Below are 144,179 nucleotides of genomic sequence, written 5' to 3' on the forward strand. Positions count from 1 at the left end.
ATTAACATTTGAGCAGTAGTGTGTTCAAGTAGCTTAAAACTTCAGGAAGCAATATTGTTATTTAGTGTTCAATTATCTTGTATAATCTTGTGAGTAACACATATGATCTATATGGTTATGTTATTAGGACACTTTCCTTTTTTATAACAAAAACAATAACAAAAAATGCTCTGTTTCCATTCTTTGCTTTAGTTTCCCTATTTTGTATGTGGCAGTGCTCAGTTGTGGGCATGGACAGGATGGGTTGATAGTTCGACTTGGTGATCTCAGAGCCTTTTCCAACCTTAATGATTCTATAATTCTATAACTGAAAGAGGGAATATTTAGGTTGGATGTTAGTGGGAAGTTCTTTACTAGGAGAGTGGTGAGGTCCTGGAACAGGCTGCCCAGGGATGTTGTGGATGCCCCGTCTCTGGAGGTGTTCAAGGTCAGGTTGGATGAGGCCCTGGGCAACCTGATATCTAGTAAACGTGGAAGTCTGGTGACTCTGCCAGGCAGGTGGGTTGGAGCTTCATGATCCTTGAGGTCCCTTCCAACCTGGATCATTTTGTGATTCTGTGATTACTTTCATTGCTGCACTGTAAATGGTGAAGTGAGCACAGGGAAAAGAGATGGGAAGGGAATTCCACTGAGAGACAAGTGGGAGAATAGATTCAGCATATCCTCTTCCAAAGGACTATCTGAAATTTTCATACATACCATATACAATTATATAAGCTCAGTAAACAGAATGCTTGAAAGTAGAGTTTTACTGATTATAAGAATTAAAGTGTCAGCATTTATAATCATCCCAGTACTGTATATCGCATCACTTCTAGTAAAAATGGAAAGAAACTATGTTCTGTCATCTAATCCTGAGACAACAAACTACTTCAACTAAAAGTGAATACAAGTGATTATGTGATTTTTTTAGACATATAACCAAATGTTCCATCCTACTATAGCACTACATCATTGCTAAAACAAGGCACCGAGAGATTCCAGGTCACAACATGCTCATCTGCAAACACTTTTTCCCCATGCTCCTACTACTGCAGTTTTAGGGCATGGGACAATGCACCAGCTCCTCTCACAGTGGTTTACTAAATATCAGATTGGTTTAAATATTGGTTTTCTTGCTAGAAAAGAGAAGTTCAGAAATACAAAGATGCAGATGGGGATGTCAGACTATAGCTGCACTGTGGGATATGGGAACCCTGATGAATGATCTCAGCATCAGGTTACTGCATGGCACATCAGGGTCTCAGGCATGCAGTGTTTGCCCTAAAGGCTGAGTAGACTTTTTCCTCCAGTTTACCTTCTCCCTTCCAACAAGGATTTGAAGTAAATGAGAACATTCCACCCTATTTACAAAAACAAAGAAGCAACAAATAGCTGTGTGATGCTGAACAGATTTTCTGTACAAACGTCCTCCTCATCCCTTTGTCATTTAAGACAAGGTGGTATTCCCCTAAAGGAAAGGAAGATATGGTCCCACACATAGGAAAGGAACTGAGGAATATTATTTAATTTGTAGCAGAAAATTTATTACACAAAGTTGATAATTAAGTGCCTCAGATCTCTTCATTTTCTACATTTCAAACATGAGGACATTTTGCTTGTTTTTAGATGGAAAATAGATTTTAAATAATCATTTGTTTCAGTACACAAAACAAACAAATAAACAAAATGAAAGAGAACAAATCACATCAAGACTTCATTCACTAAGGGAGAGCTGAGAAAAAATCAAACATGACACTTCATAAAAATATAATATTTAATAATATTAATTTTCTTTAGAAAAAACATAGACTCAACAAAACCATTCACCTCTGCAGCTATGTAATCCTGGGTGAGAAGATGAAGTTCTGTTTTTCTAAGGATATTTATAATGATAATATTTGTACATGACTCATTTCATAAAAGTAAACACTGAAATCAATCATTAAATCTTGGTGTCTCTTGCTAAAACCCATGTCTAGAAAGGGATAATCTACTGCAGGATAATTATGCGGGAATGGTATATAATGTCAAGAATGTTATCCCTGTTATCATAGCTGTTTATAGAACTGTTTTAAAGATAGATACTTCTGACTGTAGTTACTCTGTTCCTCTCTGCTATCAGATTAAAAAAGTCAAGTTAAGAAATATATATATATGTGCCTGTTTTTTTAATCTTTGCAGTAATTTTATAAAATAAATTACTAGCTGGTATTTAAAAAGTTGCTTAAGGTTGAAGCAAATAAACAACTAAAAGCTAGATCAAAGAGAAAAAAAAATTGGAAGGTTTTGAACTGGGTCTTACAATACAGAACTGTTTTTATCACTCAGAATTATTTTTCTACCTATTTTTTTGGCCAGTATAATCTGGGTATTGAATTCTTCTCTGCTTCTGCTGCTTTCACAATTGTTTTCTTAATGCAAAGCCTATGAAGACACACACTTATCCTTCAGGGGATTAACAAAAATATAACAAAAGGCAAAAAGCAGTAATTTGTGTAGGCATTTCATTTTCTTCAACAGAACAAAATGGACTTACTGAAAAATCCTATATCATTTGTAGCTTGTATCGCAAGGCTTGTATGTGTCACCATAACTACAATTACTACACAGGTAATGTTGAGGTATTGTGATTCTGAAACTGTCAGCTTTACACAAAACGCTTTCTGTTCAGTATATTGCTCCAAGTCATCAATTATGGGTATCTAAAAATAAAAATAATTTAAAAAAGGTTTATTTATTAATTCATTAATTTATTTATTATATAAGCAAAGCAGAACACATTTAATTTCTTGTTTTCTTCTACAGAGGAAATGGTATTGCAAGAACCAATCTAATACTTATGCAGAGCAGCATCTAATTTTAGTAAAGCAGTTTTCACTAGATATAATTTGGGCAATCTGAATAGAATATGTGAACCATTTCAAATTTAACTCTTCTGGGGTAGGAAATAAAGTCAATGGTGTACGTGACTGAGGTGATTTTCTAACTTCAGAATACGATACTGGTTTTGATCTGTTATTGTAAAAGTCCCAAATTATAAAAGGCATAGGCAAAAGAGCATGATATTCATGTGTAGTTCCTATTACATCAAGAATATGCATAGATAAACGGTAACTCAAATTTATGCACTTTCTAACTGGAACTTCTTTTCTTTAAGATATTATTCCCAAATATCTGTGCATGGAGGGCACATCCCAGCAAAGCACATCTATTTTTATTTTTCATGGTGTAAGTATTCAAAAAATTCCACAAATATTTCCTCCATCCCCAAATGCATTATAGAAGAAGCAATACGTGTCAGTCCATTGTAGGTTCAGCCTATTAACTCTTATCTGTTTATTTGCCTACGTATGTAGATTTTTCACATGAAGCCTATGAAAGTAGTATCTAAGCAACAGCCTGAACATTTCAGCTTTGTCCTGAGGATTCCATTCAGAATTTCGACTGGAGCATAAATGCAGTAAGTTCTAACAGCTACTGGGATATTCACCACTTAGCTTACCTTGGCTTGTTTGAAGCAGCTGTAAGCAGTGTGACATTTGATGTTAGACTAGATGATCTTGTAGGGCCCTTCCAACCTGGTGATTCTATGATTCTATGATTTAAAAAAGTACTGTCTCCTACCTGAAACAGTGCTCTCTCTGTTTCTCATAATGACACTACATCAGAGGTACTAGCCCAGAGAAATATTAGGAGAAAGGCAATACAAAAAGCAATACAAAAGACAAAAAAATAATTAATTTTATACTCTTTTGTAGCCTCTGCGTCTGCTTGCAGGCATAGGTGGGATTTAGGGGGATTTACTTTTCAGATATTCAAAGCAGACTAATAAGGTATGTATGATGTTATTTGGATTTTATTTATATACATATTGCAAGGACCTGCCGTATTTCTTCACCCATAGCATGCCTCTTTAAGGCTGCTTGAAGAGCTCCTGTCGACTCATGACCCATCTCCAACAGTACTTGAGGCAGTGTGGACCCTCACTGCTGTGACAAATTTTTTTCTCTCAGATAGAGGACCTATGTATGAAACATAAGCTCTTTCAGCTGGCCCTTCACAGTGAAAAAGTTGTTTGACGGACTCGTCCTGAATTTTTACCAATTGTGATAAAATGTGCAGGGAAAATATTCTGAAAGATGGTATGAAAATTGCTACTAACCCTGATGTGTGAGACTGAGTTTTCCGCTGGCTGACTCAGTTGCCGCTGCTTTTGAAAACAATTGAAAATTATAGACTCAATCAGGCAAGCAGAAAAAAAAAAAGAAATCTCTATATGCAAATCTTTTCTGGAATAGAAAAATTGTACTGATTGCATTACAGCTTTGATTGTACTTCCGCAATTTTTGATGCAAAATGTGGGAATGTTAGATGTGGAATGTTTTCAGTTAAAAGAACTGGGATATCATGCAAAAGAATTGTACTTAGGCTAAAGCAAAGATGAAGCTTAACAATGTTAAACATGAGGGCATGAACTTAGGGACTTAGAGTAAGAATTTATTCTATGAGCAGTAGAATATTCTGTTGGAAATGACAAAGTAGCAGAAATTCTTGCTTTCCTATTAAATAACTTGCTGCATGTCACAAGAAATAGGTAAGATGTCACGTGATACTGTCATGAAAGAGAAGGGGAGATTGAGATTAATTCTTGTGGGAGGAAATATAAAAGACTTAGTTTAATGTGTTTGCCTGTAATTACTAGCAATGAGAAATGACAGCTTGGGAATTTTCACCTAAAAAACTCCCAGTCATTACCCACCTCTGGGACTCTGGTGATCTTTGGATTCTCCCTTTTAGCTCTTATGATAAAAATGTGTAGTTTCTACACATATTGAGAAGTATTTTGTAGTTCTGTTGTGATCACAGAATCACCAAGGTTGGAAAAGACCTAAAAGATCATCCAGTCCAACCATTCACCTATTACCAGTATCTGCCACTAAACCATGTCCCTCGACACAACATCCAGTTGTTCCTTGAACACCCCCAGGGTCGATGACTCCACCACCTCCCTGGGCAGTCCATTCCAGTGCCTTACCACCCTTTTTGAGAAGTAATATTTCCTAATGTCCAGCCTGAATCTTCCCAGCCACTGCTTGAAAGTGATATCGAGAAGTACAGATGTACTTTGAACAGGACAAAAATTTACTTAAAGGAGAAGTATTAAAACAGAATGTAATACTGAATAGTCAAAGACTGTGGCTATTGGGTTAATGAGTAAATCACTGCACTGGTACACAATAAAAGTTGATGCACCACAGCAATAGAGCAGCAGTGAGGGAATGCTCCAATAATCTAGTAAAATACTGTTTAAGCAACCTGACTAAAAGAGAGAAAAAAGAAATGAGTAAGGAAAAAAGTGTGGGGAACAAGGCAGGAAGATACTAAGGAGTGGGAAAATAATAAAAGAATATGAAGTTTTCCTTATCTTGTAGTTCTGACAATTGTGTGCCAACATATGAATATTTTAGAATTTTAAAAAATCTTTTTTTAACTAATAGTATTCTACATTTTCTTCTTTTAGATTTCTGCTATTTTCCCTGATAGTTTTGTTCATGTCTTAACATCTTAATGTCTCTCCTCTGTTACTAAAGTACTTTCTTTGCTACTTCATTATTTCCTCCCTTGTCTCTCCTCTGTCTCTTTTCTGTACTTCAATCTCTTTCTCTCTCTCTCTCTCTTTTTTTTTTTTTTTTTTAATCCTGGCTGGTCTCCATAGAAAATACTGCATTATATATATTTTTTTTCATACTGTTCTTGCCAATAGAACAGTATCCTTGACAAAGAGAAAAAAATAAGCTGCTGCTCTGGAGGTGGCTAGAAAACTGGCATAACACCAGTGAACATAATCCAAGCCTGGCACAGGACAGAAAAGGCAATCTAAAAACTTTTCCTTACATCTAACATGAAGCATTTTGTGGAAGCAGTAAGGGAAAGAAACAGATTATAAACCTCTAAAATCTGTCACGACTTTTTAATTTATCTGTGGAGGTCTTAAAGGGCTCCAGAGACTCTGTCCTTAAACAGATATTCCACTCTCAGTGTTAAATTTGCATTTAATCTTTTTTAAAATTAAATAGCAATAGGATACCTGCTTTAACTACTTCAGTTCAACTTTTTGCTTCTTTTAAGCAGATGATAAAACTGTGGCAAGAACAGAGGCAGTGATTCTTAGGTAAGTTTTCTGCTGGGAAAGAGCAAGGAAAGCCCTAGACCAGGACTACAGTGCATTGGATATGGGTTCCGGTGGTGCACAAAATGTGGAGGAATAACAAAATCAAAGATGAAGGCATATTCTAGAGAAGCTCTCACCTTGGAGACTGTGGCATGCCCAGATATCACATTTTTTTTCCCTCATTTGTCTTATCAAGCTCAATTGCCTGTACCAAGAACTGCTTTAAAGACTGTGTAGAGGGGTTTCCTCTTGCCTTATTTTTGCGGATCTGTAATGTACATAGCCTTCAAGGAAAAGTACTACTCTGTGTCTGGATGCACGCATTTAATAATTTCATTTTTTGTTCCCATTATTATGCACTTTGGAAAGACTGCAGACACAAGCCACATTCAATAGAAAGCAAAATACCCTCTCTCATCCAAGGCCATGCTGTGTCAATCCTTTGAGAGATGTCAGGCTCATTTATTAGTACAGGAGCCAGACAAATGCATGATAAAAGCCACGTTGGCACAATAAATACTGCTGTGAATGTTCAACAGACCTTCTGACATGGTAATTTGACATTTTATTTTTCTTCCTTGGTCAGCTATCCATATTTATGTAACTGAAGTACAAAACAACCATTTGATTAATACCTTATTAACAAAATTCAGGACTAGTAAATTTGCAAAAATAAAAGTAGAATCATTTAGAAATTGAAGGATTTATCCCAGATTTTGAGCTAGTTTGCATTACTGCTTCTAACACATAGGACTGAGCCTTTTATTTTCAAATCTTACTGTAAGCCTTTGCCAGCTTGCTTATATTCCCCAAATAGCTTCTGCTTCACTACATTTCCATCTGTACAGAAAGGGCATGGACATAAACACTGATAAACAGTGAATGAAATCTTCCCAACCTCCCAGCTGAAGGCAGGGTACTGGCAGGCCATATTTTTCTTTTCAGAAGGTATTATGTTAGGGATTGAGACTTTTATTGTGATTTAAGAGGGATTTTTATCAGGAAGCCAGCGGTACCAAGCATTTTGGCTAGATGTTGCACTGCTCTATGATATACAAGTGTGTGCCTTTTGGCTGCTGTAGCAATCTTTTTCAGAACTAACAAACAAAGTTCCATTAATTATATCTTCAGCATTTAATTTCTGTGGTAGATTCTAGTCCTTCCTTTTTTTTTTCTGAGTCTTCCTGTGCTTGTGAAGAAGATTGAAGGTTGTCATACAAGTCTGCATTGAAGAGGGAATGTAAGAACTGTACTCCCCTCTGTGGACTACTTGCTTCAGGAAATCATCTGGGCATTATGGCAAAGCAGATTTCATGGGGATGCTGTTTCCCGTGTTAAATAAACAATAAACACTTGGAAGTATTTTTCTTGCCTGTTCCTTTATCACATTAATAACTATTAACTATTGGTAGAAAGTTATCTGAGCTTGCTAAAAAATTAACACTGTTATCTTCATGTCTATAGTAGAAAAAAATAGCCCAGAAATCAGCAGAATTTTATGGCATCCCGGGTATCAGGTGTGGCTATGAAATTACAACTCCAGATAGTAACAATTTGATACAGAATTTAAAAAATCAATAGAAATAGACAAGTCGCTGAAAAAAAAAAAACAAAACCAACCAAATACCCAAAACAAATCATCATCAACAACAACAAAACCCACACAAACCCAAAGAGTAAAACTGTGAACTTTCAGTTTTGCTCCTCATGGGAGGAAATCTTTAAGACAAGATCTTGAAGGTCAGCATGATATGAGTTTGCTACACATCAAAGAAGCAATAGCTATGATAAGTTTATGAGGGTAGTACATACTGTATACTGAAAGAAATACTAAGTGCTAGTGCAGGCCAAAGGCATATCTCTTGCTGAAAACACATTTCTATGTACTAGAAAATTACAATTAGATTACTTAGTATAGAAAAAGGTTTTTCTATAACTAAACTAATATTCCCATAACTAAGCTCACATAATTCTCATTAATATCAATTGGAATCTGATGCCTAGAAAGAATAGAATGCTTATTTTCTTATGCATTTATATATTCTTATATTCTTATAAGAATATATAAATATATATATATATAAATATATATATTCTTATAAATTCTTATGCATTTAAGAGAAGCAAATTTGCAGCTGATTAATTAGTAAAAATGAGTAAACTTTCCTTTAGCTTCTGATCCAACATGTGAAAATGCATATATATGTTGTGCTCTGCATTCTCATAAATTCCTGAGTCCTGAGTCCTCTTGAAGCATAGAATAATGGCATAAAACTAAAAAGTGTAAATAATGTTCTCTTTAATTTAACTATTTTTTTTTTTTTAAATTTTCAACTTGTTTATCAGCATTTCTCTAGTCTGCGGCTGCTCCCTCACGTGTTTTTCACAGTCATGTTCTGAACAGATCTCAGTGATACCGCATATGAAGCCATGGGGACAGCTATGGGAATACACTCCAAAAGGTACTGAGGGAACCTGCTAGAATTTGAAGATCAGGCAGAACTGCAGTTAATACAGTGTTTGAGAAAATTATTGCCTTAATATCTATCGTGAAGGAAAACCTCCAGGGAGAAGACTACAAGAAAGAATTGTATTCTTTAATTATAGATACATGGATTTGAAAAATATCTAGAATTCTACTCTGATTTTGAATGAAAATAGAATTATTAAGTGATTGAAGAGAACAAGAGTGATATATATGGTGGAGGTTTAAAACTGTCAGTAAAGATAAATGCCTGAACTGTTGCTGCTGTTTGGCATGGTGTTATGATGGTGTATGAAGGAAAAGACCCTAAGCACTTTAGACATATTCCTTCAGCACTCCACATTTTTCAAAAACATAGCAATCATAAATTCACATACCAAAAATCGATGTGGACCAACCAATCCTTTGAATGTGATTTGCAGTTATCAAAAGTATCCAAATCTTATTTTATCAGAACTCAGGCATTATCCAATCTCCTTAGTTTATCCAAACATTATATTCCTCCTGTAACTGTACAGAATCATAGTGAACAAAAAGTACATTAGAACAACATGCAGTGGCTTGATGTGGAGGACTGCACTTCATGAAGTTCTACTCTGTCAGACAGTGGTGAGTCTTCAGATCATTGAAACTAACGAATTCAGGAATTATCAAAATGTTTCAAGGGATAAAGAAAGTAGAAATTTGCTACAGTTCCCCACTATCTTATTTTGCATGCCTCAGTGTCTGGTGAAATTCTAGAAAAGGTAACCTTAAAAAAAGCATTAAAATATTTCTGAGAAGGTTTTCAGCTTCTCACACTTCCTGTGCATATTTTCTGAAGTAGCAGTCTGTGTTAAGAAAAGAATTTCTGAATTTCTTCTTCTGGAATAATTGTTTCTCCCTTTTTGGTTCAATCTGCAATGAAACTTCCTCCCTCCCCTTCCTGCCTTCCCACCCTCCAAGAAAAAAGAAAAAAGAAAAAAAAAAAAAAAAAAAAAAAGAGGTGGAGAGACTGAGGAGAAGAATTTCCCACTGGCCACCTCCAGCTATTTCTGTTTTCCCCTCTACCAAGGACTGGGTGCACTCAGCCACGCAGCTCTGATTTGTTGTTTCTTTTTTCATACCACTCTGATATACTGCTACTAGAAACTGAATAACACACCATGGAGTAAAACTGTGAATCCAAGGAACCTATACACTGACTATATGTACAAGGAAATTGTCTCCTTATGTATTATAACTCATTGTCCAGTTTGTTGATATCTTCTGTTTGTCACTTGCTAATTGATTAATTACTTCACTGATTTCCTAGGTGTGCATTGGAGAGAACACATTTAATTTCTATTATTATCTATAAGTGACATTTTTGGACTTCTACTAGTTTGCCTATTCTTTTCTATGCAGTACAACATTTGTACAATAACTAAATGTTCTATTTTTAAGCCTTTGTCTCAAATTGTGTCCTACAATGTGAAAAATGAAAGAAAAAAAAGGAAAAATGAACTGAAAGAGGAAAGATAAAACCGAGTGATTTAATCAGCAAATCTTGAAAGCATATTCAGTCTATTACTTGGATTTAATTGCCAGATAGAAAGCCATGTGTCAAAATTCTATGATAAAATATACCTTATTGATATAATATTAATGATTTTGTGAAGGTAAAGGACTGGGAGATTAAGGCCATTTCTAGTAGATGAATAAAGAAATGTGGTTATTGATACACACTGAAAAGAGTAAACCAATTGCAAACTCCTAGAGTAGGGGTAGTGTTGGAACTACTGATCCATGCTTGTCAGCATCTCATTAGTCACTAATTACATTCAGTTTTATTTTTTATAAAATCTTTTTCCTGTACTATCTTAAAAACTCCCAATATGCAGGAAATTGCACTGCAATTACAAGAGTATCTAAATATAGTGAAGGCAGTTTTGCTTCCTGGTTTATCATAGCGTTTGTTCATATAACAAGAATAAGAAAGATAGATTTACATGTGGTACTTCTCCATCTGATTTTCTAGATCATCATTTAAAGACATCCGCTAAATAAGTTGGACCAGAAAGGGCTTTCTTTCTGTTTCAGTCTTAAACTTCCACTTATAAGAAGAGATTGAGGATTGACTGAGTGTCCTTTTATTTTTCCTTTTCCTGGTTATTTTATTTTTCAAAATAGCTTTGTAAAAGGAGATGAGGCAAACCGGGTCAATTAAGATTTTGAAGTTAAATACTCCTGGAAGCATATTACTTTTGTTTCATAAAATAGGTCTTTGGATTTATATTGCTGTATAAAATATCTCCACTGCTTAGTGACATGGTATTGTTTCAGATATCTTATTTCAATAGTATTCTGGACCATCACTAAGTTACCCCTGACCCTGCATTTGTAGTTTTGAGAGGTAGCCTAGGTGGTTTTGTAATTAGACCCTCCCAGGTAGTAGGAAGCTAGAGCTTTGGCTCCCTAGTTAGCAGCTGTGCTCCCAGCTGGGTGTGTTTATTGTAAATGAAAAAGACTCCTCAAATTTCCATTCTCAGCATGACCATGCTTGGCTTCAGTCTCCGTTTCTGGACGTCACTAAAGATAAACATTAAAGGCAGTCTGAATGCTGCCTCATAAAGATTTGGTTGACATAATGCACCATAATGATATATTTCTAATCAGGCTATTTAGTGCTATCAAAGGATCTTTTAAAAAATGAATCATGACTTGTCATTTGAATATAAATGTAACCTAACTCAGACAACTCTCTGTATAACAAGCCCATGCAGTATAGCAATTGAATATGAAACAAAATATTTGCCTAAAGTATGCAGGTGATAGCAAAACAATGGGACACTGTTGACCCATGGTGAGAACATTTCACTGCTCATGTGAAGAAAAAAATATAAATTGGATTTCTATCTCATTATAAAAACTTGAAAATGTGCTCTCTGGCATTATTCACAATAGCACGCGGCATTTTATTGTCTTGCTTACACACAATTTGGAAAGTTTAAGTGAGATTTAGGGCCATAGGCCCAGTGTTAGCCCTTAATAGAGGGAGGTTTCATCATTAATAGCCGTAGATCAGACATAAACTTCTATACAAGAGGACATGGAAAAACAGAATTTTAAATTAGTTTTCCCTGTAGTCTCTTGAGTACATTTTCATAGAGCTGGAGGTTTTTGTTTCAGGTGATACTTTTTATGTATTCAAAAAATTACTCCTTTCCACTCTCCCTTCTATTTAATCCCCTAACAGGCAATCTTTCCCTCTGTGCCTCCCAGCACTTTCTCTGCATTTTTGCATGATTCATTGAGCTTTTTGTCTCAGATATTTCATCCAAGTGTAACAAATCCCCTCAAGCCAGCATTTGTTGAAAAAAGGCCTAGGATAGGAAAGTGAGTTATTTCATATCAGGGTTAAAATCGTTAGATTACTGTTCTGTGTTTTAATAACTATGAATTTGTCTACTTGGAATTTTTAAAATCAGAGTTCCAGTTGAGTTTAAAGATAAATTCCAGATTTCTTAGTCTAAATCCCATTAAAGTATGAGTTTTGCAGGAGATTTCAGGGAGGCCAGGATTTCATTCAATTTCTTTACTAAGTCTCTAGGAGACAAACCTGTTCTGCCATCCTGTTCTGCCATTCTATTGTGCCCTATTCTCCTTTTCAGTCTCCATGTGGTTATTCATATAGATCAGTGGAACACAAAGGTGCCTTATTCCAAGGTGACTTCCATGCTATGGAAAGCAATCATTTTCTTCCCTGGAAATATGTCTCCCAATGACCAGGTTGTCTTAATCATTTATTTAAGAAGTATTATTACCTATCAGTAAGAAAATATATTTGACACATTGCTCTATTAGAAATACACTTGATCCACAACGTAATTTATTACCTTTTTTCAATTGTAGGCTCCTTTAACTAGCGTCTCTTCTAATCTATGTTCTTAGCCCATTATCATCACTGAATGAAGTAACTCTAAACATAACCATGAGGTAACTAAACTAGGAAGGTTTCAGAAGGACCAGATAAAGTGTTCTTCCTTTTTCCAAATAGAAGAATTTAAATGTATTGATCCTTTGGGCATGACAGCAAAAAAATGTAGTGTTATGTGTCCTAGGTCACTCTCAAACAGAGATATTCATGAATATGAAACTATGAAAAATTTTCTCTTTAACATAGTAAAAATGTGTGGATGGCAGCCAGCCACTGTATTTCATCTGAAACCAGCCTCTGTGATTAACTACCTAGTAGAAATCTAATTATATGTTACAGTATCATGCCTACAGGATGAATAAACTGGTTGAGACTGTATTCCTTTCACACATGCAAACTTTGGCAACTCTCATTCCTTGTTTAACATTACTGAAAAAAAACTGTGCTTTTTTCTCCTGGAGATATACATGATCCCATAGGCTGAATTCTACTGATTTATATGCAGTGCAGTCTCAATAGGTAAAATTATTAGAATATAGCATATTGTGCTTTAGCATAATTATCTTTTTCTATCATGAATCTTAGAAAAAAGATGTATTTCACTTTGGAAGAGTAAAGTTGCTTTTGTGTGTGCCAACCAAATCTATCATCAGCTTGGCAGATAAGCACTGAACTCAGAAAAAGCAGTGTAAGTGTTCTTGTAGGTCACATCCTGAAAAATTAATCCAACAAAATCATACTGAAGGGGTTTTTTTTGTTTTTTTTTTGTTTTTTTTCTTGCTTCCTTTTCCAACCCAGTTACAAAAGGATTTTGCAGTAATTTGTTGCATAGAAAAAAAAAAGTCAGTTTACGTAATTGCATATTTTGAAGCAGTCTCTGGTCCACTCTAAATGATGTGAGCCTTGAAGAACTGCATACTATATCCCTGAAAGTGTACAAAGGAGTAGTTAAGGTACATCCAGTAGATTTTCCTGTGTGGAATTACCACAATTACCTTTTAATTTCTCAAGTACTGCAAATATTTCACAGTAGAATCGAGGACAATACTTGACAAGTTTACATTATAAAAAGCTCTGAGATTACATTATGTAGGCCACTTGCACATGCTCTGAGAAAGACTTGATTTGTATTCGGCTAAGGTGATGGTTTCAATATTTTGTGATTAGCAGTCCCTGCAAGGAGGTATGACCTACTATGTAGTAAACTTCAACCTCATTGCATGAATTCTGCTTACCTAAGCTGTATTTCGGTGACCCTCTAAGAGCTGACAGAGCACAGGCTGACAGCCACAATTTAAGACAAGTGTGGAATTTACACAAAGAATAAATGAATGAAGTCCACCTCCAAAAGTCAGGTGGATGATTTGAATGTTTTGTTGTTTGAGGAATACGATCTTTCAGTTCCCAAATTCCAGAAGATAGAAAAATGGGCAACAGTCATAACATTTCAAGAGTTAATATAACCTTCATAAAACTGCAATCAATGTTAATTCAAGGTTTATTAGTCAAATCCATGATTATCTGACAATGTTCTTAATTCTATGCTAATAATTTTTGGTATTTTATGTAGTAGAATTTTTATTATATTCATTCCCAACTTTCAGCACCCAGTATCTTTAGTATGTTCAATAATTGTATTTAATTATCTTTTGAGTTCTCTAGTTCCTCAGTCCTTTGAATACTAATTATTAGTTTCTCTCTGTTTGATTTTTAGTAGAACACATCTCTGTTTCACCTCTATTTTTAGTTTTAATTTCAGGTTTAAGCTTGACATCTTCCATACTTACTTCTCCTTCACATCTGTACGTTTTGTGATTCTCAGCAGTATTTTTGCTCAAAGTATTTTGAAACTTATTATGTAGAAAACTACTTTTGTGTTTTATCTCACATATACACTACTAGCCTCATTTCTTCCAATTGATTCTCTCAAATCCATGACTAGGTTAAGAAAATCTTCCATTACTCCTATTGCTCTCTTGACCTTTCCATATAGCTTTTCATTTCTTCAGTCATTTCACACTCGAGCTGTTCTTTCTGTAAAGGCAGAATTTACAGTATTCCTATAACTCATTTATTCTCTGGGACATATTCAAATTCAACCCCTAATGATACTGCAGTCCCAGGAATTGTCAGGGGCCCAATGTTCTTCACTTGAAGACCAAGAAAACCAATGTTGATATGATGATCTATTATGGAAAAGAAGGAAAAAGAAACCGTTCTCTCCTGACATGGCTGTTCACATTGAATTCAATGGCTAATTTAAGCTGATAGAAAAACAGTTTACACTCTTTTTCAGGTCATCTGCCCTGAAGCCAAAGGACACCAAGTAGTTGAATTCTTAAAAGCAGTTACTTATAGGGAAGTTGCAGTCTTCCCATTTTGCAAACTTTCCATTTCACATTTTTGCTGGCTTTTTCTAATGTGTATTTTTCACCACTAATAGCCCAGTTAATGTGATCTTCAAGCCATATTTAAGTTATGCATGTACTATCCTACTTTTCTTCATATGACTAGCTCTCTCATTCTGCTACCCACAGTCAAACTTCTTTCCAGTTTTATATTGACATTTTAACAAGCTTTTAGTATTGAGCTTACAATACTGTAAATCAATGTCTATATGTTCCCCACTAATCTCTCATACACCCTATTTCCACTAAAATGGAATCATTTTTCTGTTATCATTTACTCTTTTTTTTTTTTTTTTTTGTCTGTTTGCATCATCTCTATGCACACATTTGCTAGACAGGCCACATTCAGGAAAGAACTGGATTTTCTTAAATACATTCAGTTGACTGTATGATACTACCTTATCAATCATAAGATACTCTTCTGACAGTACAATGCAAACAAACCCTTGAGTGCTGGCACATTCAGATAATTTCCAGAAGTCCTTCCTCTCCTCACTCAATGTATTAAACCAGTCAAGGACAGGAGGAATCAATATTACTGAAATTTCTTATTTTGATAATAAAGGCTTATAAAAGTGAAGTAGTTATTCAAAGTAATTAATGGCAGTTTACATAATACACTTTAATATAATAAATACATACATGTATGATCAATAAGAAGGCTTTTTCTTACAAAACAAGTCTGTCAATCACAACATGAAATAACCTAAAAAGATGACAGTAAAGAGAAAGTGATGGTACAGACTTTGAATTGAAATATGCCTTTCTTGGTGTTATTGCCCCATTATACTTGTGTTATTGTGGGGTTTGTTGTTTTTTTTTTTGTTGTTGTTGTTGTTTTGTGTCTGTTTTTTCTATTTTCCATTACACCTGTGAAAATACTGACTTCATTTTTTTACTGTCTTCACAAAAGTGGGAGGCAGACATGCCTAAATTCTATGGGGCAGTCTAGCACCAGTGACAACAGTTTTGTTGGCTGAAGAATCAAATGCACATTGCTATTCATAGTTAATACTTACTTTTGCATTCACATGTTAAATTTACTGTACTATTCACTGGAGCCGTGCCACTTTCATAATTTTTCTTTTACTTTAAACCTATCATTAATTTATCATTATAATCCATTCTGCAGCTTTCTTTTGTGAATGCAGCTCCCTGCATGAAAAAGAAAATCTATCTTTATACTCTGATTTTGTTCTTCAAAAGAACATTAGGAAGAAAGTATCGAGTACATAAAGAAGAAAGAAAAAATATACAGAAGTTATAAACAGAAATTCATATTTCACAATGCTATTCTGTCTCTTCCAGAACAAAATGTGTAGACAGTAAGCTCTAAAGCATTATGAATTATTACTTTATTCACTATATATTGTTTCATGCTAATGAAATATCAGTGTAACTAACACAGAAGCAAAGACTTAGTATAATCTCCAGTACTGCAGAACAAGTGAATACTTTTGCATTGATCAGTACTCTCGTCATGTACAATGGGGCTCTTTATAGATTGCAAAAGTTTTTATATGTGCAGACTGAAAATAGTACTAAAGCACTTACCTCCCATTTAGGCACTTTGCTCATACTAATTCCAGTGAATCATGATAAGGTCTTGCATATCCTGTTATAGATCTGGCCCGAAATGTTTTGCAGAATCAGAGCCATGCCCTGAAGTTCCTTTTACTTTTTCACTCATCCAACAGAAATGTTGATGTACAATATGACAAGTTGTGATATTACCAGAAATATTATGATTATTGAGTATAATATTAATAAGTATAATATAATATAATATAATAAGTATAATATTATGATATATTGAGTATAATTTTGTATTGTTCAAGTACTGTGTTTTATATTGTCTTTGATACTTTTTCCCTTAATGAAGGAGGAAAAGATCATTATGATCGTCCATTCCAATATTAGATAACCTACAGCAAACAGGAAAAATCTATACCAAGTTTAGTGAAGCTATAATTTGTACCACTGTAGGGAGCTCCTGAAATAAACACCACTGCATTAATTTCCGTGTGCTAGACTGTAGATATATACCCACTCAGATATTAAGTGCCTACTTATATGAACTCCTGAATACAAGCTGAAGCCAAAGGGAGCTATGATTACTTAGAATCTATCAAAAACAGAAAAATCAAAAATTTTATTGATAAAACAGTTACAGACTGTAGCTGTTCCAGAACAATTGCATATTGCTACATGCATGTGCTATTGTTATCTGGTGATTCTGGTTTTGCTTCAGCTTAGGTTCATAAAGAAGCAGCAGCTAGATTACGAGGTTGCTGGTAAGCAAAAAGCATAGCTGCATCAAAACTTGCTATATTAAGTGATCATATTATATGTTAAATATTCAGGAGCCAGGTGTTAATGAAGTAACCTGACATTACTATAAATGAAACACCGTGGTACAGATACAAGTGTGTTCTGTCAGGCTCTTGATGTTAGCAGGCTCCGGGAAACTACTGCTTGAGAATAAGAAAGAAATGAGCAGCTGAATGGAATGTCAGTATGCAGGATTCTTAAGAAGATTTCTTTGCACTGAGCAATATTTTAAAGAGGATTTTTTAAAAAGACTTGAATGAAGATGGAAAAATAATAGTGCATTCAAATGCTAAATATAGCCAACACAAAGAAAAGTGGGAAAAACATCACTGTAATACCCAGGTTACACTTGCATAACTGTTCAGGCTATTAGGCCTAATTAACGAGCTAACACATACTTGCTAAGGGGTGTTTATATGCAGAATATGCTAAATGTAGAACTTGCTACAGTGAAGTCAGAATTTAGTTAGACTTAGGTTAATGTAAATTCACAAAAGACACATTTCTGATCTGAAAAGGAACTAAATGCTTAAGTACTCCGGGAATGCTAATTCAGAATGCTATACTGCTTTAGTCTTAATGAAGGAAAAGAAACTGTGTATTCTTCATGTAACAAATCCAGTAGCACCATAAATTATTCTCATGTATATTTGGTTAAAAATAAGTGAAATATCATAGAGCAGATAGGCTGGTTTATAATTCCTGGGCTTATCCTTTTTTTGTGTGTGTGTATTCCTCTCTTTTGCACTCTGGCATAGTATAGGGAATGGTTTAAATGGATACAGTACAAAAGACCAAGCTCTTTCTAACTCCCACAGATGACTGGACTCTAAGAGCTCATCAGGTGAGGCTTGTCCAGTTGGTGCAGTGAATCATTCAAACAAATCACTTCAGCCACAGCATAGCGGAGCTCATTTAACACTGGTAACCTTTGTACAAGTAAATACTTTCAGAAAACATTAGCTGTCAGTAAATGAAACTTCCAGTCCTTGAGAAGCAAAACTTGCTAAATTCTTCTTGATTAACGTGACTGAAAAAGCTTCTCAGCAATTTTTTTCCCTGAGAATGCATAATCTTTGAAGCATTAATAACCACCAGCTACTTTTCAAAATCCAACTTACATTAGAACAATCAATTACTACAGCCTGTAAAGAAGAAAGTTCTCAGAAACAACTGTGTAGATTAGTTTTCCTTGATTTCAATCCCAGCAGTGCAAATAAATAATCTATAATACTAATTTAAATGTATGAAATGTTGTATACACTTGCAACGTTGTTTGGGTCCTGAAGGTACAAATTCCCACAGTACTAAATTTATATGTGTGCTTCCATTTAACTCTGAGAATTAATCACATAAATAAAATAATTTCTAAACTCTTGTAGTACAGGGTTCTAATCATTTTGGAAAAATGCAGTGTTATATAGAAATACCTTTTAGGTTTAAGAAGATGAATTTGGGTCTAGAAGAAAAATGTATTAAGAAGAGAAAAAGGCATTTCTTGGGAATGGTGCTTTGTTGCCAATAGGGAACAAGATCTAACAGAACAAGAAAGATCTACACATTCTGAATATGAAAATAATAAGAACTAAAAGGGAAAAATGGCAGAAATGACAACAAAAAGTGGAGAAAACCATGAAAGTGGACAAACCTTTCAGGGTTTACTGAGCAGGAGTAAAATACTGTTAGAAATATGATTCTGCTGGCAGTTTGTCACACTCTTGTCTACAATTTTAATGCCATTAAATGATGGCTGATGACTTTTTGAAAGACAACATAATCATCTTAAATGCTTATCAGATGATTTCTGTAATTATTACAGGCTCTTTCGTTATAATTATCTGGATATTTTTTTTTCCTGCATGAAAAACTACTCTTCCTGCCTGATCCTGCAATTCAGGACAGAGGAACAATTCCTTTTGACTGCACTGGAAATCTGCCAGAAGACTCATCTTGCTAAAAAATTGCCTAATTTATTCAGTTACTGGATTTACAGAGTTTTCATAATTCTCTCTCTAAGAACCTTCGATTAAGCATCTAATTTCATTGTTTATTCTTCTCCTCAACATTATTCTCTACTTTGTTGTTCATTTTCACTGGGGGAATATGATGTATTTTGCAATTTAATTTCAAAGAGATTATGAATCTTTCATTTGTTATTATTCAACTACATAAGACTGCAACAGCAGGAATAACCTTGGATAGTAACAGGTTCTTATTTTTGTTTTAAAATAAGATGAAATGTATCTCTAAAATATTTGTTCCAGTCTTAACTGTTGCTTGGGGACAAGTCACTCGAGAAGGAAGCTCAGGCCTTCACCTCTCTCTCAGAAACTTTAAATGTTTCAGTTAACAGTTTATAACCAAATACAATTTCACCATAGAGATTACAGGAACATTTTTTAAATGCAAGGTTACCTTTTCCATGTGTATCAGTTCAACACCTGGCTGGGCTGCAAGCCAAGTAAGTGGATTAACTCCTAATATCCTAATTTCCATTTCAGAACTGAGCAGCAGTAAATGCGTACTGGTATATATGAGTTTCTTACAAGGATAACCTAGCTAATTTGGACAATGTGAAGGGAGAAGGCAGCACCATGGACTGATTCATCCCGCCTTTAGGGAGGGATCCTAGGAAAGAGTAGTGAGGCACTGGAACAGGCTGCCCAAAGGGGAGTGGAATCACCGTCTATGGAGGTGTTCAAGAAATATGTAGACGTGGCACTAAGGGACATGATCAGTGGGGACAGTTTGTTGGTGGGACTAGATAAGCTCGGAGGTCTTTTCCAATCCCAGTGATACAGTGACAGGTGGGATGGAGTGCCATAGGGATATCTGTGCTAGCACATTAAAAATAAATAAATAAATAAAAAAGCCTGGACAAATGTTAGAGAACACAACCAAGATTCAGGTGGCTGGTGAGGAAACTTCCTCATCTTCAGCAGTACTTTCCAGTGAGGAGGTAACAGATGACAATGATCTACCTGAGAATTTACATCTTTCATACGTGGGCCTGATGTGCAGTCATTACTTAAATGATGAACAGACTGGGCTCTCACTTCTATATGGCACAATTAAGGCTCGAATCCTTAACTTTTAAGGAACTATAAACAACAAAATTGGAGGGCTGCCGTACACAAACTATCTAGCCAAGTGGAATCGCTCTTGGATCTTGCACTGGCACATCCCCTGTCAGTCTCAGGCCTCAACTCTTACTGGCAAAAGCAATCACATTTGCCTTCCAACACCCAGGCACTTTGGTGCATTCTATCAGCCCTGACTGAAAGCACATACATCAGGAACCTGGAAACAGGTGAGCTGTGGCTCCAGCTAGGAACAAATAAATAAAAATTATAAAAATATACTGTTTAAACAGAGCACAGATTTAGCTGTTACACAGCCAACAATCAGGCAGTGATGTGTTCCAAGTCAAAATCTGTGCTTGGCACCTGGATCCTAGCGGCAGATGACTTTCTTTTCTGCTCTGAATCACCCCAATGCCATTGTCAAGCCAGAGAGCTCACTGAGCTCCTGCCACACTGAACTGAGAACAAAGCTTGGTGCGTGCTGTGTACAGGGGAGCAGCAGGACAGCTAAGGTGGTGTTGCATCCTGGTGTGGTCTGTTAGACCTATGCTTTGGCACAACTGCTGTGACGCTCCCAGTTAAATTCTTCCCCTTTCCTCCCCATAAAGGTGTGTTGACACGCAGTGAAAAATGTTATGCATATACCCTGTGGGATGCTACTTCTGGATACATGTCCATCACTGTGGCGATAAAACTCCGCAAGCACCGACCAGAGCAGCAGAATAAGAGAGGCAGAGGGGGGAGGCTAGGAGGAATTTAAGTGGGGAAAAATAAATAAATAAATAACATCCAAAGCGAACCGAAAAAGCCACCAGCCGAGGCGAGGGGGAGGAGCCGGGGTAGGGGCTTGGCTCTCTCCTGGGCCGCGCCCGACAGCGCTCTGCCGAGTGGCAGCCGGCTCCGGCGGCCGCTCGGCGCTGAGCAGCGCGGTACTCAGTGGCCCCGTTACCATCGGGCGGAGCGCAGTGCAACGCGGGGCCGGGTCCGTCCTGCCGCGGGGTAGTGAAGGGCTCCGCGAGGAGAGGACTGAAGCCGCACATCCCGGAGCCGCGGTGCGGTGCCGGAGAGCGGCAGGAGAGGCAGCTCTGTCCGGGCGCTTCCGGGCGCGGCGGGCGGTGGGGGAAGGAGGAGGAGAGGTGGGGTGGGTGGAGGGGAGGGAGGAAGGCATCAGGCTGCCTTTTTTAGGAGGGAGACCCTCCTTCGCGGCCGCCCGCTCGCAGCCATGGCTTTGAAGGAGGCGGGCGGCAGCATCCTGCCCATCAGCGATATGGTGTCGGGGCCGTCGGGCTCGCCGTTCCCTGAGGTGGTAGAACTGAACGTGGGGGGCCAGGTCTACGTGACGAGGCACTCCACGCTGCTCAGCGTCCCGGACAGCACGCTGGCCACCATGTTCTCGCCGTGCCGGGGCGGCCCAGCGGCGGCTCGCCAGCTGCCCAGGGACAGCCGGGCGCGTTTCTTCATCGACCGCGACGGCTTCCTCTTTAGGTACGTGCTGGATTACCTGCGGGACAAGCAGCTGGCACTGCCCGAGCACTTCCCCGAGAAGGAACGGCTCCTGCGGGAAGCAGAATACTTCCAGCTGGGCGACCTGGTGAAGCTGCTCTCGCCCAAGGTCACTAAGCAGAGTTCGCTCAACGACGAGGGCTGTCAAAGCGACCTGGAGGACAGCACCTCGCAGGGCAGCAGCGACCGGCTGCAACGGGCCGGCCTGGACAAGCGCTCGGGATTCCTCACGGTGGGCTACCGCGGCTCCTATACCACGGTCCGGGACAACCAGGCTGATGCCAAGTTCCGCCGGGTGGCACGGATCATGGTGTGCGGCAGGATCGCCCTGGCCAAGGAGGTCTTCGGTGAGACCCTGAACGAGAGCCGCGACCCCGACCGCCCCCCCGAGAAGTATACTTCTCGCTTCTACCTCAAGTTCACCTATCTAGAGCAAGCCTTCGATCGGCTCTCCGAGGCTGGCTTCCACATGGTGGCTTGCAACTCCACCGGTACGGCCGCCTTCATCAATCAGTACCGGGACGACAAGATCTGGAGCAGCTACACTGAGTACATCTTCTTCAGTAAGTGTTCCCTGGGACCGCCGGAGCCTTCCCCTCATGCACACACGGGAATATCGGGGCTGCCCCCCTCCTCCCAGAGGTGGCCGTGCGGGGTGGAACGCCGCGCCGGGTCCTGGCCCCGATCAGCGGGGGATGGAGTGTGTGGGTGTGGGGGGGTGATGTTACTACTGCGTCTCTCGTTAGCTGCGGGCTACGCGAGATTCTGACAGCAGGTACGCTGCCGCTGGGTGATGGGAGAGCCCAGGGGGCGAGAAGCCTGCCTGAAAGGGGGAAAAGCTCACGGAAACTGCAGTGTTCGCAGCCTGTAGGTAACAACGTTCGTTGGCTCTGCGTAGCATCGGGGGGTTGCGAGTCTCTCGCAGACGAGAAGTTCCCCGGAGGGGTGGCATTCTTTCAGTTTCTCAGGGCAGGGTTCGGGATGATTAAGCGCAGCTGGATGGAAAACACTGGCCCCCGGTCACGGTTCGCCTTTGAAAGGCAGAGGTCAGCCTTGCGGTGTGCTTGGAGAGTTGAGTAATCCCTGCGAGTGGAGAGCTGTTCTCCGGGTACGTGAGCCTTCTCGTGGGCTCTACTGCCTGAGCGGTTTGTCAGCATCACCTGTCCCTTGGCAGGAGAGATGCGATAATCAGCCCCAGTAGCAGCGACCCGCTGCTCCTGGACCTAGTCACCGTGAATGTGAACGGTTTTCTATTCAGAGGAGAAACTCATTAAATACTTAACGCTGTTGTGTGTTATATAGGTGGTGACTACCCTTTGCTGAACAAACTTGAGAACTTCAAATCTATCTTCAGTACTACTTTAGAAGAGTTTTTGGACGTCCATTGTGTAACCTAGCAAGTTGGTCATACCTAATTAGGAAATGTAAAAACTGAGTTGTTAGAGGAGCTTTGCGAGTGGACCAAGTGGTGTAAAATATGTAGTAATTAAATCTCCATTCTGGGAAGAAAAAAAAGATAGACCTACTAATTCTTAAAAATAGAAGTTCCTTGCTGTAGTCAAAACTATGGCATAGCCCCCGTTGTTTGCTCAGGCATAGGTTATTAGATGCATAATTATTTGTGGGCATTTGAGATGCTTAAAATGTTTTATGTTATGATGTGTGTGTGTGTTATGAGGCGGCTGCTGTGTAGAACAGTGCTCTAATTCAGATCAGTGTTCCAAATTAATCTCCAGTGTATTACTACTGATTTATGTGGAATAATGCCAAGGATGAATTGGATGTTGTACAACAGTTTCTGTTTTAATTTGTAGTCTTTCCGCTTACTGTGTTATAAAAAGTGAAGCAGGTAGCTAATTTTTTGATACTTAACCCAAAAATTCTGGTTTTGCCTAATATTGTTTTTCCTACTTCTGGGTGTGAAAATTGGCTGAGCTAACATAAGCTGAAAAGAAGAAAGAAGGGGAGCATAATTTTAAAACACTTACAAACCTTTTTTAGGTAACCTTTAAAGTAGTTTTAACAGATTTTCTATCTAAGTGCCCAACTGATGGGAACCCTCTGATAGAAATAATACTTTATTATGAAATCCCTAAGTGGACTGAGTCCTTGTTGTGGTTTTGCTCAACTCCTGCGTAGGAATTTGTCAAATTGGCAGAAAACCATGTGAACCTGCCTTGCTGTTCCATGCTGGCATGAGAGGACAGATCAGGGTTACTGGCTGTAGTCTTTCCAAGAGTGCTTGTGAGGACTATATTCCTTCACTTACTCATAAAACCAGAGCTTCATACACAGCATGAGCATCTGCAACCAGCAGATAGTTGTTTGTCTGTGAATCTGTGGCAGCCACTCAGTCCTCTTCTTCTTGGATCGCTTCTCCTGAGGACTTGTAGATGACTCTGAAAGTGTTTGGAAAAAATACATGAGGATATATGCTTTCTACTCATTTCCTTGGAATATGAATAGATTTCTGAAAGCTACTAAGTGTTCCACCTGAAACCAAAGGTGGACTTTAATCTCTACTTCGGGAATAGATTTCAATTCTGTTTCTAGTATGTCTCTAACTTAATCAGGTATTTTGAGTTGAAAAGACCATCTCACTTCTTTAAAAAATAGAAATTAGTTTCTTAACTCTTGTGGCTGATTAAATTTACCTATACTACATGTTTTACTTTAAATTTTTAGACTGCTTACTATCCATGAATGGATTAGTTGTTGCAGCTTAATTCCAATTCAAGAACTGGGGCTTATTTGAGACTGTGTTTCAGGTTTTGGCAGCATATCCTGACAAGTACAGAAATAGTCATTCTCAGGCTACGTAATTCCTTCCAAAAAATAAAAATCAGAGCCTGATATGTACATACATTTCTCTAAGCTACATAAGCTCTCACCTTAGTATGCAGAAGAGTGATTTACTTCTGTTAATACAACATGAAGTGCATATGCAGTTTGGGAAAGAGGCCCAAGCTCTTTGGCTCTTTTGCTTCATTACAGTTTTGGGCTGCACTACAGGACCACTGATTAATTAATTGCTACTTGGTGTGCAGTAGGTGATAGCCTTCACAGAAGTTCTACCTAGATGGAATAGGAGACCAGAAGTGAGAAGACCTTGCCTCACATGGCTGCGGGCAGCTCAGCAGGCCTTCTGTTGTCAGACCTTTTTGTGAGGAAAGGCTAATTTGCATTTTAAAGCTTGTCTTTCTTTTGCATTTCACTGTATCTCTTGATACTGTTGTGTAACGCAGGATTGTCTGTGTACGCTATTACTATATAGTCTTTTTCTTCTGCAGAATCTAATTGGTCTTAACGGATTTTGCATTTAACATCTGCTATGCAATCTGACTTATGGGTGCTGAGAGCCTCATGCTCAGCTGGAAGCTGCCTGTTCTGAATTGACATGTGTATTCTAAGAAGAATGCAGTAATATTTCACAGAAAAAAAAACTTGTACTCTGTCACAATGTTCCTGTTCTATATGTGATATTTCTATTTCTTTGTCTCCTAATTTTGTTGTTGACATTTACATGATCTTCTGGCACATATTTTTCCTCTTGGTCATAGCACTCTAAGAATACACTAGCCCAAATTCAGTTCAACATCACACTGGGATAGCTTGGGTATGGTGGGTTGGCAAGTAACCCTGAGCTACTCTGAGGGAACATTGTCAGGAGAACCATCCATAGGGCGGTTTCTGTGGCGATGCCAAGCAGTATCATTGCTGATCTGGTGGTATTTTTGCTACAAGGACTGTCTGAGGTGCAATGCATTCCTCTTCCTTTCTTTTTGTTATTCCTTAGTGTGTGTATAAAATGAGTTTACTTGGAACTAACAAGGCTTGGAATAGAGAGAAGACTAAGCCAGAAAGAAAAATAAGAGTACTGAATCTCTGTGGAATGCTAGAGGGAAGTGTGATTCAATCCATCAAGTCTCCCTGCAATACACGTACAATGTAGGAAAGCTTTAGATTTCTGACAGTATCAGAATCTAAAAACATTGATCCTGGAAGGACTATTGCACAAAGACTTTGAAAATTTAGTGTTTCTTCAGATAGTCCTGTTACTTTGGAGAACTGATATAAAACTTTGGGATATTCTGCTTTATAATACCAGTTTGACTTTAATGTTACTTAGAAATAAATAATAATATACTAATTTATCTCACAGTTCTTCCAAAATATATGCCATAAACATAGAGGGATGAATCAAAGTGTATGCTTATAAATTAATATTATGAGAAAATCTTATCTCACTATATCAATTGGTAAGATAATCTGGACTACTGAAATTAGCTTTGGAATTTCAGTCTTAGTTTCAATCATGTGACAGTTTGAGAGACTGATTTTTTTTTTTTTTTTTTTTTTTTAAATGGGAAATGAAAATGAAATTAGAACAAATTCTGCTTTTCAATAAAAAAAAATAAATAAAAACAAGCAAAAAAACCAGCTGAGTTCCTCTGCAGCAGGTGTGAAAAAACCGTGCTGCACTGAAAAATGGTAGAAGGAACCTACTGAGTTTTACAGTTGAGTATAAGTGTGCAAAATTCAGTACAATGACTTGTGATTTGATTTTAATCATTATATTTGCATTCTGCTTTTATAAAAATGAAGTTATATTTTTAATTAACGCTGAACCGCCTTGATGCTTGGAGTTGAAAATTAGTACTCTTGCAAAGTATTTGAAAAGTAAAGTTGGTGTTTATTATCTGTTCTGGGTATTATGTACCGGGATCAATACTAGGTAATAGACATCTTGATACAAGCAGCTTATGGTATTTGGAATTGGAAACACTGGTTTTTGATAATTGTTTCAGACTTGTACTTCTTGTGCATTGCTTGGGAACAAAGTTCCAGTGTTAGCTGACTTTGCTAGATTTGTGATATTTTCAAGGAAAACTGCTTATTGGTGTCAGATCACTTCATGCATTTTCAAGGATTTATGACAGTGGTTGGAGGGAAATGTTTGCCATTCAACAGTGGGATGAGCAAATCATATCTTATTTTTTCTTTATTGTAACATGAACTTCTAGTTATCTGCTGTTCAAGAACAGAATTTATGTATGGAAGTTTGTCATTTAAAAAAAAAAAAAGTTCCAGCCTCATGATTTAAAATTAAAACATTACTGCTTATCAAATATATTTTGCAGTGTATTTGCTTTCACAGTGTGATTTGACTGGTAATTTTGCTGCTGCTTTTATTTTTTTTTTCCTTCACAGCAAATACTGAATTCATTATACTGTGACGAGAATTTGTGCAGTGAACGAGAATTCACTGAGCACTGCACAAAGAGAGGGTTCAACAATACTAATGTTATCCTCTTCCTGCTACAGTTCTGCATTTAAACACAGATCTCTAGAAATGAAAAGCCAGTCAGACACCTCTCTAAGATGCTGAGGATGAAGGGCTAAGTGCATGAGGAAAGATGTGGTAGAAAGGAAGGGTCTATTCAAGGCTCAGGTAATCCTGAGCATGGCCTAAACAATGTAACCAGAAATAAGCAGTCACTTTTTGGTGTGCTGCTAGTATAATGGCAAATTAAGCCAAGCATCTAAATGCACACAGGAGGAAAGTATGTGAGGTAATTTGCATCCATTTTTGCCTCATCTCTGCTCAGGACCACTATAGTACCTGCTGTAGTTCCCAGCCAACTTAGCATTGTATCAGCAGCTGGATGGATCCTGTATGCTACTGCAGGAGAAGTGAGTAATATGACTGGGCTACCCCTCATTTTCTGTCTGCAGATTTTTCACTCCATTGCCAGAGTCAGGTAAATCTGTTACAGAGATGAGCTGACCTTGGTCAACGGGATTTTTTTCCACAACACAGGATGATTATTTGGTTGAGGGTTGTTAGGCTTCAGATTACTGTTGAAGTAATCTTGAGTCACTATACCAGATAACATCTGCTTGCTAAGTTAGGATGATGATGATTTTATGTCATTTCTCATCGCTAGATATAGATTACTTAAAGCAGCAGGAACATGAATTTTTTATTTATTTTTATTTATTTTTATTTATTTTTATTTATTTATTTATTTATTTTTTTAATGAACCGAGCCTCTGAAAGTCTAGTGGAAAATTATTTTAAATAGATAAATTACCTGGCAAATCTTATTTTTCTTTACTAAGACAAATGTGTCAGGATGGATTTTCTGGGAAGGCGGTTCATGCTAAGCTAAATGGAATTAGTCATAAACAGCATGTGTAGCTTGCAATCAGAACCCATTCACAGTTGCAAGATGGACCTTCATGGAGACTGAAGTACCAAACAGTCTCTCACTAGTCTTTCACATCAAGTGAGATTCAAATTATATGAGTAATAATGTGGTGCCCTGATTGTTTGTAGTACAGACAATCCTGGCAGGAGGTAAGCAGCAATGATTTATAGTTTTCGTGTTACTTGTAGCTGTTAATCCCATTCAGTTTTGGTTGCATTTTATCAGAATGTTTTAAGAAAACATTTGTTGCTTGTTGATTTAGTTTCAGAAGACATTTGGATGAAAGGGTACATCTTGCTGCAAGGTGTCACCTCATTTATGTAATTGCATCTCTAAATACTTACAGGAATTCACCACTCTTGTAAATATCACAGTGGTGTCAAAGAGTTTTCCATGTTCCTAGCAAGAAGATGAACACAGGGCTTTTAAAATGATTGTGTTTATTTATTTATTTATTTATTGTTGTAGAATATTATCTTGGTGCTGTTCTTGCCAGAGTTGCTCAAAACAGTATTCATAGGTTGGGATCAGAATATTTACCAATTCTTTGCCCTCTGGGTACCTGTGAGGTCATAAGCTGTTTCAGGACCACCATCAGTTATGGCTGTTACAATTATTCCTTCAACATCATTTTGCAACTGGTAGTAGCCGGATCAAAATTCATTTGGTCCCTTTCTCATTGTTCCCCTATAAGCATGAATGCTATTGCAGGGTCTCTGAGCAAATTAGACGCAGGAACTACTGTCTCTCAGAGACTGTCACCTCTGGGTGGTGGCCGTGCCTCTGGGCTGCATGCTTATTCTGTTTGCTTTGTAGCACTTGACTATGATATGCCTGACCTGTTTTATCTTTTCAGGGATATGCACTTAGTTGGGAAAGCAAAGTGGATTATAGAATAGTGGATTATAGAATAGGAAAAAAAAAAAATAAAGCTTTCTTTTGGAATGGATTCTACAACACCTTTTAAACTACACATTACTCAGTGCAAAGACAAGCAATTCTATCCAAAGTGTGAACGCACGCTGTAAGAATAACTAATGTGTCAAATGCTGAACATTTCCTTTGGGGAAGAATGAAAAGACTGAAAAACTAAAGAGTGAAATCAACACTGTCATTAATTCTTATTAATAGAATTAAATAGTCCAGATCTTCACTTAGCATGTTTCAGTTTTACAGTACATAATACATACAGATGTTCTCTTTGCATTAGCACAAAGAGATATTCAGAAATGAAATCAGTATGTTTTATCAATTATCATGTTCAGATGTTTTTTTTTTGCTTTTTTTTTTCCTTCTTTCTGTCATCCTTACTGGGATTTACTCTTTGGCAGTGTTAACAAATATTCCCAGAGAGACAGCAGGGTTGGTACTCAGGGACTCTTGTTGTGTTTTGTTGCAAACAGACTTTTGCAACTTATGTTAATAGTGAAGTTGCTTTCTTTTCTTTTTTTTTTTTTTTTATTGAATTTGAATATTTGCAGGTTCTTTCAAGATTTATGGCTATGTCAGTAAATTCCGTGGAAATTGTGTACTATCATTCTAGCAGCTTTTTTTTTTTTTTTTTTTTAACCAGTAAATGTTTTATATACTTCGAGTTAGTAATGTCTAAACTCTACTGCAAGCATGTCTGTATTCACTGATAAATGTCTCTTGTATAAGAGTTGTTAGAGGTATTGATAGGTGTATAATTTGGCAACACTGTTCATGAGATTGTTGAGTTCAGGATCTCACACAGAAGAAGCTGGGCAATATGTCTTGCTGGGGCTTTATCAGAGTTGACTTTTGTCCTCTTCAAGGACCTACTTAGAAGTATCACATGGGTTAGAGCTTTGGAAGGTAAGGGGGCCCAAAAGAGCTTGTCAACATTCAGGCAAATATGGTGGAATATGAAAGAACTGAAGTGGTCTGGTGCAATATTATTTGTCAGTATGATTTTAAATGTTCAAAAAATTTTTAACCTTTCCCACAAAAATAAAACCGTGCATTTCCAGAATAAAAATCTTATTAAGGTCACCCATATTTTTTTTTTTTTTTTTTCTATCTGTCTCTTCTTCACCAGTGCTTTGCCTTTATCAATTGTTTTTCTGTTTACCTAATTGCCTCTGTTCCACAGTTTTCTCCAGGACTGAGGATCTAAAGAACTCATATGCTTTTCTCACTCTGCTCTAAGCAGGCTGGGAGCAACTCTTGTAGAAGATAGAAGTTCAATAGTGGTATGCACTTGGCCATTATGTACCTAAGCTATTATGCCTTATTGAGAGGGCCGGCAGTTTTGTTTTTGTTTTCCTGATATACTTAATTTCAGAAAAAAACCATGAATTTAGCAAAAGATTTTGAAAAAATCCAATTTATGATATGTCTAATATCAAAAGGCCAGAGAAGTCTACATATGCTTTCCTAACTGTACTCCTTAATAGGATAAATCACAGTATGAATGAAACTTGTAGAGTTTTGAATATATAACTTGGTCTTCTACAAGTACAATTAAAAAAAAAAAAAAGTGGTATATAGAGAAATCTATTTTAGAGATGACTTAACCTAAAAAGATCCAGTATTGCATATATAGCCATTATGAAAGTGTGCATACCTGTTCTTTTCATAATGCAACTCATACAGTTTTTGTTCTTGTTCTTTCTACTTGTTAATCAGCCCCAACTAAACCAACCATACTTAAAGAACTACCGTAAGGATGATAAATATCCATTATGCTAAGGTAGAAGTGTTCTTTAATGCTTCTGGTCCATAACCCAAATTCCTTTCATTTTCATTGAAACTCATGAATACAAAGTAATGTGAAAATGAGCTACAAAAATGTTAGAAAGCAGGTAAAGTAAGTCTGTAAAATAGAATGCCAATAACTTAAGCAGTGTAATGTGCAGACAATACAGTAGAGAAAGACATAGCTAAACAACTTTTTTTTCCCTGTTTTTTTTCTTAACAAACACATTTTCTTTTGTTTAGCTCTTAACAGTCACCCATTTATAGGCAGTCACTTCTCCGTTTTGTTATTTGCAGACAGCTGCTACTATTTCTGTTGTTAATGTCTACTGTGGCTTTTCAACCAGTCTAAAACAAAGTGGAGGCATGGCTATTCTTGCCTTTTCATCTATATTTGTCTCTTCACAATGTTTAGGAATTTAAATATCACTCAATCCATTTTAAAAATAGCAGTATACAGCCTTATAAAAGTGTGATCAATATTATCAAAGCTACTTGGACTTGAGGGAGAAAAAAAAAATAGAATGCATTATACATAGCTGAATTATTTCAAGGTAAAAATAGGTTCAACTGAGTTTGCACCAGCATTTTCTTTTTTGAATTTTTGGCTTCATATCCTTTTGAGTGACATGCATTCATGGCACCAGTTCACAGAACTGTGGGTATGTCTACTCATGGAAGAGCTGCTCTGGAAGTAATGCCTCCTATTGTTATTATGTTGCCCTTGATGGTCAGAGGCAGATGTTGGTGATGTGGCAATAGAGATGGAATCTTCCCACCAGTATTCTACTGCATTTTGTTGCTGTGTGACAGATGGCAACAGAGGGGCACAGTGAGGCTGTGGGTGGTGTATTTCAATAGTGGTGACAGCAATGTGAAAGAAAAGCCATATTCTGGACAAAAATGAAGATATTTAAGAGCACAGCATGCAGGCTTTTGTTCACTGCTCTCAAAAATCCATAGCTAATGGTGATGACAGTGTTGAAAAATACTGTTTCGTAGTTGAGAATTTTACCTATCAAAGAATGGTATTGTACTCTTTGTATCTGTTGTACTTCCCATGGAAATAAACAGAAAGCATTGCTTTTTGGAGTAACCCATATATTACGCTTCTCATATTAAAAACAATAACTAAAGAAGTGTAAGGACAAATGTAATTTGTAGTTCTGCTTGCAGTTTTTTCTTTCTTTGTATCCACAGAGTTTAATTTTCTGTTTGCAGTTCATCAGAAAGCTGTGTTTATTAACATGTTTCAGTGCTATTGTAATTCATAAACATCAATCTCTGATCATTCTCTTTTTTTCCTGTGAATTTTCATCGTGTTGCCATTTTGTCTGGGGTTGTTATAAGTGAATATACCATTTCTAAATGTTATAGACAAAATTCATCTCATTAAGCTATCTCATCAAGCTATTACTCCCCCTCTCTTCCTTATTTCCCCCCCCCCCAAAAAAAAATAACCCCTTACAAAGCAAACAAACAAGTAGCACTACCCTTCAGCTTCAGAATAATTCTGTAATCCCATATGATTAAAAGATACAAACTTTCAGAAATGTGCTGGTTTTCATTATGTGGAATTCCTGAAGTTTTACCCCATTGACTACCAAGTTTATAGATTTACATGAACTTTAGTGATCAACCTGGCATCCAGTCATAATAACACTCACATTTTTACTCACATCATTTTATTGCATTTTTCATGTGCAGTGGAAGTAGTTTGGTGTCTAAATTGGTGAAATTATGCCCCTAAATAACTGCATCTGTAATCACATTTAATTACAGGAAGAAAACACTTGCTGTAGGAGAGATTAGGGTAAACGTTGCCTGTCTAATCATAACCTTGATGGCTGAGCTCTGACAGCACTTTCTTTCTAAATCCTCTTGCTATGGAGGTGATGAATAAAACCTGTGTTTTCCACACAAGTGCACATTTAGATTTATTCAAAGTTTTTGCTATTTTTGGCCTGAGGGATGTGACATAACTGTAGGACTGAACTTTATGTTGATCATCGCTGCCAAAATTATGTACAGGGCTCCTTGCTTTTGATAGGCTTTGCTGGGCTATGGGGAACTGGATACTGTCCCTGCTGTAATTTTGCTGTGGTGTGGGTTGATGGCCCTGCAGCATGATGTGGGTTCCTGGGCAGTGTAGGAGTTTCAGGTGGGCAGTTAGGGCTGGCTCTTTGGCCTTGTAGTGGCCTTAGAGCTGGCAACTGTGAGAGGAAATCTTTTGTGGCCATGTATGCTTTCTGTGAGTATGAGCAGAAAAGACAAAAGCAATGTATTCAGAGGACTCTTGTCAGGCTACCATCGTCATAGGACTGCTTCAGGGCCTAGAAATCCCTGGGCAGTGATTCTGTGGTGTTTTTTGCGTTTTTTGTTTTTTCCTTCTATCTAGTTTCATGATCATTTAATAGCACAAAATATATAGAAACTAAAGACTTCAGTTATTGTTATGTGTGAAAATGGCAGTTTGCTGGTTAAAGGAACCAGTAAGGTGAAAACTATAGCTGGCTAGTATTTTTTTTCAGTGATACTGTGTGTTATTTGGTCTTCTATGATGGTGCTGCTTAAGTGGTGTGAATTTCATATATTGTAAAATTGATCCTAGTACCTTTTGTGCTTGAGTGTGAAATACAGGAAGGGAATAAAAACACATAAGAAGAAAAATACTTAGTTTGCTTTTGAAAGTATGTAAAAATACTTGATTTATAATTAGTATTGACAACATGACTGTATGTAAGCCAATCTGTGTTGCCATACTTAGAGTGCGTGAAAAGTTTAAAGGAACTTGGAGGTTTGTTTAACTGTATTTTCTGCAAATATTCTCAACTTCTAGAAGATGCACTGTGTTCAGAATATACGGTCTTTTAATCAGTAGTCAGGCTACTTTTTAATGGACTGCATAATTAGTCATATTTGAGAATAGCATGAGACTAAAACTGAGTTCCAAATCAGTGCTTATGGTCTAGAATGTATTTTCCATATATACATGTATATGTGTGTGTATATACATACATACATATATATATATAGGCACTATAGTGGTTGATCAGTTCTTATTTGAAAAGAGAAATCTCAAAAATTCAGCAAATCGTTACTGTTAAAAGCTTTAACCATTTTTTTTTAATGGTCATTTATAGAGGCCTACATATGATTGTGATATATCACCTTAAACTTCTTTGGGATATTTCCCATGTTAATGTTGTTGTTAGTGTTCAGTTTCTTAAACGCTGTGCTTTTGTTTGATCTTTTTAGCCTCTACATTTTTCCCCTTGCATGGCTTGAGTCACTTGATCAATGAGAAATATACTGAAAATAATTTTTTGGTAGATTTGAAGGCTTAACCAACAAATCACAGAGCAACAGTGTTGAATTCTTGTACTTTTTATTGGTTATCCTGGCTTTATATTAATCCATCTGCAAGTACTGACTTATGAATTCATACTTTATCCCTAAAGTATGCCTGATCTGTGGTGAATTTCTACAGCTTTTCAGGGTCTAGCAAGGAAATGTCAGAAACCTTGTATGAGTTACTGTAGAGTATGTTGCACTTTAGGGGAAATTTCTGTTTTGAGTTTGTGGTGCTGTATTCATGATTTATTTTAATTTTGTTCCACTGGATAGAAAGTCTTTTATCACAATGTCTGCTTCATCACCATGGAAAACTAACAAAAGGTGAAAAGAAGATACATTAGAACATTTTCCCTCTTCATGATGCTTGAAGACTTCATACCCTTCATATTTTCCATTGTAGTGCATCTTCAATAAAATGGAAATATGCTATCAAGAGTGAGCTGTCATGCCCAAGGAGTTTGTGGACGCCCCAATCTTGTTATAGGGAGTGTGGGTGTGTGTCTTATGATGTTCTTAATTATCCCTATAATTCATGCAAAAGAAAAATGGTAATCTTGCAGTAATCTTGATTGTAGTTTCTGACAAAAGGCTAAATTTATTATGGGTTTCTACTCTGTTATTTTATCTGTTGTGTTATGCATAAAAGAAACTGCTAAACATTTAATTTAATGAACTCTGTTCTGTCCAGGACTGAACAATCTTAGGCGTAGACCAGTTGTTCACATCAGTATAGCTTAATCAGTTCAGCTGAATGAATTTGTAACAGAATAGTGAGGTGGTTAGGTATTAAAATATTTAAACAATTTATTTCCTTGATTTTTATTTATTTATTTATTTCCCCCCACACACCAGAATCGAATATTCACTAGAATTATGCAAAAATTGGTGGGTGTTCCTCTTACTTTTCTCACACCAGTGCAGATTGCTGGAGTGATGTGTCTGCAGAGTCTTTTTGTCTGTTAAAAAAATCTCTTTAACCAGCAGACTAAAACAGAAGTATAGCTTGTGTTGATTGACACTTAATAGATAAATATACATATATTGTTTTGGGGAAGAAGCATAATAAAAATACCTTAAGACAGGTCTTATAACTGTTGTAAGTTGTCAAAACAAGTTTAGTATCAATGAAACTGGCAGTTATACCTGCTAAAATGTTTACTCATTGAAGGTTATTCTCTGGGGTAGTGCTTGTTTTGCTAACATGATGTATTTTCCACCATGGTAATTGGATGGATTAGTACTGATACCTTGTTATGACTTTACCTACATCCACTTATTGAAGGTTTGCATGTCATAATAGTGTTAACTGTCTGTTCCCTTCTGTCTACATTAAATATTATACAGAACTTGTGTGATTCTGTGTTTAAAGCTCTACAGTTGGTTGTCCTTTGCTTCTCAGAGAGTTACAAAGAAGTGTGAATGCGTGAGCTTCCTCCAGATCTGTCCTTCACAGAGAGGAGCAGAAGGGATAGAATCCTTAGAGTTGGAAGGGACCTCTGAAGGCCATCTAGTCCAACTCCTCTGCAATGAATAGGGACACCACAGCTAGATCAGGTTGCCCAGGTCCTTATCCAGCCTTGCCTTGGAATTCTCCAGGGAAAGGGACATCAGCCACCACACTAGGTAACCTCTTCCAGTGCCTCACTACTCTCACTGTGAAAGTTTTTTTTTTTTTTCCAGAGGAAGAGCAACCATAGTATTTTAGCAGGTCCCTTTTGTTCCTAAGTTGGTGTTACATGGAGTTTAGCTCCTCAGCAGATTGCATGGGGCAGCCTCTCAGGACTTCTTTCAGGTTCCTCTCCAGAATTTATTTGATCTAATAATTCTGTTTATGTCTGTGTCATCGGCTTCAAGCTTTTCTGCATAGTTGCTTTATGTTTTAAAATAAATTCATTTGATTTATGTGTGACCATGTGAATCAGAAGCCTATGTGGGTTTTTGGCATGTTTCTGTTCCTTTTCCTACCTTTATTTGTAAACTACCAATGGAATTACAGTAACAAAATAGCAACACAATTAATACTATTTTTTCATTTAAGATTACTTAAGGTTATGATCTGCTTTAGTTAAAAATATATATTTTATTACATCAATAAATATTTAAAGAAAAGGCATTAGCTAAAGCTAAACTATAACTTCACTCAATATTCTGACTGAGTCATATTATGGTGGTTTGAGATAAGTATAAGTAAAGCACTTTATGAAGGATGTTTTTCCTTGTAAAACTATTGACGAGCATTAAACACTTGGCAAGTTACCACTTTTTTAAAAATAATGTTTCTGAAATGGAGGGTTGATCTAACATGATTAGGTTGTTATTGCCCTATTATGTATGACCTTCATTATTTCATACATTCTTATGCAGATAAATATCTCAGTGATCCTATGTGCTTATTAGCATGGTTAGTGTTGAAGAAGTTTTATTTACTGTATGATTTGTCACACAAAATAATTCCTAGATTACTTCACACAAACGAAGAGTTGCCTGTTCAGTCTTAGTTGAAAACATCTTGAAGTCTTTGCATTCAGTTTGAATATGCACAGAGGCTACATACAGTTGGCAATATACAGATATCCAGAAATCATTTTCTGTAGTGCTAAATCCTGCATGCAATATATGTGTTGTATAATCAAGTAGAGAGAATTATGCTGAAGTGATTCTGTCTTTGTATATTCTCCCTTCTGAGTTTTATCTTTTAAACAAGATTTTCCTTCACCATGTTTCTCTTTAAAAATGGTTATCTTCCAATTCTGATTGGATAGAAAAATACTCTTGTTGCCACGTTAGAGACAAGAATGACAAGTATTTTAATCAAGATGCAGAATCTTGCTAGTGGACTTTCAGAGACATTGGTACAGCTGAGTTTTGTTGTGGTACAGATCATATGGGATAATTGGATCAGCTCAACCATACTGTTATGATATAATTCCAGGGGGAAAAAAAGTAGATTACAGTGTTACTTGAGTAATTAAACCCCTTGATTTGAGCAGTGGTAGTACAGAAGTTACAGCAAACTGTAGAAACAGGAAAGTGTTTATGATCCTTGTAGCCAATTTGCAACTTTTGTAAAATAATATGCTAGTTCTGTTAGCTCTCATTATTTATATGCAGCTTCATCAATGCAAAATTTCTCCAAGCAAAACAAGGTGTGTGTTTTTTGTGTGTCTCTTGAACAGGATTGCAGATAATTGCACAGGGCATAAAACAGCAGAATCTTAAAGGCTGTCTGGAAAGTAATATTCTTGAAAAATAAGAAAAGATCTTCATGTAACGTAGATGCAGAGGCAAAACTCAGAGTTCCTGATATCTGGTCCTGTAGTCCATCTGATAACATGCAGTACGTTTAGTTAGAGAATAAAGCCTTGACATAATAAATTTGATATCATGTTTGAGGTGAGGTAGTTACAAAGTTCTTTTCTTCTACGAGGTTCCTGCCTCTAAATATTGTGGAATTTTGTCTTCAGTTTTATAAAGTTATTGCAAGTGAAGCTACATGGACTGAGGGTTCTGATGAGCTTTTCTGCCCTGTCAGAGCGCGCTCCAATGGAAGCTATTGCTGTCTAGCAAGTAAGAAGTTTTCTATGAAAAGAAGAGCTTATTTGCATTGCCTTACAGAAGAATGACTAATGTTGTGATATGAACGTTATTTGTAGGTATTCGAAATATTTCAAGAGGGGATGATACATTTCATCTGCCATGTTGTAAAACCTCTGGGTTGTTTGTTTTGGTTTTGTTTTTTTTTTTCCCCTGAGTTTGTTATATTGATTTTTCACACTAGGTGGCAGTGCATTAGCACGAGCACAAAACGGGAATTGATTTAATTTGTCCAAGGGGAAAGAGATCCTTCTGTTTCATGTTTCTTTATGTGTACATAGCTGAAAGAATTACAGACAGGAGGCTGGATTATGATCAGCCACATATGGATGTGGAAAGGAAGGTACAAATTGTTTCCCCTCTTCCTTTATATAAAAAATAATCCATTCAAGCCAATTGAACCAGGCTTATGTTGGTTGTAGGTGGGATGAACCAGATCTCTCTCTGTGCTCTCCTCAGAGAATTAAATCTATAAACTTAATATGAAGCACTTTATTGAGGTGCATCCAGACTCAGAGCAGATTGCCTCACAGTTTTGAGCCATATGTTGTCTACACTGAGAAATGTAGTGAAAGGAAAACAGCTCCTTTCTCTCTCCAAGAAAACTGAGCTGGAGAGGTGGGGGAGGTGGAGAACTGGGCGGGGGGGCGGGAGGATGACAGGAGTCATACAATGACTATGTATTGCTGTGTTGGGGCCCATGGGCAGTCAGGGCATGTACACACTCCTACAGGTGGGGATGCACTCCTGGATTGCTTGTTATGTAGAAGACTGGAGGTTTGCTAACTTGAAGACTTCTGACTATCTGAAAGGTCTGAAAAACTCTGGTGGCAAAGAATGTTGTTAGAAACATTAGGGATCTGGGAGTGTAAATTTGATGTTGAGACATGAAACTTGAAAACAGGAAGCATGAAGTTGAAATTTAACTTCAAATTAGGATACAGTGTTTGAGATTTATGGATGAGGGAGTTAAAATGCATGTTAAAATCCATACAACAAACTAGCACTCAAACAACAACACCAAAAAAAAACCAAAAACAAACCAAAAACCATAACTCTTTGTCATTCATTTTTTGAACCTCTAGCTTTCATATTTTCGATCCTATCTTTCACTGCTGTGCAAGAAAATCTCCACCTAATCCTGCATAAGGTATATGTAGAAAACTGAAAAGCAGCATATATTAATGGCTTCTGCAGTTAAATTCCACATGCATTATTTGGGGTGATTAAATAATAAATAAATAGAAAAGTGGCAGTCAAAAGAAAAAAAAATAGATCTGACACAGGAATAGTTGACTGTATGATAAAGAATTGGGGGGGGGCGGGGGGAAGATACAAAAGATCTTGAAAAATGGTATCAGAAAGTCGTTAACCAAAGATCTAAATCTCCGTATGTAAATTTCTTTTCACAAAAGGGGTTTGCTCAAAAATAAGGTAATTGTTTCAAGTTTCATTCAAATTTATACTTATAGGAGATACATTTTCTGTACTACTTTTATCTTGCTCACTGGAGGTAAGCATTTTAAAACTGGGAAAGCTTTCGCCTGAGGCTGGGAAGGCTACTACCAAGAATATGTTTACTTCAAGAAAATTTGACTAAAATCAATGTCTCCTGGGACCTCAATGCATGTAGCTTCTGCCTTATTTATTCAGCTTTATTTTATGTTATACATATATATATCTGCATCCCTACTGAATGAGCTGAATAAAAACAAATTGAAATGCAGGAAAACAGATTTTCTCACCCTGATTCTTACTAGGTCTGCCACAGTAGCTTAAAATTCATCAATACTGCTGGAAGGATAGCCAAAGGAATATTTACCTGTCTTCTACCATGATGTTCACAGAAAGTAGATCTTTTAGAAAAATAGGTTGCTCAAATTTGCTGTCTTTCTTTTTTTTCTTTTTTTTTTTATCTCATATTAGTGGGAGTGATCATCCTGCCTATAATTTATTTCATAGTTGTGCCAGAGGTGAAGATGCAGCTGGCTAGCCATAAAAATGCAATGCAAATTTTATTTGAAAGTACCACTTAAACAATTCCTTGTTAGTTAGGGGAAGCAACAAATGGTGCAGAGTTCTAATTTATCTGGAATGTTGTGCTAAAGTGAGCCTAATGCTTGTGGCAGTGATGTGGGAGGTAGTAATTGCCACCACTCAGCTAGAGCTGTTGATCACCACTCTCTGACCATCCAAGCAATTATTTACCCAGAAAATAGGCCAGTCTGTAAAAGCGTGTATTTCCAGTTTAGAGATAAGATTGTGCTTTGTGACCATATCAAAGGCCTCGTAGGAGTCCAGATGATGTCAATTGCTCTGCCTTTGTCCACTAATGCTGTTGCTCTATGATAGATGGCCATCAGAGTAGTAAGGCACAGTCTGCCCTTGGTGAAGTCATGCTGGCTGCCTCTGATCACCACCTTGTCTTGCCTTAGCATCTCAACCAGGAAGATCTGTTCCATCATCTTCTAAGGAAAAGACAAGAGGCTCATTGGCTTGTAGTTTCTTGGGTCTTCCTTACCCCCTTTCTGGAAAATGGGAGTGATGTTTTCTTTTTTTCCAGTCACCAGGGACTTAACCTGACAACTATGACTTTTCAGATATGACAGAGACTGGCTGGGTAACATCACAAGCCAGCTCCCTCAGAACCCAGGAATGCATGTCATTCAGTCCCATGGGCTTGTACACATTCATCCACAAGGCCATCTTACACTTGTTCCTGTTGTACAGAAGAAGGGAGTTTATTTTCCTAACCCCTGCCTAGAGGTTAAAGGACAAAAGAGGTGTGGGAAGCTTTACAGACAGTGAAACCTGAGACAAAGAGGCTTTCCACTTGGGCTTCTTCACATCAAGAGTGTGGAGCACTTAGAGGAAAAAGGTCTGAGGTATCTCAAATGTATAAATAAATAAATAACATTGTCTATAAAATCAGTATCTATAAAATCAGTATTTATTTGTATGAATAATGCTATGCAATATCTATAAAAACAGTAATTATAAAAACTATTATTTTTATATATGAAGAGTATTATGCAGAAGTTTAAAAGTGGAGAGCTTTGTTGCTGGTTTTTGTTGTTATTGCTGTTTTTTATGTTTGGTCTTAGTTTTGTTTTTGTTCCCAAACACCTTGCGGACAGGTGATAAATTTGATATAAACCTTTGGGAAGAGAGCGAGTTTCACTCTTCTTTTGTTTTCTGTTAGGAGCACACAGTTTCACAGACTGGATGATGTGGACTGATGATGCAGGGTCCCTCTGGATCTCACACAGTTAGAATCTCTTTAATATTTACGTAGTTTCATTTTCAGATACTCCTCCAACCAATCTGTGTAGTCTGCAGATCAAATTCCAACTAAAAAGGAGAAAGATAAATTGTTAACTTTTAAAGTAAGTAGTAACGAAACATGACATCTATTTTTTGAAAAATGGTCTAATTAAAATCTGATTATCTCATCAATAAATTGGTAGCCATTTTCACTTTGTGTTATTTTATCTTATTTGTTTTACAGCCACACATTGGAGAAGCAGCAGAAACCTACTTTTTGTTCAGGCAAGCCATGAGCAACTTGCTCTAATAGCAGATTTTTATCTTGCTCGCATGGCAGTTCTGATTAGATCTGAAAAACGAATGACAGGATTCTTCAAACCACCCAGATGACTTGTCTTTATTTGTAACCATGATTTAACAGTGAATTTGCATTCAAGAATCAAACTTCACTGGCATAAGGTTTATGCTTATTTGTTAGATTTTTCACATTCATAGTCCCAGTTTTATTCCCTCATTAAGGCAACGTGCTCTTCCAGACTGTTGGAACACTGTGGCTGTGTTTTTGTTAGACAAAACAAAATATTGAGCCTTTACAGTTTGATAATATGGCATTCATGAAGAAAACATTCAAGGTATTTATGGGATTTTACTACTGTTTTCCCTCCTCAGTGTTTTGCTTGCCTCCTCCTGGTTCTGAAATGTCATCTCCATATGGAGTTACTGCTGTTCCTGAATTCACGTCAGCATTCCTTATTACAGCTTGTCTGCTGTCTAATCATTTACCAGTCAAATTTTGCACATTACACTTGAATTACTTCAAACATCATCTGGGATATATCCTTCTGACAAACTGGAATTGGGAAAAGCATCCTGTCATAAATTTAGTTTTGAATAACTTTTCTTGTAATAGGTACTAACACAAAATATTCATTATGCACTCCTGTTGTCCTCCTGGTTTCTGCCTTTCTCCTTCTTACTTAAACCTATAAAATATTTTTCTGTTTCCATTATCATTTAAGATGCTTGTAAATAAGTTTATCGTCCTTTTGACTATGACATCATCATCTTTCTTATATCTTTCTCAGATTCAATTTCTGCACGCATTTTTTATTTTTTTCTGTTTTTCTACCTCTGTATTTTGTTCTTGCTCTTTTTGTTATGTTTCTTTCAATATATTTAAGGGTTGTGTTTGTTTCTTTATTTGTTTTTTTGTTTTTGCTGAATTTGAAAGTCTTTTAGGCTTATACAGTTGCTTCTTAAGTGAAAGTGTTCTACCAGAACTTGAAGACTTTCTACTCAAGGATTTTGAACAAACGGTCCAGTCTTATTTAATGATTTATTAATTTCTAACAAAGTTATAATCTTTAAAAGACATCACTTTTGGTTCTTTCTTTCTTGTCTTTGTTTTCTCACCTCCATCCTGATGGACAAATAGACACAGCTGGTTGCTCTACTTCCAATCTTCATTTGTTACTTCCTGTGGTCACATTCTGTTCCACAGCAGTGTAAGTTTATTGGGTGACATAATAGAGATGAGAAGTTTCTATTTTATTTGTAAAATGTCATATTTCCTTGTTTTTCTTTCCATCTGTATTTCAAAATAGAGATTGAATTACATAGTCTTGTTGTTAAGTCTTTCCACTCCCTACTTTTGTTTTCTGCTGTAGATTCTAGTCCTCAGTCCAGATGAAAAGCCAGGCTGTGTGTAGCCTTGTAGCATAAAAATAAAGCCTTGTTCATTTTTATTTCTTATTATAGACACATGCACACAAAAGCTAAAACCTCCTAAGACATTAGAGTCTACGTTTTTCTTCTTGTTTGTAGCAGTACTTAACTGTGACCCTTGCTTCAGAGATTTTCCACTTCCATATGAAAGAGTTGCAGCAAAGATAATGTGGTAGATTCATGTTTTTTACAGACAATAATTTAGTAAATTTAAATATTAATTTAAATATTAAATATTAATAATAATATTAATTATTATTAATGTGCTAATATTACTATGTGATTATGTAATGAACTTTCTTCTTTGAAGATGTCCCCAAGAAATTAAAGGGGAAATGGCTGATCTTACCCACTTGGAACATTATTTGATTAAAAAAAAAAATAGAAAATAGCTATCCTAAAAATTAATGTGCATTCTTTATTTTTATTCTCTGTATTCTGTGAACTTATTTTTCTAGCTTTAGGTGTGCAACTTTATCATTGTCTCACTGTCATTTTAACTTCCTGAAACTTAATATTATCTGAGTGTTTATGGAAAACAATATTTCCTTCCAAGATAGCAAGAGAATCACAAAGCATTAAAATTCAAGAGGAATTGCTTGAGGGGAACAGAAGGATCATATTCAATTGTGCCATGTCTTAAGAAGTCAGCCACAAAATACATGGGATATTTATCTAGCATGATCACAGTACTGTGTATGTACAGGAGGCAAAACCAGAACTGGCATTTTAATTTAAATATCCAATTTGCTGGTCCCAAGGATGTTTGGTATCACTATTAAAAATACTTTCTCCTATTTCAACATTGTGGTGCTAACAGTCATCAGCCTGGGATGCTGCCCTAGACTCACCAGGCTGGTGGTGACACCCAGAGTGGGCAGCCTGGGCCAAAATGGCTATTCCTTGGGAAAACCAAGGTAGTCACAGAGGAAAGGGAGACTGAGGTTATTCTGTAGGAAGAGCAGGTATAGGAAGCTGAGGAAAAGGACAAATGCAGTTGAGAGGGTTTTTAGCACTTTTCTAAGTGGCTATATACAGTTTAGTCAACCAGAAGTACAAAACTCAGAATGTCATGTGTTCATGTGAATATTGCTCTTTGACTTTGTGGGCATACCTCATATTTTGTCATAGGTGCTCTTAATTTACCTACTCTACTAATTGACACTTACTGTATCAGTTGAATTAAATCTTCCGAAATAGAACATCTGTGCTAAAGCCTGCAGTCCTTACCTTTTATTTAATCTATCAGAGAAATCAAATGAAAATAATTCAGAACATCTTTGTATTTTTGTTTGACACAGATCTGTTTGGCACCAAGGGTTATGTTTTGCATTCCTCTAGGTTCTGACTCAAACTGGCAATGTAAGCAGCAGTCAGCCTGATGTGTGTATGAAGGCAGAAGAGTTCAGTGCAAGCTGAATAGAGAATTTAACTTCAAATTGTCATGAAACTTTTATTTATCTGCTATATTTATATGACATAAGAGCTGAAAGGTGATATCTGCAACATTTAGCTTTGTTTTATTACAGAACCTGTTTCTTTTCCTGTACTGTGTAAAAGTATTGTGTCCCATGCTTTTGTGTTTCAAAATTGCCAAAATATCTTGCCTGCTTTGCAACATGAGGACACTACATCAATATTTTGTTTTTTGAAAAGCAGTACCTCTGAGACAGATGTGGGCACAAAAACGACAAAATTGTCATACTTAAGTGATTCTGCTGTGGAAGAGTATGGAGGATTAGACCTAGCTAATGTTCAGCAGGAAAGTGGTTGCAGCCTGATCCATGTTTCTGTAGTTTAAAACATTTGTAAATCATAATAGAGTGCAGCAATAATTTTATTTTTGTGAGCTAAAATACAATTGATAAACTTGTTATGCCATCCTCAACTGAAGTTAGAGATTCTTGATTCTTTCTGATGTGGCTGTGTGGGAACTGAGTGATAGCGCATGTGCTCTCAGAGGCAGCCTTCCTGCTCATGCATCTCAGAAGTCACTCTGAGAAGTACTCTTGAGTTTTACTTGTAATCCCACACATGCTGTTGTAAGAAAGGTGAAGTAACCCAGATCTCTTCAGAAAATAACTATGATTAGAGGTCATATATCACTAAGGATCAGGTGAGGTGAATTATCTGCTCTTTCAGTGTTCATTTGGGAATTTGTTCCATATATTAAGGCAGAAGACAAAATAATAAATAACCTATAGAGACATCTGTAGTTTTGTTGCACTCTGTGCAACTTTCAGCTGCCCTGGTTAGTTTGTTGGAAAGGCAAACAGAAGCTTGGAAGTAACATAGTCCATCTTAGGTCCAGCTCCTTTCTTCAATCAATAATTTACACATAGTGCTGTTAACATGTCTATGTCAATGTGAAATTTACCACTTTGTTTATTGTTACTACTTTTATCGGGTAAAAGTCACCTTAAAATATCCAACCATAACTCTAGCAAGAATCACTTTATTCTTTTTGTGATGTGCTGTTATTTGCTTTTGGCTTAAAAAAGGTCTTCTTGTTCCATTGTAAGGAACAACTGGATTTTTATTGTGTGTTGGTTCATTATCATGAGCAACATAATTTTGTTGTGTGCTGTTACTTTATACTGTTCCTCTGGTCTTCCCCGTAGCAGTCTTTTTTCTGCATCTGATCCTCTTAACCGTGCCTTTTTTGAAGGGGGGGAAAAAAAAAAAAAAGAAAAAAATATTAGAATAGAGTACATCCAAGTAGATTTTGTGATTATTGTGGCATTTACATGTTTTAGAATATGGTACATTTTTTTTTCCCCAAGCTGTTATCAAACAGACATTAGTATACTAGACTAAGATAGACACATATTTCTCTTCCTTTATTTTCTCCAACTGAGACAATTTTTGTCATTAGTCTAGCAATCAGTATTATGTTTCATCCTATTGCATTTCCCCCAAGCATAAATTCTTTTTTTTATGATATCCTGATTTTAGCTAAATGATTTGTCTGAACACTTTGTTTTCTGGAAGGATTAGAAAATATATGTATTTTTTTGCTTGTCTGGTGAGTTGTTTTGTTTTGTTCTTTCTTGTGGTTGTTGTTTATAAGCTCTTGTGCCTTTTTGCAACTGTAGTATAGGAATTGCAACATAGAGATTCAGAATTGTTCTTTGTTTTGCTTTGGATCCAGTCTTGTTTGTTGTACCCTGCAGATGCTTCTACAGTCATTGCTGGCTTCTTGGCATTACTTTTATTTTAAAAAACAACAACAATGGAAAAGTGCATTTTGAAATGTAGGGAATATAACAATAACTTTTGGATACCTTTTATGTATTATATCTAATCTCTACAGTTGAGCAAGAATTTTGGGAAGAAGAATTCTATAAAAGGCAGCACAAAATCCCTGACTGGATATTTTATTTAATGCATCAGACTATGTATGGTGTGGTTTGGGTGGTGTGTTTGTAGCATCAGCAGATAACACTGACAGACAGGACAGCTGACATTCTGATTAATCTTACTTTATTTTATGTAGAATTAAATGCAACTATAGATAAGAGCAACTGACTTGAGGTTTCTGAACTTTCTTTTTGCTTGTTCAGACATGTGAATACAAGCTCTTGAGCAATTTATAAAATCTCATTCTTTGAAAATTAGAAAATCAATCTATAAAGTGCTTTTAAAATCTCTGAATGCTGTTTAAGAATTCCCCACAACATGACCATCATAATGAAGTGTTATGAACTAAACATCAGAGACAAAATCAACAGTTGGTAATTTTTTCCCTGCAAAGTTCATTTTTTTCCTTGGGAAACTTCTGGTTTTTCATCTTTTAGTTTTCCAGTGCACTAAACTCTGATCTTGATTATTGAGGGTGAAGATGGTGTTCATAGAAGGGGAAGAAAAGCTGAGATAAATGCAAAAATGAAAAAAACTGGGTTTAGGGTGAAAGAACAGCGTAACACTTAGCCGCATTTGTCACAACTTGCTAATGGAAAATTGCTAGCTGTGAAAATCTTGTATGTATATAGTTTAATATTTTTCCAAGAGAATTTCTTGGTTATGAAACTTAGAATGATCTGGAAGTTGAGCAGGCTAGCATACTGCACTTCTGCATTGCATTTGATTTCACTGTTACAAAATGATATGCAGTCCCATAAAGAAAACTGCAGATCTTGTGGACCAAAATATATAGAAATGGTCTGTTAGAGTTGGTGATATTCACAAGTGGAATAAATAGCCATGTTTGACATTTTCTGATTCTAAACAGAATTGTTTCTTCTATTTTAAAAATAAACAGTATACTTGAGATTATGATTGATTTACTTTTCAAGATGACTTTGTCCTTAAGAAGATGGTGGTTATCTCATAGTGTATTGTACTGTTTGACTTAGACTGTGTGCATAAATAGAACTCATATACAAACATCTCCCCAAGTGTTTTTTCAACTTTCATATCCTTATTTGCGTATTGCTAAGAAGTGTATTGAAACTAAGAATTTTGCATCGTGCCATTATATGTGCCTTGAACAGATTTTAACGTTTAAGCTTTTTATGATTTAATACTTGTTGCTCCATGGAATGTTTTGTCCTTTAACTTAATACAACATTACTTTAATTATATCTTGAACTCTACTTGTTCTCTTACATGAAGTTAAAGACGCCCATTAGAAAGGAATGCTATATTTCCAACTAAAATTGAACAACAAATTTGATCCCTGCTGTGAGTGTTCATAGAAGTGCTCCCAGCTGTGATATTAATATTGCATTGTTTATCAGGAAGGTAACTTGCTGAGTTATTTCAAGTTAAAGGCCAGGGTTATCTCCTGCTGAGATAATAGAAGCATATTTCTCTGTAAAAAAAAGTATTGGTCTAATTATGTTTTCCAGCTCTGCTACTGGACTGGGGTAGCCATATAGCTACATCTGTTGACATCTAAATAACTTTACATTGTACACTTGGCACTAAATTATCCTGTCTTTAAATTATATTTTTAAATATTTAAACAGGAGGTTGTTAACCAATGCATTCTTTTTTACTAAGCTTTTGACACAGAAATTCAAGGAAGTCAGCTGCATAGAATTCTTAAACATTTGAATGCTTTAAAAGCCATGTCCGTTTATTTATATTAAAAGTGATACTAGTTAAATAATTTAAAAGAGAGATACAAACTTAGCATGTGTTAGTGAAAAGAATATGCCAGTAATCTCATATATATACATATAAATACATAAATAAATATGCATGGTGTGCTCTTGGCTGCTTGTTGGTGCTGCCTTTGCAGGGTTGCTGATGCACCTGTAACATACTTTCTGTGTTCTTAGGGTCTCATTTTACACACATCTTGTATTACATTTGGTTTTGGGTTACTTAGGTTATCCAGCCCCTTCAGAGTCAGAGAGCATATAATCTAGAGCTGATTGTTTCATGCTGTTTTCTCTTTATGTGGTTTTTTTTGTTTTTTTTTTTTTTTTTTTTAATGTATGTATTAATTTACTGGGAAGCTCTATTAAAGATAGGATTAAAATTAAAAATGCTAATGTTAAACTTATAACTTGTGACTTCAAAATGAGGCATACTGCTGTGTTTTAGTAATAGAATTCATTATCTCTTCTGGTGGCACAAAGGCACCCTTACTACTAACTTAGACATTTTGCTTGCCTTGGGCTTTTGGTGCAAACTGAGTTTAAACCATTCCTGCAATACAATTCTTCTGCAGAAAATTGATAAGACAGTCCACTTCAGAATTTTGTGAGGAGTAGTTGCACTTCAGAATAAATAGGCAGTAGTGTGAGATTTCAATTTCACACAGCTTTATTTCAGATGTTTTTCACAGGAAGTATTACTTAAGTCCTGCTTTATATATACAAAATTTATTATCAGTTGTTTTGAATGCTTTACTTCAACATGTCATGAGTTTTAGATTGACAGTTGTACAAACATATTCACATATCGTTTTTGGCTGTGAAACGATATTTTATTTTAACAGAAGTCACCATTGGTGCTGTCATAGCCATTGATTCTCAACCACAAATCTCGTCTGTAGCTTCTGAGTTGTTATTCTGTCTATGTCTGTGCTAGACTTGGAACAGTAGATTGAGAAGAAGCCATTCAAAATACATACATTGCTTTTAAATTAAAAGAAAAAGGAAATTTTAGTAGTAATATGAACTATTGGAACTTTTTTTTGGACAGAAGCACATTTTAAATACTTAGGATAGCCACTGAGTTATATTCCAAGATATAACAGCTAATTAAGCTTCTACTTTTGGTTCAAATCTCAGTTTTTTGTTACTCCTGTAATGTATCTTTTGTGTTAGAACACTCCGCTGTGCAGTCTTTCAGATTTTATCCCTAAGCTGCCTATTATTGAATTCTTGGTCAATCAGTGGCATTTCCTGTGCAATCATAAGATGTCGTTTGTTTCATCAACATCATTAACTGTCTCACACAGAAATATGACAGTGTAATAATACAGTCAGTGAAATGCGAACTAGATATCTGAAAGGTTAAAATCTGCATTTTCACATGTCTCTGTCAGAGACTATCTGAGTATGTGGAAAAAAGGAGAAGATGAGGGTTTTGAATAACAATCTTTTCCTCTGGCCTTCATTTCCACGTAATATGCTAAAATGATAGCTGCTTTTAAAATAACAAGCAAATTTTTCTTTGAAAGATTTCCAACTGTCTCATCTAGTATGTTGAATCAGGTTCCTGTTGAAATGGAAATAAGCTAGTATCAGTAATTTTGCCTATCAGTTCACCTGCATATGTCCCTCTGGACTTGGCTATAATATGTATGCTGGGCTTTTTGTTACAAGGCCAGGGGGGCATTTTATTATTAATATAACTGTGCTTGCAATATATTCCCAGAGGTTTTGAAGAGCCTTCGTCTGTGTCTTTGAGCCAAATGGAAAATGTAAGACTTTCGCAAAAATTTCAAAAGCTTTGATGTTTCTAGTAAGACCATAGGTAGCATTTGTTTTAGGAACACATGGTAATAAAGATAAGAGGGTGTTTCATATTTAAATCTTTAATTTTAGGGATTCCTTGTTACTAGCACACAACTGCCAGTAAAATCTGTATAGCTTCTGCCTTTAAAGTGAGCTACTTGTCTTCAATTTCCTAGACAGTTTCATCATAATCTTCAGTGAATACTTGTGTGAATACTTCAGTGAATAAAGAAGAACAGAGGGAGTATATATATATCCACCAATTTTTGTTAGGAAGGAACTTCATTAGTAACTATATGGCTATATCAGCCCAGAGTTTTGATTTCTGACTCCTTGCCTTGCAGCAGTCTGTGCTTTTCATGTCTTTGTCGTACTGTTGTGTGGCTTTACTCTGCTGTTGCAATTGTAACTTATTTTCACACTTGTTTCAAGCAGAATTTGAACAATTAATAAATTGTGTTCTGACAAGGATTGTTTCTTGCTGAGTAGCTCTCAGTTGTTTTCCAGCTGCAACCAGTATTTTTCCATCTATATACATTTGTTTAATATCTTTTCTATCCACACCTAGAGCATTTGTTTCTGCTCTTCAAACCTTAGCCTTCCCATTCACATGCACTGTCAATAGAAGTAATTGTTCTGTGAAATTTTGCACATTTCTGTGACCTTTGAGGTCAATTTACTATGATTTCCCTCAATGATAACCTTCCAGCATCTGATTTTGCAGCTTCGTATTGAATCTGTGTTGCAGAACTCCCTCTACACTGATTTTTAAGAAGGTTCCAGTTACTTCACTCTGATGACACAAGTACAGGAAATTTGGTGCCTAAGATGCAGTTAGACATCTCACCAAAACTAAGTGCTTGCATGTTTTCGTTATGCAGCTGCTTCAGACCAGATGGTCTAATTTCACAATACGTAAGATGTACTTGAGGAACCAAGGCATCCATCTTCAGAAATACCTCTTCTTTTAAGCTCAGCAAGAGGTGTAAGTAGCTATAAGCCTGTGAAATGTGCACACAACAATCAGAAAGCAGAGAAGGAAGCTTTCTGTCACAGAAGCAAAGACCTTTGTCTTATGTTTTGAATCCTTTCTTACACTGGTTTCCAAATGACTTGCATTGTTACCTTGGTTGCAAATCTTTCAGCGTGTTACATAGTTCTGTGAAGGTATCTTGATTTGCTGTTAAGAGTATTCATTTTGTGTACTTATTCCTGCAGCGATCTTCTGCCTGCCAGCAGCTGGTAAGGAGGAATGCATTAAGCTCCACTCATACCTCCTGGCTTTGAAACTATATGGGACTGGAAAGTGCCTATCTCTCATCAGAGCACATTTTGGCAGAGTCCCCTAGTTGGAAGAACAAGTGGGTGTAAATTCAAATAGGTGGCATGTACTGCTCTGCCCTAAGTATTCCCATGATCAAAATCATAAGCACAGAAGCATATAATTCTTCTGGACAATCTTGGGTTGCTCTAAACCAGATTATGTGAAATAATCACTTTCGCTCTTCCGCTTTCTTCTAAATTTTTTATCCTATACTTCTAGATTCTTTGAAACTTCTAGTACAGCAGTTGACAAATTTCCTGCAGTAGTTTCTTCTCCATGTTTAGTCTCTCCTATCTTAGAAACTACGCCAGAAGCTGATCCATCTGTAGAGCTGTTTTACCTGAGTAACTTGGAGATTAACCAGTTTATAGCAAAGTTCTAGCTCTATACAGGGAAATTCTGTGTGTAGCCAGCACTACAACTGCATGATTGCTCACAGCATATGAAACTACAGCATATATACATATGCTTACATAGATATGTGTGACTTCTTTTTCCTGCTTCTACTGCGTATTCTGTCCAGGAGGTTACTGGTAATATCTGTACATTTGGATAAAACTCTTCCAAATATATTTTTAATATCTACCTACCTGCTGTTGACTTTCATCCTGTCCATCAGAACTGCAGTATTACATATCCATGAACATACTCTCTGAACAAAATACCTATCCATACAATAAAGACTTACAAAATGTAGTGACAGTACTTCTACTTCCCTCAGCTGGGCCATTTCTTAAGGAGACTGACACTCCCATGTACTTTGAGCCCCAACAGCAGCATGTCTTACTTGCAGAGCAATGCCAGGGAGCAAAGAGTATCTGTGTGTTAATTAAAATGTTGAAATAAAGTACTATACATTTAGCAAAGAACCCTGGTGGAAGCTTTTGCACTGCTGCTATCATTTTCTTATCCATCTATGGAAATGCAGGTGACAAGACCTGGTTGCTCACTTGTCAAAAAGCAGAAACTACTTCAAGTTAGTGATCTTGACTAATTTATAGTTCACCTGTTGTTTTGTTGTTTTTTTTTGTTTTGTTTTGGGTTTTTTGTTCCTTTTTTTTTTTTCTCTTTTTCTTTTTTTTTCTTTTTTCCAAAATACTCAGAGGCCTCAACAGAGATTGGCAACAACTTGGATGGTATCTGGCAAGTCACATAAAATAATCTGCCTAGTGATACACTGATTCATCACCTCCTCTGGATACGCTTTCAAAAACAGAATTTTTGGATACGCTGTTGTGTGATTAAGATGGCTCGGTAGCTTTAAGAACAGCAGTATGATTTTTCCCTACTGAATCTTTATTTCAGATGCTTTTCGGTGTTCAGGGAGAACATGTTCTAGTGGTGGAATGACAGCAGCCATTTCTCTAATTTGGTTGTCCTAACAAAGAGGGTCAGGGATGGTGCAGGAATTGTAGGATCCAGCAGCAAAGATGCATCTCAGAGATGACAATGAAGTAAGGCATGAATGAAACACAGTCTTGCAACACACATCTGAAGGAATGACCAGTGTTGTAGCGTGCAGTGGTTCAGAAGAAACGAGCAGCACCCTCATCAGTTTGCCAAATTTGTGGAGCTGAAATCCCAAGTCAAAGGCAGATGATATGGGCAGAAATATAACTTGCTCTATACCAATTCTTGACTTTTTCTTTAGCCCAGCAGGCACAGTAAGTGACTGTAATGGCAAATGTGGGCAGTTGAAAGAACAGCACGATTTTACTTGGGAATAATCTCTTTTGTTTCAAAATTATTCTCTAATTTGGACAGTTCTGAAACCAAATCCCGTGATGCAGATGCACTTATACTGTGTTCCTCAATGTATCCCAGCTGTGCTGATCTAATTTATAAGCACACACATTTTATCAGTGGCTGCAGCAGCCTTTTACAGAGTGCTGCTCATGCTCAGGACTGCTGCTTCCTTCCCCGTGGAGTAATGCCTCACTCCTGCTGTTTGTGTTCATTCCTCAGTGGGATTCCACCCTTCCTCTAACAGCCCTGGAGCAGCATTTTGGGATCATATGTGTGGCTGAAGATGTAAAAATCAAGAAAATGTAACTTTTTATGGTTAATAAAATGAACAAAACCACTCATGCTGCATCTTCATAGGGAGGGACTGTGCGTGATGTTATTTCCTCACAGGCAAGAAACAATGTTTTGCATATATAGCAGTGGCAACTCATCCAGATATTTCTACCTAGGATATTCTGTGTCTTTTTACACATTTTCTGCCTCCTACTCTTATTTTTCTGTCTATGTAGGAGCTTGCTGCCTTCTTCAGAGAGAAAATTTGCAGGACCAGCGCTGCCAGACGTTATTGCTATTGTTTCCTTCCTTGCATTTATCAGTACCAGGGTTTCTCTTCACCTTTGCTTCTTTAGTGTTCGCATCTCTTCAAGAACCCATCAACAGCACAATATGGAAAATTCTCATTATCAAATGTTTGAACATTGGCCTTTTTGTTGTTGACTTATCCCCTTGCGAGTTAGCAGCCTGTCTGCTTTTATCCATATGTCATTTCTTGACTGGCACTGGAAATGCAAACTGTTGGCAGTAGATATATTTGCTGCTCGCTAACCGCATTCAGAAATACTTCAAAATTTGATTTTATTTTTTTAAAATTAATAGAAAAAATTGATAACAGTGCTGTTAATATTACTGTTTTTGTTGTTGTTGTTTTTCCATGCAAAATATATCTAAGCCAGTAGACTACAATGCCATAAATATGTCACCTAAACTGATCTGTTGTAAAGTATGTAATTGTCAAGGCTTTCCATGTGTGTTTTAGGAATGTCTTACTCCTAAATATCTGTTTCTGGAAGATTTTAGGTGTGCTTTGTTGAATTGTTGCTGTATAACGCTGGTAATTCCACCTGGATATTATGTAGTCAAGGCTTTTTGGAAATGCTCTGAAACAAGCTTAGTAATTTTTTCATCTTAGAAGACCATAAAATTTAAGATATTTGGATGATTTTACTTGTTCATATAAAAAATGACAATCCTGCTTGTGAACAGTCAATGTTTGTTTTGTTTTCAAGACATCTATAATGGAAAAAAGGAGAGGTTCTCATATGAGGGCTGAGATTCATGGGGAAATTTGTAAAACATTGGGGTGTAGTAATGAAAGTCTTTTTGAGAACTAAATTGCACTCACATGGTTTACAAAACTCAAATTCCAAGGACGTCTGCTTTTGCAGCTTTGAAGATGATATATAAGCTTAACTCATGACAGTGTCACTACAGACTAATTTACTAAATTGTTCCTGCAACAGCATGTTGCCTTTTCGAACTATATTTGTAGAGATTTACTTTTCATTCTGCTTACTCCAATAATGTATTATTTTCAGTGCTGCTTGAGCTGTCTTTTTCACTTGTGACCTTTTTGCTATATCATTAAGTGTGTAACTATGAACCAGCAGAACAGGGAGAGAAATGGAAAGTACAAAGGAAATAGAAGTTCAAAGCTTCCACAGAATGCCTTTAGGTTCTTGAAATATTTCAAGTAGAAAAGTACGATGAAAATAATTGCTTGCTGGTGCTAAAACATAATTAAGAAATAATAATAATGGATAGTACAATGTACAACATTTAAACAAAAGGTTTAATACTTTATTAATATCTAAAATATTTATCTAGAAGCAATTTTTAACCATGCAATAGTTTGTTTGTTTGTTTGTTTGTTTAAGTGCATGTGTATTATTTCAACAATCTGAAATAAATCTTTGACGTCCCTGTTTAAATAAAGCCTTCTTTACTAATAAGCTTAGCCCACTGAAAGTTAGATATACTTCAGTTTGGGTTTTGAAAGCCTTTCTGAAATGCAGCAGTTTGTCCTTACCCTGATCCGTGATTGTATCTAGAGTTCAGAGACAAGCTTATGCCTTGAATATGCCCATCATTAATGTTCACATTGACTACCTATAAGTATCTAATATAGGTAAGGTTTAAAGTGTTTGGCATCAGCAGGGTAGGACTTTGGTTTTTTACTATAGTCAGGGGAGAGAGAGAGACACCTCTAGATGATGCCAAAATGATTGAAGTCATGTCTCCTTGAAAATAATATTACCTCCTTTAGTGTTAATATAATTCCATTAAGGAGTAAATTCATGCTGTCAGGTGTAAAGCTTCATCTGAATAAAACCAAAAAATATTGATAAGTCTTAAATGTTTTCCAGAGGTTCTGTGAAACTAATCATAATGCTGTAAAACGCAATGAGCTATTTATTTACTTCAAGGAAACAGCATATGGAAGTATCAAAAGGAAGGAAATCTGTGAGTAGAAAATTTCATATAGCCAAATGAAATATAATCTGTTCATCTTACCTTCAGGTTTATGCTTATTGTGGCTGTGCTGTGTAAAACCAAATGTCTGAATTGATAGTAGTGCCAGGGGAGGTTCAAGTTTGATATTAAGAATATATTCTCAGAAAGAGTGGTGAGGCATTGAAACAGGCTGCCCATGGAGGTGGTGGACTTACTGTCACCTGAAAGTATTTAAAAAATGTGTAGATGTGTGACTGGGGGCAAGGTTAGTGGGCACGGTGGGAATGGGTTAACACTTGGGCTTGATGATCTTGGATGTCTTTTACAACCTCTATAGCTCTACGATTCTGAGAAGAGTATTTAGTTAGAATGTCACGAAAAACAGGTGAGACAATATCAGATAGCAAATGCCCAGAAAAGTGTAATAATACTTCACGATCCAATGCTGATAATTCTACTTATATAAAAGGATAGAAAAAATATTTTTCTGTTAGTGTTTGAAATGTAAATGCTGTCAAACCAAAGCAAATAAATTTCTGGATAATCTTCCAAAATAATTTTGCAAATTAATCAGTTTCCTTGGAATTTAGTGTATCTCACCCAAAAGAAAATGACTTACCAGTGAAAACAATTATGTTGACAAATGCTAAACTACTTATTTTAAAGCCAACGGAAGACTTTACTTACCTAAAATACTTTTAAGGCAACTTTCATTAGCAGATCCTTTGTAATTTCTTTATGACTTGTTCATTAAATCTTAAAATCTGAACTTTTTTTTATATTTAATGTACAGAAAACTTTGAGGCACTGAAGAATGTCATGTAGTGTCTTGAGAAGAACAGAGAAAATAATTCATAATTTAGTTACTGATTTTTTTTCTCTCCTTCATGAATACTTCACATAGAACAGTTTCAATGTATCAAATGCTTTAGAGAACTGAGTTAGTTTTGAGCTAATTTTGTAAGTTTTAGTCAGTAGGGTTTTTTTTTTGTGTGTGTGTGTGTGTGTTTTGTTTTTGTTTTTTTTGTTTGTTTTTTGTTTTGATTTGATTTTTTTTTGTCAGCAGTCATTGAATTCATGAACACTTGATGTGTTTGGACTGATAGGACATTTTTGTCTCTTAACAGTCACTCTGTACATCACACTTACTTATAGTAGGAATGAGAAGAAATAATGATATCCTTTGAATGGTTGTATCTCAAGCTTCAGTTGCCTTTGTGATCTCCTGTCTGGAGTTCTGAGGTCCATGGCCTAATGTACTGAAATTATTTGATTGGAGAATGATATCACATAGAATCATAGAATGGCCTGAGTTGAAAAGAAATGCAATGACCATCGAATTTCAATTCCCTGCTATATGCAGGGTCACCAACAACCAGACCAGGCTGCCCAGAGCCACGTCCAGCCTGGCCTCGAATGCCTCCAGGGACTGGGCATCCCTAACATCCTTGGGGAAAATGTTCCTGTGTCTCACCACCCTCTGTGTGAAAAACTTCCTCCTAATATCTAACCTAAATCTCCCTGACTTAGTTTAAAACTATTCAACCTTGTCCTATCACTATCAACCCATGAAAACAGTTGCTCCCCCTCCTGTTTAGACACACCCTTCAAATACTGGAGAGCCACAATGAGGTCTCCCTGGAGCCTTCTCTTCTCCAAGCTAAACAAACCCAGTTCCCTCAACCTTTCCTAATAGAAGAGGTGCTCCCACCCTCTGATCATCTTTGTGGCCCTCCTCTGGACCCCTTCCAAGAGATCTGCATCTTTCTTGTGCTTAGGGCCCCAGGCCAGGATGCTGTACTACTTCATGAATGCTTATGAAAAAACTAGAGTGTATTTTTGTAAGTTTGTAATTTTAGTAGAAGTTTGTTATGCAGTAATTGACACATGAAATGTAAGAGAAGAGAAAAAAATAGAGACAAGCAATAGAAACTACTAGCAGGGAACTATAAGTGCTTTTGTAGAATTCATGTTCAAGAAAACTCATGTTTTCTTCATAGCAATTCACAATGAGTTGTTTACTGTCACACAGCAGTTGCACTGATTAAGGTCTAGCTGGCTGCAGATAAACATCTGACCTTGAGAATGATAAATAGTCTCTGAGTTCTAAATAATATTGCTGTGTGCTTGAACACTTTAAATGGCAATAAGATAGTGAAGGCTATTAACGTAGTCTGTATAAAGAAAAAAACAAAAACATCATGTGTCCCTTTCTGTGTTTCATGGTAAAAATATTTGTAAGCTCTAGCCTCAGGTATATTATTATTTAAAATGCATGCATCTTTTTTCAGACACATACTATTACTTACAAAACTAGGCACACAGTGTTTGTTCCAGTGCTGTGTTTCTACTAGTATTTGGTATTTTTTTCTGAAACTGGATACCAATCAGATTTATTTCATTTGTTTTCTTTGTCCCAGATGCTTGGGGATGAAGTGGAGACAATTAGTTTTTGTTTTGTTTGTTGAAAATCCCTAACTTAGTGCCCTGGAAGACTTGCAGAGACCAATTGTTTAGCATTATACACCATAATGATGGTTAAAATATCCTTGCAAGTACTGTTTCAATCATAAACTAACCCTATTGCTCTTAAACATGTGATTTACAACACAAAATACTCTTTATTACTGAAATACCAGTAATATGTATCCTCCTTCTTACTTTATGTAAGAATTAGACCTATATTGAAATAATCCAGATGAAGACTACCTTTGAACTACAAGACAAGTTAAATGGACAAAACTGATAAAAAAGTAGCTGTATGAAAAAAAAATAAAATAAATAAATGAAATTGCACATCATACCCCCATACCATTTAGAAAGCATTTGCACAGGAAAAAGATGCATACCCTGGCAAATGGATACAAACTAACAAGGTATCAAATGTAGATCAATGTAAACCCAAAATGAAATATACATTTGCAGATAGAACTTGTTTCTGAAAGCTCTATAAATACTTTGCTGAGTGAAAAATAGTACAATTAGAAAGGGTAGAAATAATAAAAGCTGATCACAGGCAGTTCCTCTGGGTCCTTGCACTTCTATGATGCTATCTCTGAGCTGGATCCTGTGCAAACATAGAAGTAGGGGACTATAATCATCTATCTAGACTTTTTTCTTCTGTCATTTTGTACTGCATCCACTTAGTTTCACAGCTGATTTCAGTGGAGAAAGAAATAAGAAACACATAGAATAAAATGTTTGGAACTGCCTGCAAAGGTCTGCAATTCTCAAGCTTTTGAGGACATATGCAGGTCACTCCAAAAGTACTGCTTTTTATTTGTTTCTTTACGTTATTTATTTATTTATTATTTTTATTTATATATTTAACTATAACAAAGAGCACAATGACCCTGTTTGATAGAGCAAATTCTCAGCTACAAAAAACTATTTTTCAACATAGTTAATCCCATTAGGTATCCATTTTTTGCTAGCAACAAACAGGAACCTGCATCCTGCACCCATAAAAATCTGCATAGCTGTACACAACATGGCCTGTCTTTCATGTCACTGTTATTACTTCTGATATGCACCATCCACTGCCTCATTGTGCTCTCATCCACTGTTTTGATCTATATAAATGTTCAGAAAACTGCTGCAATCGTTTTTTCACAAGAAGATATTGAATGACACACCTTCTGTAGCATCTGTCAGATGCCATTTTGTCACAATGTTCCTATGCTGCTGTCTATCTCACAGAAACAAAATGTAATGGAATATTGGTGGGAAGGTTCTGCCTCTACTGCATTAACACCAACATCCACCTTTGATACTCTAAGTCAAAACAACAAAGTAGGAGGCATTACTTTCAGAACAGCCCTATAGTTTCCTAGCTATTGAAAACTTAGTGCCTTGGTATTTAAATCACAAGATCATATGCGAAAGCCTCTTGTATGACTTGACTCCTGTTGTGATTTGCACCGCTGCAGCCTTACATTTTTTAATCTTTTTTATACATGTTGCTTTTTTATTGAAAGAACAGTGCATTTCTTTTTATGCAAATTTTTTCTTTAATGTGGGAGATACGGGTTATTGCTTCATTAAAGAAACATTCAAGATGAGGAGGAACACAGCGCTTTATTGAGATTGCTTGTGTTTTCAGTCGCGCGTTTTTGTTCCAAATTTGTCTGCTGCCACTAAAAGCACATTTTTGTCTGCATAGTTCTCCTGTGCTTTTCTTTCCTTTTTCAAATCAAACCACATGAAAACTGCCCCTTTGGAGGTTCTCATGACACCTCATTTCTTACCCCTAGAGCTGAATTCACCATTGTGAATAAGCTAATCTGCCAACTGTGAGTTTTCTGCAAGTCTTTTTATCTGGTCTATGTCTTTTAACATAATTGCTGTGAGTCAGCAGCAGGAAATTAGAAACGTGCTCCATGAATGGAAGCTGCCTGTCAATATTGTCTTTCTAAAATGTAGTTGAGCCTTGAATAGTGTAAGCTGTTTTTATATTATTATTATTATTGTACTTTGTTTTGGGGGACCAAGCTCCCATTCAAGTGTGTTTTTTTATCTTTCAGAACTTACCTTCCTGTCCTACATGACAGATCATAGCTAGGCCACAGCTGTACCCTGGAAATAATCAGCAAAATTATTTTATATTCTCAAATCACTAAGATTTGTAAACCTTCAGCTTTAATTCTGAAGATTCTAAATATTCTCATGTTCAACTTTTTCTGTGTTAAGTGTTCATGTTTGGAAATGCTTCCTCACCCATGTGAGCTTCCAAACAAAACAAAACAAAAAAGACTTCCAAAATAATTAGTCTGATAAAATATTTTACATAGAGACACTCTATTTTATATCACAAGGATTAAATGGTTAACTTAAACATAGTCACAATGATTTATGTACATTATAAACTTCAAGCATTAAATTTAAGCCTGAACATTGGTCTTCTCAGGACTGCATTGCAAAATTTTTATGTTGATTGCAAAGTACTTAAAGTAAATACTGAAAAACTATTCTACTTGATAAACTCAGTATAATGATACACTACCCCCTTTTTTTTTTTTTTTTTTTTTTTTTTTACACAGCAAAGACAAAGTAACCTTACTGAGGAGATCTTGGTGTATTGCACTGCTGAACTACCAGCAACTGTGCTATGGCTGGGTCTTCCAATGATTTAACGTTCCACCATGTCTTAGTGACTAGTAAATGATGAAACTAATCATTACATTGAAATGATCCTTCCTGCTTTTCCCACTTCTTTTTGTACTTTGCCCTTACGTAATTCCTTGGTATGAAAGGCACAGAGTCAAAGTAATTAGGATTTGGGGGGGCATATTTTTACTCTAATTTAAGTTCTGAAAGCCTTATGTAATCAAAAGGACATTCTGAACAGGTTTTTATATTTGGACTAAAACTGAGGATTGCAGAAAATGGTTCTTATTGAACTGTTAATATGTATTGAGACAAGATTTATAGAAAAAATTATGGGCAAATTTCAAGATGCTGCACATAATAACAAGTTGGCTTTTATTTAAGCTGGTCAGTTTATCATATATGACTAAAATCCGTAAGTATAGATATGCCTATTTAAAGACACTAAGGGAAAGAAATACTTCTGTGGAATTTTTGAGCTATATCTTTAATATGAGAGGGTTGGTGGATGCTCATTTTCTCAGGGTGTTTCTATTCTTTGAGCCTTTTCCACCCGTAAAGTAGTTGTATTGGTTTTGGTTACTTTCGTGAAATGTTTTGATATCTGTTTTAAGACTATGTCTTCAATATCCACTCAGAAATGTACAACATGTTAGTTTAAAAAAAAAAATTAAAAAAAAAAAATAATAAAAAAATAATTTAAAAAAAAAAAAAAAGGAAGTAATATAATATTTTGCCCTCAAGTCCTGTGATTTACCAAGAGCATCCTGCCACATCCCAGTCCGTGTAGTGGAATATACTTGAAGGAGTGACTGAGCACCTATTGGAAAGGCAGGGCCAACCCAGGGAGCTCAGGTGCGTTGTATGACCAGAAGGGCTGGAGTCAGAATCCACCCCTTTCCAGACTTTATTTAAGGGTTGGCTGTGGAGACAAAGGTATCTTGCTGGAGTTCCCTATGTACTTGCAGCCTTCTGAAGGTAAGCAACTTCTTTCCTTTATTTCTGTCATGGCTGTTGCAATGTAGTGCGGTCTAGGAGTGTACTAGTCTTCTGTCATTGCTGTGCTTTCCAGAATGTTACAGTCTTCTTTCTCTGAAAATCAAAATCAAGCTTCTTGAATGATCTCATTACTTAGAATTCAAGCATTTTAATTATATTTTGAAATGAGTTCTGGATTACTAGAAAAAGCATGAAAGTCATACATTAGTGAGAATAAAAAACAAATCTTATTTCCTTCTTTTTCACGAGACTTCAAAGTCAATGTTACAATGGTTATGCCTTTTGATTTCAGATGCTTGGAATTGATATTATTTATTTTAACATCTCACAGAATCATTAAGGTTGGAAAAGTCCAAATTCCATGTACCACCAATACTGTCTACTAAACCACATCACTAAGTATCACCTCTACCCTTTCCATAAACAACTCCAGGGACAGTGATTCTACCTCTTCCAATGCATTACCACTCTTTCTGAGTGATTTTTCTTTAATATCCAACCCGAACCTCCCAGGTGTGATTTAAGGTCATTCCCTCTAGTCCTATTGCTAGTTATTCAGGAGAGGAGTCCAACACCCACATCACCACAACATCCTTTCAAGCACTTGCAGGGAGCAGTAAGGACTTCTCTGATCTTTCTCACCTCCAGATGAAACAATCCTGTTCCCTAGGCCTCCTTCTTGTAAGACTTGTGCTCCAAATCCCTCACCAGACTTGTTGCCCTTTTGTCTCTTTAGACTAGTACACCTTTGTTCCTCGTTCCTAGTCTCACAGAAAAGGCAGAACCTAACAGTTCCTATAATTAAGTCTACCTTTTAAGATATACTAAAATAACTCAACTGTGTATGGAAGACTTAAATATTCCAAGTTAGTTTTATAAGCCAAAATAGGAGTAAATATGCCTTTAGAGAGAGAGAGAGACAAGTACAAACTGCCAGAACCGATTAGGAGTTATATGGTTCTCCCCCGAGGGAAGGGGGGCAGGAATTTACTGCAAAATTCTGAAAAGTAAAACACTAATGAGACTTCTTTATATGTGCCCTCTCACATGATCAGGGGTTCAGAACAGAGCCTTTACTCTTTTTCAGTCCTCGCCTAGCTCAGAATGGTTCCATTTGGCTCTGGTCACCTTAACTGTCTCTCTTGAGCTTCATTTCCCTGCAAGAACCATAAATATAAGTTTTTAAGGTGAATGAAGTCTGAGGCATTAAAAAAAGACTGATTTCATTTGCTGGCAATTAAGATAAAGTTATTCATGAATGTAATAGATTGCTTTTTTTCTTTCTTCTAGCTAATTATCAAAGGTCAGTTTTAGCATCAAAGCCCTGAGTGTCTCCATCGTTGCTGACTTTCCACAAAGTCAAAAAAGTTCACATCCTCACAGGCAACATTCTGCAATTCTGGATGAATGCTCCTGTGTCTTTTGTTGCACCTTTCTGAGAAATAAATCTTCTGAAAAGGGAAAATGCATTCAGCTCCAGTTCTGTGTGGAAATATATAACTTCTGGAAGTTTTCCATCCACTAAAAAGAATATAAGCAGCCATGATTACAAATGGATATATTCATCAGCTTCATCTTCTGTCCACTTATAGGAATTCCTTGGAGATTTGTTTTGGAATAAAATATTAGCATAATGGCCAAGGAAAAAATGCAGGGCATTTATCTACTTTCATGTATTGTACAGAAGCATCTTTCATTTTAGAAAAAAATAAAGCAAAAGGAAATAACGGGAAACAATGTTAATAATGATAGCAAATATAACAAGATTACAAATTTCTTATATAATTTATTTAATAAGTAAATATCAACAAAATATTTGGTTTATATTGAGAAATTTTGCAGTTGGGTTGCTGTTGCTGGGACATGGTTTGATATGCATTACTGTCTGGTACTATTTCATGTTTTTCCATTTCCTTCTTTCAAAAAGTAGGGGAAAGATAGGAGAAATTCTTAAATAAGCCAGGAGATAACAGATGACTGAGACACTGTTCAGTGAACACAGCACATTGGGAACAGATAATTATCACAGTTTCTTAACAATTTTATGTTACAGTGTGGACTCTTTACATGAGGTGGATTGGCTAAGTGTGCTGATTACTGTTGTGGTTGATCATTGTCTCCAGTGGATCATGTGGTAGATAAAGCATTAGTTCTGTGAGCAACCAGGTCTAGAAATTAGCATTTTCTTCCTACCTTTGTTGTGTAAATATCTGTTAACATTCCAGAGTCTAAAAGACTGTACTGATTGGTATGAAAATGGATATCAATTACATGTTAAAATGTATTAATGATTATGCTCTGTTTAAACCAATTTTGTTAGGTAGGTAAATAGCTGTATTTGAAATTAATGGGAACAGTTATGTTTGTTATTTAATGCACAGTGGGAGATTTATTTCATAACTAGTCTGGAGCCTTGTAGAAATAAACGATGCATTAATGAACTACAGAGAAGCTGCAGTAGATTAGTACTGGTATAACTGAGGTCAGGTACTGTCCTAAAGTTTTTTTTAAACATTGCACTTATTAATCTGATAAAATAATTTTGATTGTTTTCTCTGTATCAGGTACTGTCTATTTCTCCTTTGCAGGATTCCCAATATAACCTGGGCTGAATTGTAAGATTCAAATGAATTGCTATTCATTTCTGGAGTGGCTTATTATTGAGTCAGTTGTAGTAGCCATACAGGCATCAGTTGGACTAAATGATCTTTGAAGGCCCCTTCCAATGGATTCTCTTCTCTACTGTCCCCTCTCTTCTATTCATCCCGTTCATTGAGAAGTGCTTAGGGTTTTACTATACCTCCTCAGCTGCAAATAGTTGCTGACAGCTATTGTAATTTAGATCTCACCAAAGCAAACACTGAGAGAATGCAAGGAAAGCTGTACAGATGTTCTGTGAAAGTTTAACTGTATTTAATATATAAAGCCAGTTACAATTATGTGTTTAATATTAGCTTCATGTCTTTCAGTTGTAATTATGCAAGTGGGCTTTTGTATCAAAACATTATTAAACTTTTAATCTACATAAGATTTTATTCAACAAAAATGGATCAAGATGGAACTACAAGATGTTTCATGAGTAAAGGGGAAAAAAAGGTGTTGATCTTGGGAGGATATCCAAAATTCTGTTTAGGCAGATGAATGGCATCATGCATACTTACATGAATAATTTTAAGGTCAGGCATATTTTGTCCCACATCTCAGAGAATACTGACAAGAGCCCATGGTACATTTTCTGATTATAGCTTTCAGCCAAGGCAGATATGAGTAAGAAGCATTTTGTTCTGAGCAGTGTTGGTCTCTTGGGTAAACACATAGATTGTGTTTCTGGGTTCAGCGTCTCCTGAGATACTATAGGGATACTTGCTGGCTAGCTTTTGTGGTCTCAGGATGACTGAGAAGCTTATGATTATTACCTAGGAAAAGAGGGAATATATAAAGGAAGTAATAAATACAAGATGAGCAAATGCCTTTATATTTCCTTGTCTTCATAGTTTCAGTCACAGCTCTTGATAACCCAGCTTATACCACTGTGTGGAAAAATATTTAGCTGATGTACAATTGGAGACATGTGCCATAGGACATATAAACATCTTGGAAGAGAGGGAAATATTTAGCTGGAAATTGACTGCTATGGTTGTTCTTAATTGGAATGTAAAACTAATATTTCATTATCGTGGAAAATAAAAAATTAACACAATTTTTTTTGGAAAAAAATCTGTACAAAATATTTAATTTAAATGTAATTAGATAAAGAAAATTAGTAGCTGAATTACACATTAGTGTCACATTTATAATCTTCAGGCACAATTAAATGAAATTCATAAGCTTAGCAAGTATCTGAGGCCAAGAGAATGAAAACTTTTTCAGTTTTAATAACTGTTTTGATACTGTTAGTGATTTTTTTTCCACATGTATTGATCTCTGAAATATAATAGTGTTAGAGTATAAGGATGTTAGAAAGGTTAACATAAAACTGCTTTTCTTAATAGTTAAAAAGGAGAAGATGAGCTCTGCAGGTCCCGTTCTGCACAGTTGAATGCAGGTTTAGTCTGCTGAAGTACAAATCTTGCTGGTTATAGCAAGAACTACCTAGCAGTTAGTAAGATTTACAACTTCTGTACTCTTTTTTTGAGAATATATTGGAGCTTTCAATTTTCTTGTTGTTTTCAATCAACAATGGTGTCATATATTTTTCCATGGTATACTGTCAACCTAACTAAAGCGAAAATCTGGCCAGCACACTGCTAGAGCGGAATGCATACTAAAAAATATGGCTGGGGATCAGCTAAAGTAGATTGCTCTTCAGACAAATAAGTGCACTGAGTATGAATGGGCAGTGCTAACTTTCCCCGTAAATCTTAATAAATGAAAAATGGCTAAACATTGATATGTAGGGATGCATGGAACTCTGGGTGACATAGGGAGTAGTCATGGTTTGATACCTAAGTGAAGTTTAAAATACTTAGTTAAATACCCGTTGAAGCTACACTGTTGTGATTTACATGACAAAATGTTCTTTTTCTATGATTATAAGTAAACTTCTCATTTGTTCATGAAAATTCTTGTGGCATAAATATTTTCTAGATTAGCTGATCCAAAAACATATATCAAATTCAGATTACTTGTACCTGTTATTCACTATACAAAGTTTGTATGGGAGAAAACAGGTATCTCACAATTTATATATCGAGTTTGTTCATTTTTTAAGTTCTTAAAAAAACATTATATTTTCTTCTGTTTTCTGCTCCTTTTCATTCATTCTTCCTAAACATTTATTTCACCATAGTTGTCAGATGCTCTGTTACTGTTAGTTAATGTAAACGTTGCCCTGAGAACTAATTCAAAAGTGATTTGCTCTACCCGTGTTGCATACACTGATAGAATTTAAGGATAAGTGAGAAAAATACTTCTCTTCAGTGTAAAAGTTCTCATCACAAAATTATTTTTGAGGTAAGGAGACTATATACACAGCATCTATTGAGGGGGAATAAAAGCATCCTACTGCCAAATTCATTAGACTTCAGATAAATCGTTTGTATAGGTGAGACTTTGTCCTGAAAATGACAACCCTGTTTTTACTGTATGCCATGGGAAGTTTTCATTGTTAATCTGAACAATCTCATTTACGTTGAGGGTAAATAATATACTAATATTTGTCACTGATTTACAAGTGATGAGTGGGCCTTTATTTCACACTGATTACAGTCAGGGAACTAAAGAATTGTCCATTTCCTTAACTTCCAAATTTCCCTTTGTTTGTTTGGTTGGTTGGTTGTTTGTTTTAAAGAGTATCTGGAGATCTACTTTTCTCACAGGTTGTTTACGTGGGAACATCTGGAAGGATCAGGTCTATTTACACTTGACTGACACATTAAACTGTTTTTTAGCAAATCCCATCCTGCCAATGTACTTCTCTCTTCTCTTTCTTCTCTTGGGTCCTTAAAAAAAAAAAATCCTTATCCTTCACTGACCTCCCAAAATCATGGCATTCATATCTTGTGCACCTCAAGCAACATCTATTAAAAGAGACTGGAAAATTTGCTCCCTTCTGCCTTTTCCAAGGATTGTCCAAACAGTCCAGAGACTTGTCTCAAAGCAACAAATGCAGAAAGCACTGCTGTGTTATTTAGAATTGGAACTGCTGTTCCTCCCTGAGTGGATAAAGAGGATTTATTCCTTTCTGCAGCTCTTTGTAGCTTCAGAGAAGCCAAGGACCATCTGACATAATTGCTCTTTGAAATATATATGTAAGGTAAATTTTTAAGAAACTGCTGCTTTTTTATTTGAAACATTCATGTGTGTCTCCTGAAGCATCTGAAAGCAATGGACAATCTAGTCCTGCATTAAAAGAAAAAGCATTAAAATGGATTCATTATCAGTACATCTTTCCCTACAGATTTTCTGATTACCTGAAATGACTAGCAAGTCAATCAGGCTGCCCTGGGCTCAGAATGATCACAGTTCTTAAAAAAGGAGGAATCATTCTTAGCTATGAAATTATTCATGCCTTTAACAATTTCTTCATGGGACTTTTCAATTTAATCTCACTGTAGGCAATGGTTATTTTTTCTGGCTCAGTGGTAGAAAACATATCCTAAAACTGGTCAGAAAAAAAATTGGCTGGAATGAAAATTCAGAAACATCTGAAATGGACATAAGTGTCTACAATTAATCAATTTTTAGTTATTTATTTTTAAATTAGTGCTGTTAGCAGGGTAGCATGACAAAGCTGTTTCTTGACATCGGTGTAGTAGCATCATATAGCTGCAAATAATTTTATTCTCTCTTCATAGAATCTTGGCGTTTCATATGGCCCCAAACCTCTCCAAATATTTATTGGGTTATCCATACAAGAATGGGCAAACTTTTATTGTGCTACCTTACAGCATTTCAGGAGGAATGATAAAACAGAAATCCATAAAAATATGAAGATTGCTCTGACACAGCCTAAAAATGATATGCTTTAGACATTTCTGACAAGTATTGTCAGGGACAAGACTTGAATTTGAGGAAATATATAATGTATAGGTTCTAAAATATTTGCGTCTGAAGATTTCAACAGGAAAAAAAAGTCATTGGGGGTGTACTCCCCCTAGTGAGTAACACAGGCAAGCTGGTAATGAGACAAGAAGGCGGCTGAGGTACTTAACAACTCTTATACCTAGGCCTTCTCTGATCACAGCTTATCACACAGCCCTCAAATGTTTGGTTTGGTAGGAGGAGATTGGGGAAACAGTGTCCCTCCCACTGTACATGAAGATCAAGTTTGTGACCATCTGAGGAATCTGAACATCAACAAGTATATGGGTCTCAGTGAGCTATATCCCAGAGTCCTGAAGGATCCACACAGACTAGAGCAGTAGGCTAGATACACCTCATGAGGTTCAACAATTCCAAATGCAAGATCTTGTGTCTGGGTTGCAGCAACCCTCACTACCAATGAAAGCTGGGGGATGAAAGGATTGAGTACAGTCCTGCTATAAAAATACCTGGGGTTAATGATAAATGGCAAACTGGATATGAGCGAGTAATGTGCCCTCACGGCCCAGAAAGCCAACCACATCCTGGGCTACATCAGAAATGTGGCTGGTGAGGCTTCACCTGTAGTAGTGAGTCCATGTGTGGGGTTGTCAGTGCAGGAGAGACATGGACCCATTAGAGCGCTTTCAAGGCCAGGCTGGAACAGGCCCCAGGCAACCTGATCAAGTTGTGGATGTCCCTCTTCACTGCAGGGGAGTTGAATTAGATGGCCTTTAAAGGTCCTTTCAAACTCTAAGGTTTCTATAACTAATGGAGTTTTAAATGATTTTTTAAAACTTGCATTTGACTTATAAGTTTTTAAAAGGACTAGAGAGTGGTTGCATTTACATTTTCTAAAATGTTATTGACAGACTAAAAGTCCTCAAAGATTAAATGAAGTGTCAATAATTATTAGATTGAAATCTAACTTTCCTAACTTTTGGATACTGCGTAACTACACAGCACTTTCTAGACAGGGCGAGATAATTACTGGCAGTTCTGTTTATAGCAAGAAAGGTTTTTTCATGGAACTGAAGTAGAAAAGGGAAAATAAATTTCATAAACTGAAATTAGCTGGATCACAAGCAAACTCATAACTTGCAAAGGTGCAACATCCTGATTGCTTACATTCCTGAAGATTTCTGGAAAGTCAGAAAGAGAAAAAGGGGCCACTTTATTATTTATATTCAAATAGTAATCTCTTGAATGGATTCTTTCTTTTCTGTGTGTACCAGGATCCAAGGTGGCATAAAATAGTTTTGTAGTTCTGCCTGCTGGGTTATTTCCTGCCATATCAGACTAAGTTATGTTTTTCTATTTTATATTTTATAATTATTAAGACAATGAACAGTGGGCTAAAATTGATGTTTATCTCTTGAAGACATCATTAGATTCAAATATGGGACTAATATTTTAAAATTTTTAAATAAATCAAAATCTTAGAGCTAAGAGTTTAGCTCTAAGCACACAGATAATATCCATGCTAATACATTTAACTGCCTGTCATAATGAGTTCAAAACAAAGTTCAAAGTTATGTTTTAATTAAAATTATATCCTTTTGTCTATATATATTTTAACTTTATAAGGGTTTTCCTATTATCACTACATTAGCTTCTAAAGATTATTTTAATGAAAAACTCTGTAGATCCATGCATTATTGTTTAAAAATTCCTATACTTGTCAAATACTATTATATATTTGAGATGAAAGACTGTTCTTTTAATTCTCAATTATGTTGCTAGAACTGTTGCTACAAATGTGGAAAGTAATATAGTTCAGGCATGACATTTTAATCATCTGATGGAACATAAGATTTATTTTTCATTAAAGTGTTACTCATCAGCAAATTCACTCAATCCTTTGTTGACCTTTCTATTTAGTTTTATTTTTTTTCTGATATAATAGGAACTTTAAAAAGTTGCTGTTCCTCATCCTTATCTATCAAGATCAGTTTAATCTGACCTTTACTCTGTATTTAACATTACTTAATACTTTGATTCAAAAATCCCATCATGAAATAGTATTTTAGCATTTTCTTTTCCTGTCGGTTGTTGGTAATGTCTATGAACTGTAGTGATAAGAAAGCAGAGGTCTTTTCTCATAATGAAGCAATTTGTGTTCATACTATTATTTTGCTAAGAATCTCCAGTGCATGGCTGTTCTGCTTATGCAAAGGGAAGTAGTGTTAAAGTAGCAGTCCTGGAGGGAAAAAAAAAAAAAAAAAAAGGAGTTGGGAGAGTTGCTTGGCCTTGAATTACATTGGTAAGACAGCCTGACATTAGACTGCTGTTCCTAATTTATCAAATGACCACCCACAGTTAAGTCCCTTACTTGTTTCAGAGAGAGTGATGAGTTATATATTTTGGTGACTCTTTAGCTGAGAGCTAAAGTCTGCTAACAGCCCAGTGAAGTCCACTCAAAGTTGTGCATTCCCATGATAGCTTTTACCATAAGCATCAAGTCAGCTTAAATTTGATATCAGAATTTGTTTTTTCACTTTCCTGCATTATCAGTAAATAGTGGATCATTGTTGATCCACTTATCAGGGTTGCATGTTGAGCCTAAAAGCCAGTTAGTGAAGTCTTAGGGTCTTAAAGTCAAAGAATGTAAAATTCAAGCTAAATAGATGGTAGGCTTAGATTGGATCAGCTTTGCGTGTAGCAGAAGTAGTGGATCTCATGTCAAAATAGTGTCTACTTTAGTGATCTTTAGTTATCAAAGAGAATTTTAGAAATAAAGCTTTGAATGCTACATCTGCAGAGATTAAGCCTTTCCTAGTTTTCTCTTGCAGAAGTTGACTTTCTGTATTAAATTAAGTCTGAATTACACCAGATTTGATGGTAGCCCAAATGAATCTGATTATGTGCTGCCTTCTCCTGATTCCCTTACTATACCTATCTGCTTCCAGGTAATGTTGATTATAAAATCTATTTAGCTTCACATAAAATTTAGATTAGAAAAGGATTAATTGTAGATGATCCTTTCAGTTCACCTTCAACCTTAACTCCAGCAATAGTTGGATTGTTGTTTTTTTTTTGGTTTTTTTTTTAAGTGTAGTGCATGTAGATGCAGTTTTAAAAATTACTCAAGGGAAAACCTGGAAATTGTTTAAAAAAACAGGCACAACAACTCATCTGCTTTGAGTTGATGATATTTAAAATTCCTTGAAATTCAACATGATGGTTCCCAGAATTACTTGCAAATGAATTCCACAGTGGTTTAGTATCATCAGTGGGAAGACAAGTGTGAAGCTGAGCAAATCTCTTGCCATCTGGAAAGCAACCCTAGCACCTGATGGCTCCATTCTGTGTCCCCTCAGGAAGCTTACAATTATATAAAATGTTTAATCAAAACTGTTATGCCAAGTATAACTGCAAAACTAACATCAACATAGAAAAAAGCAAGCTAAATGTCTCCACACAAGCTGCTCATATCACTGGAATTTTTAAAAGCTGAGGAGAGGAAATATTCCCAAATTTATTTTCTTTTTCTGAGAATAATTAAAATCACTCTTAGTAAATAGTGTCCTCCAGCTACTCAACATTGCTTTGGTCACAAGTGTTAATTACAGAATCAGTGTCCATAGATGTATGGTTCTTTTTCATAAAGTCTAAATGATTATTTATTCAGTTGTTTACAAGTTCTATTTCCTCTATTCTAACAGTTAATCATACAGATAAAATATGTAAAATATTTTGTTGGAATTTTTGTTCATTTACGGTGAGTTTGCATTTATAAAAACTGTAGGAATAAAGGCTTTTTGGATTTGAGGGTAGTATTTTTTTATTTTTTTTTTTTATAACCTAGAAATGTATGCAAAAACAATTGATATTTTGAATAGATTTAGTTGGGAATTTGCTTGCATAATCAATCTTTCATTAAAAGTAGGCTTAGAATTTGTTTACAGGAAACATTTAACATCAAAATACTGCTAATCAGCACACACTTAGTGTAATTCTACACATCCAAAGCAAAATACACAGTAGAGAAGAAATTATTTTTCCAACACATTGTTTGCTCTCTTTTTGAATTGAATCCTAGGAAACATGTAACTTCACAACACTGCAGGAAAATTTACTATTAGAACCACTTAACTGAAAATGCTTCAATTATTATTATTATTAATCTTTTAAGTATTTGCAAAGGCAATCAATGTCTGCATTTTCTGTATTCTTACATGTTTGTGATGTGTTATACAAAATGTTGTGTTGCTAAAGGCTTGATTCTCCAGAGCGACAGAGACTGAAAATTCAGAAAACCATGTATGTTCAGCACATATAAATTCCAGCTAATTTGTTCAACTATATAAAATATATATTAAATATATAAAACCATATCAAAAATCGTGCAAATTTAATGCAGTGTGAATTTTTAAGTCTTCCATAAACGAGCTGAGGATTTGACTGCAACGTTATGTGTCTAGTAATTTTTAAAATACAGATACAAGAAATTCCAGTTCAGGAAAATGTCCATTATCACCTATTTCACACTGTGGAACTGACAATAGTTTTGAAAACAGGAGAATTCAGGTCTTGTGTTCCCAAATTCACTGAGAGGTACCTTAAGGCTAAAGCTTTACAGATGATGTACTTGAAAAATCTCATTGGAAATGAATCCATATTCCAGAGCACCCCAGAGTGAAGGCAATTTGAATGCTCCAAGCCATCTGACTTCCAGTTCAAATACAGTTCCAGTGCTTGACCTAAGGCATCCAACTCCACCTATCTGAGCTCATAATGCTCATGATTTCTTAGAAATACTAGTTGGAAAGAACTTCATTTCTTTCTTCTTCCTGAAGCAGGCTGTCACCAGCCTCATAAAGTCATATGTGTCTTTGTCTAGTTAAGCCTTGAAAACTGTAAGAGAAGGGTTTTTAAGGCTTCTCTTAGCCACATATTCCAATGTTGCATTGCCTTCCTGGACACAAATTCATAGAATTTTGACTTCATTGTGGGACATTTTGGTTCAGAGGAGAGGGAGTTTGGTTGGATCCTGTCAGAAAGTGTGGTAGATGGAGGTTACTATCTCTCTGTGTTTTTCTGAACAGAAGATTGACTTGAAATTTGCTAATTGCTTGTACCTTCCCAGAATGCAGCTCTGGGATAAACAGAGCTGTACTAGTGATTCACCTATTTCCATTTCTTTCTACTTGCCACTATTTCTTTTTAATAAGTGGACTTAAATTTTCATTAAGGTAGTGTAATAGGTTTATCCTGTTGCTTTAGGTATTGCTTGCACTTCAGTCAGGGTGAATTCTGAAGATAAATTATCAGCTTTCAGATCAGATGCAGAAGGTGCCTTAGGCAAATATGTACCAAAAGTGTACTGCTTTACTGATCTTTCAATTAAACCTATACGTACTGAAGGTATTTATATTGCACCTACCTTTCATAAAGCTATATTTGAGGGTTAGAGATATTAATAGTAATTTTACATATTTCACCTTTTACAACATCTGAGAAACATAGAGGAAACTAGTTAATTAAAAGAAACAAAACAGGACAAAACTCTCAGTAGTGGATGGGGAATTTTGGCAAGTACAGTAAAACATCTCTAAGAACTTGAGTCATTCTTACTGTTGTTTTTATTTACAATGTAAAGTATCACCATGTCAGTAAATACCCATTAAATGGTGCAGAAGGTAAACACTATCATTTCACTTTCATGTCTCCTTGCCCTTTCAGAAAGTCTCCAAAGACTTGCAAAGTGGTCCATTCATCTTAATGAGATACCGCCGAGCAAATGAGGACATGTCAGGGATATGAGTACAGATGGAAGATATCCCTGGGATGTCTGCTCTGCTTCATTCAAGGGGCTCATCTTACTTTCCTTACTGTAATTTCATCTCTTGTGAGCTTGCTGGTAATTAGAGCATGAAGTTTTATTTTTAGGTAAATGATTTTGCAATATTCTGATACCTATAGTCCAACTTTTTTTTTTTAACTTTTTTTTTTTTTAAGGACTGCTAAGTGCATGTGAATGAATTAGAGAGAGAAAAAAGAACTTGGTTGTTTTTTTTTTTTTCCCATAAACAAATAAAATAAAATGTCTGAGTTAATGTTGCATAGTATTGCACTAAAAACCTGAATAAATGAATGCAAGTCATTCCATTTTCGCTTGAGTGATGTCTTCATACAGTATCTCCTAGCAAACTCCCATGCCAGGCCACCTGTAGTGTGTAAGACCCTGACGTGTTTTCATCAGTATAACTTCAACCAGTGATAGAACTTCTACCAGTAGCTGAGTTAGTGTTTGCTGTCTGCCTCATATTCTAAGTATTCTCTTTGTTCTAGTTTCTGTCTTTCAGTTTTTTTCATTACTAAGATGTTAATAATTAATTTCTTCTAATTGGCAATTATTTTATATTATGTAGTACTAGAAGTGTGCTAGGTGATAACAAATATTATTTTATATCACCAACTATTTGAATTTTCAATACACTTTATTTTACATAGCAATGTTAGACCTTCTCATTTAGCTATATCAACTGCACGCTAGAATCCTTGAATTCTATTCAATTTACTCCACAGCTTTGTTATATTCCTTGACATTCCTCTGTATAAAACATGCTGTCATTTAAATTATGGATGCTTCCACTGCTGCTTTGTAGCACTTACTCTTTTAAGTTTTACAGCACACACCTTCAGGTAAAATAAATTCAACCTTGCTTAGTGTGATCAAAGAGCAGGCAAGGCTTCAACTGGAGCGAAGATCAGCTTCATATCCTAATGCTGTCAACACACAGGTTTTATTATCTGGATTGTTCCCTACAAAATAAGGTCAGAGAAATCAACTTTTAAGTCCAGTAATGAAACATCCTATCTTCTAAGGAATGGAGTAAGGTGATCATACCAATCTAGAGGAATATCTTGATTTCATAAATATATTTTTAAGGAAATAGCTTCATTAACAAATTAACCATCTCTGCTACGCATTCATTTCTGCCCAAATCCTGTCAATCAACATTGGTCAGATTTGATTCTATCTATTCTAATAGATGCAGTCTATTAGATGCAGTCCTATCTAGATGCAGTCCTGCAAAGGTGTGTAACTGAACTCATAGATTCAATTCAGATTTTTAGGCACCTAAACACTCTGATCACCTGGAATGGTCATCTACTTGTCTGAATAGTATTTTCTAGCAGAGGAAGCAGTGAATTACTGCTTTCATATTTGGCTTCCATAATAGTACTTGAAAATTGGAGTTCATTTGTGACAGATTTGCAATCACTAACTTCAAACCCTGAGAATATCTTGAATTCACCTTAGGCTTTCTTGAAATGGTAGGGACTGAAGAACTCAAAGGTCTTTAGGTCATGATTTTTGAGGTCATGTTGCTTTAAAAATATATATATCATGATTTTGTTCTATGATACTAGAGATCAGTTACTCTTCTCAGACTTACAACTGTGTCTCATATCTGCTGCTCTACCTTTTCCCTCTCTCAGCCACTGTGCAGATTTTCGAGTCTTATATGTATACTTCTTGAATCTTGACTTTCTGATATTTTTTGTTTCAATATGACATCAAAAAATATGAGGTTGAGGTCAGATAACACAGAATATCGTACAAACAATGAAATAGAATTGTAACAAAGCCTCTCTGAATTAGATTTTTAATGCAGTGAAATACTGTTAATCCTCATAAAATATTATCTCAATTTAACAAAGGTGTTCTAGAATATATACTACAGCCAACACTGGAGACTGCATTAAAAAAAATAAATAAATAAAATAAGCAAAAAGAAACAAACAAACAAAAATCCTATGAGAAGTAATTATCACATTAAACATACAAATTCTTGGCCAAATACTTTTAGAAACTGGCTTATTTATTTTTATTGATTTATTTCTATTTTAAGGATTAAGAGATTTTGTACTGCCTGAAAGAATTCTCATTTCAGGACATCTGCTCCTGTTACTTTCCTGATTTTGATTGGGTGTCTTGATTTGGATCTCCTGCCGTGTAATTTGTATTCTAAAATTGATTCTGGTTCCCTTAGATAAAGACAGATTTTATCTAAAAATGATATTGTTTCTTCAAGGGTACTCATAAATTTTATGAAATAAAACCACTCATGATCAGTCAGACATTTTCTTCATCCTTTATGAAGAAACACTTAATCTTTACTAGTGTAATTGCACAGGCAAAAAATGCAGATTTTTGTCATTTATTAGCAAGTGATGGTGACTCTGTGATGGTTTTTGATGAGTTCACTAGGGAGCTCTTGTTTGCACATCTCTATCCCCTGTCCCAGGTTGACCTGCAGATGGAATGTGCCCATTTTCCAAGTAGCTCTGATTCTGCACAGCAGTTGGCTTTGCATGGTATGCTGAGACTGGTTTGCCAGAAATTCATTTCATCTCACCAAAGCTCACTGTCTTGGAAAGAGTGGCTTTCATCTAAGGCCACAGTTTCCCACCTGATTTTGTCTCATTACACAGGTGAAAAGTGTAATGCAGTGGTTTTCTATTTTACATCTAGGCTTCACATGAGAAAATTGCCAAAGTTATGCTGCACATTGAAAAGCAATGTCTCATATTGAATTTCTAAATCTAGCGACTTATAGAGCTTTGACTTTGCTGGAGGTCTACTTACTGTATGTTGTTCAAGTTTAGCCAGGTCTTAAATATTAGGATGCTGATCGGTTTTTGCCTCTTTTATAGATGATGTACTCTAAAGAGGTTTCAGAATGACTTAAAAATTATGAATGTAATCCTATCCAAGCTTTACTTTGACTTCTTTTGTTGGTTGGTTGGTTGGTTGATTTTTTTCAGTCTGGATTTTTGCAACCTCTCTCCAGCATATTCTTCATTTGTGAATATATATTGGTCTTTTAATAAGTTTTTGTACTTTGTCTTACAGCAGAGGGTGTGGAATATGACTCATTCCACTTGTAATAAAGATTATTTTCAAACAGACTCTATGGGTGCATCACCTCTAACAAAAATCATATTCTTCCTCCTTACAATGAAGAATTCAAAGAACGAATAAAATATTACCTGCAGACAGTTTTAAGAGTTATTACGGTATTTATTTTCATACTTTTGAAACTGTGTAAATTAAATTTAAAGAAATAATTCTCTGAATTTTGTAACTTAGCTTTGAATTTCATGTTTTTTTACAGAAACAGAATAGTAATATATTACAATTATTGTGATGGTAAAATCACATACTTGCTCAGTTATGTCAAGAATGGCCTGGAATTCAGTAGTTTACATATACTTTTAACATATTGACTATTTTCTTGAAAAGAAAACAGTAAAATGACTTGTTGCTTAAAGCTGTTATGTGTTTGGGGGTGAAGCACAACATGGAACAGGGAAAGAATGTTGAGAGAGAAATCCTGGAATTGCTGTTTCAGAGCTACCTACCAAGTACTTCATTTTGAGCTATAAATTATACTTTGTAAATCCCTTGTTTAGCATACTATATATATGTACAAATAATAATAATAATTCTATCATCTGTCTGTCCTTCAAGACCTGCCAGTCTAAAGTAAAATTAATCAAATATATTTTTCCATAAAATGGTTGATTGTACTCCCTGAGCTGAGAGGATGCTTCTTATAACTCAAATATTAAGAGCTAATTCTAGAAACACTGGCTTGAAGCAGAGAAATAACTGCTCTTCCCCAATCAGTTCTCAAGAGAAGGACAGCCTGAAGCATGGATGAAAGTGAATTACTCCTCTTTTGTTATTTTTATTTACGGGAGATAATTTAAACATCCTTGTTCAGTGTTTTCATAAAGTGTAAAACTGTTTTGAATTGCTGTGTTTTGATAAGAATATCAAACTAACTATATCATCCCACCAAACGTTTCTCTCAGCAAGTTAAATATTTCTGGCAGCTATTTCTCTTCTCATTTTGATGCTTTCTGAAAAAATAGTAGAAATTTATTTCTGAAGTTGCCAAGTCACAGACTTTAACCAAACTATTAATTTGTTTACCAGCACTATTAGGTCATTAGATATCTGCAATGCAGAAAAGAGTAGAAGAGGAAGATGTTCAGAGTGAATTCATACCTTTTTCCACCTCTCAGTCTGGAGATGTTGGGATGATGTTCCAAGATGTGTACACTTTTTCATTGCTTTAGTAAACTTCCTGCCTTCAGTGCCTTCTTCCAGTTACAAGGAATAGGGTTATTTTTCTTTGCAGTCTTTTCTGTTCTTTGCCATGACTTCAAGACAGCATTTGTAGCTGTACATTGGCAGCAGGCTGGCAAGACATTATCCAAGAAACAGTAAATTTGTTCATGTGGAGCTGGGGCTGAGCTCTGAGCTAGCGTAATTAGATTTTTAATGGCTTTCCCATGCCCTTGCAAGGTCTAGCATCAGCTCACATTGTACAGAGCTGCTTCAGCCATCCTCATATCTGAGTCACAGTCGCATATTTTCTGTTAAACTACATTAACAGAAGGTTTGTTTTTGTCTGATTTAATGAATGTGTACTTTGTTAAGGAAATGTGTTTTTTCCCATTATGGATATACTTGGCTTTTCTGGCATTCACATAACAAGGAATCTAGAACTTGAAACTATGTGCAGAAAATCCAAACTGTCTCAGGATCTGTTTTGCCATACACAACTTGGATTTGAAGGAGGCAGTATATCTTTTTATCTCATGTAGTCCCTCTTGAGTTTTAGATTGTATACTCAAATAACCAATTTCAGCTTTTTTTCTTCCTCTTATGTTCTTGTCTCTAGTTAGCTTACATTTGTAGGTGAGCAAACTGTGGTAACTCTGGGTAGTGTGGAGTAAAGTGGTGACTGGGAGGAAGAATTTTAGTGTCTACAAATTACTAAGATGATTGTGCTTCATGTACATGCTACTTCCTGCTGGTCAGGAAAATGACTCTGACTTTTCTGTTTATGTACTTTCAGGGGCAAACAATGGTTCTCTTCTTCTAGGGGCTCAAAATCTCACTTAATATATTGCTTTCTTAATATACAAGTAAAATATTTTTTTCTAAAATACATTGTGAGGATATTCTGGGAACTCTCAGGCTGTGGAGTTGAGATGTAAGAGCACACTTACCATGTTTAACTTTAAGTCTTTAATTATGCCATATTCTTTTGCTGTTTCATCCAGCATCCAAATTCTAGTAACTGTTGGATTTCTTAGAATAACACCAAATTACTGCTGTTAGGTAACAGATTTATTTGACAGTAAGTATCCATTATAAAATTCAATACTTTAGTTTTACAAGTCATCTGTCAGTAAGTTTCCATTATCAGGCAGCTTACAGATCTCTTAATGAATACTTAGTTATTGAGATTGTTAAGTACTGTTTGAAATAATAGACCTAATTTTGACTTTGACTTTTTTTTTTTTTTTTTTCCTTAATCTCCATTGTGGAGATTGAGATTTTTTATTTCTTCAGTTCTTGTAGCTTTTTAGGCAAGCACATTGCACTAGAGATTTAAGGACCTTTTGTACAGAGTGACCTTACTCATCTCAGTGGGAAACATTGGAATCTGGCTCAATAAACAATAATTCATTTTCTGTGAATACCTATATTTATTCTTTGTATATTACATTTTCACTTTTCAGAAGTTAGGATGGTTAGGCAAAACAGCAAAGCATCCTGCTGTTGAACTTTGAATTGTTAAAGGAGTTTATGCACAGCTGCAAAATTCCAGCTCAGTACCATTTTTCCACTCTGTGTTGGAATCAATCTGTGTTGTATCAAGCTGTGTTGATAATGAGCCAGTCAGCATGGATAACTAGAAAGGAGGAAATACTCATTTAACAAGGAGAGTGCTCATATGCTGGCGTTTATTCTGCACTAGTTGACAAGGTTTGAATTGGGGTCCTAAAAGTCAAAGTTTGGTGCCCAATTCCTGTGACTACTTCAGTCTATGGTCAACAAACTAAGTTTTGTAAATTCTGTAATTAGCCTTCTTTCATCAAGAAAGTACTTTCTAAATATTTTGAAAACTGTTTTCTCATTAACCTTTTTGCCTCTTCTAACTTTCTCTGCTGAAGACAGTTTATTATACCTGGGAAAAAAATCAAAACACCTATACCTATATATAAACGAGTATGTGTGCTATACCACATACCTTTTCATAGTGTTTTCTCAATTATTTGAAATACCTGAGAAATCCAAGCTTTGATAAATTGTACATTTGATGAACAGATCAAATAAATGTATCCCCAAACTGTAATGATTTATCATCAAAGAGTAAAGCTATCAACCTTTTTTAGTCATATATACTTGTGATTCAAACTGTTTAAAAATTTGAAAATATATTAAAAAAATACAAAAAAACCCAAAACAAAACAAAAAAAAAAAAAAACAACTACAAATATCTTTGAAGCGTACTTCAGCCTACCCTAAAACCCCCTTCAGGCTTCCTGTACCCTGCATTTTTCTATTAAAAATATCTCTCAACTTTAAAACCTCCATAACATTAGAAAGTCCTAACCTTCAGAGTTCTTCAGATTCATTTAGAAGGATGACTACTGGGAAATCTTTGCCTCATATCTAAAATAACCCACAACAGTATTCAGTCACAAATTACAAACCTTACACCATGAACAGATAATATCAATTTCTCATCATGGAATTTAGCTGGATGCTGATACTAGTTGGGTAGAACTAATGAATATATGCCCTGAAGGAAAAGCATTTTCCTGGTGAATATTTATAGGTGTTAAATTTAGTTTATTAGAACATACTTGTTCATATTATCTGGATGAACAGTTGATGAATATAAGAAATGAACTGTCATACGTGACATTTAAAATACTTCCAACAGACACTGATTTCAGAATCGCTTATTTTCTGTTTTCTAAATAAAGGCTTGTTGCCCATTTTTTCTCTATAAGTAATAACTTTCCTTTATAGTACAGTAGTGATACTGTAAAAGCAGTGACACGTAAGTATCATAAATAGAAAAAAAGAGATACCTGAAACTGTGTGCCCCGGTGGCGCAGTGGTTAAAGACGCCGCCCTGCAACAGTGGGGCCTGGAGTTCGAATCCCCCCTGTGGCGCAAGTGGTAGAAGTGCCGCTCTGCTACACAGAGGCTCGAATTCCGGGGGCTGGACTCGATGATCTCTAAGGTCCCTTCCAACCCGCACGAAACTATGAAACTATGAAACAGGGGTACTCTGAACTGTTTCCAGAATCTCACATTTCTGATGGATGCATGTAGGATAAATACTTACATGCTGAATATTTTGAAAGAAGTAATGCTTCACACTTGCACTTCTATTTCTCATTTTTTGTATTTAGCAGGTATGGCTATTAGAAATGGCATAATATTTTGATAGTTTGATAAAAGTTTTCCATAATTACAACTATTCTTTTTTTGGAAATATCCAAGCATTTTGGTTCTTTGTGTGAAAGGAATAAGGCAGCATAGGTGATGAGGAAAGCTTTGAAGCGAACACTAATTGTGACATGTTAAGCAGTTTCTTAAGATAAGTTGCCAACCTATTAGGGCCATTTTGTATCTTCTGCCTATTCCCACCTTCTGTATAGTAATGGAGACTAGAATAATCTGTCACTCCCCCGGCTTTCTCCAGAGCTACCATACAAGGTTTGTAAATTTTGACGAGTTGTCAGCAGCCTCGCAAATGCAAAGGAGCCATTGCTTTAGTAGCTACCTCTGTCATGAATCTCCATAATATAATAAAGTTTTCTTGAAGCGGTGACTGGGCTTACACATTCCAGGTTACAGGTGGATGGCTTTGACAACTCTTCCTAGAGTTTCTTCTGGATTTCCACATGGTTCTCCCTGTTAGAATCCCATGCAAAACTCTGCATTGAGAAAATATAATTAAAATAAATTTTATCAATTTTGAGAAATATTTTTTGATGACTTACGATCTAAGTAAGGGAAGTAGTGCCCTTGCCCCTCTATAGGTTAATTCAGAGAATCCGAGAATCTCCTCTCATGTGATACAGAATTCTGATAAAGTAAAAGTAGTATCATTAATTTTTTTCAGCTTTATATTTTGTAATTAGTTAGGTGAAAATGAACTGCTTAAAACAAGTGAAAGAGCAGGAACTAATAATAAAAGCTATTATTGATTCTTTCTTCACAGTTCTTTGTTAAACTTGGGTTTTAGTCTCTTGTCAACAACCTATAGTTACCTGTAAAATCAAGAGATTTAGGAACAACCCCAGGTAGCAAAATGACCTTTGTGACAAACAAAGACTGATTTACGTGAGAGTTGAATTTTTTCTTGTCCCTCCAAAGTTATGAACCAAATTATTGATTCACAAAATGTGACAACATTAGTAAGATTTAATTTGATAGAACACTTACAACATATCACTAAACCTAGGCTACTGTATGTAGATCTTAACTGAGCAAATATTAAGCACTCTATTACAGCAAGGTCAAATCAGCAAATTACTCCTTACTGAACTCAAATTTAATAACCAAACCAATTAGATTTTCAATCTAATACCAGATATAGCCTGTTTTTATGTATTCTAAATGAGTCTATGGAAGTTGCAGCATCCCCAGTGCAAAAAAGCTAACTAAAGAATTTTCTCAGAGTTTTTTTGTTCAATAATTTGAATAGCTAAGTGCTTTAATACTTTCAGAAGGCTGAGATCTAGCATCTATGTAAGTTCATGAATGTAACCATGAAAAAATCCAGCAAGTAAACTTACATATAGAGTTCTACTTTTTCAATATCTTTATCCCCCAGGGAAAACACAGACTTTAACAGGAAACTTAGTGAAAAAATGGAATTTTAGCAGTCTTATTTATCAGAAAGTGACAGATGACCAGGTGCCATCTTTCAGAAACCACACGATACCAAAATAATTTTCCCATGTAGTTTCACAGTTTACTGATATAATAATAATAGTAAATGGTTATAAAAATAATAATCATGTAGAAATTGTATGGATAGACTACAGTTTCTACAAGTGGAAAATATAGAGACCATCTCCAAATCAATAAGAAAAACAAAATGAAGAAGAATGAGCTGCTTGAGGTATGCCAGCACTTGAAGATCCTTTCTTTCCCACAGGACAGGACTGCATGGTGAAGAGGAGAACAACACCAAGCTACTGCTGATGAAGCTCATCTCATGCCAGAAATGATATACTTGATGCTTTTTAGCAGTACCCTAGTGATAAGGTATAGCCCTGAAAATGTAACATAGATAATTATTGCTGTAACATATTATCTGCCTGTAACTTGCATTGGCCCAACCTTAATGGAGTAAATGGTTGTTATCAGAATGAAAAGAGTTTAATAAATCTATACTCCTGACTGCAGCTATTATAATAAGCACAACTTTTATTCTCACAGTATTGTTGTAGACTTAGTGAGCCATGTGTTCTTGACACCTGGATTTGAGTTAAGCCATTTGCTATGTGAAGAAATGAAGAACAACTAGAAAGGTAGCATCCGTAGGAGACTTTTCTTGTAAGTTGACAGGGCGAGTATTTTGTAAACGTGGAGCCAAGATCTCTGTTCAGTGGGATACTCAGAGGGAACAGGATACCCAATCCAGATCTATACTGAACTCCCTAAGACCACTTTTCCCAAGCTGAATATGGCTTCTTTTGAGAGGTCATATTTTACAGAGGAAATCAGAGTGCTGTTTGACAGAGGTGTGGGATACAGAAGAAGATTTGGTAATTATTTTAAAAGCAAAGTACAGAATTTCTCTTCCTTAATCAATTTTATGCAGATGTCAAGCACAACTATTAAAAAGACCAACATACAACTTATCTTAACTGCACTGACAGATGGGTTATTAACTTTCAATTTTAAATACTTTTGATAGTACATTAAGGCAATCTCCCACAGAGAGACACAAATTGAGAGTTTACAGGATTACAAATTGAAAGCTTATTTTATGCTGCTATTCTCCATTATTCACTGCAAATCACCATTCCAGTTAGCATTTTTACCACTGAGATAATTTCATAGAATATTAATATATAGTTAAAAGAAAGGAAGCTCAAAGTAATAATTATATGCAGCAAGCATTTGTCAAACTTTACTTCTAACTTACTCTCTCTTTCCTCCTCTCTGTAATTTCCCAGAGGATAGATTAAGGCCTGAAATTTAAAATATAGAATTTTACCACGATGCCAGAATAAAAACAAACAAACAAACAAAAAAAAAACCAACAGAAAATTCTCTCCTACCAGTCCCATCCTTTTTATACTGAATGTCTATCTCGTTACTTGATGTAATCTGTCAGAGGATCACTTATGAATAAATTAAAATTATTTACTGTGCTTTGCACATGACTAGAGCATGTCTAACGTGGAAAATTGAGCTATGTGTCAGTTCTATCCCATTTTCATCAGATATATTTTAAATAAAGTAGAAACTCAACTACTTAGATAAATTTGGAAAATAAAATATTTTAAATTATTATTATTTTCATCTTTGGTCTGAAATTGTTTCCTTATATTCTCTTATTCCTGCCATACTTTGGCTTCCACCAAATACTAGCACAAAGCCTCCACTTCCTTTTCTTCCTTATTCCACTTTTGAAAAGCTTTTTAAAATGCCACATCTACTTTTTCAGACATCTTTTCATAAAGAGTCATGGAAACATAAAATCCCATCCTTGATCTCAATCTAAAAGTAATTTTAATTTAGACAGATGTATTATGACCTATTGGATTTTTACTGTTTAGCAAAATCCAAGAAAGTGTCCTTTTATTATTTCATAGTTGCATACCCTCTTTTCTTGTTTTTATGTGTTCAATCAGTTCATGTTGCACTTCCCACTCTTCTGCCCTATTTCTGCAAATGAGGCCTCTGAATCATTTGCATTTCATTTTCCTTTCATACCCTGTGAACTGTAGGTTTTAATCTAGTGTGTACAGAGGCAGGCATATTGATTCCTTCTGAACAGGAAGGATGAAGCTGCAACATCTTCTTGCTGCACACTAATTATTAACAGTTTCTAGAACCTGGTTGTGCGTAAGCAGCCTTGTTTTCCAGTCTAGTGCTTCACTTCATTCAAATCTTTCCTAACACTTATTTAAAATATCAATGAATAAGATAATAATTAAAACCTGAGCAGATCAACAATGCCCTTAGATCTTCATGTGTAATCTCTTAATCCTGTACTAATATTAGACATTGGTCTTTTTTTTCAAATCCTCAGCTTAATATGTCTGTGCAGGTCCTTAATTTACCAAGAGATTAGTTTTGGTAAACCAGCTCATGAGTGTTTCACATCAGTTAGCTGATTTTGTTTTCAGTTTGTCTTTTGCATGATTTATTACTTGCTGAGAGAGCCTAATTAAATCTAACGGACTGCTGGTATGCATCTATTGGAATATTGATATTTTATTACCAATTAGTCTGTATTCCTAATCCCATTATAGTCTTAGCTGGCTTTTTATTGTATAATATTAGGAAATGCCTCTTCCTTACTTTTTCAACATACTTGTTTTTAATTAAGATCTTGAGGTTTTTTATATGGAAAAAAAAGCAAAAAACTTTACATATAGGAGACATCCAGGACATGATGACATTCACTTATAAACTTATATACCTCCACTTATATGGAAGGCATCTCATACATCCTTCTTTTTTTCTTCACCTGTATTATTTCTTTTTCCAATGCAGATTTATATGAGCAGTGCCTGCAGGCTCTTTTTTATTGCCAGTGAAAATGCATAGCTAATGGGGGTGGCTACACTGAAAAACAGTGCTCTGTGGCTTAGGTTTTGATCTATCATAAGGTTTTACTTTGCTTTTTGTATCAGTTGTAGTTTCCACAGAAATAAATAGCAGGCATTACTTTCAGCGTGACCTACTTTCAGGCTAGAATTCGTTTATTTATTGGACTTACTGGGAATGACTGGGGTTAGGTTATTGGGCAGGGTTATTGCTTGGAAATATCTTGTTGGCATTCAATATAATTGTCCAAAGAAAACTGCTTGCAATTATACATTCTGAACAATCCTTGGCCAGTAGCTGAATTCTCTTTTATTTAACAGTGTTTATTGATCTGCGGGGCTTTCCTTTGCACAATTCAGACTTATGCTATGATCCAAAGATTGCACTGTATTTCATTAATAAGTGCCACAGTGTAAAAAAATCAACATTTGTCTGTTCAGGATAGTAAAAGTCAGACTGGGCAACATACAGAGTAGAAAAATAAAGATAAGTCCAGATAGATTCCTGTAACAAACAACCATAATACCACTGATGCCAAGACAATTTAGACTATTTTATATAGACACTATCCAATATTTAAAGTTGAGGTGCTTGTTGTAATAGATATTTTTTGCAATCTCTTTGCATAATATACAATATCTTGCATTCTTGCAGACTGTTTTTACGCACAATGTGATGCTAATTATCAAGGTGCTGTACCTGTCCACATTTTCTCTTGATTTTTAGTAAGATGTTAATTGTGAAATAGTAGAGAATATGAAGCCGTGTTAAAATATTCCATTACGACTACAAAGTATTTGCAACATATCAGTAGATTTCTTTGTCAAGAATATTATTTGTGGAATACAGGATAATTCAGCAAAAGCAGATTGTAAAAAGTATGAAATAAAAGTTAACAGGTTGTAACTGTTGGTTACATTAAAAATGCATGGTATTTCAGTGACATGAGGAATGTTTCTAATGCAATGGAATTTTATTAGTGTTTATTCCTTTAAAACAACAGTTATTTAAATTTTTTAAAAAATATTTATTTATTTATTTATTTTTAATACTCTCTTCAGAGGTGCACAGAGAACAGATGAGACTAAGCTTAAGATCTTCTGTCCCTCTTCTGTAAAATTCACCAGAGTATGTCTGTACTTGTTAATTTTATACTGCCCTTAGATGTTACCGCTGTTCATGACCACTTGAATTGATGTATGATGGTATCTGCCCTCTAAATATACTAAGAAGAACAGATAAGTGTACATATGCAGTGATGCTGTGGCACTGCTTTGTCTACTAGTGGGACTGGAAAGTCTAAATTTTCCCCTTGGAATCACAGAACTGTTGAATTTTCAGGATGAACATGGAAGAAAATTCCAAAGATCATCTCACATGAGCATGTATTTAGTACCAGTTGGTAGTGAATGTTGTATTACACACAGTTGCTGCTGGGATCTTCAAAGGATAGAAGTATGTTTCACTTTGACCCAGAAAGAGATGTAGTTGACTGTTGTTTTCAGAGTAACTGATATCTACTACAAATACACTGGGGAAATGTGCTGGTTATTAACATAACTTTGGAACAGTTGTGTTATTGAATTAGAAGGAAGATTTTCATATTTGTTTATGAGCTTGTAGTATTCATGACCCTGGAGCATATTTTTTTACCAGGCTTTTAGCTGGTCCTAAGCAGACTTTTACGATGAAGTGAAATTATTTTTATTTTAAAAATAGAATTTCTGTATAGTTTCTTTATAACAAAGTAACCTGTTTCATATGTATGTTATTCTCTCAGTGGCTTAACAAGTTGTCTCACAGTTCATTGGATGTGGAAGCAACAGCAGCAGAGATAGCAGCACAAGCATCATGTTCCAGTAGCTGCCTTATGCTAAAGAATTAAAGACAATGTGAGAGGAGGAAACATAGCATTGGGAGTGGTCAGAGTGACAACCACTGATGAAATCTTAGGGAATCAACAGCATATATTGCTACATATTCAACAACTATGACGACAGGTTTTCACTGAATGGTAGACCCAACCCAACCAAATTGAGCTGGCAAGATGGACATTTATTACCAAATGATCAAGAGAATCAAGTTTTGCTTTAAATAGATAAACACAGTTGGTCAAATCCAGCAGCTCTTCTAATACAATCTCATCCTCTTTCTTGTATCAGTAAAAAGTCTGAACTGTAAATTATTTTTTTCCACTTTTCTGTTTTTCTTATTCTCCTTTGGCTTCAAAATATTTTGTAGCCTCTTCCTCCTGGGGATGGCAAAGGGACTTGGTCCCACAGATTGGCCAAAATTCCTGTGTTCTCAGCATCACGTTGTAATATGTATGCTACTGGGAACTACAGAGCAAAATCTCAAGAACTCTTATAAGGTGGGATGCTTTGTTTGTTTGATTTTCTGATCAAGGTGCGGGAGTCATATAAAAATATGTTGTGTTTAGCTGACTGCTTTCATATCAGGCATGGAGTCATGTCAGCAAGTGTTGAATTTGTTTTACCTTAAGCTCATACTCTGCAATCTTGTATACAGGCTGAGAAAAGGAAGGAAGAATTGCTTCCGCCTGGTGCATTCACTGGGTCACTTGGAAGGGAAAAGGTCTGCAAAGATTCAGTGTTTACAATTGTCAGAAAAAAATCTGATAGCTTACAGCAGAAACAATTTAAGGAAAACCTGTCTTTATTCTGTTCATTTTTCTTTCTCCTTTTTCTCATTTAATAAGAACTTTTCAGAAGAAACAGTAAGGAAAATCACTTGGCAGATTCATTCCAGAGCTGTAGCTCATCTGGATGTACATATGGCTGGAAAACAATTACCACTTTATTGCATTTATTCCTTTGCTATCACAGGCATTAATACACACTCCTGATCATAAACGTATCAAACTTCAAAAAACCTTATTGTTATGCTTGTTAAAAAGCTACAGTATTCATAAATGGTTTAAATCAACTTACTTTTGTACCAACTCTGTCATTTCTGAAACAAAGATTTTTTGAAAAAAGAACAAAAATGAAGGAAGGAAGGAAGGAAGAAGGAAGGAAGGAAGGAAGGAGGAAGGAAGGAAGGAAGGAAGGAAGGAAGGAAGGAAGGAAGGAAGAAGGAAGGAAGGGAAGGAAGGAAGGAAGGAAGGAAGGAAGGAAGGAAGGAAGGAAGGAAGGAAAGGAAGGAAGGAAGGAAGGGAAGGAAGGAAGGAAAGGAGAAGGAAGGAGAAGGAAGGAGGAAGGAAGGAAGGAAGGAAGGAAGGAAGGAAAGGAAGGAAGGAAGGAGGAAGGAAGGAAGAAAGAAAGAAAGAAAGAAAGAAGAAAGAAAAGAAAGAAAGAAAGAAAGAAAGAAAGAAAGAAAGAAAAGGAAAGAAAGAAAAGAAAGAAAGAAAGAAACGAAGAAAGAAAGAAGAGGGAAAGAAGGGAGAAAAGAAAGAAAGAAAGAAGGGAAGAAAGAAAGAAGGAAAGAAAGGAAGAAAGAAGAAGAAAGAAAGAAAGAAAGAAAGAAGAATAAGAAAGAAAGAAAGAAAGAAAGAAAGAAAGAAAGAAAGAAAGAAAGAAAGAAAGAAAGAAAGAAAGAAAGAAAGAGGAAGAAAGAAAGAGGAAGACAAGAAAGAGGAAGAAAGAAAGAGGAAGAAAAAAGGAAGAGAGAAAGAAAAAGAAAGAATGAAAGAAAGAAAGAAAGAAAGAAAGAAAGAAAGAAAGAAGAAAGAAAGAAAGAAGAAAGAAAGAGAAAGAAAGAAAGAAAGAAAGAAAGAAAGAAAGAAAGAAAGAAAGAAAAGAAAGAAGAAAGAAAGAAAGAAAGAAAGAAAGAAAGAAAGAAAGAAAAGAAAGAAAGAAAGAAAGAAAGAAAGAAAGAAAGAAAGAAAGAAAGAAAGAAAGAAGAAAGAAAAGTAGTTCTTTCTATGCCTCCTTTGGTTTGAAACTGTCTTTCATGAGTTTGAAAAGCTATAATTTAAAGCGATATTCTAGGTGAGGACTTACCTTTGCCTCATAGAGCAGCTCAGTATTTTTCTGTGCTGAGGAATTGCATACATCTTATTCTTTAAATGTCTGCATTACTTTTTTCAGGGGCACTACGATCATTTAGCACAACCATTTATTTCTCTTCCTTTTTTTCCCAGCTTAGGTGCTTAGGAATAAATTAATAACTCTCAGATTGTTGATCCCAATTTTATCATTTTGGTCTACAGTGTCACTTCATTTCTCCAGTATGATGTCCCGAGTTTCCCTCTTAATGGCCATATCTAACAGCTTTGTGTCAACAATGTATTTTAGCAGCATGCTATTGCTCAGAGGTCATTACTACTAATATTAAATGAGACTCTCCTCTCAAGAATGATTCCTAGGGGAAACCACTTGTCACTTTTTTCTAGCTCAACAATTCAATTTGCAGTGCATCTTCGCCTCCCACTTAGTCAAAGCTGTAGCCACTTTTGTGTTTGTTTATCAGTTCTCTTCTTGTCTGGCTTTTTGTACATCATTGCTATAAAAGTTCCACAAAACTCTTCAAAAGGGTGAGAAGTTGTGCTGATGTCTTAACAAAATATATATTGCTCAGAATTAAACTTTTAATGCAGCTGCAGATTCTATTCTTATCAAAGTATTGTACACCCAACGCCAAACCCATAGTGAACAGTAATACATTTATACAAAGCCCACTCACAGGACTGCTCATTTAAGCACTGAAAGGTTTTCCTTTGCATTTATAATTTTGGAAAACACTTAAGGATTCTTCATGCTTAAATGACTATGGAAAGATAGGCTTTATGTATGTTAATTCTTTTGTAAAACACTAAGAAAACTCAAATATTGGAATATTTAGAGTAGCGATGTTCATTTTTACCACACCATGACACACAAAATTATATTTATCTTATGATCAATTTTAAAAAGTCAATTCAAACAGCAGTTTAATAATAAAATGAAAGGAAAATGGACTAAAATTTTTGTATATCCTATATGTTTAAGCTCCATTACAAAATTAGTACCATTCTACACCCCAGAAAACAATGCAGCCACTGTTTTCTGTGCAGTCCCAGCAGAAGCAGCTTTTTTCACCTTTACTTGGTGACGTTTCCTTTTTGGTTATTAAATATAGAAAAGGACAGCTGCATACTTAGATTTGCATTAACTTCATAAATTGTTAATCCTAAAAAGACATGCTGCTTGCAGAGGGGGTTGAGTTTAATGCTGCGGTCTCCCATTCAGTGGCTATCACTATTTCTTATGTCTGAAATGGTGCATATCAGGAAATATTTGCTTCTGTATAAATTGAGCCCGGTCTCAGGGTGTCCCTTGGTGCAAGTAAGAGCTTTATTTTTATTCTGAAAAAGAGGATTCTCATCTGTGTCTACTTTGTCCTGACTTTAAAACTCAGGCAAGTGTTAGGGATTCTGCTAGTGCATTGCATAGCACCGTATAGTGCCTTATCGACCATACACCATCATATACCATTTCCAAACCTCTTTCACTCATTCACTTCATAGTCATACATTTTTCCATGTGAGGTAAACATGCCTGAGTTGTCAGTTGTTTACGTGACACACACACATATGCACACATGAAAAAAAGCAGAAGATTTAGGCATACATTCATGGATTCAGACAAGTTCAAGTATGTCAACCTTAGAAACCTGACTCAGCTATTGCTTCACTGTGGATACACTTGCGATCTGTAGCAGTTTTCCATTTTCCAGGCTTTTAGCTTCCCAGGTCTGTGTGCCTGGACCGCCTACTGAGATTGTTCCACAAGGCAGAAAATAATCATCTAAAAATGATGAATCCCTTTCTAGGAGCTATGCTTTAAAAATGTATCAAAATAAGCGAACGATAAAAAATGAATTGCAGGAGAAATACATTGGTTCCAATCCCAGCAATGCTGTTTAATGATGACTGTGCAAGCATTTATGAGTTTCTGGAAACAGAGATGTGTCATAAGGTGCTATCTTCCTCCAGGTCCAACTATGACATTTATGAATAGAGGACTGTGGCTCTCCTGCATATATTCATGTTGATGCATGAAAATAAATCAGAACTGCTCACTGAACCTAAATCACATTAAGTGAAGCTGGATTCAGAGCAGTGCAACTTGAATCAGGATCTGGTCCACACTGTCAGATTATCTGTATGAACGTGCCAGAACTGAAATTAATATTACTGAGCACAACAGTAGTGGTCGAAAGCAAAGATTATGATGACTGTAAAATAATTGCCTGTCTCCATTTTCTGAGAAAAAGTGCCATTTTCCATATTATATAATATAATGCCTTGCCATTAGTATCAGTGCATTCATACACCTATAGTTCAAGTTCCATGTCTTCATCATCTGTGGATAATGTCAGAGTCAGAGTCAGAGAGCATTCATCTCATAAGACCTTGCCTGGAATACAAGGAGCTCAAAAGATTTCCTTTACTTTCTTAAATTTGTCCAACCACAATTAAACCATGGTATACCATCATGAATACTGAGCCTATGATCTTGATTTCAGTTCCTCTTTTCCTCAGCTATAATTTATTTCCTACCCCATCCAAGTAGAATTTATTTTGGTCTAATATTATTAATATCCAGTTGTCATACAATGTTTTTAAGTGGTAGATCTTGAAGTCTTAGGGAAGAGACCACTCAAATTTAACATCTGGAGAAACTCAGGCACCAAGGCCACACACTGTGACTTTCATAATGACAATGAAAAGTAGAAGAAAATAACATTGTCAGACACAAAAACAGTGAGTTCTGGGTAAATGTGTTCTTGCATTTGACATCTCAATATATATCTAAATAGGAAAGATTGCATTGCTAGCATATCATTCATTAAATGAAGCTAGCATTAAGAGAACCATGTGAGTGATACTAAGAGAAAGAAGCATGTTGGAAGCAAAGTATTTCAGTACAAAAGTGATGAGGCCAATGAACGTAAAGAGAGAGGAGTATTTTAACCCTGAGTTTCTTTTTGGGAAATAGAAGAAAAAGAAGTGGCAAGTTTACCCTTTCCTTGATTAATCACCTTAAAGATTGTACTTGGATGTTGGAGTTAATAAAGGTACAGCATTGGCCTCTGCCAGTTCTAGCGTTTAGTTTATCATGTCTGGATAGTGATAGAAGGGAGGCACCATCCCAGCTGTCATCAGAAGTCTTCAGTTTAGGTTGTTGCTGGAAACTTCCCAGTGCAGAACTGTGATTGTTATTCTTGGCTCTTTTCATCATGTATAAGGTGACAAATGAGTCTCGTGTTCTGAAAGAGTAAGTATTCCCTAGCCTTATGGTTATTGGAAGAAAGAAGTGTTTTCATATCTTATATTGCTCATATTAAAGCAGAACAGCTAGTGATAATCAGACTGAGGTTATAATTTTCTGTGAAGTATTTTTACTATAAGGTAGATTTCTATGTTAAAATGAAAATGACACTGATTTTTTTGGCAAATGAAATTTGTTGTAAACTTTTCAATACTAATTTCCAGTCTCCCACAATTGCTTTTTATACATTTTTCCTTTCAGTTCTTGTTCTTCTGGTTTCCGTGTATAGCTACAAAGCCCTCTCTGTTCTTAACTGAAGTGTTCTTCAGATAATTTGCTGGAATATAGGATTACTGTGAAATGTATAAACAAATGCGTACTTTTCCTCTGAAATTCTCATTATTTCTTATAGAGTTTTTTTGGTTGTTTGTTTATGTTGCTTCTATTAGGACTAGATTATATATCGACTAACAGTACCTATATTTCAGTGCTGCTAAGACAAATTTTGTAAATCTCTCAAGATTTAGTATGTTACATAAAAACCCAAATTGTAACAATAATGTAAGAAATGATAGTCTTTTGGACTCATTTTGTATTCAATTTGTGGGATGGAAGAAAATCTGTCCATGTTTTATTATTTAACATTTTTATTTAAAATCTTTTCAAACCTAGTTAATATTTCAACAAAGAGTGAGTTTAAATAGACTCATTTCAGCCTGAGCTGGGCATAATTTATTCATTACAACAGTGTTAAGTGATTAAATATCTCAATTATGTATACTTATTGTGTTTTCTGATAAGACATCTAAAACTTTGGAAGTAGAAGGTAGATTACTTCTTGCTATTCTTCCTAATCTTAGCTTCCTTTGAGGTAGCAACCAGTGTCAGAACTGGAAATGTCACATATAAATGCAATTATTGGACACAATTAAAAGCACCTTGCAGCATTTTTTTTTTCTGATGAAAGTTTTAAACAATAAATAGATTCTGCAGGCAAAATCTCTTTGCATATAAAGTACATGTCATTTCATGCATAAGCTAGTCAGAATCACAAACGTATATAGTATCAGCCGGACCGACCTTGCAAGTCTGCTCAGAACAGACTTGTCACTCATCCCTTGTTGGTGCTGCAATAAGATGGGAAGAGTTTATTAGTAAGAGCTATAAAAGTCATTATAGGAAAGTATTGCAGGGAGTTTTGAAGAAAGGATAGGAAAGCTAACCAAGACCAGGCCTGTCCCATAAGTAGCTGCTTGACCAGCGACACAGGAAAGTCTTCCGGTAGCTGGTATTTTCGACAACGGATATACAATTTCTGTGAAATGGTATATGCAGATGACATTCAGATACACTAAAGAAGCAGAGTGTTGTGCTAGGGTGAAAACTCCTCAAGGGCAGTTCTGTGTATATTGACAAAAAAATGGATTTTTATTCTTACATAGACTTGCTTGAAACATTAATTAGTAAATAATATGTTTAAGAAAGGGTTTTCTTTTCCAGCTCTTCCATCCAATCTTTAAGTGTCTAACTGAAAAATAAACCTTATCTCCTTCCAGAGCATCTGCTTCGCATTGCTAATAAAAATAATACCATTTTTGTAGTTCCTTTCTTTTAGCTTTGTTTCTCAGTTTCTACATCTCTCCATTTTATGCCAGATGTGGACTGTTTGTCCTTATATTCAAAGCTTTTGGTTCACTATCCTTACCTCACACCAAATATTACATATAATTCTTATTTCCAGCCAGACCTTGGTGACTCTATCTACTGCTCACATTCATTTTATCTCTGATTTTTCTTCTTACCTGACATAGAAGAGACCACTTAAATCTGAGTAGTTTTTTTTATAATTCTTCAAAATCCTCCTTAAAACTCCTTGTTTCAATGCTGTTCATGTAAGTCTTGACAAAAGATTAGACAGCTGGAGGTCTGAGACATGCAGGCCATCATGCTGACCAATACCACATTTTTGGGTAGTTTCCCATCTGTCTGTATCTTCCCATCTGTTATTTCTCCTCTTGTTCTTAGATTTTTAACTGTTTTGTGGCAAAGGTCATCAATTAATTAATACTGATGCAGTCCAACTACATCGTGTGCAATGTAGTCCATTACTGGAGCACATATTCTGCAAGGGGAATAAATATTAATAACCACAGCCACCTTCTTAATAGTTATGATTCCTTTCTGGGCCTTTGTTACTACTGCTTGTATAGGATTGATTATAATGTTTAGTTGAAGATATGTAACATCACTTTTATCTTCAGATATTATCCCAAAAGAAGATTTTGTGATGTTTCAAATATTGATATTAAGGATAAGTATGGATATACAATATTGTTAGAGACAACCTATCGTTTGCACTTTTTTGGTTTTTAGAAGCTGTGTGTGGAGTGAATTTCTTATTCAATAACTTTTACTTTGCTTAAATGTATAGTATAGAAATAAGATTGGTTTTCAGCATGTCTTCATATTTTCTGTAGTTATTACAGTGAAGACTTTGAATGTTCCATAAGGCAGATCTAGGAATTTAGATCTAAAGGTAGTGTATTATTATGAGCATGTATTTTACATAGTTTAGAATGCAATGTCTCATTCATTTCAGAGTATTTTACTACATTTTCCATATAACAGACCTTAATGATAAAATATGTGAATGGTACTTCAAAGTTTTTACACAAAAGTGAAAAAGATCTTGTTTATGGCTATTAGGAAAACCTTTCAGCAAACATTTCTGGTTCTTTCATAGAGCTAATTTTCATTATCCCAAGAACCAGCAAGGAAAGGCATAAAACTATACAAATATAATCTGTGTGTATTCTGAGTTTCTCCTATCTTACTTCTTGAACCTTTTAGGAAAAAATCACTAGGAACTCTTATTCTGTCCATTAATCTGCTAATTTGCAATAATCAAAATTAAAATATGAACTTACTTAATTCAAGGGTTTATCTCTCATTGTTTCATACTTATGTGTTGCTCAAAATGCTATCTTACTGTCATATTAGCCTTCCAAGATTTGTGGTGTCTAAAATAATTATTTAAAGAGACACTTTTTCTATAGCCAGCACATGGTATTTCAACAACTTTCTGCTGTCATGCTTTAGACATATTCTGTAAATTCACATTAACATTAATTTATTTTGCATGCCAGTAGGAAAGAAGACTGTACAACTGAAAGAGCTGGAAGGAATAAGTGAAGATTACACATTTTATCTAAAGTAACTGTCAAAGCAAAGAAATGTTAGATGATACCAAACAAACTGGAATTAAAATTATGGAGGAAAAAAAAAATTGGTTTAGTATCTGAAATTGAATCAGGAAGTGAGCCAGAAAGGTGACAATTGAATGTCTTCTTTTTATTCTTTTTTTCTGTTGCTCACAATATCCTCCACAAAGAGAAGAGTTCTTACCAGCTTAAGAGTTGTGAATGAACTTACTAAAAGAAAATGTTATGACAAAGATTCTTGAGATAGTTGTCATAATCCCTCTCCTTCAGCTTTGAAATCATGTTTGAGCTTCTAAGGGATGAGCAGTGACAGAATCCCTGAAGTCCCACTGAAATAAGTTTGTATTTGGTAAATCTTATTTGGGATGATATTTTTTATGATCAAGAAAACTTCTTTTGAAAGTAATCTGTATCTTGATAAGGACATTATTATATATATCAGTATATTTGCTGTAGACATGTGCCACAAAACAAAACAAAACAACAACAACAATAAAAACTCACAACAAGTTACAGATTCAAGTTTCCATAAGATGCTGCTGAAAAGTGCAGTCCCTTGCCTTGTATTTGTTCCTGTCTCTCTGATGTCTTTTATTCTGGCTCAAGCACTTGTGTGGCCATGCAGGGAGCCACACTGGACATCTGAGAACTTAAACCTAATTTAGGAAGAAGAGCGTGGCTTAACTTGATGGAAAGAGATTCATGTACACATTGCCTAAAACTCTGATTAGGACTTTACCAAGCACAGCTGGTGGCTAGAAGACTATTTCACAGCTGAGCAAATGTCCAACCAATATAAATATTTACAAAGCAGAAGGCAGCAGCTACTAATGCAGTTAATGACAGGCTAAAATTCCTGATCATCCATAAATAGGTTCTTAGAAGAAAGGGAGTGAGGAATGTCAATGAATCTGGCAACCTGAGATTCAAAGAAAGCACAGGGATCTAAAAATCACTGCCCTTCCCCAGCACTACAACTATTTTCTCTGAATACAGTCTGAGGATATAAAATAGGAAAGAGAATAATGAGTCACTAAACCCATAGGTTGAGCAGTAATTTTTAGCATGACCTGCGTGCGATTCCTCAGGGGCAGAAGAGTACGAAATTTGTTTGTGCCATAAAAAAATGGATCAATTGTCTTCTTATCACATCTGCCTGCATAAGGACTTTGTATGTGCACTGTACGTTTTTGATATTATTCTTGTAATTTAGCGCTGTGGTAGAGGCGATTTCAAGAAAATAGTTAAGACAGAACAACATAAAGGCATCTAAATCCTTGAAAGTGAGACTCTCTGGAAGTGACCACTATTCTGGTGTTGAAAAATTTGAAAAGACACTTTTCCATTTCTCTTTCAAGTGGGACCTGGAAGTGTGGGCTCTGCATCAAGGATTAATGTTCAACGATGGATATTTACAGCTTTCTCAACACTAAATAGGGGAACTGTCCCTTGAAAAACTATTCTTTAAAGTGCTATTTCTTTAAGGAATATTATCACATCATTTGTGAAAACAAATTAACATTTCTCATGGACAGAACTAAAGATTTTAGCTCTTAACTCCGCTAGACACTGAAAAACAGCCAGTCAAAAAGGAGGCAGACAATACTGGCACACGGAGACAGGCACAAATCAACTTGACAATTTGGAAATGAATGACAAGGATGTATACCAGAAGTTGCTGAGATATTACTGAAATGCCATCAGATTTGTTCACGGTTGCAAGAAGATGCTTGATTTTATGAAAGTATTTCTCCTTTGTCACATATACCAATGCATCCAATGCATTTCTTCTTTTTTTTTTCTTTCTTTTTTTTTTTTTTAACATTTCGTTTCTGTGTTTGTTGTTTTTTGGTTTTTTTTTGGTTTGGTTTGGTTTTCTTGAAGTACCAAAATGATCTTAAATGCCTGCATTCTCAGATTTCGGTCTGTGAAAATGCGTTTCTCATAACAACTTCACAGTTTTCAGATTAAGATACTTAAAAACAAAGTTGATTTTACTGGAATGCAACAAATTGTCAGAATATCACCAGCTCCTATATGGAAATACCAGTCTGCCTACAACAAAATCCACTCTGAAAACTAATAAATGGAAAGAGTATGCTTTTGCTATCTGTTCAAAACAAGATTAGGGTGAATTATTTAATAAATTCAAGTTGGGCACAGGGTAGTTTATTGCTTATCTTCAGTCATTCCAAATAACAAAAGTAGTTTCCTCTATGTAAGTTAATCTTTTCATATTGTGAATGATCTTAATATTTAAAATACAGCCTAACTGGAAGTAAACAAACAAAAAAAATCCTCCTTGATTTATCTAACTCATTCTACTGTACCTTTTCTAGAAGCTAGTTTGTTATCAGATGGTAGTAAATGTGACTGAAAAAAAAAAAATTAATTATGTTGCATTCTTTTTCTTCTTTGGAGACAGAACACTTATCACTTTGAAGCATGTGGTCCTAATTTGAAAGATGAATTGGTTAATTCCCTTCAAGTACCACATAACCATTCACACACCACCAAGCTTAGCACTATTAAAGAGCAATTTCTCCTGTGGGAGCTATGCACAGGACAGCTAGCTTCTACACTATGCTTATTAAACTTCCCATGGCAGGTAAGGGGATTTAAATAAAAGACTTCACCAGGTGTGCTAACACACTCATATTCTTACTATTGAAGCATCCATGTACTCAGACAAGTAAACAATCCTAGAAACTCTAATGCCTCTAAACATTAACAAGACTTCATGTATGGTTTCCACTTTGAAATTTTGTATTGAAGTGGAAGTATGTGAGATGCCTCCTGAGCATGGCAATAAAGAACAGGAAACATTATGGGGAAAACTGTATTTCATATCAAGTTCTGAATGTAGCAAAATGTAGCAGAATAATCAAGGAATATATTTTGCCTTCATCACATAATAGCCATGAAGTCTTGTATTTTATTTTATTTTATTTTTATTTTTAATTTCTCATCATTTCTTTGATTTCCTGCAATGACTCTCCAAAAACTCTAGTATTATAGACTCTTCATTCTACCAAAGATGATAGTTTGTAGAACATAATATTTTCACACGCTCCTGCACAAATATTTGGGACCTAAAAGACAGCATATTTTCATCCTTTGTACTTCCACCATTAAATTTCTTTCCTTCAAAGATCTTTAATTTCTTTATTATTATTATTAATTTTTTTGTGTGTGTTCATACTACAAAGAACACAATTTCTTCCAAAATCAATTGTTAGTTGTTTAAGGTCACAAATTATGTTGCCTCTGACTTGAATGAGGTCAACATTTTAATCTAAAACTTTTTTACTTAAATGCATGCACTTTTGGAACCAGATTCGTGTTTCTTTATGAAGCCAAACCAGTGCCCTGCAGATAGGAACTTGAAACTTTGCCAGAACGTAGGTCACATTTACAAATCTGTTTCAATAAAATGTGAGTAACTCAAGTGCTGTTCTTCATGTTATGGAAGCAATGCTGAGATTTACAAGATTTTTCTGTGGCAGTTTCATCTGCAAGCTGACTTGCCTGGATTTCTTAGGTCACATAAAGTTTAGGTTCTGCTCCAAATACTGTAGTTGGTTTGTCAACAGTGCTGGCCTTTAACACAAGAGTTCAGGACTTCAGGTATTAATAAATCAAAGCCTCACAGATACTAATTCTTTTCTGTGTTCGAAGGAAGTTAACTCACTTTTTCCAACTGAGTATATTACCTTGAAGACTCTGGAGTAATCAGAGGTGAAGGGAACATTCTTTTCAGTCCATTGAAGCTGTACTATTTTGCACTGACTAAAGCCAAGTCTCAGATAGATCAAAGTAAATAAAAGTGTAAGCATTTGGCCATAGTTACCATAGTAATTGGTCACTCATCTGAAAGAAGGATGAAAATAGGAAAAGCTGAGTTTCAACCCTCCTTTTGAAAAATACTTCACTATTTTATACTAAGCATTTTTTGGATCAAGCCTTTAATCCAAAAAGTGGTGTTCCAGATGAGGCCCAAACTGAAAACTGAATTTGTGTTTACTTATTTATTTACTGTCTTAAGTGATTTGAAACCACACAGCCAAACACTTACTTCCACAGACTCACAAAGTTTCGCTCCACTGAAATTTGGATACTGGATTTTTTAGTCAAGGGTGTTATTTGTCAAGAGCATTTTGATATTTCTCCCACAAAATGTTTATTTAGTAGTAATGTTTGCTTGGGATGTTAACCGTAAATAAAATTCAAGGCAAGGTGTCAGATAAGTACTGTATGGGTGATGGAGTACTGGCAGAGGCTGCCCAGAGGCTGTGGGGTCTCCTCCTTAGAGATCTTAAGCTGTCTCGCCATAAGCTTGGGCACCTGCTTTGTGGTGTCCCTGCTGGAGTTGCGGCTGGGCCATAAGGACCCAGAATTCCCTGTTAGCCTCAGCCGTTTTGAGCTTCTTTGACTGATTACCATTTAACTCCTGTGTAGTCCTGAATAATAGTCTCACAACTGCAATTAAGTGATGCATGTATGTTTCCTTTTCTCCACTTTCTATCAACAGGAGTAAATTAGGTACAAACTGCAGGACCTATAATAACTACAGCATTTTTCTTGAGAAACTATATAGTGTTTTAAAACAAAGCACCACCAACAAAAAACACAGAGTAATTTTTTATATATTATTTTCTGGCCATCTTTATTTAATACACAGCTTTATTTTGCTGTGTTTTAAAGAGGACACAGTGCAGAAGTCCTCTCATAAGCTTATCTGTCATAAAGCTCGTACAGAGATTTCAGTGAGATAACAGCACAGAAGTTACGGTTGCTAGTTTTAACTTACAACTCTGGTGGCAAGAGGCTAGCTGAATCCTTTGCTGGTCTCAAGGAATGAGCTGGGTTCTGAGAACAGGATTTTCTCCTAACAAGGGAAATATCATTAAGATGTCACAGAAAATGTTGGGTTTATAGAACTATCTTGTTATAACTCTTAAAAAAATCTTTTTTGAAAATAAAATCCACATGAAATTAGACATGAAACATAATTCCTTACCATTTAAGTGTGATACTAAGTGCTCAAGTGTCTGGTAATGAAAATGTTCCCATAGTAGTCATAACCTGTCGTTAGATTTCATAGGTGACTTCTCTGTAAGCTTTCAGTTTAGTGTAATATTTTAAATGCTGGTGAAAAGTAATAAAAAACCTAAACTGGATGTGCAAGATGAATGAGTCCACCACAATGTAAGATTTGATTAGAGCTTTTAATATGATAATTTATTAACTAATTTTACTTAGATTCATAAAATAAAACAGAAAACACTATGGAATGCATGTCATAGTCACTCGATATAATGTAATTTCAGGACATAAGTAAAAGAAAAATTCAGTCAGGGGTGTTTACAGGGTTATGTACTGCACTGATTTCCACTGTAACCTTTCTGAATTTTGTTACTGGCACTCAGAGTATCCTTCTGGACAAAATGTCCATCTGTGAGATAAACTGGTTCACACTATAATGGATGATAAAGAGGTTGAATGGCAGACTTCAAAGGGTCACAGGATCATAGAAACAGAGTCATGGAGGCGTAGGATCATAGTGAATGGGGCTATTCCTGCTGGTGGCTGATCACTAGAAGTGTTTCCCCAGGCTCTGTTCTAGTGCCAGTCCTGTTCAACACTTTTATCAATGATCTGGATACTAGAAGAATATGATACCCAGCTGGGAGATGCTGTTGACTCTCTGGACTGATGAAAGATCTTTGTGAGGGATCTGGATAGATTGGAGCATTAGGCAATAGGCAACAGTATGCTGTTCAACAAAGGAAAATGCAGGGCACTGCATATGGGATGGAGTAATGCCAGACACAGGCAGAGGTTGAGAGATGAGTGGCTAGGAGCAGCTCAGCAGGAAGGGACTGGGGGTTATGGTGACAGCAGTTCAGTACTGTGCCCTGGCAACCAAGAGGGCAAGTTGAATTTAGGGGTGTGTTCAGTTGTCTGGTCAGAGAGGTTATTCTTTTGCTTTTATTTAGTGTTGTCAAATATTGTGTGCAGTTCTGGGCTCCACAATATGACTAGGATGTTGGGGCTCATGAGAGCACAAAGTGGAGGGCATAAAAGCTGGTGACAAAGTCTCTCCCATGAGGAGAGGCTGAGGTCATTCAGGCTGCGTAGTCTGGAGAAGAGGAGGCTGAGTGGTGACTTACTGCATGCTGCAGTTCCCTGAGGAGGGGAAGCATGAGGAGGTGCTTCCTGGTCAGGTCCTGGGAACCAACGATACAAGACAACAGAAGGGCACAGAGCTGCTCCAGGGGAGTCTCAGATATTTCTTTTCCATGGTGGTGGTCAAACACTGGAACAGGCTTTGTAGCTGAGTGGCTGATGCCTCGTGCCTGTCAGTACTCAAGAAATGTTTGCATAATGCCATACTTTTCTGTCCTTTAAACTGGAGAACCAGCAGCAGTAAGAGACTAAAAAAGGCAGGAGAAGGAGGGGCAGCAAAGGGTGAAAGCTGGAAATGAGTACAAAGCCTTTTAGAATTGTAGGCATAATGGAGTAAATATACTTTCTCTGAGTTTTTATACACTCCTGGAAAATAATTAGGTTTAACTGACCTGTTTGAACGTCTCTGATGATAATCATGAAGGGCTGGGGAGTTATGGTGGAGCCAGCATCCCATCACAGTGTCCCAGTCACAAATGAGGATGATAAGTAGATGCTTTCTGAATTAGAGAGATATCTGAATCTGTCTGATGATCCCTGATACTGAAAATAAAACAAATGTCTTCTGAGGATCCTTTGTTGTGTATTTATAAATTCTTTTTGGGTTTCAGTAGGCGGAAAATGTTGTGAGAAAAAAACTCCTCCAGCAGAACTGTCACCTCTTTAATAACACACTTTTGCGAAAGAAGTACAGAAGCATATAAAGAATTCTATCTGAGGGAGCATTTGTTAATTTTTTAAAGGAAAGGTTCAAGAAAAACCTTGGCATGGATTAAATTCATTGTGAATTTAAGCAATTCAGCGAAGCATAGAGAGCTCAGTGCTCTCCGTGAAAGGCACTGAACCTTAGAGCTCTGATAAAAAAAAGCATTTAAATTCCTGCTAATGTCAAGAACTTGAATAATCCTGCAGCAGGAAATGGAATTTTTCATATTCTTGAGGGTATGTATGTATATTTCAATGCCTTTTTGAGCTAGAACCTTAGTACACTGCAGGTTTGAGTCCTGGAGAAACAAGCAGTAGCAACAAAGAAGTAATACAGGAACTAGAAATCACTCATGAAGTAACAGAAAGAAAAGGGGGGGGGGGGGACATGGTGGGTCGGGAAGGGGCCCGGGGGGGGGGGGGGGGGGGGGGGGGGGGGAGGGGGGGGGGGGGGGGGCTGGGGGAAGGGAAGAGAGAGATGGATAGCTGGAGAGAATACAGAGTGTAGTTAGCAGTACACTAATTTCTTAGCCGTACAGTATGTTGTTACATTTGAAGAAGCTCTGATTGTAAACTAGACATTGGTGTTAATTATGTTATTGAGAATCAGAGTAACAATACTGAAATCGTTATCTGATTAATTGCTTGGTTTTGTAATCACATGCTGCACAGACAGAGTAATTCCATAATGTCAGCTGACTCTCTAGTTTTAGCATATTCATACAACAGTATTGAGGTATGAAATGAAATGCCAGATATAATAAAAGAAGGCAGGCATATAAATCTATTTAAGAAGGGGAACATATTTCTGGAAGGAAAGGAGGAGGGAAGTTACTGCAGCTATGCTCAAAGTATTTGGAGTGAATACAAAGAAGTAGAATATCGCTTGTGATTTCCACTCAGAATAATGTAAGTACAAGGCCTGATGGATAATCTCTCACCACTTTTGATCTTGATTATTCATGAGTTTCTCTTGGTGGACTTCAGAAATGTGACATATTATTGGGATGCTGTTTAAAACAATAGGAGACTGCTGAGTGCTGTAGTTGTTAGATTATTTTTTATATACTTTTGTGTTTTGCTTTGTTATCTCCCATGTCTCATATAAAACACTGCAGTTTTCTTTGAATCATAGAACTGCACTGCACTGAACCAACAGTGAAGTGCACTGAATGTGCACTGCACATTATTCTTTATAATTTTAATTATCTTTCTAGTTTGTTATTCTGAAAAACAATAGCAAGTGATTCAAAAGTCTCCTTCCAACTTTGTCCTAAGAGTGGGTTGTCACACTTGTAGGTTTCGTCCAGCCAAAGACACTGGTGATTCTTGGATAAACTGTAAGGATAAGCAAGGTTTGATAAGACATTTAGATCCCTAAAACTGTTTGGACTCTTTCAAAAATCCTAGGAAACAAACAATGCCACTGGAATCCCACTCCTCATTTTCATTTTGATGTTTAAACGTCTTGAAAGTTTTGTCTGATCCAAAGACTGTTAAACTCTGTAGATGTTCCTGGGAGCTTTAGATATTGTCCTGAACTGAGATCACAACATTTATGTGATGTCAGCATAGCATCATTTCACAGCTGATGTTTTGAAATAGGGTTTTGGAACTGCAAATGCTTGTAAAGATTTAGCGACAACCATTTAATTCTTCACTTTCATATTCTGCTCAAGACTTCAAAGCAGAAATAATATGTGGTGCTAATACAGCCCTGATCCCACTTTCAGTTGCACAAAGCACTGAACAGTTCCTGCAGATAGGCCACCAGATCGTTCTCTCTGCTGCTGCAGTGTGCTTCTTGCTGATAACTTCACAGCCTTCTTTTCCTTGCCAGCTTACACAGTAAGAGATGTGCAACTGAATCGTGAACTTGCACTGAAGCAACGGTAGGATAAAAACTGACAGTAAGAAGTGCAGTGAAATCGCTAACGATATGATTAAAATAATAATAAAAAAGAAAACAAAACAAAACAAAACAAAAAAACACCCTAAAGCCTGTCAGTAGAGAGCAATCTCTGTTATTTCAGGATAAATACTCTCTTGCAGGCTGAGGCTTCTGCATAGTTGACATCTGCAAAGCATGCCATCAGTCTGAGAATGTAAATTATAGTTTCCAAAAAAATGTTGATGTCATTGAAATATTTTTACTTAAGAAAAAGAAAGTTTGCAGTTTGTATGACAGTGTTTTCCTAATACTATAAAATCTGATTTCTCATAGTAAGCTTATTGAAGTGTAATGGCAAAAGGAGCACATTTAAACTTGTCTACAGGGATTTGTGGTGCAGATAATCTGCAAGGATTATGCACATTTCATTACCTGAATTCTTAGGCAGGCAGTGAATTAATTCCTGCCTAGAAAATTTTTAGGTTTGAGAATGTTGTCAGCTGAACTCATGTGTAGGACCAGACTTTCAAGATACACACCAATCTGGTATAGTTCTTTTGACTAAAAGAAAATGCCACCACCATTTTATCCCAGCCAAGACTCCATGTCATGTATTTCTAAATGCTAGCTGATTAGTTTTTTGTGTAAACCAGTACTTGTTTAAATGTTTTCTTTCCTCTTTTGCAATAGGGCCCCCACAGAGAACTGTTTCTCCCAAGCAAGATCATGAGGACAGGAAGCATGACAAAGTGTTGGACAAGGGCAGTGAAAGTGGGACTTCCTGTAACGAATTGTCCACATCAAGCTGTGACAGCCACTCAGATGCAAGCACTCCTCAAGAAAATGCCTCAGGCACTCAACAGTCCACAGCCCACCAGCCAAGTACACTAACTTTGGATCGTCCATCTAAGAAGGCCCCAGTGCAGTGGATGCCGCCACCAGAGAAACGCAGGAACAGTGAACTCTTTCAAACTCTCATTAGCAAGTCCAGAGAAACAAATCTTTCCAAAAAGAAGGTATGTGAGAAGCTGAGTGTTGAAGAAGAAATGAGAAAATGCATCCAAGATTTTAAAAAAATCCATATTCCAGATTACTTCCCAGAGCGCAAACGTCCCTGGCAGTCCGAACTCTTACAGAAATATGGGTTATAGTACTCAACTCTTTCATGACATATTTCTGGGAAATTTGTTGTTTATTAAGTTGCCACTAACTTACTGATGTTCTTCTTCTGGCCACTGCTGCCACCAGAGTTATTCTTGCTGCTTATTTCTTTCTGTGAACAGTGGATGTTGGATAGTACATGGTTTCTTTAAATTATATATATAAAAAGATAGAAACTTAAAAATTCAAGAAATGTCTCATCTAAACCACCTCGTGATAGCAAAGCAAAATGTGCATGGTGAAGAAAGATGGTTTTCAAACTGTGGTCATTTGAGCTTCATTATCATTTTGGAACATGTCAAATAAAAATCTCAATCATCAGTTAATGCCTCATTTTATGTCACAAATATAAGTGGTTCAGACTTGCTATGGATGAAGAGAAAGAAGGTTGAAAATTTGATTGAACTGGTTTATGAACTAAATCCCAATGTTCTTTCAATGTTAACGCAATAAAGCAAATACCTATTTTGCATGAGCACAATGTTACAAATAAATCACACAAGAACAAGAGGTTGTCTGTTGCTTGGAGAATTATTTGTTTGACTCCAAGCCTATAAGCGTAAAATGTCTAAGGGATTGAATTTGCTTTGTTCTGGGTCTGTGATTTCTTTGTGTGTAAAATGTTCTGTATGTAAGGATGGTGTAAATATGCCTTATACTGTTTTATTATTGCACCAACAACGTTCATCTATTAGTGCTTGTCAGAATTATTTCTGTGAAATGCAAACTTATGGCAGATTTTGAAAACTGGTTTGATGGTTTGAAAGTTTCTGTTATGTTAGTCGCTAAAACTGGAGAAAAATAAAAGAGACTTTGATGTATTTATTGAAAGAGCCATCTGGTAGATTTTCTTGGCTGCTGGTATCTCCTATCTCTTTTTTAAAGTGTCAAGCAATTGTTATTTTCTGTTAATGTTTTCATACCTCTTTGCAGGAAAAAAAAAACAAAGTGAAACAAAAAATACGTTTTTCAGGAGTGGGTGAACAATGTTTAGTGTAGTGCTATTTAATTGCAGTCACCATGCAGACTCTTCGGAAGGAAGAAAGCTATGCTAGGAAGTAGAGGGGGGATGAACTAAAAAAAACTATGCATTTTCACAAAAAGAACTGTCCTTGCCTAGTTTATTCTAGTGTAGTCCAGTCTATTCTACAGCATCTGCAAAAACGAAAATAATAATAATTCTTATTGCTTATGTTTACTCACTATGAAAATTAATTTAGGCCATGATGGATGTTATATTTGCCTATTTTTATATTATTATTGTCCTAACTGAGCAGATGGGGAATAGTGGTACATGCAATTGAGTTGGCACCTTTAAAATGTGTGAAAAAAGATCATAAGCACATGGAGGGCTAATTAATGATGAAGGATTATTTCTGAGCCTTTCTTCCACTAACCTAAATTTATAAGAATTGGATTTGATTTTTCAGTTTATCTCTGAAATAAAAATCTACAAAAGAGACCAGATGAGAAAAAGTTTTTAAGCCTTTAAAAATTGTGCTTATGCAAAATCATTTGAGTTTCTAATGTTGTCTTGGTTCCAGTAATGATATTCAAAATAAAACTTCATTCTGGAGGTGGAAGACTCAATTTAGTATACTTGATAACAAGAGGGCAATGTGTTCAGAAATTCTCGAGAAGGCTTTAGCTTTTAGCAGGATGACATCACTGATATGGCTCTAAAAATAGCATTCACTCTTTACTTCATCTTATATATTGCAGGCCATCAAATAGTTTTATTTTTTCCAGGCTCTGTTACTTAGAAATAATTTTCATTCCATTTCTTTATTTTTGTATTTATTTATTTATTTATTTATTGCTCTGCCTCTCTGTCTTCTCTATTGTTTTACTATGGACTTTCTTAAAATTACATTTATTTAGGAACATATATGTTCTTTACTTGAAGTCACATAACCAGATTTGAAATGGACTACAGCAAGTTTTGCATGAGAAAATAGTGGGGGAAATTGAGCACACAGAGGAGTATTACTGGTTTGAAGGACTTTAAGCGTTGCTGGCATAACATTTCTCATTTCTAGTGGGGATGAAAAATCCCTCCTAGACTGCTAGTTTGGCCTAGCACAAGCTAGAAGGTTAAATCAGTGGCATCACTCTACATCTTTTTAGTGCTGTCTGATCATCAGATGAAGCAATAAAAAAAATGCATTATCCACACGAGTCCAATATACTGTCAACACTCATTTTAACATCCCAACATGCCTTTGTGTTGGTATTGCAGCTGCAATGATAAACCAAGTTCAGATACGGTGATGCACAAAGAAGGTAAGTGTTATTACTAATGAAGTATGTCTGTTTGTGAAGGTATACCATCTACTGTGGGCTGTGGTGAGTATCTGCTTTCTCCCAGGCAAACCCTTGATCATGTGAATTGTGACTGCTGGTTCATCTTGCTGGATAAGTGCTGTTTGCACTGAAGACGACTGTTCTGTGGGACCGTATCTTTGTGTGCAACTCCAAAGCATAAGATGGAGATCTCTGTTGCATTGGCACACTCTTCCATCTTTGAACCTGACCTCAAAGTGATGCACATGGGATAATGGTGACCAGAAGAGAGATCTAACACTGACTGGTGCTCCCATCTTTGTGGAGCCTGGCACCCTATGTCCCCTCAATTACAGTCACTGTATTTTGTAAAACGGGGAAAAGAACAAATAGAGTGAGTGTAGTGAATGATGAATATAAGGGAATAAGCATTTGAGAATTTTCCCCTGAGAAGTTCTCCAGTTTTTGCTGGGCCATCTCTTTTCCTCAGATAAAAAAGAAAGGAATAGAGAGAGAGAGTAGCAATAATATACGTGACAGAGGTAGTGGGAATATCTCATTCTCTGTGTTGTATTGCCTTTTAAAAATTCTATGCTTATTTAAAATTCTGCTTTATCTTCTGTTACGTACAGATAGGAGTGTAGAAATATCTTAATGAGTTTGGTTTTGAGATACTGTACTGAGTAATCTTTTATATATTTATTGGATGAAGTTCTAGTATTGAGCATAGTAAACATTTTGATTCAAATACTGTGTAATTCTTAGCAAGAATGCATCCAATAATAAAGGAGTACCAGTAACAAGAAGAAAATTAAATTAACATAAAAATAAGGGAGAACACAATTGGTAATAAATAATCATACTAGATTCTGAAGAAACATTTAATTCTGAAATGCCGTCACTTTATCTACTATCTGCTTACCATGCATGCAATTCATTAATTTGATATTGATCAATTCATAATGTGCTCAGCACCTCATGCTAAATTTTTGACAGGCTGTTTAGTTCATAAATGCATGCTGAGAAGAGTAAATGTAAATTTTGACAGCAGGCTACACCTGTGGAATATTTCTCATCCCTACTAGATTGCTAGTTTGGCCTAGGATGTAGGAACCATCAATCAGTGGCCTCAAAATGCATTTTTTTTCTGCTTTTGTCCTTATTTAGGTGAATTATGTGTTTCATTTGATGTTATTTATCCGCTGACTGTAGTATAAGATGTAGTGCAGTACAAAACAGTCACTGGCACATTGGTCCTGAATTATTTTGATTTATACCTACCTTTGATTTGAATTACATTCGTAAGCTTCTGACAACAGCAATTGAGATGACTGCTGAGTGGTGAAAGAATTGCCATGCAGTCTGCCCTGGAGACCTTGCACAGGGAAATGGGTTTTTAAGAAGACAGTGTTAAAAATAATCCTCCATGCTGCTGTGGATGGGGAATGCAACCTGTGATGCTTCTCTCTCCAGGCAGGGAGAGATGTGAAACCCTGTACTCCCTTCCCCAAGGAAAGCCTGGTTTCACCATTCCACAGAACTAAGCTTAGTCTTTGCAGTAGAAAATGTTGCTCTTTCACATGTTTTATGATGCTGGTCCAGAATGTCCTGGTCCCTAAATAGAAAGAAATTTTGGCTCTTGTTTTTATGACCAGTCACTAAATTATGCAAATAGTTGTCCAGAATTTTCCTGGCAAGTATCTCTGCTGACACTGGGATTTATTCCATCTCTTCAAACGTGTCTTCTTACTTTTCTTGAACATCTTCCAACTGCTCAGTACTCTTTTGGGAAATAAGAACCCACAGATGCACATTTTCTTGTTTTGATTTGTAATAGATGGACAGAGGTAGAATTATAGAATTTATTATTTTATGGTCACCTTTTTACTGCTTCTTTGTATTGCAAACTCATCTCTGGCCTGAATTTTGGTTGGAATAATTTCCTTTCTTTCTGCTATTCTCTCCTTTGTTTTAATTTCTTTCTTCCTTTCTTCCTTTCTCTGTTTCTCTCTTACTCTCATTCTTTCTCTCTCTCTCTCTCTCTCTCTCTCTCTTTCTCTCTTGTTCTCTGTTTTAGCTGGTATTCCTGGTTAATTCAGCCCCCTGAAAATACATCTCTTTTCAATTGGTTCTGACCAGGTCACTTTCTTCACAAAGACAGATACATTTGATCTTTCTTTACAATTCTGACAATAGCAGGACTAGGGGAAATGGTTTTAAGTTAAAAGAGGGAAGTTTAGGTTGGATGTTAGGGGGAAGTTCTTCACTAGGAGAAGTGTTAGGCCTGGAACAGGCCTGCGCCAGTGGAGTTGTGGATGCCCCCGTCCTTGGAGGTGTTTCAAGACCAGCTTTGGACGGGGGCCCTGGGCAACTTGATGCTAGATAAAGGTGTAATGTTTGGTGCCCCTGCTAGGTCAGGGGGGGTTGAACTAAACATGATCCTTGAAGGCTCCCTTCCAACCCGGGTCATCTGTGATTCTGTAATTCTAATTTTTCACGAGTATTTCTGTTTTCTTCATTTTTTAATTTTATGAACATCTCTTTTACTTACTTTATCATAGATAATTAGAGAAGATGGCAAATAAAAAATATGAGAGATTTTCAAAGGCACACAGGTGAGAAAGACCTAATTCTCCATGGCTTTTACTGAGGCTTGGGTAACTAAATCTTTCTTTCTACCCCTGAAAAACCCTTGTTATCTATGTCTTTCCCCTCATCTCAGTAGGACTTGTCAATCATTTTTAACTGCAGCTTTCCTCTTCCACTCCAAGGCAATTTAAATTTATCATACCAGCAAGGTTTCTTAACATTAAAATCAGACATGATTATATCCTCCCATTCCCTTCACTCACTAACTCTGTAGTGCTTACTAAAAGGAATAATCAAGTTTGTCTGACAAGAGCTATGTTTTAATACTACTTTTGAGTCTGTCTCATTCTCACACTGCAGTAAACAGCAATTGCCTGAGCAGCCTGTGATAGGCATCTCAGCAGGAGGGAAGCCACCATCTTGCTCTATGGGGTACAGAAATGAGAACTCATACATACAAGCTACCAGTACATTAGATGTACATAAATGTTTCTGAAAACATGCGAAAGCTTTTTGAAGGTTTCTGTCTCCCTTTCTAAGTCTACACACAGTGAATTTGCTGTGGGAAGGGTAGCAAAATACAGCAAAAACAAACAAAAAGAAACAAATAAACAAATAATAATAATAATAATAAAAGAACAAAAATATTCTGCATGGCTTTGCTTTGAAAGTGATTTGAGACCTTTCTTCCGATTTTAGCACCTGGGAAGCAGAGAGATCTTTAGTTCTTTTGAATGTATCTTCTGCATGTGATCACCTTGATTCTCTGCTGATGGACAGCCTATAGGCTGGAGCCTTGTTTATAGTTCCTAGCTGTTACTCAGGACATGAGGTCCTGCCTGACTTCTAAATAGCCATCATGGACTTAATCTTCCTAAAAACAGAAATCATAGGTTTAAGTTCATAGATGGTACCTGTGGGAAAGGCATATACTACCCATTGGAATTATGTTCTTGGATGCATGCCACATCCCATCATAGTCTGAATTCAAATCTCAGCATAACAGGAATGTTAGGCAAAACTCATGTCTATAATTGCTATATATTGTTCTTAGTCTAGCTGTTAAGGGACTATTTTCAGATGTTATGTGATCAGGGTTGGAAGCAGTACGCATACTTGTGCAATTACTTGCTTGATGCTTCCTCTCACTTCTGAAAATATGTTATTTACATTTCCCCTTCCCTGATGGCACCTCATTCAATGAAGGATATTCAGTAGAAATAATTACTGATGATGTAGGTGTGTGCTGATTTGCCTAACGACACAGAATGCCTATCATGATTCTTTCATTTTTTACTTATTTTGCATGAGATACATGGCTAGTTCTTTACAGCTAAGCATACAAACTTGTATCCTGTCTTAAAACAATTGAAAATGACAAAACAGGAATTGTTGAAATGCACATAACATAAATGCAATGAGATTAGTTTTTTTTCATGTCATTTCCATTACTATTCCCTAGAATGGCTATTTAAACTTTAGTATCCCTTTCTTTACCTTCTGACTCTGCTGTTTTGTGTACAGTTCAAGGGGGAAAACAATCTGCTTTTTAAGAATATATATATACTTTTTTTTTTTCTTTTTTTTTTCTTTTTTTCCCAAGACAACAATTTATTTCTGGCAATGGGGGTATTTCATGACAGAAGCTCATTGTATTCTCCGCAAGTCATGATCAGCAAATCCCTATTTTCTTCCTTGTTCTTTCTTAGACTGTAGTTCCTGGACAGCACAGCAGAGCCATGTAACTAAAAGCACTGCCTCCCCTGGGTTTTCAGCTTACTGATCAGAGGAAAAATGTGGCCACTGTTACTCTCCACTTAGCTTAAGCCTTAACCTTCTTCTACATCTCCAGTATCTTACATGGCTGAACAATGCCAACTGCATTGCCTGCAAATTCACCAAGGGATTTGGGTTATTTTGTTTATTGGTTTGTAATTTTTTTCCTCCTGTAAGCTCTCTTCTGGAGATACCAGCTGCAAGTCTGGGCCTGCAGCCAACTTAGTCTCTCCTTGAATCGAAATAAGGCTGAGCAGAGAGGGCAGCGGAAGTCTGCACAGCTTGCTTGTATCAACCAAGTGATGCTTGTGCAGGCTGTGGTGAGATGACTTGGAGCTACCCATAGAAGTATTATTGAGCAAGTGCTTCATGGAGAGTCAGCCACTTGCAGAAGGGAGGCTTCTGGCCAAACAGAGCCCAGGGGGTGATGCTGATGAACTGCTCTCAGTTCTCCCCAAGCACACAGAGCTGAAGTGCTGTCCTGGCATCACCACTGAAAAGTGGTCCTAGGGGGGGCTGGAAGAGGCTGAAGCAGGTGTGGTGTGTTCAGATAGTGTGGACTGTGTATGCTGAAGTGGAAATAGTGAATTTGCTGTGAGGAAGCCATCAGAAGCTCTGGGGAGTCTGAGAGAAGCTGTGTGAGAGGCTGAGGAAGGGGACATTAAAATAAACAGTGTTAAGATGGTGAATCTAAAATGGAAAAACAAAACACTATTCTTTCATTTTCCCTTGCAAGCCAAAGAGAGTAGAAACATGCCCCCAGAGGTAAGTGTAGTGCCAAAGCAGACCTAGCTTCTCCCCCTCCTTAGCCATTTGCTGATGGATTATTCTTCCCTACATACCCTCTGAAGGACTGCTTAGCAGCAGGGATAACTGTAAGACATGGTTCTGGGATAGGGTGGGACATGGTTCTGCAATAGGGTTTGACTACTCAGCTTCAGCATGACTGAATGATTTTTGCCTCACTGTGAAGAAAACAGTATTTCTGAGAAATCTGGAGCAGCTAGGGGATTCCAGGAGGCAGCAGATGTGGCTGTCCAGGTGTTTTGCTGGATGAGCTGGAGACTTGCTGGTACAGACCCTGGAGTGTGACCATTTGGTGTGTGCTCAGGTTGCAGGTACTTTGGCATGTAAGTGATGATGAATAAGCAGATACCTGGAGGGTTAGGCTTCAGTTGAACTATGGTTTAAGCAATGTCTGGGATGCCCAAACTGCAAAGAAAGTTGCCATTCTGCTTCTTAATGAATTCTACCTGGGGCCTGACATCCTGTCTTCTCTCCATTCCCAGTACCAGGGAAGGGCACCATGCCTAGGGCTGTGACTACCCCAGGCAGCCCTCTGGTTGCCCTGGTCCTGACTGAGAGGTTGAGGTGGCCCTGGTTTCCCTCTACTTCAAGTTCCTGATCACATACGTGTGTACAGGAGCTGTTTAATTAGATCTATTTTTAGGAATAAAAATTAGACTGGAATACTAAAATAGTAATGTAAAAATAATAATAATAATTACAATTCAGTATCAGCAATAATGCAGTGTCATAATGCAATTTTGGTTGTTTAAAAATAATCTCTTTCCTCCAATTTTATTGTATTTTTCAGGTCAAAGAATAGAAGCTGTGCAAATACCTGCCTTAGACAGATCTGCTCACTATTCATCTCTTCCTCCTTGCATTCTAAGCAGCTCATAATGATTTTATTCAGGACAAACAGGTTATGTGCTTAGACTAATACAGGACAGGAATGAAGCTGTTACTTTCTGAATCAGAAGCAATCACGCGCAAAATATAGCTCTCCTTCCAGACCAGAGAAGACCTGAGGATGATGAACTGTCAACATGTTTCTGCAAATAACCGTTTGTCAGAGAAACAAAAAATAACCCCATTCTCTGCCCTCCCACTCCCACTCCGATCTCTTCAATTTATAAAACTGCTCAGACTGGCTTTTGAAAATAATGAAGCTGGTAGAAGAAAACGCATGAACCTTAAAAAGACTTGTCAACAGGGAGAGAGTTAGGCATGCCCCTTGGGGATAATGAGAAAGATCTCTTCCTATACCAGTATATAACATTATATCAAACAAAAGAGTGTACACAAATATATATTTTATTTATATATATATACACACAAGATGGGTTCTAAATCCTAGAACTAGCATATTTCATCTTTTGCCTCTTTGCCTCTCTACTCACAAAATCATAGATCTTTCCTTATTTAGATACTACAAAAAACCTGTCCATTATATCAGTAGAGAAGTATCTTTAAAACTAGAGACAGTGCATTTTACATTCCTATAAGGCCTCTTCATACTGTCATTTTCTGTGGAGTACCTTGGTGAAAATGAGAATCTGGCAAATTCTTTTTCATAAACACTGCTGTTTATTAGCAGATTAAGATATGAGAAGATTACGGCTTTAGATGCAAAGTGTAGAAGATAATTAATTAGAGCTTTAATTCAGCTGAAAAGTGTTAAATTTTAACGTCAGAAGAATTATAAAACATAATGAATTGACCTGAAGTGTCCTGAAATTTCTAGCAACTTACTTAATTGCCCTAAATTAAATGACCTAAAATCATGATTGGACAATAAAAAATCAAATTGCTTGACCTAACCACTGAGTGAGTAAATAGCAATGTGAGGTAGAATTAGAAATAATCTAAGAAGAAGAAAATGCACTTATTTATGAAAATACAAAACATTTATATAATCCCTGGCCCATAAAGATTACCATAATAAATATGTTTCCATTCATTTCTAGGAACATCCACAGGCTTCAGCACAGGGACTTCAAGTAATATTATGAATGAAGGAATTCCCAAAATGAGCATTTAAAAAAGGAAGTTAGAACTGGAGAACTTGCTTTCTACTTCTGTTTTGTTGCCTTCCCAAACTCCACTCTCCCTTTTGCTGCAAGTTACCAGATGTGTGAAGACATAGATTGATGAACGTGCTCTATATACAATATATGTACTCTTCAGATGATGTGTTTGCAAGATATTTAGCAGAATTGCCTAAACCATACACCATATCTATAAAATTAGTGAGAATAGTAGGGACGTTTAACTTAATGGACTATGAAGCTGGTGCAGTTCAAACCAGGGGCAGAATTCTTACACATCATTTGCAATAAATAAATAAATAAATAAATAAATAAATAAATAAATAAATAAATAGAATTTTTTTAAAGGATCACAAATATTAAAGTAAAACCAAAATTCTGCAGTCAAGCCTTTGAGGATCCCAACCTCATTCCCACTTACACCTACAGAAGCTGTTGCGCAGCATAAAAGACTTTTTTTTAAATCATGCTATATTTTTGTTTATTTTACCAGTTAACTTACCATGTATGACCAAGACATGATATTCAGGCCATCCAGGAGCTGAGGAAAGCTGCCACAGCATCATGCCTGCAGGTACAATTTGCACTGGATCTGACACAACCACTTGGTTTAATCTTCTGGCCTGCCATGACCCATGCTGGGAAGCACCTGAAGCACTTGAATGTACACTTATGCTGGATTTACTGAAATTGTTTTCAGCAGCTGTTTCCTCACACTTATCAAAATGAAGACAAGTGCACCCGAAATGCCAATATTCTCCCTTTTCATTGCTTTCTCATTCTGCTGGAATCATGCAATTTGTTCATCACAGTGGCAGGTGATGCCAAATGGCATAAAATAATTTGCACTACAGGAATAAAGCTGTATGCAAATCTAAGGGATTTGAGAAGATACTCAGAGACTCAGGTGGCTGCATTCAAAGCTAAAGGAAATGGCCCCTGAAAAACTTCTGGGCAGGCAACTTGTATGATCTAAGGTAGAAAAATTGCAAAAAGTTTGAATCAGTACTGAAGTTCTGGGCAAGTGTCAGTATTTCTCAGAATCAGAAAGTCACTCACCTAATTAAGGATTGATTTTAAACTTATATTTCCCCTTCATTATTATGAGCTGCCAGGGTGCACTACAAACATTAGTATCCCATTACTCCTTCATAATGTGGTGCTATTACTTTGTCCCTGCTCAAATTACCATTGTAATGGCTACTGGCTTCCCATAACCAACCCAATGTGAAATTTCACAAGGGAGACACAGTTTATTTGAGGCACCACTATAAAAGTCTCATAATATGCATAAAAGTCTGAATTGTGCATAAAAGCTTAAACGTCTCCTGAATGCAAAGCCACTGCATTCTCTGCAACAGATGTTTTCTTTCAATCTGCCCAGGAAGAATGTAACTTGGGAATTGTGTTAATACAAATGTCTGTCATTGACTCTATGAACATTTGTTGGTGCCACTTGCCGCATCTACTTCCCTTCTACCGTCCTTTCAAAGTGCCAAAGCGTGTGGGTGTCATCAAGGCAGCTGCTCCCTGCTTTCCTGCCATGCTGCTCATCTGTGACTTCAACTACCTGCACAGCACTGCAGTTTAACCTGTTTCCCTGATACCCCAAATTTTTCATCTGTCTCCATGTCACATTTTGGGTCTCCTTGCTGTTCAATTTTCACATCGGTCCGTATGACAGATGTGCTCTTCCAAATAAATACCACCTACATTTCCTTCCACTCCAACTCCTTCAAGGTTATAATTATGCATTTATTTATATCTTTGGAACATTTTATTTTTTATTTTCAAAAAGCTTCAATTAAAATTCTCTGTTCCTATTTTTTACAGTTGCCATCACATATTGCCTTCAGTTCTGTTGAAGAATCTTTGAAATATATTGTTAAGACAAAGCCATATTTTAAAACAAAGGATAACATATCACTCTAACAGAGGTGTATGATTCAGACAACCCCTTCTTTATGTGTATGTAAAATGTAGGTAACTACCCAATCTATCAGGGAAAATTCTCCATTTAGCTTTTCTTTCATCTCTCTCCCCCTGTGATCTGCAGCTCATACTCAATAATTCTTTTCCTCTCACATCATATACTCTGTCAGATTTATTTTCTGTGTCTGTAAAAGAAAGGGGTAGCCTTTTAAAATAAAAAATCCATGCACGATTTTTCATGTTTGTTGATGCAAGAGCCTATGGCATTTTTTATTTTACTTTTTAGAACACTAGTTGTCTCTGTAAATAATTAAATTCCACTTCTTAGCCATCTATCACATTAGCAAAACTTACATACTTCACAGAGTTAAATAATAGCTTTTCCATTCACAGCTGTGGCCTACAGTAAGTTCTCTGTTTTTTTTGTTTTTTTTTTCTTGTTTATTCATAAAATAGGAAAGATTGAAAAGCAAAGGATTACATAAAAGTCTGTAGTTGAGGATACAATTGCAGCCGTATTTACTGACAATTACATTCTAAACTTTGACTTGAATTTAGACTATGGACAAACAAATAAAATGTATAAATTACAGATATGTGTAAACCTGGAGCAAGTACTCAACAGCAGTTGCCATACATGAGGAGACTGTGAATGTATTACAGAATCACAGAATCACAGAATTATCAAGGTTGGAAAAGACCTAGAAGATCATCTAGTCCAACCATTACCAATACTTATTAGTATAAATGCTGGATAATGAAGTTATTTGTCCTCTCCCAGAAGTGAGCTGGACAATGCTGAGAAGAAGAAAAAGCCATATTTCACTTGTTTTTGAAACTTAGTACAAGTTTTGAGAGCCTACTAATGGAAATTGAGTTGGAGATTCGGTTGCCTTTGAATCCATCCCAACACACTGAAGACAGCGAATCCTCTTAAGTTTTCGCTGACTTGGAGGCTCTGATTAGAAAACTATCTAAGATATTTGTGTAGAAGTTTTGCCTTTCCTCTTTTTTTTTTACCATTAACATTTTAATTTAGTAGTGTTCTTACTTGAAAAATTTGCCATTATAAAAATTTCATGCCCCTATATTTTTGACAGATTTCTAAGGATTTATTATGAAACATTGCTCTGAAGTAAAAGTTTTACTCTATTTCATTCAAGAAGCACCGGGGAAAGGAAGTTATGTATATCTATTATATATAACTATATACATATTATTTATAATTATGTATATAATGTAGGTATATGTAAATAATTAACAGGCATTAATCTTGTTTTTATGTGTAGAGCAATTCTGATTGGAATAACAATCTCTGTTTCAGTGAGCAATCATTTCGTTTGCATCATATTAAAATCATATGAGTAGCAATTTAATATTAATATAGTGAAACACAAACCAGTATCTCAGTAAAAGTATTTTACAAAAACTTTGATCTAGAATTGTAGCATATTATATTACAATTAAATTATATTTCTGGTTGAGTGGAGCATATTTATTTTAGAATTAACCTAACTTTCATAAGTCTGTAAAGGAGTCTCTGTAAGAGAACAAAGCAGTTGAGGGATGTGTTTGTTTATTTGTAACTTGTAATTACCAGTCATTAAGGACTAAGATTCAATCTGATTAATGGAGCGTTGCCTTTGCAAATTTGTTTTCTGTAGTGTAAGGAAGAACTGTAAGAACGATTATTAAGACAGCACTGGCTGTCTTAAAAATCAAACAAATTTTTTATCAGTTCTGATGGAACAGATGATAATGATCAGAACAAGGAAAATTATAAAATCAATATACCAAAAGTAGGCAGTAGACTACAGTTTCAAACTAAGATGTGTAAGAATGAAAATTAACCTCTAGCCATCATGTGTTACCCCATGATCCTGGAACACCTCTCTTTCTAATCAAAGCCATATTTTTAGATAGATTTCTTGCAGCCACTTGAAATTAGCAAAGACGTTTACAGTGATGTTAATAAGTTTTAGATAAGGTCTTTGTCTTCTGATGAGACCTGGATGTTTTGTAACAGTTTTAAACTGGAAAGTCCCAGTTACTACTTTAATTAGAATTTGCAACACAAAGCCAGTTGAAGTTTGATCTTTATTAGTGTTCTTTATATCAAGGTGTATAAAGTGAAACTGGTATCCTGATTTAATATGACAGTATGTGAGATCATCCTTTCTCTATAAAATTTAAACCTTCAAGTATATTCAGAAAACAAAATAATGGAATCATTATAGCAGTGAATCTGCATTTGTACTAAGTGACTTCAAGTAGCAAGTTAATTAGCTAGGTCTCTTCAGCTAAAACTGCAAACAAGCATCTATTATTTGTACTGATTTCTATCTACTCACAACTTGAAAGATCAGTTTTTGTAACTGGGCATTCTCAAGAGCTGAGGCCTCTTTGATCATTTTAGGTTTTTGAAATTCTTCATCTTCTGTCCTTGTCTTCTCTTCATCTTCTTTCAGGTTACAAAAAATTTCTAAGGAGAATATTTCATAAGAAGTAGTTAACTGTAATCAATTATTTCTCAGAGATGCAAAAGAAAGTACTTATTTCGCCTAACCTGTCTCTACTGAGTATTATATTATCCAAAAATTTCCATACCACATGATGCAGAAGAAACCTTGTGATCCAATGCATATGATGGTGCCACAGTGTCAACTGTTTCTAATATTAAATATTAAATATTAAAATAATATTTTAAAAATAGATTTGAGAAATTATTTTCTTAATTTTAAATGTATGCAAAAGTTACAAAAAAGTTGTCTTCCTCAACCCCTCCGTCATGCACCTGTACACTCATTTGCAGCAGAGCACTCTCTTTTATTGTGTTTTTTGTTGTTGTTTTTTAACTTCTTTTAAAATACTTAAAAATACTATGTATAAATCTCTGAACGTTTTTCATCATCTCTTGAATCCATCCTAAACATAGTACTTTCATATATTATTTTTAACATCATCAGAAACACCAGAGGTGAAGGCACTTGCAAGAGCTCAGGTTCTCTGGTGTAGAATTTAATATAGTAGTTTAAAAAAAATAAAATAAAAAATATTTTGACATCCATAACATTTATGGAAATCGACTGTAACCATTCTAGAATAAGAATTATGAAGAACATAATTGGCTGAACTTAGGACATGAAGACATACTCTTAGGATAGGCTTTTCCATGCCTAAAGGTATTCAGAGACCCAAAGGGGTCAAATCACCCTGTGCTAACAGCTGAGAGTCTGAAGTTGTAATTGTGTTCAGTCCCCAGGACACGATATGCTACAGTAGCCTCTATAAAGGACTGAGCATCATTAATTGGCTGGTACCTGTTGGAGTGCAGCTCATTTGTCCTCTGATTGGAGTTGCTGGGCTGTTTGAATCAGAAGTGCTTACACTAGATAAAAATGCTTTAGGCAGGAAAAGCAGTGAACAAAGAACATTATGGTAGGGATGTGGAACGTTCCTGGCAAACCATCCATTGAACATTACGCTCTGCCCAGGAGAGCAAAACAGTGCGAGCCTCACAGATGTCTTGAAAGTGTCAAACTGGAAAAACGGATAAGGGGATGCATTCTTGCATTCTCACTAAATCTGATCTGAGAGAGAAAACTTTCTCATAATATTAACATAGAGAAACAATATACTGATTGTTTTTCTTCTGCTTCTATCCTAATAACTGAGTAATGGATGCCAAAGGAGGGACACAATGCAGAGGCTGACAGAAATGCACAAGGGATAGCAAAATGTCAGCAGAGGGGTGTCCTGTTGCAAAACGATGGAGCTTCCAGATTTCCAGACCAAATTTCCAGACAGTTTGCTGTACAAAGAATCAGAGAAAACAGTTCAAAAAATCTGCTATATTTAGGAGAGTCTCTGGGACAAAAGTGGCTTAGTGCATTCTCAGAATTCCTAATATTGCCAGTGTAACTTAAAGCTAATATTTAAAGAGTGTAGTTTTTGGTTTTGTTTTTTTCTATTGCTTCTTCTCCTTGTCAATATATCCTTAAAATCAACACTTTTTGTTTTAATATTTCACAGTTAATATCAGCAGAAATCTACAAGCATGTATATATGTACATATATATTTTCAGTTGTTACTGTATGTTTATGATAAAACTAAGTTAAGCTTTTTAATGCACTGTTCATTGGGACAAAAAGAATTACAGTAAGGAAGAAACCTTATAATTAAGGAATATATAGCCTTATAATGAAGGAACTTTGTTATCTGAAGAATTCATCATTATTAATTTTGTCTTTTGCCTCAGGATAATATTCATAACAAAATTCAGTCTCTCCAGTGCTGACAATTCTCTTTTCAGATATCTGTTTTGAATTTATCCTGGCAACCTAAGTATCTTAAACTATATCTTAATCTAGATGTCTAAACTACTTATGAACATCTCTACATGATCACAACATCCATCCCATTCAATGGCTTGTATTGGAAAGCAATTTATAATAGGCATCTCTGGAAATAGTATAGTACAAAGCCTCTTTATCTTCACACCCAGTCCTACAGATGACAGTCAGCAGCTGGGGGCTTTCCTGACATAAAAGAAGGGCAATTCTATTTGAAAGGCATCTATTCTATGAGACTGTGTCTGTGAACACATTTATAATTTTACAGAATCACAGAATTGTTTGAGGAGGAAGGGATACTAAAAGGTCATCTAGTCCAACTCCTCTGCAATGAACAGGGACACTTACAGCTAGATGAGGTTTTCCAGACTCTGTCCAGCCTGACCTTGAATGTCTCCAAGAATGGGCAAAGGCCTCTGACATAGTGGGCCAACATGATAGAATATGAGAAATTATTTTCACAGCAGCCCACATAGAAGAAGAATCCACAGCCCTGATTTAGAGATCTTGGCTTCTTTATGCAAAATATGGAGAAAGTAGTGCAACACAGAGACTACTGAAGTTGACACTGAGCACTGAGGGTCTGAACTTACTGGAAGCAAAACTGAGCAAAGGATTTATGTGACATTTTCCTTGGGATTCAGCTTAGGATTCATCTAACCCTCCCTGAGTGTGTGTAAATGTGTAGATCTATGCTTTAATAGTTCAACAGTTAACTACATCTTCCATTAAACTTGGGTGATTAGCACATTCAACACAAATGTGTGGCATTTTGGTTCAGCTAACTTAGCCCTCAGTATCGTGCTTATATTAGAAAACCATATGTGCTGTACCCACCAAGTTATAGAATTGTTAGGCTGTTTTAACTCTACTTTGTTTGAGTTACTTTCCTAAGTTTTCAATATAATAAATATTTCAGAAGAGTGAAAGAGAAAACTAGAGATTTTGATCCTTAGCAAGAGCAAATTGTCTTAAGTCCTTGAACTCAAGATAGTTCATATCTCCTATTATCTTTTAATGAAAAGTAAACTATTGGAGCACTTCCCAAGACTGAAGTTTCCTTTTCTCCCATTCTTCCAGTGGAAGATAGGACCACAGTTGTCTCACACATCATTTACCAGGAAGACTTCAGGTATGTTGTGGGGACTGGAATGACTCAGCAGGGGGAAGAGTGCCATATGCTAGTATAGCTCACAGAAGAGGAGATGTTGGCTTGAAATCCTTCAGGCAGAAAAAGATACAAAACGCAGCCCAGAGCCCTGAGCAGTAATTCAATCATTGCGCCACTGCTAAAAAACAAAGTACTAACATCCTTCTAAGCAGATTTGGAAGACAAACCAGTATGTATATGTTCTATTGTGTTTTCTGACTGTACGTGTGGCTTGAGTCACTGAGTAAGGTCTGACTTGTTATTCAAAGGAGGTTACTATGAGAGAGGTGTGTGAGTGCTCGTTCCAGTTTTAGCACATACATGAGAAAGAGAAAAGCTGGGACATTGGTGGTTGATGTGTGTTCAGAATGTTGGACTATGATGTGGGCAGTGCCATGAGACTCCTGTTTAAGGAGTTGGCTTTTCTGGGGAGGAATAACTGCAGAGTATAAATGAACCACTTATTGTTCATCCATCTTCTCATCAAGTTTCATATAAACAAACAATGAAACAATTAAATCCAGTGTAAATCTTACATAGTATTGTACCTTTACCATGCAAGCTGCAAAAGAAAATAATCGAGTTGAAGATGCGAAAGAAGAGGGTAATTGAATTGAACTGAAGATGTGGCTTCTAATTAAGATGTATAGCATCTTAGTGATTAATGTCTCAAGGTATTAATTGCTATAAAATAAATGTCTATATGACTCAACCTTTCAAACTTCTGACTTTTATGGCAATTCAAAGCCCTTGACATTTCCATAATGTGCTTAGTGTGATGGTAGATCAAGTTCCTAAAAGAAAAGGATGCATTTTTCCCCTTTCTACTTAGGGTCAAAGTCATGAACATCCAGCTCCTCAGAGGCATGCCAAACATACATATGGATGCATAAAACCTTCATACAGTCTTCCACTGTGATTAAATCAATAGTGCAGAAAAACTGTAGACACCTATTGCTTTGTACTGAACTTTGTACCTGTTAGTCCATGGAGATAACCCTGTAGAAGTTAAATTGATTATTTTAATGAACAAGAATTACTACATCAGGTAAAGCTTCATGTGACCCATTTTAATCTCTGGATGGGTCCACTTTTTTTATATGTCAGCATACATTTGGAGAAGCTACAGTGATATTGACGGAGTTACATATGTAAAAGTTGGTATAAAGGATTCTGTAATCAAACCACTGTGTCTTCATGCTTTATGACTTTTTATCCTGAATGTCTTGTTGTCTAAACTAGTGAAAATGAATGGAAACATTTATTTGACCTCAGCTCGAACAGGACCGGACCGTTTAAACTATAAGCTTCTAGTAAATTCCCTGATGATGTTCATACTCCAGTAAACTCCATTAGAAAAACTAATTTTATTCTAAACACTTAGAGTATTTAGGTAAGAAAAAAGTACCATCAATCACTTAGTGATATCCCACAGACAACACTATACACATCAGTGATGTGCTTAGAAGGCAAGAAAACCCTGATGAATAGGTACAATTTGTCTTCTTTTTTTTTTTTTTTTTTTTTCTTTACATTTTATAGCTGTCATTTTTGTTGTTTAAAAAAAGACCTTTTAGGAAAACAGCAAGATTATACAACAAAGGATAAATTCACACAATTTTACTCAGAAATATAGGTGAGACCAATATTAAAAATATATATATAAAGTTTAATATGATGGAGGTATGATTACCAGTTAGCCTGTAAACGTTGTTGTAAGTATTCTGCCTATAGAATGGTGTTGGCAATCAAAGACAGACCTGATTATCAAGTGTGTCTTAAAATAAATAATCAGAATACAATTCTCTTCTGATTTATTTTCATACATCAGAATCTTTGGCCGCTCATTTAACATTGATTAAAACAGATTATGTCAAGTCTTAGTGAAATGGCTAAACATTTATGAAGACAATGGGAGTTCTGCAAGATAGTGTATAGCAATAAACATAATAAGAGGCTGATTGAAAAACAAGCTCAAAAAATTAGGAATGAGAGCAATTTTTTTCAGTTTAATGTGTTAAAAACTTTGAATCTCGCTTTTGAAAACAAGAAAATACCTTTAACATGAGTTACCATGTAAGCAATGCTGAATGTGCTGCTTATGTATGATACTAATGTTATGAATAATAATAGCAATGCTATAAAAGGTAATATTATTAGCTTTAAAACTAAAAGAGACAACTATATTTCTCTGTTTAACAAAAGCTGTAGAATTTTACCAAAAGTTTTTGCATCCAGATCAGGAAATGACAGTTGAATATATTTAGAGAGAAACTTAATACAGATTTAAGCTCTTCAGGTAAAGATGATGGTATCTTATTTCTTGGAAAAAATGTTATTACTTTAGGTAGGAAAAAGCTTTTGGAATCTTTATTTATAAAAAAATAACACTTTTTTTTTTTTTTTTATGTTACATGTATCTAAGAGCTATTTAAGCCACTCTGTTGAGCTGAGGCATTTATAGGTTGTTCATTATCACGTCAGATAGAATATCTTTTTGGCTGTAATGACATCAAATCTAAATATAATGTTGCTGATCTCAATTTTGTCAACCAAACTTAATGAAGCAATAAGAACAAAATCAGATTCTATTCAGTTGGAATTCATGTCATAAAAGAGAGAAACAATCAATCAGAATCAGCTCACCTACATATTTTCTACATATTTTCTGCAGTATAGTTAGTCTTGATGAGATATGGGAAAGTAAAAGAAAATTAAGCTCCTCTTTTTTTTTTTTTTTTTTTTTTTTTTTCCCTGTTATGATTTTTATCACATTCAGCCAAAGCCAGTGATTACACAGGTCTGAAATAACAGCAGAAATATCTTACCACTTCAGTACAAATATTCTTTTCAAGCAATAAAAATAAAATCACACTTCCTTTCTCCTGTTCAGGCTTTGCTTGTTTACTGGTTTATTATCAGTACTGCAGTGATTTATGCTATGGTGTCAGCAGTCACACAGTTCTAGCAGTCACACAGTTAAATAGCAAGATTTTTACAGGCTTCTAATCTAGTGTAAAGAGCACTGGGCACTGCAAAGTGAGTTACCACAGTGCGGATGCTGTAAGAAGGCATTCCACATGCATGTTTGTAACACCGTAGTATGGGCTGTGCATCTGCAATATATTATTGATCAAACAGTTGTTAAAAATAGGAGCTTCTAGTTTTGCTACTAGCACAATCCTCAGATCTCTGAAAGCTGAGATGTAATTAGTGCATCCATATAGAATACATAAATGAAGACTAGAAGACTGCCTAAAAACAACTGAAAGGAAAAAAAAAAGACACAACCTAATAAGAATGATAATATTCATTAAATTAGATTTTATGACCTGTGCCTCTCCATACCATGCCCTTCTTCTGTCAACATTCAAAACCTCATTACAGATTTGCCAAGACAAGAAGGTTTCTCGGTTTGATCAGAGAAGGAAAATCATACAATTCCACTAAATCTTCTGACAGCTCTGCTATCAGGGCTGTCAGACAGGGATGCATACTTTACATTAAATTAAGCAGAATACAGTAGTATAGAAGGGACTGTAAGAGTCTGTTCACAACACTGATTTATTTATTTTTTGCATTAAATATGCCTTTGAGCTGCCAGACGATGCAAGGTTATTGCTGTTGTTTATTATTTATTATTGATATCATTATTGTGCCTCAGAGTAGCCATGGACTCAAATGGTTCTCACTGGAGTACACAGTTCTGCCAAAGAACTTATAATTGAAAGTATGCTTAACGAGCAATCAGAGGCAGGAAAGCAGCAAAACAGGCATGCCTGAGTCAGCTCATTCTACCATGGGTAACATGACAGTGAAATCACTGTAGCATACACAGTGGCTGCCTCAGCCAATTCCTGCAATCCTGGATGGTTTTATGGTGCTCCCACTAAAGTCTGTGGTGCAACAGTGATGGTGGTGGTGACTAAATCAGGCAGCTGAACATTTGTTGAATACCTTTATAGACAGGAGATGATGTATGACAAGGTGTAGTGATGCCAGTAGAAGAAAGAATGAGGCTTTTATACACAGTAGTCATAGAACACCAGCTTCCTATATAGTAAAGTTTTTATTCAAGGCTTTTAGAGAGAGTAGGTTTGGGAATAACTCACTGAATATTTTTGTAGATTTCTTTCAAGACAAGGTAATAATGGAGAAAACCCTGCTGTATTTGGTAAGAGACAGCAAATGGGATTGATCAGACAGAAAACTTCATAAGAAGAAAAAAAGGAACAAGCTAGATCAAGGAGAAACTGCAGAAGACCTGTTCAGAGAAATGGGATGGAAACATGGCCTTTGTGAAAAAGATGAGTTCATAGCTTTTCATTAAAAAAAGAAGAGAGTGATGGCAAATAATGCTATGTCACGGAGTTATCTAGCTCAGTCTAGGTCCATGACAGGAGGGGCAGTAGGCCTGTGGGCCCCCTGACCCCAAAAATGGGAAGGAAAAAAGGGAAAGGGGTAGGGAGATGGGAGCTGGGCTCAAGGAAACAGAGCAGTGGCAACAATCTAAGGAGGAAAACTTATTTTACTAACTATGATACTGGAATGCAAGATAATATAATACAATCTAATTAAAACTGAGGCTGATAAATCAAGTAAAATAAGAGAGAGAGTTTTCTAAAGACCGAGAAGCCTACTTTGAAATTGAAGGCGCATGGCTTGGAAGCACACCCACACCTGCTGCCAGGCAGTGAGAGAGAGAGAGTGAGCATCACTTCCATTACGTATTTCCCTCACTGACTGTGAGGTCCTCTGGGACATGTAGTTCTTCTTATCTGTGCAAATAGCAAAAATTATGTAACCATGACATGCTATCAGAACTCAGCCTATAAACAATCAGGGTTTTCTACTTATTACTTCAGATGTATCTATCTTGTAGCTTCTATTTAATGGATACGTATGGTTACAAAGGGCAACCCCTTTACTTCCCCACGTTTGCAGAGATATTGACATTTGGACACTCCAAAAGTCTTTCTGATCTTACTGCGAAACTTGGACTGAACTGTATAACAGAATCCAAGTCTCACAGCAACAAGTAGGTTTGCAAAGAAGAGTTACTAGACTTCCAATATTTTTACATTAGCACTGGAAGTATTCTTTTAGACACTGGAAACATTTATACTTAATGTAAAATTTCCTATGTAGTCCAATCATAATTGCTAGTCCTTTTTCCTTCCAGATACTTAATACATTATTAAAAGTAAGGCTATATTTTTTCAACTGCTTAGTATAGATGAGGGTTGCAGTACTCTTAGTATTCTAGAATATATTCATTCACGGACAATTGAGTTCAAAAGAATAAAAGAAATAGAAATTCTGATTCTAGGAGAGCAATTTGGAAGAAGCTGAGATTGGTATGTGTATGATAAAGCAACAGTCTCAAAAAAAAAAAAAAAAAAAAAAAAAAAGTGAATGAAATCCAGCAGTTAAGAAGAAAAACAAATGAGAAATGGAAAACTGACTTGAGATAAAGTGATAAAATATGCTGAACTAGTATATTACACCATATTAATACTATATTAATTACTATATTGCTTATTACCAAAATACTATATTAATATAGTACTGTGCTATATATCATAAGAATATTAATAAACTTTTACAATTTGTTTAACTGTGAAGCTTTTTGTTTTAATAAGAAAATTATAAATCCAGATAAAAACAGGTGAAAGATGATGATATTTTGTTCTGTGTATCGCAGAATCATAGAGTTGTAGAGGCTGGCAGGGTCCCCTGGAGGTCATCCAGTCCAATCCTTTACTAAAGCAGGCTCCATACAGAAGTTGGCACAGGAAAGCATCCAAGTGGCTTTAGAATATCTGCAGAGAAGCATACTTCACAACATCACTGGGCAGCTTGATCCAGTGATCTGTTACCCTCAAAGGTTTTCCACATGTTTTTATGGAATTTCTGTTGTTGCAACTTGTGCCCATTACACCTTCTCTTGGTGCTTGGCAACACTGACATTAGCTTGGGCCCATCCTCTTGAAACCCATCCCTTAGATATTTGTAAGCATTCTGAAGTTCTCCTCTCAGTCTTCTCTTCTTGAGGCTGAACAGTCCCAGGTCTCCCACCTTTTCCTCATATGGGAGACGATTCAGGCCCCTTGTCATCTTTGTGGCCCTCTGCTGGACTCTCTCTAGGAGGTTCCTATCTTTGTCCAACTAGAAGACCAGAACTGAACACAGTATTCCGTACCACAAGGAAATGCAGAATGTAAATAAGATGCAGACACCTGTAATGTAGGACATCTGTCATGTGAGGATCTCAGGTTAAAATAAAGGAAGAATAAATAAATAAATAAACAAACACTTCAGAGAGAGCCAATGGATGATAGGGAAGATCCCTCAGGTCAATGACTGAAGGACCTTTGGAGGAACTACCCAAGAATAATTTGAAGGAGGCTCAAATAGAACTTTAAGAATCATTAAAAAGGGGACAACAAAATTACCTTGGTTTCATATGGAAATGACAAGATCATTCTGAAGCCTTTTTTCCCTTCATTATTATTTTTATTTTTGGACAAACTAAACTGTATCTCATTAAGGGACACTGATTTCTAGCCTATAACAATTGCTAAGTTTATTTGGTCAGGTGTAAAGCTCAGCCTCACATAGCATGTAAAACTGCAGAACTTACAGAACTTGGTGGAAGCTACAAATGATTTCATTGATCAAGCAGTAGTTATCTTTGCCTGGGACACTGTTATTTCATTACAAACCATATTACATAAGGTTCTTGATAATTAAAGCATATTTTTTTCACCTACACTGGAGACTTGATAGAAAAGTTGCTTTTTTGCTTAAGGAAATTATCTGCTTTAGGGAATGCCTTTAAATATATTGAAGTGGAGGGATCATTACCTTGTCTGTGGCTCATTTGCAGTATAATCGCATTTTGGCTCCAACCATCTCTGAATGGTAATGGATATTGATCAGTTTTTTTAGAAGTGAAATAACAGCTTCAATTTAATGACTATGTAATAACATTATAATGGCCAAGGCTGTGGGCAGAACATGTTCATTATTTCACAAGCCATACAAGGCAGCATTAGAGCCCTTAATGTATTCTCTGTATGATTTAATTGTGCATGAGGTTGTACTTTTATATCTGAAACAATAAGAATAGTCAGAGGATTACAGACTTTTAAGATGTAAATTATGTACAACTTACACATATTCCGGTGATCATATTTCCATTTTTATGTATAGAAATCTGTTTGCTTTTAAATAAACTTACAACATTTCATTTCTCTTCAAAGGTAAAAGGTACCTTAAAAGTAGTCCTAACTGGAGCAAAAGTAGCTGTGTTCTTTCAGCTGACACAGGTGCTTCCAGACAAAAGCAAGATAAAAATTGGAGAAATAAAAACTGGAGAGAGTTATCTGATATGTTTAGCCATGATTTCAGAATTTAGCAGATCAGAAAATATGACAAGTACGTCTTCTATTTTCAGTATGGCAGTATACCAAGCTCCATTAATCACACTGAAGTTGTTATACAAACTATATTTTTGTGTTGTTGTTTTTTTTACTTCAAAACATATACTTCTTTCTGCTTCTAAAAAACATTTTCTTAATTTCATCCTCTCCTTGTTGCATTTCTTGAATCCACACCCCTTAGTATTTTAAACTCTAAAAATGCCATCATTTATTATAAGGCTTCAACCTTGCTTTTACCTTGAAACTCAGTAAATTAGAATTTCATTGAAATGGGAATGTCTACTTTCTTGTGCGTAAATTTACACTTCAGAAAATGTTTCCATCCAACATTAGAAAAGAAAAAAAAAGTTGCCTGATTGCTTGAAATAGTCACAAATAAACAATTGTGAATTTATAGTCGTTATTCTGTTTTCTTTCGCGCATGTATTTCTAAATGAAACAAAATATTAATTTTCAAGATGCAAATACAAATCTCATCCTCCTAAAATATCAAAATACTACTGTGCAGTATTCCTTGAAAGAAAATCTGTTTGAGCAGATCTGTGGAAACCTTTTGCATTAATATAATTTCATATTTAGGACACCAACCTGAAAAGAAGGCACTAAGAAAGAAAGAAGAAACTAAGCAAGAATAGTTTAATCTTTACTTGCTCAAATGTTTAAGAAAATATGCATTTTTTTCTGGGAATCACATTCTTACACATATGCTTGAAATTTGTGAGGATGCTTTTATCAAGTTCAAGTTTCAAACATTGGAACTTCTGTAAAACTTCTCAGTAGAACATGGTTTGTATTCTAGTTTCAATCAAAACTGTATTAACAGCACAGAATTCTTTTGGTTGTTACTGAGTGATAGGCACACACCTGGGCAAGAGCCACTGCCTTTATGGCAGGGTGGAGCCAAAACAGGTGGCCTGAATTAAACCTAGGGCTATTCTGTACCAGGCAATGTGCGGAAGGCCATAAAGTTGTGAGGAAGGGGGCAGGTATTGGTTTGAATGTTGTTTACCCAAGGACAGTTGTATTGCTAGCTCAATATTGGATGGTAAGTAATTCTGTAGTGGATCATTTATTATCACATTTTTATTTCCATTTTTCCTTTGCTGCTTTAGTAAATAGGCTTTATCTTGCTATCCATGTTCTGCTTTATTATTAATTCTCCCCTACAGTCCACTTGGAGGGTAAGAATATGCTTGTGGTGGGGCAAGTTATACAATTATTTTTTTTCTACTTGTTGTTTTTAGGGAAATTATAGGAGGATGTAAAAATTAGTTTATTAACCAGGAATAAACACATCTCCTACACCTGAAGAGAAAAATCTGAAACCTGATGAGAAAAAATCTCAAAACTGAACCTAACCTTCATAACATATCTACTGTTTGCTCAATTTCAATTCAATGTACTTTAGTTGAAGGGGAGTGAGTGATATTATTAACACAGAGATTGGAACCTACAGACCTACAGAGGCATAAGAAAATTGCTATGAATGGCAGGGAGTTTGGGGGGGGGGGGGGGGGGAAGCAAAAAAGAAAACAAACACCAAGATCAGTAAGGCAATAGAATGGGAAAAAAATAAATTATATATACATAAGCAAGAAAAAGCTCAGAGAACAGAAGGTTTGCATTAATATCAATTCCTTTAGAAAAGGGGACAAAAAAAGGAAAAGGAGAAGCACTGAAAATGGGAAATCATGAGCACTATCTTAGTTTTGTGGGATTAATTAAGTAGAATTGCCTTAGAGAGGTGTTCTATCTACTGCTAAATAAGTAAAATTCTGAGAGAACAGATGTGTGTTCATATTAATTGTTTTGGTAAATATGACCAAAAAAGAAGTAGTATGGAGTACTGGAAATTGTGTACTTTATTTTAGCATTGTTGGAGCAGAGAAGGAGTGTAACTGTGTCAGAGGAACATCCTGTCTGCTGATATAAGTAGGTAGAAATAAATGAAAAGGGGAAATGTCACAGCACAGAAGAATCTGAAAATCAGTATGTTCCCACTTCCAGAATAAGGAAAGATAATCTCAGCAGCAGTGTGGGCAGCAATGTGCCCAGTGGCCAGGAAGGCCAATGGCATCCTGGCTTGTATTAGGAATGGTGTGGTGAGCAGGACTAGGGAAGTCATCCTGCCCCTGTACTTGACATCAGTGAGGCCTCTGCTCAAGTTCTGTGTTCAGTTTTGGGCACTCAGTACAAAAAGGACATGGAGGTACTGGAGCAGGTCCAGAGAATGGCAACGAAGCTTGTGAGGGGCTTGGTAAATCAGCCCTATGAGGAGAGGTTGAGGGAGCTTGGGTTGTTTAGTTTGGGGAAAGGAAGGCTGAAGGGAGATCTTATCACTCTCTTTCAGAAAAAAAAAAAAAATAGCTGAAAGGTGATTTACAGTGAGACGCAGGGCAATTCTTTCTCACTGATGACGGATGAGGAGGAAATGGCCTTCAAGTTGTGCCATGTTAAGTTTAGGTTGGTGTTAGGAAACACTATCTTTACAGAAAGCGGCAGTTAAACACTGTAATAGGCTCCCAGGGAGGTGGTTGTGTCGCCATCCTGGATGTGTTTTAAAGAGCCGTTTGGATAGTGGTGCTCAGGATAATAGATTTAGCCAGAAGAGTTGTTAAGAGTTAGGGGTACTTGTGGTTAAGGCTGAAGTTGGATTGATGAATCTTTGAGGTCTTTTGCAACTCAGTTAATTCTATGATGGCTTAGTATTTCGGAAGTTTAGCTTACAATATAAATTACCATGCCTTAACGCATGCTGGAAAGCATAATTCCCCAAATTCTCTCCAACAATTCTCCATCCTATACATAGAGTGACAAGATGCAGTGAGCCCTTAGCCATTACTTAAAAATAACAACAAAATAATTGTTTTTACTTTTCTGTTATTTAATTTAATTACAAACCTGTATTGTTATACCAGAGTAAAATATATGTTATGGTGTGCAAAACTGAAGGATAATATTTCCTTTCTGTGGCTATTGCCAAGCTGGAACAGATAATCTCTGAAGAAGTTTTAATTAATTTTAGAAGTTTTCTGAACTTGAGCATGTCCTCCATCTTATCAGCAGCTTTACTGTAGGTGTGTATCACCAACTTTACACAGGTATTTGTGGATATATGATCATGTTTTAAAAACATAATTTCAAACTTATGATAATTTTTAAACTATTTTCTAGGATTATACATATAATCTATTTTCCATTGCTTCATAATTTTATTTCCTACATTTTTCTACTTGTCAAATGCAGATAAAACAGCTCAGAACTTGCTTTCAGCATGAGAGCATTTTTGAAACCTTTAGAGGATGAGGTGGTAGTCTGTATTCTACTTTCTCCCATCATCATATCCACAACATTTTACATAATGCTTCTTACCAAGTGCTGCAGAATAGCTATATATTACTCTATCAGAGCCCATCACTCTATTTGAAATGGGAACTTAAGCTCTCAATCATGTCTGATGTTACTGCACTAAGTCCCATCTCCAGCAAAATTGGTTTGGCATGCACAATTGTCTGTCTAGATGACTCCAGTGCACTAGAACTTTCTATCAGTGCAAATTAGGCTACTGTCTGATTGTCTTCCTATCAGTATACTGTGTATGGCTTAAATCTTTCCCACAGACTTTGAGTTTCCAGAAGATTTCATGTCTAATGGAGCATTTAGCTACAACATTTTTGCATGCTGTTATGTTTTTCCTCTCATTGTACTCCTGGTTCCATGTGTGGCTCACAGTCCCTTTGAGAGCTAACTGTATGAAAGTGATACAGTTTATTTAGGCATACCTGGTGAACTTAAGCTGGTATGTCCACTTATGGATTCAAAATGCCTTTAAGGCAATAAAGAATCAATATTCCTAATGCACAGGTAATATAACTGCAAATGAAAGCGTTGTTTTTAATAATTACACAGAAAATTGCAGTTTATATGTAAGCAATTTCAGTAGGTTAATACATTTTCTTTAAACTATACATCTTTACAGTAATAACACTGCTATGATCTCACTTTTTGTGTTTAAAGATACAATTTAATATCAGCCACCATACCAAAATGAAATTAATTTTTCTTAAGTGTCTTGCTAATGTCTGCCAGCCTCTAGTAAATACCAGCCAGTCTATACTTTCAGTCATTCCTGTTTCAGCCATCAGTGAGGTTGTAGTAGCTCATTTAAGCAGGCTGGGTGGTCGGGCTTAAATGTGTTCAGCATCCCTGTTATAATTAACTCTAGGAACCTCACTTTTGCATCCTGATCAGTTCATGCTTTCATTTCACACACTGATGAGCACTGTGTGAATAAATGCAAGAGGATTCTAAAATTAGGTAGGGAGGATTTAGCAGGACAAGAAAGCCTCTGCTTAACTCCAATGAAGCACCAAATTCACCACAGCTAAAAATCTGCTGTCTGCCAGGTAAAACTAGTAGCTCGTGTACAACTAAATGAAGTTCAGCACTTTTACCATATTTTTGTTTGTTAATGGATTATGAAGTCCAAGAACAATCATATCACAAGTGATTTATTAAATTGGAGATGGTGACTGCTTTCTGGCCCTAATAATATTGTGTTATATAATATATATGGTCCTCTCATGCTCTGGTTGATGTAGGCTTTTATTGCCAAGCTATGCTTAACCTATGTAACTGTATGGGATCAGGTTTTGAGTACTATTAAGCCAATTATAAACCACTGATCAGCACTATGACTGACCAGTGGCATTTTATATTTAACACTTTTATTTCATCTTAATATAATATTGTAGTCTAAAATAAATGCTACAGCTCTTACCTTCCTGTTTAGTTTTGTTAATCCCTTATTCTGCAAACAGCAGAACCATCTGAATTCAGAATAATCAGTTACATGATTGAATGAGCAGCCAAGCCCTTACCTTAATTGCACAATAGTAATTTTTCTTCCAAACAACGCTAAAAAAAAATTAAAAAACAAAATGCATATAGGAAAAAAATTCTAAGCAGAAAGTGATCCCAGTAATGACTTGTTTTGGAGACAATATTCAGCCTTTGCAAGAGTAGTCTTCATTTTGAAATTAATAATTTGTTACATTTTATTTGATACAAATTATAAACTATATATAACATAATGATATATTTTTATGTAAGTAAATATTGAAAATGGGGATGAAATCTATCACTATGTGAGAACTTCATATATGCCACCATAAACCTTGTATTTTGAATATTTTATTTTGAATTCTTATGGAAATAACTACACAAGATGTATCCAAAATGGTTCTCCATCCAGTCGTTCCACAGATTGCAGTGTTAGTATTTATATGGAATTAAAGCAGGAGACATCGTTGATCATACCATCCATTAAATATCATGCATAATCTAATGGTTCTTTGTGTTTTTCAGACAGTTTGAAAAAGTATCACCTACAAAGTGATTGTAACTAGCAAGAAGCGGACATTAATATTGGTGAGGTAAGCTTATGTGTGTAGAAGTGTTTCCCTCGTCTCTCCACTTTCAGCAAAATGTTATTTAGATTCTCTTTTTACATCCCTTTATAATTGTCTGTTGCACTTGGAATAAGGTATTTCTAAGAAGTGACTGGGAGTTCATATATGTTTAAAAGTCTTCTTACCAAGAAGTATTGGTAATGGTTGGACTAGATGATCTTCTAGGTCTTTTCCAACCTTGATGATTCTGTGATTCTGTCTTCAGTGTTGTGAACCAGTTATACTTCTAAGGGTGTTCAGAAGTCAGCATTTCTTTTATGCTTTCCATTGCTTACAACAATAATGAAAAAAAGAAAATCATAACAGATAACCAACAAATTTCTAATAACAAGCAAGCTCAGGTGTGAAGTCTAGAGCTGCTGGAATCCCATGTTATTGCAACAGTAGCCAAAAATTGGAACACATTCTGAATAGGCCACTACATTTCTGATGTTATGCTTCAAGAACCACAGAGCATCAACTATTATGAAGTCTGTAATTTGTGTCCAAGCATTTGATATTTCTTTGTTATCACATAACAAAGTAATCAGTTAAGTAGCTGAGAATGAATGGAGTATACATTTGTATCATGTGATATCATGGAAGGCCTAGAAAACTGGAAGGATTCTGTAATCTTACTGTAGAGTTGACTCTCTTCATTCTCCTGTGGGTAGTAGACTTAGATTTCAATGAGCCTACACATTCATTCTTTAAAAAAATATAATGAAGTCACAGTCAGAATACTAGAAGCACCCAGGGCTACCATGCAATAAAGCTCTGTGAACATTCATTTATTTTTTTAAGTATTTAAAAAATATATGGAACATTGCCAACTGCTTATGTCACTTTTGAATGATGAGAAACAGCCAGACCAAATTCTGTAAATTGTTCTCAAGCATCCAAATTTGTTGGGCAATGGTCACCAATTTGATTGTTTTCTGATCCTGACAAAAGTTTTTGGAGTCTGTAGCCAGTGAATGGATAATTATGAAGAGCAGATATATTTCTGATCTTGTAATGCTTTGAACTAGTCATATGGTTGAATGGAAATATTGCAAAAGACTTAATTGCATACTGACTGAATCTAATAGGATTATATGACTTCAAGTGTATTTGGGACTTGCAACCTGAAATATCATTATTTTTAATGTTTTTTTAAAGGTGTTTTGAGGGAGAAGAGGGTATTATGAAAAGCTTTTAAATGGTTAAATTAGAGGTAGGGGAGGGGAAAAAAAAAAACTCTTTTTATCAAAGCCTCTGAAATGACTTTTTTTTGCAAAGAATAGCAGTGATGTACAACAAATGGATTGAATGACACACTTGCAGCCCCCTATTATTTTTTTTAACAGCATATTATAGATCTTTATTACTCCTGATATTGGCTGTGAAAGTGCTTCTGATTGTTTGACAGCTGTGATGTGGATATAATCTGAGATTTAAAGTACCAGCAAATTTAACCATGGAGGCTCCATGAGCATCTCTAATGAAAGTGAAGAAAGAGTCCAAAAACATTAGACTTAGTAGCTCAATTGGCAATAAGGGAATAATAGTTTCAATAAAGAACAGATCATATCCTGCATAGAGTGATGCCTTGTGAGGGGTGCAAATGCAAAGATGTAGCAAATTATTTTAAAAGGTTTGAGCATTTTGATACTTAGCAATTTTAAGGAGGGAAAGTTCAATTTTTCAGTAACTAATCCAAAATTGATATGTGTTGAAGTACTCTCTCCCAACTGGTGGCACTTGCCAAATGGAGGTGTTATAATATTGACTGAGGATTTATAATCTCATTCTTCTGTTTTGATGGGTTCTTCATTCTGGCTCCTCATATTATTCATTTCTTTATCACCTCTTAATGAAGATGTGGAACACGGTGCATGATTTATAAGCTAGAATTCAATTATTATAATTCATAGCAGAAAATTTCACTGAGTTTGTTTTTTCTTTGTCTCTTGGAAAACACTGTGTTCTCATTCATAACTTCAAAGGAAAAAAAAAAAAAGAAAAAGAAAAAAAGAAAAGCACTGGTTAATCTTGATTGAGTTTTACAGGAGTGGAATATTTGACCTGACTTGACTATTAAGTCTTGCATTTACTTGCTTAGTTTGTGTTGGAAGAGAAATAATTTCGTTTTCTTGTGTAACAGAAAATCTTTTTTTTTTTTTTTTTTATTTTCTGGATTTCTTCATTTTGAGTTTTTCTTCAGTGAAACAAAGCTCCCAGAGAAAGCTATGAAATTTATTTAACATGCAGAACATGAGCTAAAAGTGGCTCTGAATATCTATTGAGATAGTTCTCCACTTCATAATACAGAGTGAAGTTCAATTTATGAATATTTATGAAATTTAAAACTGCTGGTTTTATATGTTCTTATTCATGAATTCCAAAATGTATTTTTAAAAAGTTAAGATCAGTGATGGATCTCAGCTCATTGTGTTTAGGTGTCTATATTCCCTTTCCTTCTACTCTTGTGCTTACAACCTTCAGCAGCCCACTTTCTCACACCTAGTGCTGTAAAGATGACAGAGAGCCACAATCATTTATCTTCTGCTTTCTCAGGTGAACAAAGAGAACAGAAAGATGAATTGTGCCTGTAATTGCAGCACTTAGTCAGTTCCTTTGGTAGCATTAAAAGGGGGGGGGGGGGCGGGAAATGGAGCCTCCCTTGATACAGAAGAAAGTGTTGCACTGTGCCTACTTGGTAGTATCCCAAAGAAGCCAAAGTGGACCGATATTTTGTCTTAAAATGAGAGAATTGCTAATAGACGCTTGTCTCAGACATCAGGTGATCATCTTGGAAGAGAACTGAAAACAGAAATGTTAACTTTATTCTCATGAGGTACATATGTACGTAATGAGAATACACAAATTGGATGCATTTTGATTCAGCAATGTTTATTTTTCTCTAATGCTAAGTTTGAATCTGAGTGCTCTAATTATTGTGTTTCTCAGTCTTTTGGAAACTTTTTGGACACAGAATAATTTGTTTACTTTACAAAAAGCCAAGTAAATGTGAAAACAAATCTAGAAAAAAATGCCATTTTTATCCATAGAAGAGCACAAGAAAGGCTCCCACAGTAGCTGTTATGTACATTGACTCTTCATAAACTTAACTATAACACCACTGGAAATTCAGCTGCTGTGTATCTAAATTCACTTGCACACATTGCTGTTTTTTACTTTGGGGTATAAAGTATATAATTACATTTGAAAAACTATAACAGTGAAATTTTTCATGCCAGTGTTTATTTTGTTTTAAAACTGGCTTTCAACAAGTAATCCAGTATCACCTAAAAGGCTCCAGTCAGGATAGGTTATAATGTCATGAAATGGTGCCTTTGTTAATAGCTGTGAATATTGTGCTTCCAGCAACATATGGCTGCTTGTTAGTGGGGGTGGAAATGAGCTGCAAATGAGTATATACATATCCTAGTGAAGTAGTTCAGCAAATGCGTTCCTGTTTAAATTGAAAGAAAAATATCAGCAAAGGAAAAGAAAATGCTTTAGAACTTCTTCAACCCTGGCAGATCATGGTCTCTAGAGTACTTTCTTGATGTTGATGCAAGCTAGATCTTTGAACACTGTATTACAAATCATGTTGAAGTAGTAAAGGATATAAGAAATAAGGGTCTCAAACCTTTCCCATAGCTTAAGTCACTCTGTGTTAGTAGCCATGCAACAAGTTCATACTGAAAGCAGAACCCCATTAAAGGACAATTTTAGGTGGTCCTGTTCAGCTTCTCTTTCTATTCCTTTCTCCTGCAAGGAGCAGTTTGATTGCACAAGCATTTCAAGCTAGTGAAGCAGAAGGAAATTTGAATGAATGTTATGGGGCAGGTATGGAGAATGCAATGAGAGCACAAGTAAAGATTAACAAGTTATTTGGAAATATGTCATTTTTCAGTGGGAAATCTTTCCAATTTTTTTTCTTGGCTTGTCATTGTTATCCTTCTCCTACACTGAATACTGAATGGGTTGCCTCTATTTGCCTCAAGCATCAGATGTTTAACTACCAGAAAAGTAGTAGAAATACGTAAAGCAAAATGTTATCTGTTTCTGCCGCATGATTTTTTCCTTGATATTTAAGTGGACTAGAGAAACAGAAGTAGAACAAAGAGGAAGATTTATTTATTGACAGTGAACTACAAAAATCCTAGGCACAATGGTAGCAAACACAAAAATGTTTTCAAAACTCACAGTAGCAGAAATTACAGTAAAAACGTACTAATCTCTTGTAAAATTGCAGAAATCCCTTCACAGAAATTATTCGGGAAACAAAACCTCCTTAAGGGTTCTGTGTCTTCCTAGAGCATGAGCAATAGTTTATTTATGCTTGAATGGTTACTTAATAAAATTAAATGCAAATATTTGCATTTGTAACTGTTAATATGAGAAGATAGGGGACTCATCATCCTATCCTGATGTATACAATTTAATGGAGAGGGCAGAAATGAGTGGCTTCAGAAGCAGAGTGAGACATAGCATCAGCATGTAGCAAATCTATAGAGACCATGAAGAATGTGAAAGTAGAGAAGGTAGTTTTAATTTTCTTTCATGATAACATAATTACATGTTCTTGCAGATTACTTGGTAAAATGCTCAGTAGGGCGAGGAATAATTGCTGTGTAAACGATGCTGGCATTACTTCCTTTGTAACATCTGTAGTAATCATCACATAATTGCACTGCCACTACCTGATATTTGCTGTGCAATCAAATGACAAGATCTGCCATGAAATGTGGATTGGAGAAGGAGGAATATGGTAACAAGGGTCTATAACCATTACCTAAGTAACAATCCAATATATCAGTACAGTTCTGAATTTATTTTTTTTTTCAGAATGGTACATGTACAAACCAGAAACCAAAATAAAATATTTTTAAGGAACGTGAATTTTAGATTCAGCGTATTTATTTGATTTTATTTTTGGACATGTCTGAGCTTGGACAAACTTCCACTTCTTCGCTGAGATAATTCTGCTGCAGTGAAGCACAGGAGGTAGGAATATTGTCCCCTTGGAGTCTCCCCAGTGCCAGGAAGACAAAGGAATGGGCTTCTTTAAGCTAAAATTGAGAAGTCTGATGAACCAGAATGTTGTCTGAAGGTGTTTATTTTCTCCATTGAATATTAAATAAACCTAGGATGGTTGTAATTTTAACATAAACACTTCTGTTAATTGTGTGAAATTAGATATATTGCATTCAGGCCTGAATTAAAAAGCCAAATAGATTAAAAGTAAATTCACCAGAAGCCTGCCTAAAATGATCAGCCTCTGATAGGAAGATCTCTTGTGTATGCCACATCTCTGTAAAACAATTTGCATCCTACTTCTGTGCAGACTCAATATAAGCATAATTTTCTTTGCCTTCGTGTATTTTGCATTTGACTACAGCACTAAAATAATTAACTGTAAACTTATCTGATATCTGAAACCAAGGAAAATGTGACAAGAATATCTTATAGTAAGTACTAATCATACATATTTCAATAAACTTGAGGTAGGATTACTCTGATTATATGAGAAATAGATAAACATGTAAGGAAGATAGACATAGAGACCAAAATACATCCTAAACAATTGAAGTACATCACTGTTATTGGCAATAGTTCTTTTTTTTAATCCTGCAGACTAGTTACCAGTGAGCAAAAGTATTTGCTCCAAAAAAAAAAATTCAAATGACTTTGAGAGAAGTCAAGAGAAAATCCATTACTGAACTGGGTTCTTAGATCCTTGCTTCAATAAATATTTAATGAAAAGCTGAGACCTAAACAAAAAAGGATAAATATTTATGCTTTCCAAAATGTATAGAAAAATGTTTCCACTGGGGATATGTACCTCAGCTTCATGGAGCCTTGAATTAATTCACAAATATATTTGCATGAATATCACATACAATATTTGTTCCCTTGTTCTTTGCCCCTTCCCTAGAGGTATTCAAGGACAGGTTGGATGGGGGTTTTAAGCAACCTGGTTTAGTGGGATGTGTTCCTGTCTGTAGCAGGGGGGTTGGAACTAGATGATGTTAAAAGTTTTGTCCAACCTGAAGCATTCTATGACACTCTTTCTTGAGAAAGAACAGGGCAGGCCTCATATCTTAATTTTCTTATTCTAAAATATTTCTGTTGTGGGAATATAATCTGAAGAGAGTTTTGATTTAGTAGAAGACTGGAATAATAATAATAATAATAAAGAGAATGTAACTGATCCTTCAAAAAACTTATGTGAAACAGTTATAAACTGATGTTCTAAATTAATGCATCTTTGTCCCCATTTTAAGTAGGTAATGTTGATGTATTAAAGTAAATAAAAATGGCAATTTTCAAAGCATCAAATTCCAGCTTTATAGGTTTTTTGTACAATAATATAATCCTTCTGTCCAGTCTTTTTTCATTATGTGTACTGACAGATTTTCTATTATCAAACCTTCATTACCCTTTTGCAATGAAAAGGCCTCATTACAGGGTTATTTTTATTTTGTTAATTTTTATAAACCACCCTGTTTGCATGATTCAGGAAGTTACAGATGGTAATTTGCTGCATCTGTACAGAGAATATCTGTTTTAATTGCACTAATGTTTTGCAAGCAGTTCTGGCTTGTACAGGTAAAGAATTTCATTTTGAAGGATGATCTTACTTTTTCAGCTTAATCAATATTTTTAGTGTAGTACAGCCAGCATATGTCTGCCCTTATGTGAGTCAGAAACTAGTTTTCACAGTCCATCTTCCCTTTGGGCTGAGGTGATGTAAAGGAGAAGCACAAGGAGCCTATTTCTGGATGGGTTTCAGAGCTGTCTTGTATCCAGAAGGCCACTGAGAAACAGAGGTTTAGCTTTTTGCAGCATGTTCTTGTCCAATATACATTCTGTTCCCAGAACATATCTAATATATGCCATTCCAATTCTGCAGTCACCTTATGTAAGGGGGTTTATTCACACCATTATTTGGAAGTGAGCAAGCAATGCCATCCCCTCTGAAAAGACCTTTCCTGATTCTTCCTCCTAGAATAGGTTGCAGCGCTATTACATGGAGATTTCAGTGTAACTTGCTTGGAGAATTCAGATGTCAGCGCAATGGTGATATCTTTTCAGACAGATGCTTTCTAAGTTTGCTAGTCAGCAAAGCTAGAACATGCTTTTCAAAGAGTGAGGCTGTACCTTCCATTCAAAGAATAGAGCAGGATCACACCAACCCTGAAACCAAGGATGACATAATCAAGGTAATTCTGAATTTTCATGCTAAATTCTCAGCCCCAGTAGCAGTGTAGTTAGAGTACATAGAAATCTCTTTGTGAGTCTTTGTGTTATCTCCTGGTAAAGTCAGGTGTGCTTCATGGAAAATTACAAAAGCGATTCAGGAACTCTTTCCTCAGGGCTTCTTGCTGCAAATAAAAGCATATTTTGAATTATTCATGGAATTTTGAACAATGGTTTCATAACCACCAGCAATCAAACCCAGAATTCATTTGTGTAAGACAAAAGGTTTAGCTTTGACTTCAGCTTTGCCAGCCAGTCAGGTGTGTATGTCTAGCACAGTAGAGAGCTGATAATTGAGTGACACCCCTTCACAATTCAATACTAAGTTTGAAAAGGGATTAGTGGTTGCTAGTAAGAAATACTCTGATCTCCCTTTCACTGTCTAAAATCATGCCTTTGGTGATGCCACTAGCAGGATTGCTCTGCTCTTATTAATGTGCTCTAGCATTAAGCTTAGAGTGTTTTTCTTAGGCACAATTTAACTTTCTTGCACTTCACTGGAGTTATTAATTTTTTAGTATCAGTATGCAGTAACAAGAGAGGTATCAGTAGAACACCATGCCACAAGACAGCAGTTTGAATGATTTATCCTTAAACATAGCTGTTGCAGAAATTCATCTACAGTACACAGGGAGAGAATGCGGATACAAGACAAAGCTCTGTCTCCTTATCCCACTGGAGCTGAGAAGGAGATATAAATCAACTTGCAAAGGCAGCTATGTATTTCTAAAACAACTTAAAAAAATCCATTGTGTTCAATTATTTAAAAAAATAATAAAAAAGTGTGATATATATGTGGTACCACTTTGATTTGTTTGCCATATCTTGACTGGTGGTTCAGGTGCAACATCTATGTAATCTCTCATCCCAGTCAGAATGAATCATGAAATTGTGGAGTATCCAGCTGAATCTCTATTCCTCTACCATAGTTTGGAAAGGAATCACAAGGACCACTGAGTCCATCTCCTGGCCAAGTAGTTCCATGTTAACTAACTAATGTGCACAAGGCTATTTATTGGCTTTTATAGGACATGTTCAGTGACCAGAAATGTTCTAGGTATCGAGTATTGCTAGTACTTCAAAGTTTTCTGCTAGCGTCAACTGGATGGAAGAAAAATAGGTACTACATTGTTTTCAAGTAGAGTTACTGCAGTTATTGTATTTAGAGAATTCGATAAAGTAAAAAGGATATTTACAACTAATGTGTAGTGATAGTGCATGATTTCATAGAGGCTTAATCATTAGA

General features: G+C 35.9%; 1 protein-coding gene across 1 annotated transcript; it reads left to right on the forward strand.

Moving 5' to 3' along the window:
- The first annotated feature begins 21,502 nt into the window (after window positions 1-21,502).
- On the forward strand, window positions 21,503-106,713 carry KCTD8 (potassium channel tetramerization domain containing 8). The gene is made up of 2 exons (XM_015862459.2): window positions 21,503-22,425; window positions 105,397-106,713. The coding sequence occupies exons 1-2, from the start codon at window positions 21,582-21,584 to the stop codon at window positions 105,855-105,857; spliced, it is 1,305 nt and encodes a 434-aa protein (XP_015717945.1). The 5' UTR covers window positions 21,503-21,581; the 3' UTR covers window positions 105,858-106,713.
- The last annotated feature ends 37,466 nt before the right edge of the window (window positions 106,714-144,179 follow it).

This window comes from Coturnix japonica, chromosome 4 (assembly GCF_001577835.2).
Source record: "Coturnix japonica isolate 7356 chromosome 4, Coturnix japonica 2.1, whole genome shotgun sequence".
Taxonomy (NCBI): Eukaryota; Metazoa; Chordata; class Aves; order Galliformes; family Phasianidae; genus Coturnix; species Coturnix japonica.

Bases quoted from the DNA above. Each gene is read 5' to 3' on its own strand.
- KCTD8 (XM_015862459.2), top strand. From the start codon at position 21,582: ATGGCTTTGAAGGAGGCGGGCGGCAGCATCCTGCCCATCAGCGATATG. The intron at 22,426-105,396 runs GTAAGTGTTCCC...CTTTTGCAATAG, and splicing joins CACTGAGTACATCTTCTTCA to GGCCCCCACAGAGAACTGTT.